Source organism: Echiichthys vipera, assembly GCF_963691815.1.
Source record: "Echiichthys vipera genome assembly, chromosome: 9".
NCBI classification, from domain to species: domain Eukaryota; kingdom Metazoa; phylum Chordata; class Actinopteri; order Perciformes; family Trachinidae; genus Echiichthys; species Echiichthys vipera.
Genome location: NC_139834.1, coordinates 10,990,536 through 11,112,431, shown reverse-complemented (window position 1 = coordinate 11,112,431; position 121,896 = coordinate 10,990,536). Strand labels below are relative to the sequence as shown.

Sequence of the window (121,896 nt, the reverse complement as noted above, 5' to 3'; positions counted from 1 at the left end):
AACAGTAATGTGAACTTTAGTTTTTACACGAAAGCTATTACCAGTTCTTCTGCCACTTTTTTTCAGTCAACTTTCATTGACACCATGGCATGTGCTGCTGGAGCCAGGGCTTGACCTGTGCTCTGCTGCCTGTTGCTCCCTTTCTAATGTGAAAGTGAAGGTGCATCTCTTGGCCGGGCCAGGCCAAGCAGGTCAAGAGAGGAAGGAGGGCTTGAGTTAAAAAAAAGAAAAAAGAAAACCCACCCTGGGAGAGTAGATGCTGCTGGATTGAGGGGAGGGAGATGAGGTTCAGGTTTCAGCTGACAGGGGGTCTGGGGGAAGGACTGGTATTTTGGAATATACGAAGATCCGTACAAGGCACAGTGGACATAAAACCACGGTACTTGCCCTGACGCATTGGGTGCAGAGTACCAGCTGGGGCCCCGCGTTGGATTCCACTTAGATCTTGGAGGGTTTGGCTGCATGGTGCTATAAGTCTTTGGGAACACAGGCTTAACACACTACTGACTGAAAGCTTGGTCTCATCCACCTCTTCACTTCTCACCCAAGCTACTGCATGTCTAATATTTAGACATGTTCAGCTTTGTGGACTCAAGGACTGTTCTGCTACTTGTAGCATCCCAGGTTGTTTTACTATCCGTGGTCAGATGTCAGGACGACCGTAAGTTGCAATGTTTTTTTCTTTTTACTTGCAAAAATGTGGATTGTCATTCTGTGTATATGACTTCTTGTTGCCTTCCTACTCTTCTCTACCTGATGTCTCAGAAGAAAGGTGGAAGGTAAATCAAATGCCAGTGGTGTCAAATCAAGAGCATGAAGAGCACAACTCTGTTAGGCTGGGATGTATCTTATTTTTGTGCTATGGCCAGTATCATTACATGCTTTTCACAGTTATGTAGTTAGCTGTTTCTGATGATGTGAGTGCATAATGTCAAGCAGGCCACCAATGGTCTTCCCAAATAAGCCAGTCCATTTCTCTCTGTAGGATAGGTGAGGCTGTCAAGGCACAACTGTGTGGGATGGAGGACCAGGTGAACAAGTGTCCGTTTGTCCTCACCTGGGTCCTGCTGCTCAGCCTTTCCTGCTGTGTTTGCTCTTACCCTAGTGCTAGTTTTCAGCAACAAATCTGCTTTTAATCAAGCTCATTGATGCCTTAAATGCCTTTTGGATTACCTTGTTTCTACCATTATGTAGCAGAAATACTTGTCTGTAGATTGTCAGACAAATCAGGATTTTTAGTCTTGATAAAATTGAATGTTAGATTAACTGTTTTAAGACGTAAAACAAATGTGTTCACCTCACCCACAGGATTTCTGCTGGAGCAGGTTCAGAAGTTTTCATGATGTGAAGTGACAGGGTCAGACAGTGCTTGACCCCAGGCTTGCAGGCTCAAAGGGTAGTGGGAAGGGAGCAGGACAGAGGACAAGGGTGCACAGCAGGGAGTCAACAGATGACAGACACATAGTTGTATTTATAGCAAGACAGAATTCACTTAATGCTCCCAAACTCCTCTCTTATAGTATTAATCAGCTTTTAGTTTTACATTAAACCCAAAATTGTAATAAAACAAGTTGATGTTAGTTAGTAGAAGTGAACCTCCTTGTCACATGTATGTGCTAAGTATCACTTTCACAAAGAAGCTTCAAAAACAAACACCAGCGGTTAAGAGACCCAGCCCTATGCTGTATACATTAAACAAATCACCCATTCTTAATTCCCCAAAGTGTTTGCACTGGCGCTTGACACAGCTATGGGATCCAGATGGAGACTTTTAGAAGGAGCCAGTGTTTACTTAAGGCAGCAGCTTGTCAATTGGGCACAGTATCCCTGTAAGAGAGGTTCATTCATACGAGCAGGAGAGCAGGCCTGCAGGTTAAATATACTCAGCCCACGACGTGAAATACCTCAACCGCAGCTTCTGACACAACTGGTAACTGAGGCTCTTGTTGACATTACATTTTACGCTGCTATAAAATTCTTCATACGATAACTTGGGGAGCAGTTTCTTGTCTGCTTGATGAGTTATTTTTAAAAGTTGTAAATTATGGTCCACAGCTACTGATTTGTACCAGAGTATTTATTTTTGGGTCAAACCACCACCTGTTCCAGAGCATCAGAGGAACAAGGCCACTTACTTCTATTATGCAGTCACACTCATGTGTTTTATCGTGTTGTGCTGTTTTTTTTCACTTTTTGTGTACTTTGCACTTCAGAGGTTTTATTTGATACAGGATAACTTTTATCTTTGTCCTTCCTCCTTAATTCACTAACCACTCCTCCTCCATCTTACCCCCATACTGCCATTACTCCTCCTACTTCCTTGCCGTGCCCCTTGACCCCCTTTCATCCTCATACTTCCACTTCCCTCTTTCTGCTTTACCAACCCTCAATACTGTATAAACCCCAAATACCCTTCCCTTTCTAATTCTCTCCTGAACATCCTCTCTGTCTTCCTCCTCTGTCCACCTGCCACGCGCCCCCTGCTGGCCCCTGCAGAGGAGGCAGGTGGCTGCATCCAGGATGGCCAGCAGTATAATGATAAGGATGTGTGGAAGCCCGAGCCGTGTCGTATCTGTGTGTGCGACAGCGGAGCGGTTCTGTGCGATGAGATAATCTGCGAGGAGATGAAAGAATGTGCCAACCCTCTCATCCCATCTGGAGAGTGCTGTCCCATCTGCCCTGCTGATGCCAGTGCCCCCATTGGTTGTAATTTATTTATTCACCTACCCATAAATAAATTACTCTTTTAGCTTGCATTTATCTCACCCTGGCCAACACTTTTGAATGGGGAGCTGCCTCAGGAGCCAGATATTCTGCCTAATCAGTGATGCAGCAGTCACTGATTGTAGACTCTTGATTTGATTTTAATAGCTTTGGCTGCTCTTAAAACATTTTAGTTTTATGATTTGCAATTAGGCGATAACATTAATGATGTTCCCCATTCGAAAGTGGCCCTCTACGTGTTTGGTTTTGATGGAGACCAGACAAGCAACATTATCAGGATCGTCTCATTCCCTCTGAGGGAATTGGATGGATCCTGAGATGTTGTTGTCTGGTTCTCACCTAAACCTGTAGAGACGCCTTCTGCTCTTTTTAACTCATGACTACGATAATGCCTATGTTCATACTGAGCCTCAACTCAATGATTACTTGACTACTTACACAAAATGAAGGTTTCTTCAGAGAGGGACCAAAGTTTTCTTAACATTTTTGGCCTCACATGAAGACTACACATGCACCTGTCAATGGTTTAAGGCCTTGTAAAAAAGTCTAAATATACCTCCTGTTATATGTGAATTACAATGATTTGACTGATTGATCTAATACTAAGCAGTTAAAGAGACAATACAGTTGTGTTTTAATATTTTAAAAAATATTTTTTTTTCAAATCACAACTTTTAATGACATCTGAGTGCCTGTTCAGTAATGCATCACCATGGCCATCAGAAATAGAGTCTAATACCACTTAAATAAAAGTTTATTACCTCAAATTTGGTATAAATACACATCTTATACACAAAATAAGCTTACTGGCATTGGCTGCCATGCTTTATTCAATAAGCTAAGCTTGGCTGTTACAGCTTGCTTACCTTTTACTAGCTTTCACATTTTGCTTTATTGATTGCATCTAAATACTTAATTCTCATCTTCTGATCCGTGCTTTCTTCTGCTTCATCCCTCTTGGAACTTTTCACCATTAATATAATCTAGATGGGTCCTTTGCCTTTGGGGTTTGGTGAATGGTGTTTGATCACTTTAGCATCATTAGATTTCCTTGCAGGTCTCCTTTTCTAAGAACCATAAAACTAGGATTCAATCAATCAAGTGTCTGAAATGTTTAAACTGTACTTGTGCACTTTTAATGTTTTGCTCTTCCTTCCCTCCCCCTTCACACATCCATCTGCAACATCAGAAACGATTGGTGCTAAGGTGAGGCAGTGGGTTGCGTGGGAACATACTGGTATCCATTCATTCCACAAGTTACAAAATAACCTCTCTTGTACAACCAGCAGTTTTAAGTAGTTTGTTTCTAAGTAAACTTTTTCAGGTCACTGATATCACTTCTCTCTGTTATCAATCAGGGCCAGAAAGGTGAACCAGGAGACATTGCAGATGTAAGTATGACTCCTTTGTACGAGTGATTTTGATCCAATAAACAAACAAACCTGTGGCTTTTATTTGGGGGGGGGGGGGGATTTGAAATGGCCAACACTGTCAATTCACACAAAACACATCTTTCTCGGGTTCTAACTTTGCTGATTTTCTCTCTCGACTTGGCGTTCTTCTTAAACTCTGAAAAAAATGTAGCATTTGTATTTATTCATTGATTATCCCACCTTTCCGCATTTTCCCGCTGATAAGAGGCTAACTACAATGTCCAACAATACCCTCATTGAACTTTCTATTACATTAGGAAAAACCCTGCATTCCTTGGACATAATGAACCCAATCAAATCCTCTTACATGCTCTCAGCAACTTTGCTGCAAGTGCACATGACAGGTGAATAAAGTCAGGCAAACCAGAGGTTAAGGAGAGGTGATGTTTTTAACAAAACTTCAAACTGTCAAATGAAATCCTCATCAGATTGTGTTTTTAGCGTGATGTCCACCTCCTACAAAGCTGGAATGTTCTTCTCTATTTTTAGCTGTTCAGAGACTGGTGCGACCGGACACAACATGAAAGATTGGTCTGGTAATGAAGCGTCATTGACAAAAGCTTTCTTTTCATCTTTGTACAGGTTGTAGGACCAAAAGGACCACCAGGCCCTATGGTAAATATTACACATTTGTACTGGATTTATTGAGATTTTTAAACATAAGGGGAACTTGTTTGTTTATTATATTCATTCTACGCTTATCCAGGCATTGTTGTTAATTGTTAGACAATAATTGCCCTGAGCTTTATCCATCCTGGGAATCTTACTGAGACAAATATCTTTGTTTTTCCAGGGCCCCTCAGGTGAGCAGGGAGCACGCGGAGAAGCTGGCGCTAAGGGCGATAAGGTAAAAAACAACACTCTGTAACGGAAAAACACCACTCCACCAATCTACTCAGTACATCATTCAGAAGAAATTGTCTCATTAATCTGTGATTTTAGCATCAGACTGCCAAATAAAAACCATTCTGATCATTATAATAACTGCAGCTAGTTTGAGATTGCTGTGTTATTAATGTTAAAGTGTAGGAACATGCAAATCTAAACATCATGCAACAGAAATGAGAGTAGACATCGATGAAACTCACCTGAAATATTCTTAAGTGATCCAAATGAACTTAGAAGAAATCACGCTCTCTCTTTTTCTCATAGGGAAATGTAGGGCCTCGTGGCAGAGATGGTGAGCCCGGCACCCCCGGAAACCCCGGACCCGCCGGCCCACCTGGACCACCAGGACTCGGAGGGGTAAGTCTCGGAGGAATTCTGTAACACATGACATGAACAACAGTTTAATACCAGATATAAGTCCCAAGATACTCCTGTATCATTAGGGGTGTCACGATTCGATTAAACGTTTGATTTCAAGGTCACAATTCGATTGAGTCTTCGATTCAAGAGGTCTGTTGGTGATGGCGTGATTAGACTATCACGTCTTGAGTTGTAAAGGTCAACAGAACGTCAGTTTTATGCCCTGAAAAAGGATCCTGCTTTAGTTGTTGATAAAATTGAGAGGTCATTTTCGCTAGAACCCTGCATATAACACATCGCACGGTGATAGGAATGTTTGGCTAAACATTTAAAACAGAGGTATAAATCTATAGCAATGAGTTAACGGTAAATCACAAGCTTCATCAGCCAACAGCTGAAAAAATGAGGCCAAAATGAGTCAATACATTTGTTTTTTAATTCAAAGAAGAAAGAGAAGAAGAATGTGGAGGCACATTACAGATCTAATGTCCAAAATCGACTGTTGAGTCCTTTATGCTTTCACAGAAACATTGAGGGTGAAAACGGTGCACTACTTTAGCAGGCAAATGCATTCTTTCTTATTTCTATCATGGTAACTGAACTATTTACATTTAAGTCATTCAGTTAATGCCGTTCACTTGCTGCTGCATGTTATTATGACCCACTTTGCTCCATCAGCTCAGGTAGGATAAACTACAGTCACTAACCCTCATTCTCTGTCTGTTTTGTGTTTTTACAGAACTTTGCTGCTCAGATGGCTGGAGGCTTTGATGAGAAGGCCGGAGGCGCTCAGATGGGTGTGATGCAGGGACCCATGGTAAATAATGCTGTGTACAGTCAATACATCTATTGAGTAGAGTGTCATCAGTTCATCTCTCACAATGACAGAACCTCTTTACATACATTCGTCTCAGAGTTACTGCTGAAGAGAAGTGACCAGTAGTGACTGCAATGCTGCCACCTTGTGGTCCAGTCGTTTCACTCCAACATGGAGATATCAAGCTATCTATTTAATTCATTTGTCACACTATGTGGTCTTGTGTTTTTCTTTCAGGGTCCTATGGGTCCTCGTGGTCCCCCCGGACCTAGTGGAGCTCCTGTAAGTACATTCATTAACAGCACTACAGCATTATGTGACTGGTCATTATAATCAAGCAGTTACTGCAGAGAAGGATTGATGGCATGAATGAATAAATACATTGCTTTGTCATTTGTACCTTTTAGGGCCCACAAGGTTTCCAAGGTGGGCCTGGAGAGGCTGGAGAGCCTGGACCAGCTGTAAGTATTAACATATGTCCCAGAATGCATCTGTCTGGCCAACGGACTGATTTCATATGGTTCTGCTCACATTTGCTGTAGTTTAAACAGTATCATCAGCATATTTAAGTTAATCGCTGTTTGTATATATCTTTATAGCTACACATTTAGTTCAACAGCTGGACAGTATAAAGGCAGTGTTTGTGTTTTGCAGCACAACAGTTTTTGGAGCAATTAGATAATTGTCACGATTATTCTTTTTTTAATAACAGGGATCAGTTGGACCTCGTGGGCCACCTGGACCTTCTGGAAAACCTGGAAGCGATGTAAGTGTCAGGGCATTTTTATTTCCAACATGTCTAATTTTTTTCATGTTATTGCTTTCTATTTTTCATATTATTTTTGGGCATTTAAGTTCCATTTTACTTTGGATTTTCTGATTGTGTTTTTGTCCCTTTTAAAGCATGTAAAGCACTTTGTGACTTTGTTTTGAAAAATGCTGTACAGTAAAAATAAAATGTATGATTATTATATTTGTACGAATCCCACAGTGCATTAAACACAAGTGCAAAACCTACACTAAGTCAAGGTCAAGGTTCAAAGAAAACCACAGTTTTCTATGAACAGAGTTTCAGAATATAAAGTTGTTCCTTATTTTCTTATGTCCCAAGTTACAATATTACTATTTGTTTTTATGACCTCACTATTATTTCACAATAATGTCAGTCCAACATGTAAACATTTATTTATAAGGTCCCCTACGCTCTTAACCAAATGTACCACCAGGGGGCACTCTCTATTTCCCCACAATACTGACTTTATAAAACACAGGCTGCATGAACATGTTTCCTCTACAGTAAAATACGGTGTTGCTTAACTTTATCAGACAGCTACTGTGCACTGCTTTAAAAAAAAAAATCCACTTCCTGTTTGTTTCCAGGGTGAGGCTGGCAAACCTGGAAAAGCTGGTGAGCGTGGACCTGCAGGGCCTCAGGTGACTAACTCCACAGTTACACCACAAAGTCAAGAGAAGAAAATAGAAATAAAGTTCCTTGTGTAAACAATTTGTGTTGCTGTATTTCAGGGAGCTCGTGGATTCCCTGGAACTCCTGGACTTCCTGGAATCAAAGGACACAGAGTGAGTGTTTCGTCCTTCACAAAGCAGAATAACTCAAGTTAATTGATTGCATCTGAGGACTGGATGATGTGTGAGGTCCTGATGGGTCCTGTTGTGTGTCTCTGTAGGGTCATCCTGGTCTGGATGGAGCTAAGGGAGAAACTGGTGCCGCAGGAGCCAAGGTAACACCAGCATGTGCATCTTTTTGTTATAAAAGAACCAGATTCTAACTGTTGAGCAATTGTTTCCATTGTTTTCCGTTTTCCCTTCTTCTAATCTTCCGGATTTCTGTTCCCATCAGGGTGAGTCTGGTACTTCCGGAGAGAACGGCGCCCCTGGACCCATGGTGAGTCTCCAGTGCTTTATCTGCTCTTTCATAATATTTCACACATGAAAATAGTAACAGAATCGGATTCTAGGAAGGATGAATAAAAGGTTCCACAATAATCGAGATAAACTGACCAATTGTATGTTCTGTCGTAGGGCCCACGTGGTCTGCCTGGTGAGAGGGGACGTTCTGGAGCTGCTGGATCTGCAGTGAGTAACAAACTCATGTCTGCTTCAATCCACAGAGCATTAACGTTTTTATAGTTTTCTGTACCATGTTCCAAACTTCACAAAACATCTCTTTATTGCACCACTGACAACCTTTCTTTTTACTCTTCAGGGTGCCCGTGGAAATGATGGCTTGCCCGGTCCCGCTGGTCCACCTGTGAGTATCATAGTTCCCACTATACGTCCGTTCATCCTATTGATTTTTCCTTTTGTAATGTTGTTTAGGATGCTTTATAATATTATGGCCTTTGATAACACAGCAACAAAGTGACGAGACATGAACCCTAACCTGCAAATTTGTGTTCTGTTTACAGGGACCTGTTGGTCCTGCTGGAGCGCCCGGTTTCCCAGGATCTCCAGGATCCAAGGTTTGTGCGGATTAAATGATCATGAATTAGTATTTTTCTGTGTCAGAAGTTTATGTGGTAATATAAAGCAATACAAGCCTGGTGAGTGTCACTTAGGTTCTACTTTATCACTCGGTAAAGTGAGTGAAAGTAAAGTAAAGTACTCTCAGACAGTTGATCTGTCTTTATTCAGTTTGGTAAACTGGATTAAAAACCCCTCCTATATGCCTGGTTCTTGTGGTTTCTGTGTTTCTCACATAAATGTTAGACTTCAGTAGTATATTCTACAAACTACTAAGAAAGAAAATGATGCATTAATAATCATAATCAGTTAACTTACTTAGAATAAAGGTAATTGTCCTTAAATACATTTGGGAATAGAGAACAGGTGCAAAACACTATGAAGGCACACAAGCTGGATTCACAGATAAATGATCTCTACCTGTTAACGGTGACTTACTTGTGTCCTTTCAGGGAGAAGCTGGTCCTACTGGAGCCCGTGGATCTGAAGGAGCGCAGGGACCCCGCGGAGAGGCCGGTACCCCAGGATCTCCCGGACCCTCTGGGGCATCGGTTCGTTTGTTATCCTGATCATCCAGATTCTGATTTACTCATACAACAGTACCATTCTGTTTGTTATTTGTTTATTTATTGTGGACAAAATGTGATGCACTGCCTCTTCTCTGTAGGGAAACCCCGGTACTGATGGTATTCCTGGAGCCAAAGGATCTGCTGTAAGTCCACTCTCTATTCATACTGTTAGAGACCTCCGTAATCTTGTGTTTCTTTATAATTCACAATATTAATGTTTTACTTTATTCTGATATTTTGTGTTTTCTTTTTTCCGTGTAGGGTGCTTCTGGTATTGCTGGTGCTCCTGGATTCCCTGGCCCTCGTGGCCCACCTGGACCACAGGGAGCTACAGGACCTCTGGGGCCAAAGGGACAGTCTGTAAGTCACTTTGGAATAATCTAAACCTCTATGAAACCTTCATACTTGTTCATGCTACGAATATTTACGGTTGTGGCTTCCTTCTTCCGTGCCATGTTTAGGGAGACCCTGGTCTTCCTGGATTCAAAGGCGAAACTGGACCCAAGGGAGAGCTTGTGAGTTGTTTTGTCTTTATTTCAGTCATTTTTAATTTTATTTCATGCCATAACCACTGAAATGCATCTTTTAGAATAAGACTACAGAGAAGATTTACTTACATATCTCGATTTTTTCCAGGGCGCTGTTGGTCCCCAAGGTGGTCCTGGCCCTGCTGGTGAAGAAGGAAAGAGAGGTGCAAGAGGAGAGCCTGGAACTGCTGGACCACTCGGACCTCCAGGAGAGAGAGTAAGTCATCAGGATGCACAATAACATCGGAAAAAAAGGAACTTCATGAATTAGTTGTTTGCTATTTTATGTACTTATCGAATTGTTCTCTGACTCTTTCCAGGGAGCTCCTGGTAACCGTGGTTTCCCAGGTCAGGATGGTCTTGCTGGTGCTAAGGTGGGTCACCATGAACATACTTGATCCGCGCACTGCAGCACCAGACAGATGCTGTTATGGTCATCAAAAGGGCTGCCATATGTCTACCAGATTGATATTGAACTGACTGATATCATATATTCCTCAGGGTGCTCCTGGTGAACGTGGTGTTCCTGGTGCTGCTGGGCCCAAAGGTGCTGGTGGAGACCCTGGACGCACAGGAGAGTCTGGCCTCCCCGGAGCCAGAGTGAGTCAGAAGAGACAGACTGTGTTTAACACGCGAAATCTCAGTCACTAACCACATGTTTGTGATGTTTAGTGCAGTGGCTTTGATCGGATTGATTTTATTAGGTTTGAGATTGGTCCCACCTCTTGAAGGATGCTGATGATATCTAAAATGTGTGTGCCTTCTATAGGGTCTTACCGGTCGTCCCGGAGATGCTGGTCCCCAAGGCAAAGTTGGACCCTCTGTGAGTATATATTTATATTAATATTAAGTGTCGCTTAATATCATACTTTTGTTTGCAGTGTGTGTTGCAATGTTTAAGTTCTGAAATTACACAAGGCATTTAAACTATCACAAGCAAAAAATCATCACATCATCACCAGTAGCAGTTTGAATTGTTATGATCCATATATAACAGCGAAATGCACAAAAAAGTGATAATGTGGTTTATATATCTACTGAAATGTATATACACTCAGTTACCTTTTTCCGATTTACCTTCCCTCACATATAAGACAAGGAAAAAGCATCATATAAAGGGTAAAAATGTAAACAAATGCACAAGCTTTAGTGTGATTTGCAGAGGTCCACAGATAACACTATGAAAATGTCTTTATCTTTGTCTGTTTTCAAAAAGAGCTTAAGGCAGCAGTCGCTACATTAAAGCTTAAATGCCCTAAATGGCTGGGGACTCTTTAGACTGATGGAATAAATGTCTTGGGACCATTTAGTAGTTAGGGTCTTTGATTAGTCCTGAGTGTTTTCTTGGCTGTAAATGTCACTGATAATAATACATGCAGTTTTCAAATGCAGACAACGTGATAGTAAACATATATTTTAAATACTATCTGTTGAGTGTCAGGGCTCCTCTTCTCAAGCTTCAAATAGCTTATCAGGGAAATCCATTCCACATATTTCCATTATGTTTTATGATTGTACTTGTATTTTAACTGTTTAGTGAATAAACTGAAACTGAACTGAAAAAACAAATAGAGCAGCTGATGCAAAGTGGCTTCCAAGCAGCATTTGAAACAAAACATCACTGACAAAAATACTGCATGTGTGCTTAAGAAGACACAGGAAATATCAAACACACTTTAAGAAAATTGTGCATCTTAGTATATAAACACATGTTTCAACTCCACAATATCAATATCTGTGTTCTGATTTCTTACCTTGCGCCTTTGACAGGGTGCTTCTGGTGAGGACGGTCGCCCCGGCCCACCCGGCCCTCAGGGAGCGCGTGGACAGCCAGGAGTGATGGGATTCCCTGGACCAAAGGGAGCAAATGTGAGTTTTTAAGAGTAGAGTAGGACCACTAGGGGTGTCTTTATGTGGCATAAAGAAAACTTGATCATAAACAGTCTAAATATCACAAGATCTACCACTGTTGGACTATGGATCATTTACTGTGACTTCTCTTCAACAGGGTGAATCTGGAAAGACAGGAGAGAAAGGTCTTGTGGGCCGCCCTGGTCTGAGAGTGAGTACATTTCCTCGATAAATACATAAATGTCATCATTTCCCTATGTAGAGATCAATTCGTAATTGAAATACTCCTCTCTGAACAGGGTCTGTCTGGAAAAGATGGTGAGACTGGTTCTTCTGGACCTCCTGGCCCTGCTGTGAGTATTTCAGTGCAATTACATCGTGTTTACACAGTTTTCACTTTGCTTTTCGGTTCCTTGACTGATCAACTGTGTTTGGGTCTATTACAGGGACCTGCAGGAGAGAGAGGAGAGCAAGGACAGCCTGGACCCTCTGGTTTCCAGGTGAGTTTATTTAATCATCAAACTCCAGTTCAAATGTTGGACATTCAATTGATCAGCAGACTTATGGATTATGACCTATTCTATATCTCCAGATATCATGTTATTAATCCCTTTAATGTGTACAGGGTCTGCCTGGACCATCTGGTTCCCCAGGAGAGGCTGGAAAACCTGGAGACCAGGTGAGTGAGACCTACTAACAAACCTGTTATTTGGGATTTGTTGAATCCTTAAGTCTGACTCCTCAAAGTAGCCAATTTCAGAGCTTGTTTACCACCTTCATATCAAACCACTCCTGAAAATAACTGCAAATGTAGAAATAAAGGGAGTGAAAGACTAAAACAGTCTCTGGCTGTAGTAACAAGAAGAAGCCACTTTAATATCCCAGTGCAACTGGCTGTTAAACACAGTCATTAATCCTGGGCATTGTTATTAACCCTCCTGTGCATCACTAAGGACTTTTTTGTTTTTTAATGTCTATTTAGTTTTTTCAGTCATTTTTGACTGTGTTATGAAAATGGCATACATTTTGGAAAGGGTGTGAGCTTTTTTCTCTTGGATTTTGGAAGTTTAATCTCTGTGCAGCCAAAATACAAACACTCAGCCCCTAAAAGTCAAAATAATGTCCCACTGAAACCCAATAAATCCACAATTTTAAACCCACAGCCATTACATATAGCATAAAAACATGCATGCTATTGTATTATAGCCCTGGATTCAAAATGTAAGTTTTTACTAGAATGAGCCATTCTCTTATGCAAATATATACTATTTTGCAGGCTTCCTCCATTAGGGAGTGCATCAAAATCTTTCATCAAAAAAAGTATACAGAAAATAATTACATTTTTGTAAGTTGATTTTTTCCTTCATAAACAACGGTGGCATTTTGTAAACAAACTGGTATTCAAAGGGTTAAAATTCTGAAGATTAATTAATGAATATTTGGTATTTATGATCACGACATAAGTTGTTTGAAAGATAAAAACCCAGCGAAAGTGGAAATCAAAATAACATATCATTTCATGGCAGTTTTTTTTGACAGTTCTCAAAAGACCTCAGGGCACAAGGGTTCAAATTTTACATTACATTTATAGTTAAATATCTATCAAGCCTGCAAACATAAACTGGGCATCAAATCTTCTGCCAGTTAGATGTTACAGCTTTATTATCATAGCAGGCTCTATTCTCAGTTCTCAGACAGGAAATCAAACAAAAACTCTATACGGTGAAGATCAGTAAAAGCCTCGTTGCTTACTCCTAAATGTTTTTTTTGCGCCCTGATAAACAATGAAAACTCATCATAAGTTTTACCATGCAGAACTCGATGTGTGTAACTGTGTCTTTTCTCTGTGCAGGGTGTTTCTGGAGAGGGTGGAGCTCCTGGTGCTGTTGGACCCAGAGTGAGTATTCATGTTAAAGCTTCCCCTCTTAATATCCAGTTCTTTCCAAACAAAGAGTACTACACACAGTCAATTATGACCTGTGCTGCTGTGTCACGGTTCATCCAGGAATATTACATCTAATAGACATTGTTGGTTTCACACATAAATACCTCAATTTGATCATTTTGGTACAGCAAAGGACCCAACAAGCACTCTTTACATCACACGTGTGAGTAAGTACTGCCATTTCTTGTCTCTCCTGTTGACTCAGTGTCTTTTTGTCTCCTGACAGGGTGAACGTGGTTTCCCTGGTGAGAGGGGTGGCGCTGGAGCTCAGGGTCTTCAGGGACCTCGTGGACTTCCTGGAACACCTGGAAGTGATGGACCAAAGGTCAGTAGATGACTTTGACACAGGCTTTTAGATTCAAATGGTTTCTTACAGGTACAGCTTAAAAGACTGCACATAAATCTGAGGCCACTAGATTCATGTTTGTGATTCCAGAAGAAAATATCAAAACATTTCCAAAAGCCTGTTTTTATGACGGTCGTTCCAGAATAATTCATTTGCTTCTTTAATGAGGAAATTAACACACAGTATTATTATTAATATTTCTGAATTCCTTGATTCTCTGCTGGTTGCCTGGCAACCAGACAACAAGACTCAAGGAAGTTGCACCCGGCCAAGAAACAGGGTAGATGCTAGATAGTACCCACCAAAGGAGTCACTTCTTACGACCCTAGCATCAACACATAAGTTAGCCGCTAGCTAACACAAGTTATGAAGGTTTAAGGTTAGGTTAAAAGACAGGGTTAAAGCTACATCGTGTCACTTACAAGGTTATGTAACTTATAGGCTTTATTTAGATCTATTTTAGGCTTTTTACAATATTTGTAGATATTTTTGGCCGTAAAAAGAGGGCCACTATGTCCACGCTCAGGGCCAGTTAATTCATAGGAAACTAGTAGACATGAAAGACATTATTAACTGACACGTTGTCTCCCCATTCTAATTTAGGGAGCCATTGGACCAGGTGGTTCTCCTGGATCCCAGGGACCCCCCGGCCTGCAGGGTATGCCTGGAGAGAGAGGAACTGGTGGCATCTCAGGACCCAAGGGAGACAGAGTGAGTACTGGATTCAAAATGGACTTTTATTTTAACATTATGGATTATTTCTAATGAATTAAATGATATATATATGGACCAAATGTAATGAACAGAGGCCTTGTGGTTTTTATGCATGATTAACTTTCTACTTTGTCCAACAGGGTGACGGCGGACAGAAGGGACCTGAGGGAGCTCCTGGAAAGGATGGTAGTAGAGTGAGTTCAAAATAAATTCTTTGGACTCAAGAGGTTTTGACAGTCATAAAACAAAAAAACATAACATTCAATCACACCCAAACTCTAGTCCCTATAACTTATAACTAACACAGACTTTTCCTTCCTCAGGGTTTGACTGGTCCCATTGGTCCTCCTGGCCCATCTGGACCCAACGGTGCCAAGGTAAGAATAACAGTGTTACCCTTTGAAATATTAAATTAAGTCAAAGGTTAGTTTGATGGACTTACTGGTTTTCTTCTACCCAGGGTGAGACTGGAACCTCTGGCCCTACTGGTGCTGCTGGTGCTCGTGGTGCTCCCGTAAGTACCTCTTTTGTGTCATGTGCACAGTAGGCAGTATATACCACAAGTAGATCAGCTGTTGTGGTGCGTGAAACAAGGAAGACTCTTCTCATTTAAAAAGGAAAGAAAATGTTCCCTGTAAACCGTGGTGTAAAGAGGTCTTTCTAATCTCAAACGCAATAGCATCATCTAACCAGGACAGATGATGCTGCTGCTCACAAATTAATAACATCACAATAACGAAGCAGAATCTGTACAGTGTAGAGACATTGCTAGTGACTGATAAAGTTGGACCTGACTGAGAATTTGCTTTCCTCTAAAAAACGCTTACATTCATAATTGGACGCTTCTGCTCAGTTCCAGAGGAGAAAAGAAAGGGTCAGCTGTGATATGGAAGAGGTCAAACATGAAACTCACCCCCCCCCCCCATTTTTTTAATTGAATTTTCAGATCAAAGAAAAGAAAGTGCAACAGTTGTACAGTGTGTCAGTACATCTGCCTTAAAGTAAAGAAACAGGAACCAAAACAAAAATAACCAAACATAAATCCTGCTATCCCTCCCAACAACCCAGAAACCAACTAAATAACTGAACAAAATATAACATAAGTAGATACATAAGGTACAATGAAACCGAATAGAGTAAGAGTAAGCTAGGTAAGGTAATTCAAGAAAAAGAGGAGGAAAAAAGAGAAATATATGAAACTTTTTATTTTGTTGTCCATTATAGCACAATCTCTAGAATATCCTGATTTGTTTTCTATGTCTGATGAATGAAGCCTTCAGTAAAGTTGCTTTAAAACCAGGTGTTTTATTTTGTGAATACTTCCGATTATGCCATATAACTGTGGTTATATGGAGTTGTTTCTTCTTTCCTGTCAAAAGATAGCTGGGCATACAAATGGAGTAGGATTGTGTTTATTACCTGCCACTTCAGCGACACTGGTATTTAGTTGAAATCAAAATGAAGGCCAGGTTCACAAATGGGTGTTGTCCGAGCAAGGGTGCCATAAACACAGTGTCAAAGAATCATTTTTAAAATAGCTGAGAATAAAAGCAGCATAAATATCGTACCTTAAGTGTCTTCTGTCCTCTTGCAGGGTGACCGAGGTGAGGGCGGTCCTCCTGGGCCTGCTGGCTTTGCTGGACCTCCTGTAAGTAACCTCACCACAATACCTTTTGTTCAAATTAAATGTTTTAACTATTATTATAATATGACTGTTCTGGTTAAAATATCCAGGGTGCAGATGGTCAGCCTGGTGCCAAGGGAGAGCTTGGTGAGTCTGGACAGAAGGGAGAGGGTGGTGCTCCTGGACCTCAGGGACCCTCTGGAGCTCCTGGACCTGTGGTGGGTACTTCTGTTCTTTATAAAATAAAGTCCTAGAACCAGATCTATATGTCTTAGGTCACATTTCTTGATCTTTACGGTCACTGTTGTTCGAAATCAACATGATTAATTGTTGTAACTCACTTTTTTAGGGACCAACTGGTGTATCTGGACTTAAAGGAGCACGTGGTGCTCAGGGAGCTCCTGTAAGTAACTTATCTCATAAATAATCCTTCGCACAACACTTTACGCATTACAATACATATCCTGTACACTGATTGGAAAACTAAATCATTGATTTATTCATTAATCAGCTGACTGATTTAAAGGTCTTTTTTCCATGTGTGTGTTTTTTTCATTATTATAAAGTCGATCAAGGCGCTATATAAATACTGTGACATCATCAGAAAAGCACACAGCCCGTATTCAGAAACTGAGCCTGAAATGAGCCGTCAGGACTTCTCTACAGTTATGTCACAAATATATTATGGTATTGGTAGAAAGTGCAGATACAGTCATTCCTCCAACTGCAATGACGTCGCAGAGATGCAGAGAGTGCAGATGCAGATGACTCAGAAACCCAGACCAATCAGAACAGGCTGAGCTTTTTCAGGAGGAGGGCTTAAAGAGACAGGCATTAACAGAGCGTTTCAGACAGACAGAGATATATATTCAGACAGACAGTTTGAGAGAATAATATATTTTTTTAGCATTAAAGCATGTTACCATGTTCATGTAGAAACCACAAACACAAGTATGAACCTCAAAATGAGCATGGTATGAGACCTTTAAGAGCTAAGAGAAGGAATGTAATGTAGTTTAGTTATAAGCCAATTGACAATTAATCCAATTGCCAATGCATTAGTCATTTAAATCAATTTTGAAGCAAAAATATCAAACATTCACAAATTCTCTGGTTCAGTCATTTTGAGCATTGGCCTTTTCACCGGTCAAATCAAGCCATTTGACTTTATAGGTAATTGAGAATAGATAAAATAATCAGCAGATTAACTGATGGTGGAAATAATCATCAGTTGAACCCTTAAGGGAACGTATAAACATAAACAGACAAACAAAACATTAGCACAAAATCTGAGGTAATACAGACAGTGAATAAAATTGTTGCCAGTCATGTCGACATAAGCTTATTTACAATAAAAAGTATTATATTTTGATCGACAAGCTAGTCTCTCTAACGAAGTGAGCTCAGACAATAAGAAGCAGAGAGGCCTGTGATTGAGGTCAGGTGACATTATTTTTATGATCTAATATCTCATACTGTACATTGTGTCATTGGGCTTCACAGCAGCAGACCCAAGCTAGATCAGCTCTAGCAACAGATCGTTTCACAGCAAATATTGACTTCTCATCGCAGGAAAAACCCAGATGTTATAAAAAAATAACATTTTATTCAGGTGTCTCATTGCGCCAGCATGCACAAAACCAAAACCAAAGCAGCTAAATGGAATTCAGCCATCACTCATTTTTATTTACACCTGTGCTTTTCCTACTGCGAGATGTCAAAACGCCTTTAAGATTCAGAGCTATTCTTTTAAATAGTAGCTTAATGCTGCACATTCACAAAATCATAAAAGTTATTTGTATTCATTTTGGGTTACTCATGAAGAGACAGTAGTTCTTAGGCCGTAGACGGGATCACTGTGAATTGAGGCAAAGGATTTATATTTGCTGAATCCTTCCTGATAATCTCATAATGAACCTTAGTTTTTGATGATGACAGTGATAGATATATTTCACAGGTCCAGAAGCTGGCTATGTTTATGTTTAATGAACTCTTTTCCTCTTTGACAGGGTGCTACTGGTTTCCCTGGTGCTGCCGGCAGAGTTGGATCTTCTGGCCCTAATGTGAGTGTTTCATCACTTTATCAGATTCCTAGAAGGGAAATGAATTTACTGAAATCAGTCTAAAATGATTTGTGTACTTCTTTATTGTATTTCTGCTCTAACCCAGTGAAATTCTCTCTCTTCCCATCAAAGGGTAACCCTGGCTCTTCTGGCCCTGCTGGTCCTGCTGGTAAAGATGGACCAAAGGGTGCTCGTGGTGATGCCGGCCTCCCAGGAAGACAGGGAGACGCTGGGCTTCGTGGACCTGCTGGCACACAAGGAGAGAAGGGAGAGTCTGGAGAGGATGGACCACCTGTGAGTTTGACTTTTCACCTCACAAGAACACAAAAGCACCTAAGCCAACGTCAAGCATCAATAATCTGCTATTTTAGCCTGATATTCACAAATAAACATAACGAAAGCTGCACCTGACTGACGTGAGAAAACGGTTGTCTTTCCTGACTCTGTAGGGTGTCGATGGGCCCTCAGGTCCTATGGGTCTGGCCGGATCTCGTGGTATTGTTGGTTTGCCTGGTCAGCGTGGAGAGAGAGGCTTCGCTGGTCTCCCTGGACCTTCTGTACGTTCTTTCCTCAATATATATATATATTTTTTTTAGCATTGTGTTAGCTTCCATGTAAGATGTGTGAAAATGTGATGAGGGCCATCTATATGATTTCCAAGATCTGACTTTTTACACTAATTGTCTCAATTATGTCTTTATATTGCTGTACTTTTGCCCTGAGTTAGAGGTTTATTATTGTTTGTTATATCTGAATTTCCACGTGAGTCTATTGCTTAGTGAATCCACACACAATATTGATCCTTCAATGTCAAATGAGCTACTGAACTCTAATAATATTTCCTCTATGTTTAGGGAGAGCCTGGTAAACAAGGAGCTTCTGGTTCTTCTGGCGACCGTGGACCACCTGGACCTGTAGGACCCCCTGGACTCACTGGACCTTCTGGAGAGACTGGAAGAGAGGTCAGGACAACAGAATAATAACAACAACGTGATGCATCCCTCTTATGCCTGCAGGAACAGGGATTGTATTTAAACCAGCTGAAATTGCCCACATTTACAATACACTAAGGAAATAGTACTCATCCTGAGCTGTCAAACCCAATTCCTGCCGAATCATTTAAAAACATGTTTCTGTATTTCAGGGTACCCCTGGATCAGATGGACCTCCTGGTAGAGACGGATCTACTGGAGTCAAGGTGAGTGACTCTGAAAAAGCAAATCACACATTTTGATGAAAGTCTGCTAGATCTGCTAATTTGCAGAAGGTGTTGTTCCCCTGAGTGCTTACCTTGTGACCTCCTGCAGGGAGAGCGAGGTAACACCGGTCCCGCTGGTGCCCCTGGAGCTCCTGGTGCCCCTGGAGGCCCCGGATCTGTCGGACCTCTCGGCAAGCAGGGAGACAGAGGAGAGGGTGTAAGTAACATGACATACTGTAGGGACCACATGCAAAGGCACAGTGTCAGGCACTGACCCATATTTTTGATGTTAACATGAGGAACACTGTTTCTTTCTTCAGGGCGCTCAAGGACCTGCAGGACCCCCTGGAGCTGCTGGTGCTAGAGGAATGGCTGTGAGTATCATCATCTCTAACGGCAACATATTCATCAAGTTTTTTTTAAGTTTTATTCAGGTAATTAAAAGTGTGTCATGTATGCATTTTATTTTAATACATGTTAAACCTTTACTCCAGGGACCCCAAGGACCACGTGGAGACAAGGGAGAGTCTGGTGAGACTGGAGAGAGGGGACAGAAGGGTCACCGTGGCTTCACTGGTCTGCAGGGTCTTCCTGGACCTCCTGTAAGTAATCCACATGGAATTGCTCATCCCTGCAGGAACACTTTAAATCGTACTTCCCTCCCTGCCCTTTGTCTGCTCCAACATCTAATCCGCCCTCATCCTAACAGGGTTCTTCTGGAGATTCTGGATCTGCCGGACCTGCCGGACCAAGCGGACCTAAGGTGAGAAAACTGAGCAAAAGAGAATAAAAACTCTTATTACTATTCCATCCTGCAGCCTTAACACCCAAGATATGTGATGGTAATGAAGGGCACAGGTTAGTCTTCTTGTAATTCTCAAATCACCTGACGAAGACGGGGACAAGAAAGGCCACGTGCTTTAATTACCCACGGCTGCGATAAGATGAGCAGCTGAGGCATTTTGTAATTACTCTCTGCAGAGAAAAGAGACAGGCGGACAGGAGGGACCGTGATTTGTGAAACCACTCCTGCTGAGATCAGAAATGGACTTCACTATCTATTCTAGATAAGCCAAGCACTGCCTGATAAGGAAAATTAAGAGAAATGACACTAGACAAATTTTCTTCAAGCATAATAAGGGACAGGGTCTTGAGGTGATTGGGGTAATAGAGGAACTGCTGGCACATTCGAATTGCTTAATCAGATTCTTTTTTCTAATTCAGACTGCGTGATGTATCTAAAACAAAAAAAAAAAGACAGCACTGCTCTACACTTTGAACAGAAAGCACAAGTTCTGTAAATGAAGTAGTGTTTCAGATTAACGGAAACATGTGAGCATCCACTGGCATTGACTTCAACACTCACCGTTTCTGTAGGGACCATCTGGATCAGCCGGACCTGCTGGCAAAGACGGATCAAATGGACAGCCTGGCCCCATTGGACCCCCTGGACCTCGTGGACGTTCTGGAGAAAGTGGTCCTTCTGTAAGACGTCCTTCAAATAAAATAAAATCCACAAGCCCACATACTGTTCTGTCCCGCTAAAGCTGATTGTGCCTTTTCTCTCCTTCAGGGTCCTCCTGGTAACGCTGGACCCCCTGGCCCTCCTGGTCCTCCTGGCCCCGGCATCGACATGTCTGCCTTCGCCGGTCTGGGTCAGACTGAGAAGTCTCCAGATCCTCTCAGATACATGAGAGCCGATGAGGCCTCCAGCTCCCTGAGGGCACACGATGTGGAGGTCGACTCCACACTCAAGTCCCTTAACAATCAGATTGAGAACCTGCGCAGCCCCGACGGCAGCCAGAAGAACCCTGGCCGCACCTGCAGAGACCTGAAACTGTGCCACCCTGAGTGGAAGAGCGGTAAGTAGGGCAAGGGAAGGTTGATTTTTGCCTTAGAAAATGGTTAATGCATTATAGCAAATTATTCATTATTATCTTGTAGGTAATTTTTTCTAAAATACCTCAAAATGCTTTTATTACAGCCTGGTTTGAAAACGTATTAACCTGGGAAAAAACTAGACTATTCTTTACCTACCATCGTAGCACTGAAGTCTTTAAAGTGTGACTGTGCTTGATTGACATTTTGTATTAATTACCTTAATATAAATAGGAGAAATAAAATCAAAGACTGGAAAAAATCATGCTGCTTTCAGTTTCAGATCACAGAGGTAGTTGCAGCTTCTCTAATAATGAGCTGAGAATTCAGATTGTTTTTGTTAAAAATAAGGATGGCTGCAGCGGTGAGGGAGAGTCAGACAGACAGCTCTTAAATGTAGCTACCATTATACCTTCTCCTCTCAATTTAATGATGATAATAATGATTCCTTGCACCTGAATAAGGTCAGGCCAAAAGTATTTTTTCTTGGTACGGGGGACCAAGACAGGGATGTTATTGCCACTGTGAACAAGATAAGCCTTTTCTTATATTTAACAAACATACAGCAAAATTCTGATACCTTGATGACCTTGTTTAAGGTCTGGTTTCCCCCCAAAAAGGGCAGGTACAATGCTGCTGTCAGATTTTTTGATATCCTGCTATATTCTATCTATTTTAAGTTGGCATTCCTTCCAAACACATATTTGATTTGGTCTGGTTTGGGGAATTTAGCAGGTTTACCATATATTTCTAGAATAAAAACAAGACTTCTTTCCATATTAACCCACGTTTCTAATCTATCCAGGTAACTACTGGGTCGATCCCAACATTGGCAGCATAGCCGATGCCATCAAGGTCTTCTGTAACATGGAGACTGGAGAGACCTGCGTCTCCCCGAGCATCGCCGAGGTACCAAAGAAGAACTGGTGGACCAGCAAGAGCAAGGACCGCAAACACGTCTGGTTTGGAGAGACCATGAATGGAGGATTCCACGTGAGTGCACTTTTACAGTACAACTCTTGAGGTCATTTCTTTGTCTTGAAGTAAAACCAAAGGATCCTAAACATGAGAGCTGCTAATGAATTCCCCGACACTGTCTTCTGGCCACACAGTTCAACTACGCTGAGGACGGCCCCGTTGCCAACTCTGCCAGTATCCAGCTGAACTTCTTGAGGCTTCTGTCCAGTGAAGCATCCCAGAATCTCACTTACCACTGCAAGAACAGTGTTGCCTACATGGACCAGGCCACAGGCAACCTGAAGAAGGCTTTGAAGCTGCAGGGCTCCAACGAAGTGGAGCTCCGTGCAGAGGGCACCAGTCGCTTCACATACAACGTATTGGAGGATGGCTGCAAGGTGAGGACAGACAGAAAAAAATAACCTCCCTTAAGTTGAATACATGTATGATTGGCATTCTTAACACGTTTCTCTACTCTCACCCAACAGAAACATACAGACCGGTGGGGCAAGACTGTCTTTGAGTACAAAACACAGAAAACCTCCCGTCTGCCAATCGTGGACATTGCTCCCATGGACATCGGAGGAGCGGATCAGGAGTTTGGAGTGGAAGTAGGCGCAGTCTGCTTCTTGTAAAGTGGAATATCACAATGGCCCCCCAAAAAACACAGGAAATACATAAACTCAACCATGAAACATTACACACAACACTTCCACAATAAAGAAGACTGGAAATTATAAAAGAAAATTGATACTTTTTCTCTCACAACGAAGTGCTCTCCAAGCTGTACTCCCTGGATGTTAGCACTGAAGGGCACCGGCAATATCCGTACACCACACCAGCATTCTCTGTCAACCCGCTTCCTTGAGATCCAGTCATGTTTCCCATGGCCCACTGTTGACGGGAATGAGTCAGAGCCAGGAGGAAGAGGGACCAAGCGAACAAGTTATGGAGAACAGAAACATGACTTGATGTCACTTATTTATTGTCTAACCTGAATGGGCAGAGTTGAGGTAGGACTGGACGGGTTTACTTTGTAAGTAAGACAAGCCCCCTTTCCACTACAGAACAGCCGCACAGCCTCTGTCCCAGTCCTACTCCACCTCCCTCCCTGTTTCCCTCCCGACACAAAAATACGGCATTTTGAATCAGTGTAGACCAAAATAAATCAGTAAAATCAAATCCAGGTGCTCCAGGCCTGTCCATCATGAGCGGGAGTAAAACCTTTACTGTGTATTATAAAACCTTGGTTCTATTGTTGTAAAAGTCTGTGTTTATAAACAACCAGATGGTTTTTATATATATTTCCACATTATGTGCGTACATGTGTCTTTATGCACACCAACACTTTTGGGAAAGTGAGGTTACATTTGGGATGTATGTTTCAATGTCCTGTACCCCTTGACTGCCCATCAGAGGAAGGCCCAGTTCTCATCAGGAAAAAAAAAAGAAAAGAATTTGAGGGAAATTTGTTTTGCCTTTTTTTATTGTAGTCATCCAGATTGTTTAAAGCTACCTCACGCTGAAAAACAAAGTGAAAATGTTGAGTTCAAAATCTGAGCTGACCAAAAATTAGCTTTCAGGTGGATTTGGGGCTGAATGGCCATCTTTGCTTTGGGTTGCTCTCTCTTCAGAAGGTGCTACGAGTTCTGTAATTCAGTCCCCCCCTCCCCGGCCCTAATTCCCACTAGCCTCACACCACACACTCACACTCCACCCTGGAGGAGGGGTGCAGTCGGGTTAAGACAGGGGACACAGGGGCTACTTGTAAAGCCTCCTCTGGCGCCCAAAAAAGCTTAACGCAGGGACTCAGAGGACGGTCGCTCAAAAACAACCAGGGTGGGTTGTCTCTGTGTGTGTGAGGGCGTGTACATTTTTTGAATTAATTTTATTATGATCATTTTTGTTTTTATTTTGTTACACTTCTAATTGATGTAAATTGGAAAATAAAAGGAAAACCGAATTAAGAATGAAGTGGATTTTTAATTGAGTTTTGAATAAAAACAGAAATGGCGTGGGGACGTTTTTTCTTCTTTCAACTGAACCATTCATGTGTTTGTTTTCTTTTTTTGTTTTATTTCATGAGGTCAGTTACTCTTGACTGTGATTGCATAATCCGTGTGTGTGTGAGAGTGTGTGAAAGTTTAAGACTGTGATGCAAGTGTGTATTTTCATATGAGAGAATCTCATAACAACAGGAACAAAAGTACTGTATTTGTTCTGCGGTGTCAGGGTGGGGCTGGGCGGAGATGGCTCCTGTTTGTCTGAACTAATAGGCATAAATAAAGAACATTTTGTTGACTGGAATCAAGTATTTTGTAGAGTAATGATGCGTCTTGTACTGTGGCCAGTTTCCTCTCCGGTCTGTCCTGAGTAATAAAAGCTTGACTTAAGCCTTCACAGTGACATATTCTTATTTAAAATATAATGTAACATTACGGATCCAAAAGAAACATTGAATCCATATGAAGATAAAACTGAGGCCTTGACAAAAAATATGAAAAAGAATCAAAAGCCATTATAGTAAGGATTGGGAAAAAACTAAATTAGCTGACATTTTAACAAAGTCAGAGTCTGTTTAGAGGTCTCAAAGAGTACCACTGCACATGTGAAAAACAGTTGTATAAATTCATGAAGCTCCAGAAGGAGCCGCCTAAAGTGATTGAGTCAATGTTAAAGGGGTTAAAGACCACAAGTTTGAAAATCTTGGGTTGTGAAGTTAGAAAGAACCAAGCTTAAACCAAACCTCTGCAGCAGCTCAACCCACAGGTTGGCGGTTCAGTTGCATTGTTTGTGGGTAATGTAGGTGCTAGGTTTTGACGTGGAAGGAAAATGCGTAAAATAAAGATTTAACAATTGATATTTCCCAAAAGTAGCTTTTATGTGCATTGCATTTTGAAAGAATTGGCCAGGTTTAGTATTCTGTCTGCTGTGAGTGTACTTTATTCTGACATTATAGACTAAAAACCTGCTCAAAATCAATACATAGTCTGGATTTGCACATAGTGGATATCTCTGCCTCCTTGAAAACTGTCCATTGAGAGTCAGACATTGTTACAGTGTAAAGTGTAATCATTAAAGTCCCACATAGAAGTTTTGAGGTACTTGTACTTTACTTGAATAATTCATTTTATACTTCTACCCCACTGCATTTAAGAGGAAATATTGTACTTTTTAATCCACTACATTTATTTGGTAACTTTATTAGCCCACAATCATTTTGCAGTTAGATAATGATTATTAATACAAAATATTATCAACAAAAAACAACAAAAGAAAAATTGAGACTCATAACATTTGTTATCATAATTGTGTCATTCTTATGACGTAAATTGAGGGAGCAAAAGTAGAATCGACTCCAAATATCGGCTCAAGAAAATCAACATATCGTATCGGTCATTGGCTAAAAACAGTATCGGCCCTAAAAAATCCATATCGCTCGATCCCTACTTAAAAGGGGAAATGTTTCAGTTTTGGAGCACATCTCACGATGGTGTCTATGTGGTTCAAATGTTTAAATGTTTATACATATATATATATATATAAAAAGAGAAAATAAGTTTTAGTTTTGCAAGAACTTTACAGTTTTATTGACAATCCATGATAACAAAAAGGACTTGTGAGTGAGGGTCGGTCAAGAGATGAGCTCTGTAAAGAGCGACTGATTGGCAAAGTCTGCAGGTCTTTCCTGGGGGCGTGGAAGTGACGGACTGCCACTGAGGCCAAAATGTGGGACGCCAGCACTCAGGAAGTAGAAAGGCATGTGGGTGATTTTTCCACTGGACCAACACTGAGAGCAGAAAGAAATGTTAGGAGGTGGTAGAGCACAGAGGGAGAAGTCAATAGGGTTGTTAAATTATCAGGGTTTCTGCAGGGTCCACAAAGTTAAATTAAGACTTTTTTAATACCACATAGAACAGAATTTTATAGCCGTTTTACAATCTACAGTATGACGGAAAACCAGGAGGGATGATTTGGCCTCAATTTGTTTTATTACTATATCGTAGTTTTTTCAGTACTTCGAAGCAGTTAATATATAACAATAATTCCTAATTATACAATTAATCAAATTAATAACAGCTGGACCTAGATAAGTGACATAGCAAATTATTTTAAATTTTTGCTAAAATTAACATTCACCCATTATGAGACAGTGAAATGCCTAGCAACTGTAGCTAGCAGCACAATCCCTCTTTTATTTAAAAAATATATAACATCTTCCAAAAACTCATGATTGAATACAAAAACATGATTTGTACAAGAAATGTAGGGCTATCTTAATACCTTTTAAGGTCTTGTATCGTGGAAACTGAACTTAAGACCTGCAAATACCATATTTATTGCTGAAACCACCATATTATTTTCTAAAACAATATATAGGTTAATGCTGACCACAGTGAGCAGAGCTCCGTGCTGGAAGTTTGGGTGGAACTGCATCAGTCTTGGCTCTGCATCGGTCTCCCCTTGAACAAAACCACTAAAACAGAAAAACGAAAAATTTAATGTGAACTCAGATGTGCTACAGTACAAGCACTAGTACTACACTCGGAAAAGCAATGCGTTATTTAGCTCTATTACAGCTACACAAAACGCAAACAAACATAAAAGTACAAACCAAGGCAAAAGCTCAAAAATGGGGCTGGTTCGTGTCTTGAACACTGCTATGATTGCAGGCCGGTCTGCTGCTTGTGGATCACCTGAGAGAACAGAGAAGACGGAGGCTGTGATGAGTTATTAAAACTAAAAATAACACCAATTCAATTCTTCAGGGATCATGGGGGTAAATGGAAGAAAAATGAGACAGACCTTTGAGAAGCACTGCGAGCCTCTCTCCTGTTGGGTCCCAGGCTAAAGACTGGATCTCTCCACCAACACTGGCAGACAAATTAGACAGAGATGAGCTACACTAGGCTTAACTTTTACCGAAAGTAATGTAACATGCCCACAGGAAGTGAAGCAGCACTTAATACTGCCTGCGGATCTGTGCTCATCAAATGCTTCAAAACGGTCTTGCTGTTTCTCACTGTTCGTCACTGTTTTTGATGTAGTTCAGTTAAATTACAGCTCATTAGTGATCTAGTTTTCAAGCTCTTACACGATGTCTCCATCTGGTGTGTTAAAGGTCGTCTCTGATAGGTCAGCCACCACTGCTGCTGCCTGTGGCCCTTTTGATGTGCATGTAGGTACGCCTGCTGAATAACAAATGACACCATACAGCTCATCTTTAGTCAAGTTATCAAAACTCTTTTAAGTGCTATAATCACTTTTACATCCAACTTTAGGAGACATTAATTCACATCAGTTATCAACAAGGCTGTATATTCTACATAAATCGGGTTATTCTTGTGTGTGGAGACAGATAAATGACCTGGTGTATCAGTGAAGGTCAGAGCGTAGATCACTGTCTCTCCCTGTACAGTGAAGAGAAGTCGACTCCCATCTGGACTCCAGCAGCCAGACTAACGAAAACAATCATATCCATAATTATTTAATAACTACACAATTAAGAGAATATTTTGTTACTTAATTGAACGATAAAATTTCACCTGGCAGCGCCCCTTCACACAAGGCCATCGCTCACAGGTCCACATCCTGGTCTCCCAAACCCTGAAGACAGAAACTTATTTATTTATGTCCACTTCTTATCTTATAACACCTGCTCAACTCTATAAAAATAAAGCAAAAATAATAATAATAATAACCATTGCAGGCAGACAAAAAAACAAATACATAAAAGATAGACACACATTCAATAATACATATATATATATATATATATTCACATTCAAAAAGGAGTGGGTATTTAATCCCACCCCTTCTCTATAATTAGAAGTAGTATATAATAAATAGAATTTACAATATATTCATCACCACTTGTCTTAACTTTATAAGATATGTATTTATTTCAGCAAATTTAGTTATAATTTATATAATTTATAATACATTCATCAAAACTTGACTTAGAAATATATACATTTATTTCAGCATTAGTTATAGTTTATTATTACACACCACTTATCTTTACTTTATATAAAGATATACATTCATTTCATCATATTTATCCTCCCTGTTTTTCTTTTCTCTACTATTTTATATTCAACTCTACTCTACAGCTATTAGAAAATATTATGAAACTTTCTATTGACTGACCTGAACAGGGCAGATGGTGTAGAGGCCAGGACATGGCTGCCATCAGGGGACCAGGACAGGAAGGTGACGCCGCCTCCTCCAACACGCTGAAGTGGCACACAGCTTTCTGAAGCTACATCCCAAACCTGAAAGATACATTGATGCCAAAGGTACAGCAGTCACGTTATGAATCACTCTCTTTGTGAAATGAATCGGGCTTAAAAGATAGAGCAGTTGCCTCGTACAATCATTGCGGTGTCCATAGGCGAGGCAGACGCGAGAAGAGATCCGCTTGGAGACCAGGCGATGGAAGTGACGGGAGAGTGACCGGGATGAGACAATACCTGAGCACAACCAGAAGAAGGCCTGGGTGGGTCGAGAGGAGAAAGAGCAGAGCACAAGAAAGAACAAAAGTGCAACGGTTAAATTTAAAGAAGGATGGAGCATTTAGTGTCATCTAGCTGTGAGGTTCCAGATTGCATGAAAGTCCCTCTCTGGAGCCAGTGTTTGGTTTGTCTCTTCTGGGCTACTGTAGCACCCTCTGCCTATGTAGATAAGAAGGGCTCATTCTAAGCTAACCAAAACACACAGATTCTTAGTTTCTAGGGGATTATACATGAAAACATAATCATGACTATTATATTCAATTTATGCCAATAGATTCAGCAGAAGTACCCCATAGAATACAATAACTTTTTGCACAGTAAACAGGAGGTGAAGTATATTGAATTTATTGACATTATCACATTTTTTGTCAGCACCTACCAGGGCTATGTATAACAATCATTCCTAATAACATAATGATTCAATTAACATTACCTGGACCCAGATAAGTAGCAGGAAATTGAGGACTAACCCAAAATAATACATATATTTAAGCTAGTAGTAAAGTGACACTGAGACGATGAGCTTTAGAAGAGCAGCTCACAACTTTCAGCAACCACGTGCAAAAACAAACTTTTAAAATATCGTCTGAAATGTAATACCTTCCTATTTTTAGGGAAGTGAATCCAATGGTTTTAAGACTTTTTAAAAAATGCAGATAAACTGGATTTACGTACCTGGTTGACAGTGAGCAGGGATCCACGTGCCAGACCAGTAAACAGTTTTGACAAGCGACAGCGAGTGCAGACGCACACAGCGGCTTCCATTGCACTGCTGCAACACTCCTCTGTAGACGGTGCTTCAGTGTGGGGGTGGTGGCACTGAGAGACAAGAGTAAAAGAAAATACTGTCACCGAATGACGGGAGAGATATAAAAAATAAAAAAAACAACAACACTGCTCTACGAGGCTGACATGCACTCAGATTTTGTGTTTGTAGCCTGTTCTAGAGTCACAGAGCTTTATTATTATGGAGATCAGAGTCTCACTGTTGCATCAAAGTACATCTACACAGACTTTCTGTTATCATTAGAAGTGAATGACACTCACGCAGTATAATAACTCAGTGTTTTGAATTCTTCATTTTGATAAGAGATATGCGGCGTAGACTTAATTCCACAAGCTTTCCTATTGGCCCTCTTCAGAACTCTGTTACGATACCTTTTGGGGTTGTAGATCTTAATGGAGTCATCGAGTAGGGCCACAGCAAATTTATCGGTGTGAGGATGCCAGGCAAAGGCTCGCACCACACAGTCAGACCTGGTAAAGCAAGGAGGGCCAAATGAATTTAATTTCTGTCAAATACATCCGTCATTTCTCATCATCAATCATTTATTGGTCTAACGGTCATTTTTATGATCTAGTAATCTGATGATTATTTTTCAGATTCATGGATTCATCGTTTCATCTATAAAACATCAGAAAAGAGTAAAAAAAGATTCATTGATTATCAAAATGGTTGCGGATACATTTTCTGTTGATCCACAAAAAGATTTAGCGACTACACAGCCTGATAAGAAAAAAAAAACTGTATTGATAAAGCTTTTTAAGAGCAAAATTCAAGCACTTTCAAGGTAACTTAACCAAAAATGTCCAGACTCTTTAAGCATCATCACATCTAAATAATACTATAAATGCAATAATATATATTATTTTACCAGCTGTTCATTTAAACTTTGTATGTTTTCATCATGATCATCTAATGTTTGAGTAAGAGATCACCAGATGACTTATCCAGCTTTAAATGAAGAGTGAGCACAAAAAAAGTTTATTCATAATAAATAATACCCACACCATAATACCCACTTACCAGTTCAGCACCTGTGAAAACTCAGCTAGCATGTCCTCACTGCTCATCTATGGAGCAAATGACAAAAAGGTGAAACACATTTAAATGCATCACAATAAACATCTGATAATTAAGTGTATTGCTGTCAAAAACATATTTAACTAGAAAACTCAACTTACTGTAAGATGAGGAAACAGGGAGCCATGAAAGGAGGAGAACCATCGAAGCAACGCAAGGGTGCAAGCAGAACTCACTGCCATCCATTTAGGCACTACAAGAGCACGGGATACAGGAGAGTTCATGTAGGAACACACCGATGTGACGCAATATACAGGATCATGTCATTATGTGTTAGAGCAAAACCAACAAACAAACAAAATAACCCAGAAGATTTTGTTGTACCTTCTGTATTTGAGTTGGTAATTTCATCAAGTAGCCCTGTGAAACCACCATCCCGCCTGAAATGGACAAAGATAAGAAAGCATAAATTATAATTGTCTGTGAAAGACGTGTGACAGATTATAGATATAAGATAATACTGTGACATACCCCTATGTGATATACTATTGGAAATCTTATACAGATAGTGGCGTATGTATGTTTGTTTTTGCAAACACATACTTTGGGAACAATTTGGGACTCAGTGTCTTGCTAAACAACACATCAACATGTACCCAGGGGGAAGGGATCAAACCACCAACTCTTGCAGTTGAAAGCCACGTTTTATAAAATACCTTGTGAACAATTATTGTCTCACAGTATGTTTTGTATTGTAGAAAAACCTGTAATGAGATAATATCTAGACCTCAAACTTGATGTATAGGTATCACATAAATGTTGAATGATAAATTACAAGTAAATAAAACAACAGAAATGCCAAAGAGTGGCTTAGAGTGGAAAGAGTGAATATATAAAAAAAACATAAATCCAAATCCATGCATAGATATCCAACCCAATTATATCAATGCGGGTAGTGCAATCAACACCTCTTTGTATCAGTTTTTAAAACGTGAACACTAGAATTGCCAGACTGCTGTTCTGCTGTAGCATTAGTTTTAGCTAGCTGAACCAAATAAAATGACAATTGAGCGTCACGCCTGATCTGTGATTGTCACCTACCAGGCTGCTGCACTCCTCATCCACAGTGTTTCAGAGTGGTCCAGGAAAGCCGCCTTGCTGCTGCTTTCTGTGCGACTGTGGAGCTTCAGAGACTCTCGGGGGAAATACAGACTCAGAGGACTAGACTCCTGCAGAAAACACACTTACATCAATCTTTTACAATGCAAATGACAGACACACGAGCAGACACATCTATCTACATTAGTTTAAAGTGTTGAGATTTTCGACCCCTGCCCCTATTTAAACCAAGTGAAAGAGGATTATTCTTTTCAAACATTTCATGGTGCATTTTCATGTTTTTCCAGCACCTTACAGCTGTGGTAAACTACATATTTGTATACAGTACAATAACCAGTATTCAGTATATACATATTATTGCATTTGTTCATAATAAAACAATAAACAACCAACCAATGATCTTTTGAGACCTCTTTTTACAGAAGCACGGCCATATGTATTATACATATTTTGAGTTTATGTTGACTGTTGAGTAATGTATTTTGATTTTGTCCAATAGTATGAATGTTTTGAGGTATGTGGTACTTTCGTTGTAACTTGTACAAATGTCAGGTATGTTTGTAAACCAGCTAATGTAAGTTATGTGATTGTAGAGACCCCAGGACGAGTAGCAACTGTCTAAGACAAGCGAATGGAGAGCTTAATAAATAAACATAAACAAATGAGAGGAAAACTAAATTGACATAAATATAATCATCAACTATTGACTGATAATTGATAGTCTGTTAATCAAGTCATGCAAAAATGCCAGAAAATGCTGTTTTCGGTCTCTCAAATAGAGATCTTCTTTTCCCTGTTATGTTACACATGCCATCCCATACAACATACATTTCAAGTAGTTTATTGAAAACCCAGGCACTTCTCAAACCTTGAAATCAACGTGATCAAAAATATGTACAGGGACAGTATTTTAGCAGGTTTTGAATCAGACCTGTCCTGGTCGGTCATCAGCGCAGGTCCCGGACAGCAGCTCGTTGTTGGACTCGCACAGAGTGGTCTGTCCGCAGGGCAGCGGAGGGGGGAACAACGCCAGAGAGCACATCCTTCAACCCGGAGAAACCACTGGGCCTTGTGGAAACACACCATGGGGTCAGTCAGGCACACATACAGAGGAGTGGGGGTCATGTTTACACCTCAACAGCTGAAGGCTAAGGGGGTTAGCTAACGTTAGCCGGTTCAAGCTAACTACTTTGATATCGGCGTCGCTTTGGCAAAATAAACCGTTGCTCCTCGCTTTATAAGTTACCTCGTTTTGTATCCCGTATAGTGTGGTCAATTAACGTGCCCTGTGTTTTCCAAACATCAACATAATAGTACACGCTACGTTGGCGTGACACTTGTTTCAAGCAGACTTTAAGTTAATCGCGCCGTCTGAACTACAGCAAGCCGCAGAGGGACAAACAGTGCGGGGTTCGGCTCCAGAGCGCTGCTGAAGTGCTGCCACCCTCCGGACACACAGCGGCATTACACCAGCATCACACCCACACTGAGCCCCAGCGGGGACCCACTGCTTTTTCTCAGAGTGGAGATCTTCACCAGGGGGCCCGGGACCCCCAGGTGGGACCTCAGAGTTACTGCAGGGGGTCCGCCAAATTGTTTGATAAGTTTTTTTCCCTTCAATATGTCTGAAATTATAAGTCAACGTGAATGGAAAGTATTATTAGTAAATTTACATTTGTGGAAAAAATAGATAGGCCTAAATACATTTACGCACCCTTGATGTGGGCTTATAGGCACTTATGAATCCACTAAGGTAGCCATGCTCAGATACAATTGAGCTGAAGGATTCAATGCGCCCTTTAAATGTATGTTTAACATTAACATATAAACATATGATTATGTTAACGATCATCGTAATGTCTTAGTATTGTATGCACCATACAAAGCTGTGTGGATAGGCTTTGGGCCACCCTAGCTGTTAGGCCCAATTTAATATGCAACTCAATTTAATGCAATATTTGTAGTAGGGGTCCCTGCTTCATGTCTTTTTCAGCTAACGGGTCCTTGGCCTAAAGAAAACGTTGAAGACTCCTGTGTTCGAGAGTTGAGGTGAGTAATTTTACAATAATCAAATTGATTCCACATTTATTTTTGTCCCCTGTAATGTGTTTCCTCCATTTAAAATGTTTGTTATTGACCACATTATAATAGCAGCATCTAATTCGTGATTATGATAACACTTAACAATGCTGCCTTTCCCTCTTCACCAGGGAAGGGCACACCGCATGGTCAGCTGCACACCAGGGATTCAGTGTGTTTTGCTCAAGGACACATCAGCAGCAGTAGCAGTGGCAGAAGCAGCAGCAGCAGCAGCAGGGTGGATGCTGGATGGTTGGGGTGATTTTGGTCGAAACTCAAACATCGAAATAAGAGAATAAAATGCGGCCAAAAAGACACATTTTTGATAATGGTAATAATGGATTTGATGTTGGAAAACTGATTTTGTGTGTGTGTGTTTGCAGAGGGGGGTGGTAGCGCCCCCTCGCGGCGCAACTCGCATTTCCGTGACGTCAATTCAGCACTGGGAAGGAGACAGCTCCCTCCCCCCAAAAACCCAGCGCGCCTCACGTTGCATGGGTCCCCGGTTATTGATAACACAATTTGCCCGATGGGATCCATCCCAGTAACGTGGAACTCGTGGATTTAGGGACTGGAGATACAACAGACAGCCCGGACCGAAGAAAAACAACGATTTGCTCATCATCACGGACAAATAGAAAGCCAAGCCCTCCCCTTTACTTGATAACGCGACATCAACCAGGCAGAAAGGTATGGGAATGTCATGCTATCCGGTTTAAATGCTGATTGAATAAGAAATCAGGTATCTCAGGACGTTAAGGTATGATGCCGTTGCTTGGTGCGGTAGCGTTCACGCTGCTCACACTGCACCAATGAACTGATGCTGCCAAGAAGCGAATCATCGTCGATGAACGCTAGAAAAATCATATTTGTGCAGAGAGAAAACCCACATTACGAAATATATGTGTTGATGCCAACGTTGGGTACATGTTGAGACGCTGCGGCAGTTTCGCTTGGCATGGACCATAGTAGGCTTGCAATTCATGCACGTCGGTTATGATGCTGCTGAGTGTCATCATCACATCCTCGGTTATTTAAAGATTGATCTGTGTGTGTGTGTGTGTGTGTGTGTGTGTGTGTGTGTGTGTGTGTGTGTGTGTGTGTGTGTGTGTGTGTGTGTGTGTGTGTGTGTGTGTCAGTGTGTGTTTGTGTGTGTGCGTGTTTGTGCGTGAGCGTGTCCACTGCTCCTTTGCACAGGCCCCCGGTGGTTGTTGATCGTCCGTTTTTTCACGCTTTCATTCCGTTCAGTCGTGGCTCCTTCATGCAGTGGTGCAGTACAAGAAATGGAGCTGGTGTAAGATATGAGAATTGGGTACATGTGCGCGCTCTCTCTCTCTCTCTGTCCTCTCACACTCTCACACACACAGAAGCACGCACGCACGCACGGACGGACGGATGTACACATTCGTCATATTCTTCAAATGCACACACTTCATTTGATGCACAACATATGGGGACTGCTGAGTAGCTTTTGCGCTGATGTTGTCAGACGACCCGCTCAGAGGGACAGATAAAGAGCAGGTGACAGACTGGATTTGTGGACTGCACAACCTCCTCTGGTGGATTCATTCATAAAGCCCATATCCACTGGGTGATGGCTCCACTGGGCAGGCTGGTTTTCCCATTCATAGGCACAAAGAAGACGTTTTACTGCATGATTCAGACAGCATCTGGTTGTGGAAATGGAGCAGTTAAATTGGGAGACTGGCTGGATGCCCAACTCACAGCAGGACTCCACTGTTGTGCTTGAATAAAAGAAAAGTTAATACAAACTTCTTCAAAGATCAAAAGCGACAGTAGAAGTAAAGGGAGTAGTCGTTTCAGCACCGGAGAGCTCCACCCAGCTACATACTGCACATACAGTACTTCAGTGCTAAAAAGAACCTAACCTTGTTTTTTATCTTGAAAAGCAGTAGCACAAATATGAATTATGGCTATACTAATGGTTATAGATCATACTAATGCATCTTATCATAATTCCCCTCCTTCAGGCTTACGTCTCATCCTTCCATCCTCCATCCACCCTGACCTGCTGTGTTGGGGAAACCCCTAATGAGTGGGACCTGTATCCATGAGCCCCGTGCCCCTTCCCCCTCCCTGTCAGGCTTCAGCACCCCCATCTCAGAACCTTCCTATCGAAGACTCGATGGAGACACCCCTGCCTGCACCCCCGAAACGGACCTGACCCCCACACAGTGTGTCCTCCGTAACGTGCTGTCCATCGACACCGGTGGACCGGGGGCGCCAGGAGGCAGCAGCCCCACTCCCAGTGATGGACCCTCAGCCCACTTTGACAACAGCGTGCTAAAACTACATGAACATGAGGCCTGCCAGTGCGGTGGCGGGGCCGAGGCAGGGCACAGTCCAGAGGCTGGTGCTGTCAGGAGCCAGTCGGAGAACATTCGGCTACAATCAGGAAGTGGAGGTTTTTTGGAGGGACTGTTTGGCTGCCTAAAACCAGTCTGGACCATGATTGGAAAGGCCTACTCCACTGAACACAAACATAGCCATGAAGGTATGTGACAGTAAATGTTCCACTTTCGTGCTATCTGACCTTCTACTGTGTGTTTAAATACCACAGAACAAAGAAAAGTCAGAATTTTGTGACTTAAACATCTCATTCAGTCACTATTTGAAACTATTGTGTTGCCTTTGTGACATAAAAAGTAAATATCTGAGAAAAAAATACTTCATTACATGTAAAAATCCTGCATTTAAAATTGTGTAAAAGCACAGATGTATTGTTGTGAAAATGCACTAAAAGCATCAAAGCTATAAGTACTCATTCTACAGGAAAACATGCACCTGTGACAGACATATTATTATATGTATATATAGTACATCATTAGATAGTTAGATTTGCATCAGTGCACAAGTAGCTGGTAAAGGTGGAGAGATTATCGACTTTATTTACTGGAGATCAAAATTAAAAGATTTATTCTGAAATATTGTTATTTAGTACTGTTCAGAATTTGATAGGATATCGGCTGTGGCTATACCACTGATGTACTAGCGTGTTTTTAAATAACCAAGGCACTTCAACAATAACCTTTATTTTGTGAAAACAAAAGACAACAGTAACCATTGTATCAGAAGAGAAGATTTCAACAATGTTTTCTTCGGGCTATAGGATTCAGAAAGGAACAGGAAGTGTAGAGGCCCTTTGCTTTGAATGACTTCAGCTCATCTGCTCCCACAGGACATCACTAGTTTCTCTCACTGCTCTGGTTTGAGCTTGGTCTGTTCTTCTTCAGTCTCTTCCACAGTTCAGTAACTGTAGTGGGTTTCTTAGACATTACTTTGTTGCCAAGGATTTTCCAGAGATTCTCTATGGGATTTAGATCTGGACTCTGACACTTCCTCCTCCAAATTTAACTGACTTCTTTACACACTTTGGGTTCAGTCTTTCCCAGTCCAATGCCAAACATAATGTTTCCCATCAGACCCAAATAAAATAAACTTTTTTAATGTCATGTCATGGTTTGGGGATGTTTTCTGCAGCAGCAGTTGGGCCCTTGTACAGCTACAAGACAGGGTAACTGCAAATGTTTATGTGAAAACAGGTTACACAGTTCCTTGAAGGTAAGACTATTGAAACAATGAAATGTTCAGCCCAGAGTTTACTTTTTCCTTATACGTGTTGTTTTGTTAAATAGCAGATCATCTGACATAGTTGGGCCTCAAATAATGCTTTAAATGAACCATTTGAAAAGTTTAGAGGGCATTTTTCCAAGCCTTTATGATATAGGACAGACAGGAAATGGGGTGAGAGAGAGAGAGCGGAAGACATGCAGCAAAGGGCCGCAAGTCGAAGTCGAACCCGCGGCCGCTGCCCTGAGGACCCTCAGCCTCCTCACATTGGGCGACTGCTCCAACCACTGTGCCACCGGTCTCCCCTACTAGACACTGCTTTTTAAAAAAAAGAAAATGTCACTGGTTTAATCCTTAACAATACATTGTATTTTATAAGCTCATCATATGTATTTTAAATGAAAAATCTTAATCTGAAAAGTAACTACGCCTGTCAGAAAAATGTAATGGAATAAAAACTACAATATTTACCTCTAAAATGTAGTAGTAGAAATGTTAAGCAGGTAAAAGTAAATACACAAGTACCTCAAGCTGAATTGAAGTACAGAGTACATGTACTTTATTTTCCAACACTAGCACACATTATTTTCATAGCCACTGTTTCCTGCTGGTGGCATCAGTGTGATTACCGGTCCATCAGCCCGTTCCATTCACAGTCATCAGCCACACTGAGTTTTCACAGCTGGCCAGAGGGAAGCATCATGTGCATCTGCCTCCGCTGCAACAGCTCTCCAGAGATCTCGACACTTCAGTGGACCTCATGAAGAATTGATCTGCCTGTCTCTTTTCTTCTGCCCAGCTCCTCTCTCTTTAGTGACTGTGCTCTCACAGTCGTTTAAGTAGTGTCAGTATGACAGATGACAGACAGATTAGCCTATGACTGGATTGTTCTTTTTCCCTCTCTTATCTCTGGATAGAAATGTAATGCTCTACTGGATAAGTTATCAATATGCCATTTGTTTGGACATGGCAGGCACTTTGTATGATGTAATTGTGCCCTGCCAGCCCATTCTAATGTGTAGCATGGACCTAGCATTTGCTCAGCAAACCCCCTGACTCCTCCCTGTCCAAACTGGCAAGACTGCATATTGACATTTGGATGCTTTGCAATGTGTGATGGATATAAATTAAGTAATCATTCAAAGGGTGCTACAGGAAAAAAATCAGAGCCTTCCAAACCTGTGTTAATTCTGTGTCACACTTCATGCATTCATGTTTATTTATTGCGTTTCTGTTTGTGGACTTGTTGGTCTGAGTATAGAGTCCTGGGAGGTTCCTTTTGAGGAAATCTCCGACCTGCAGTGGGTGGGCAGCGGGGCACAGGGGGCCGTCTTCCTCGGCAAGTTCCACGGAGAAGACGTGGCTGTAAAGAAAGTGCGGGACATCAAAGAGACTGAGATCAAACACCTCCGCAAACTCAAGCACCCCAACATCATCACTTTCAAGTGAGGAAACTTGTGGTATCCTGCAGGGGCACGTATCATTTAACTGCATAAATATCTAGTGCTGTTCTGAATACTGTGCTTCCCTTCTAGGGGCGTGTGCACCCAGGCGCCTTGTTACTGCATCTTGATGGAATACTGTGCCCAAGGTCAACTATATGAGGTGCTGAGGGCAGGTCGTAAAATCACCCCCTCCCTCATGATTGACTGGTCCATGGGCATTGCGGGTGGCATGAACTACCTGCACCTCCACAAAATCATCCATCGAGACCTCAAGTCCCCCAAGTAAGTCGACGGACTCAACGTGAGAAATTTAAGACCTGGTATTTCATGAATGTGCCTTATCATTTCCATGTAAAACTACATGTAATCTCCCCTTTGCAGCATGCTGATTACACATGATGACCTGGTAAAGATCTCTGACTTTGGCACCTCAAAGGAGCTCAGTGACAAGAGCACCAAGATGTCATTCGCCGGCACGGTAGCTTGGATGGCTCCTGAAGTCATTCGGAATGAGCCAGTGTCGGAAAAGGTGGACATCTGGTAATCATCTTTTCTAGCTTACAAATACATCAGCTGGTTTTGTCTTGACTCAGTGCAGCAATTTAGCAGTTATCTTTAATGTGCTGCATTATAGTAAGAGAGCAGATGCTGTATCAATACCGTGAGTTTATTCATGCATTCCTCTGAAGGATTTAAAGTTCTACTTATTGATATTTTGTGTGAGCTTGACCTCGATGAGACAAAGCTTTACTTAAACTTTCAGGTCCTTTGGAGTGGTGCTGTGGGAGATGCTAACTGGAGAGGTCCCTTACAAAGATGTGGACTCTTCTGCCATCATCTGGGGTGTGGGAAACAACAGCCTTCAGCTGCCCGTACCTGAGAGCTGCCCTGACGGCTTCAAGATCCTCCTCAGGCAGTGCTGGTGAGTATGGCCTGGAAATGGAGAACGAGGAAAAGAAAAATAATGAGTACAGCAGGGAAGAGAGGAAGAAAAGGCGCAGATTCGAGTAGTAAAAGCAATGAGTTGCCAGTAGATGCACTGGGAGGTGTTTGTCTGTGGTTAAAGGACTTTATTGATTTTGTAGTGCATTGCAAATGTACACAACTGTCTTTCCCGCCTTGGATTTGCAGGAACTGTAAGCCCAGGAATAGGCCCTCTTTCCGTCAGATCCTTCTTCATCTGGATATAGCGTCAGCTGATGTGCTATCCACTCCCCAAGAGACGTACTTCAAGTCTCAGGTATGGTTGCCTCTTCTGAGTCCCTGTCTGAATATGGAAGATCTGTAGCTGCAACATAAGGCACACAAATCATACATTGAGATATACTACATACATGGTGTACACAAAGTAATCAGACTTTAACTGCAGTGCAAAAGAGAAGTGTTTTTCAAAGCTCTGGTGAGATGTAGCTAGTTAAACAGAAATGTGCTATCACCAGGCTGAATGGCGAGAAGAGGTGAAACAGCACTTTGAGAAGATTAAATCTGAGGGTACTTGTATTCACCGCCTCGATGAGGAACTGATCAACCGACGCAGAGAGGAGCTCAGGTCTGTTTTTTTACTTTGAGACCTCTTTAAGATTTGTTGATTTACTATGTTGGCTTACTATACATGTATCAGGCCACTTTTCACTCTGTCCTATTTCCCAGTGTCATTCCTTTGTCCGTCCATGTGGATTAAATAAGTGCTTTGAGCGCACGTCTATTGTGGAGGTTTTGGAGTCTCTCATGCGGATGCCCGATGACATCAGCAGCCTCTTTTCTTCTCAGGCATGCTTTGGACATTCGCGAGCACTATGAGAGGAAACTGGAGAGGGCTAACAACCTTTACATGGAGCTCAGCGCTGTCATGCTGCAGCTGGAGCTCAAAGAGAAAGAGTTACAGAGGTAAAGATAGATCCATAAACACAGGGTATACATTCTTCACAAATTAAAAAGCCACAAGGCATTTACACTTTGGTGACTGTTTCCAGGAGAGAGCAGTCTTTGGATAAAAAGTATCCAGGTTTGTTTAAGCATCACAGCTCCAGGCAGAGCAGCTCCTCTAACTCCATGGACAAGCTGATCAAGAAGAGAAATGTCCCACAGAAACTGCCCTCTGGAAAGAGGTGTGATTTCTCATTTGAGTCGTTATTTGATAAAAGATTAATACTGTAATGAATATTCATTAGGCTTGTGGATTGCAGTTGTTGACTAATCCCTCCTACTCTTTCAGGCCAGACATCCTCAAGTCTGAGGTAATCATTCCCAAAATGGATTCCTCTGTGATGCAAGTCACTATCCCAGCCTGCCCCAACAGAAGCTCTACTTCTCCCAGCCGGTCTCGGAGGGTAAAGACCCGACATCGCAAGTCCGGGAAGGGCAGCAGTGGGGACCTGGCTGGACTTAAGGCAAATCAGTCCTCCCCGAATAAGGACTCAACTGCCCAGGCTAACAGTTCAACCACTAACACCTCTAAGCAGCTCCTGGAGCCCTCTGCAGCTCTGCGGGGCCTCAGCCACGAGCAGCAGCAGAGGCAGCTATCCTCCTCCAGCCCTGACCTCATCTGCACCACGCTAGAGGCAGAAGGTCAGAAAGGGGAGCCCTCAGTGGGCGGGCTGGAGAGAGGGGGGAGCCTCAGTGCCTCTGCAGGGTTAGGGGGATCTGAGGCTGGGGCAGCAGGTCTAGATGATCTCACAGAAACCCCTCCACGCAGCGACACGCCGAGTGAGGATGCTGCGTCGTTCCCGTTCTCCAGCAGCCCAGACTCACCATGCGGGAGGGGGGCGGCAGCAGGGCGGGGGTCCCTGGGATCTCCACGTCTGCCTCATGACGGGGAGGATAAAGAGGAGGGAGCCAGTGCTGTGAGGTTGCCCCGTGGTGCTTCAGGGGGAATTGGGAGTCAGCACCTAACTCCTTCAGCCATTCTGTACAGGGCAGCTATCACACGCAAACAGGTACAGAGACGGATATCTGTTCATGCTCCTCGGTATTCCTCTGGTAACACTTTGATCATTTTCACTTGTGCATCTTTCCTGTCTCTGCCTACAGAGGCGTGGAGTGTCATCAGAAGAGGAGGAGGGTGAAGTTGACAGTGAGGTTGAGTTACCAAGGAGACGGTGAGTAACTTGCTGTCCTTCGTCACTGGAAAATTCTCTCTAACCATCTTTCTGCTCGCTGACAGAGTTGCGGATTTATTCAGAGAACAAAGAATTATTTCTAATTGCATGTCTTTTTTAAAAAAAAAATCATTAATTCTGTTGTATTGTTGCTGTTTTCTTTTTCATTTCTCCAGACGTCCGACCAGCATTACCAAGTGCCAGTCGGTGTCCACCTTCAGCTCAGAGAACCTGTCGGTCTCAGACGGCGAGGAGGGCCACACTACTGACCACTCGCACAGCGGCACACCCGACGTGGTCAGCACCAACACAGACGACAGGTTGGACGACCGCAGCGACGACCTCCTCTCTCAGGGGTCGGAGATCCCGGCGGACAACACTGATCCTGCGCAGGCTTCCGATGGTCTGTCGGAGAGAGACGGAGCGCTGGGACAGGCCAAAGCTCAGCTGGACGTCGGGCAGAATCCTAATGAGGTAAATCAGCTCCACCATAGAGGATCGCAGAAGTCAGTTTGTGTCACTTTGTGTCAGGTGGTAGATTAACTGTGGTCAAAAGTAACAAGTACTTATATTGAATATTTAAGGTACTTGCACTTGACTATGTCAATTTTATGTCATCGTCCACTTCAGAGAAAAACATTTGACTTTTAACTCTAAATACAAAGCATTGTTAAAGATTAAATGTAAATTGTAATATATGAATGAATCAATACATCAATAAATAGGTTTTTATTTAAAAAATACTCTGCTTTATAAAAACCTAAAAGACTAAAAAGACTCTCAAAGGACCACTTTTATTTATTTCAGGGGACTTATTATATAGTGTCACACTTATTACTTTTTATTTCCATTGCTTACATTCAAATAAATGGGGCATGTACATTTTGCTGACAATACTTAAGAACAGGGTTCCTACACTTTTTCCAAAGTCAAATTTAAGCACTTTTCAAGCATTTCAAGGTGAATTTTCAAGCTTTTTCAGGGCATTACAGCTTTGGTAAATTACACCTTTGTATACAGTACATACAGTACATACAGTATACTGATTTTTGCACTTCTTTGTCACATCTAACTAGCTCTTATTGTGCTATAAACAACCAAACATACGTTTTATGACAGCTTTCTACAGAACGGTGAAGAAGTAAAGTAAGTAGACTTGGCATTAAAATTCAAGTTTTTTCAAGGTTTTCCAGCAACTGTGTAATTAGGATATTAAATTCATGACCTCTACTGTTTTTACATTGTTGTCGAGGTACTACAGTAATACTAAAGTAAAGGATCTAATGTCTGCTGTAGGTCATGCATGACATTGTTGTCCTGCTCCCTCTGTCTTTAGAGTCGGGCCCTGTGCGATGACTCTGACTGCGACAGTGCTGAGCTGGATCAGTCAGGCAGCGGAGAGCCTAGCCGTCCCCCCAGTGCTGGAGCATGGGTGTCCCCATCACAGCCCTATCAGGGGTCTCCACAGGCGCCCCATACAGGACCTCCATAGATCACTGGATGCTAGCAGAGACCTCCAGCTACCATCACAGGCGTACACCAATCTGTCAGTGCAGTACATTACTGTTGTCATGAGGGATCACACCTACTACACCACTCAGACTATGACAAGTTGACTTATGGTGTCTCATAAGTTTGTTGGCTGGCAAACCTACATCAGATGACATAGGACATTTGTCATAACCTGACATCAAATATTTTGGCAGCTTGTGACATCAGATAAATGTCATTTAAGTTCAGTAGGGTTTTTGTTTTAGGAAAAATAGTTACCAAGGTAACCTTAGCCACTGCTCCAGTTCAGCAAAAACCCTTCCACAGACGCACACGCACGCACAAGATCCCACACTCGTTGTCCTTTAAACACTCTAATCCTCACTGGGAGAATCCTCTAGGGTACTCCACACACTAATGCATCAGATACTAATGAATAATAATGTAAATATCCATTACATACCACATGAGAAATATCTAACTTTATTTTATTTGTAAGATAAAAATGTAAGACTAAACGGTATGCAGCCCCGTGAACAAATGCATGACTACATGTTTATAATTTATGGTTCGAATGTGTCAGTTTTATATTTTGTGAAAGTTTACACTTTTTTATTCCTGAAAGTATTACTTAAGTTATTTTGTTTTGTTTTAATAAATGTCAGCACTCGAGAAAAAAAAAATGGAATGAAAACCTCACCAAGATGTCGATCATGATGCATAATTAGGATTCTCAGTAGGTAATTCTTTTTTTTTAACCCTTCTACTACTGAGTTTCAAAGACATGTAAGACATGATTGAGGTTTTTTATTAAGCTTATCAAATTTGTGATAGGATGGGAGACCTTTGGGTTCACTCAAAATGCACTTTGTTGTCGTATGTATACCGGTGTTGCTCCACCAGTTTCTGAAATTGTTGGCTTTTTGATTGTTTTATTAGTGGTATGTGTTCATCGAAATTACATACACTAGCATTATTAACCAAGGTACTATGTAAGCACCAAACACTGGTGCTGGTGCTTAAGTAAAGGAGTACTCCTCCGATTTAGCACAGCACTCCTATAACATTATCACACTCACGATGAACAGTTTAAGAAAACAAGGTAAAATTCAATGCAGCATAACTTGTCTTTACTCCGCAGACGCAAGGTTGTCAAGATACAATGCAAGTATTAAAAAACAAAACTGGTACAGAAAAGGTCACTTTTTAGATGGCATGGGTACCTTACAACAACAGTTTGAGTATCTCAGAGTTTACAAGGTGCACCTGAATGCACCATGTGCTTTTCGACTCCTTGTAATAACTTCTGGGGAAGGCTAAGTGTTGGTCACTTCAGGGAAGCAGGAGGATTTTCCAGTTCTGTTGTTTCTCCGTACATCTCCAACTCCAGCAGTGGCTATGGTGTCTCGAAAAGTGCAGGTCACGGTCCATGCTACATGTGTATGTGTGGTGTTGTTTTTTAATAGATGTTGAATGTATAATTGATTGTATCGTTTTAAACACGTGGTATCGAAAAAACATATTGATACGTTTGACAACCTTAGCACCTGCGTTACCCACAATGAAACTTAACTGACAACAATCGTGCCGAAGATTTGGTTTGTGCTATGCTAGCAGCAGCTACTGTAGCCTCAAGTAGAGATGAGGAGCAGTCTACTGGAGATCTGGTGAACTGGCTTCTTTTTAAACTCCTCCAGTTTTTCATTTTCAAAATTATAGCCTTCAGACCCGACTGGTGCTGACTCACATGACATCACAAGAGGCAGTTTCCTACAGCTTTTTAAGGGCAAAATTCAAGCATGTTTTAAGCACTTTCAAGGTACCTAAACCAAACATTTCCACTAGAAGCATTTATCCTCACATCTAAATGGTTACTATAAATGTAATTGTGAAAGGTCCAAGGACGGAAATGGCCGCCCTCATGACGCCATGGAAGGGACAAACGCCCCCTCTTCATCTCGGCGCCAATGTCAATTTAGCTCCACAAGCGACAGCAAACGAGATGACAGGATGATTTTATTTGAAATATTAAATATTGATTTACATAATTCATTGTGTAGATTCAACTTAAATGAAGCATTTTTCAAGCATATTCCTCACCTTCAAAAAACAACGGTTCAAATCAAGCATTTTCCAAACTTTCCAGACTTTATATGGAGCCTGAACTTTTTAAATGCTGATGTGTAAAATCGGTGGAGTTCTCCTTTCAGTAAAGAACCAAAAGGACTCCTGTAGTTCATGATGTTCATAAGCTTCTTAAGAACCTCAACTGTCCGTTTTACCCTTTAAGATAACTGCGAGAGTAGCCAGATAAGGAATCGAGCACTTCTCTGTGGTGGTTACTAGTAGAACAGTAAGTATCCTTTGGGTTTAAATAGAAATGTTTTGTTTTTATACAGCATTGCACATTGTACCTGTAACATAGGAATTATATCGAAAGCAAAATATTATGAGCAACAATAAATAATGTATTGGTTAAAAAACAAAAGTGTGATGTTTGTTTAAAAAGATGTCGTCCCTACAGTTGTGCTGCTGCCTCACATAAGACAGCTGAATTATTCTTTTTATTTATTATTTTCAGTGACTTTAAACATGACCAAACTGTTCCAGTTTCATTTCTTAACTTTCTTAACAAATTTCACACCTGTGTGCTCTTTCAGACTAGCTGAATGAAAACTAAAATACACATTCAGGTGTTTATTCTACTACTTAGTCACTTAAATTCACCAAAAGTTAACATTAGATAATGCTTCGTTTGCATATTTAAACAAAATTTCCGAAAAACATGTAAATCAAAAAAATCAATGTTTTAATGTAAGTAATCAACTGGGTATTTTACCCCATCCTGCTGTAGTGTATTCTAATGTATGGAATTTCACAATACTTATCTTTAAAGGCTGTTTTCAAAAACAGATTTTTTTATGCCCTGCCATTGGTGACAGCCGTGGATGGAGGCAAAATGTTTCAGGTTGTTCGTCCGTCTGTCCCATTCTTCTGAATGCGATATCTTGGGAACACCTGAATGTACTTGTACTCAAGGATGAGCTAATTTAATTTTAGGGGTCAAGGTCTCTGTGACCTCACAAAACACATTTGGCCATAACTCAAGAATTCCTGCGTTAATTACACACAAATGTTTCTGTCTATTATTCAACGCCATAACAGAGACATTTGGTCGGATACTGAACTGGTGAAGCCGATCTTGAAACTGTGGAGATCTTCTGTGCTGCTGGGTTGAGGATGTATGAGATATCCATGGTTTGCCACAAAATATACTTGATACTATTTATTAAATTCCTTTAAAGTCTTCACTACATATATGATGTATATCTGGACAGTTTGGATGTAGACTACAACTTTACTGGTTGTCGCAAGGCGGAAACTAGTTCTCATACTCTGATAGAGACCTCTACTTCAGTACTTATGGACCAAAACAAGTGCTTTTTATGGCTATTGAAAGTATTTTCTGATTTACAGAATGGCAAGAGATATCAAAAATCCCCTATAAAAACATGTGACTCCAATACATATATAAGGAAATTTAATTACAGCTAGGGCTTACGAGCCCTTAGCTATGTTGTTATTTTTAAAGATGATTTTGTTCTGCTTAATGATGCTGCTATAGGCTTAGTCTGCCGGGGGATAATACTTTTCCTGATACCCTGAGCTTCTCTCCTCCCGGTCTGCACATTCTTGTCTCATGAATGCATGTTACTAATTCAACTTCTCCCCCGGAGTTGTTTGTGCTTTGTCGTCTCGCAGGTCTCGGCTGATCGTGGTCCTGCATGACGCTTCCTGCTACTTTTATCACTATTATTCATATATACTATCATTAGTCTTATAAACTATAAAATTTAGCTAATGTTGAAATTTGTGCTTTGCAAATTAACACATCATAATTGATCTTATGCATACATGACATTTCAGAAAACTTACAAAAAGAATACTCCTTAATATTTCCGTAAAACATTTTCCCCTATTCACCTGTGATGAACTGTAATTGTAATTGGGTAACTCAGTTTAAGAACGAGTAAACATTACAACAAACAAAGGATTGATTAAGCATTTCACATCTTTTTTATTTCTGCATTTCATTTCTTCAACAATTTAATTGCACCCAGATCTACAATAATTTGAAAACGTGCACAAAAACGTGTTTCTTCATCCTGCAAAGAATAATAAAAAATAAAATCTGACCCAGGCAAAAAGGATAGCAGGAAACTAGTGTTAATTCTATAATTCTCCTTCTAGTTAATCATAATTTAATACCTCAGCATAATATACTTATAAAGACCAATATGTCTTGTAGTTTTGCCCCTTGCAGCATTCCCCAGCCCTGCAGTTAAAAAAAATATTTTCTCTATTTAAAACAAACATTTCAATGTTATTATCATCATCATCATTACTATGGTCTTAGTAATTTCAGAGAACAGAAAATATTTTCCTCTCATTCAGGCCCACACCTGGTGACCAAGGCCCACCCACCCTTATCAGAATCCGATACACAACAATGCTCAAAAGACCTGATCGAGAAATAAAACGGATGGAAACAGGAATGACACAAAACAATTACTCAGCAAATTAGAGGTGAGACAAAACGTAGCTTAAAATTCTCCTTTGAACTCGCACTCACCAAGGGAGAAATGACCTTCTGACTAAAAAGGGTTTTCCTGCATACATCTTCACCTGGAGATCATTTACACCCACTGAAACCCGTTAAACCCACAATGCCTCATTCAGGAAGTACAGCTTCAAATAGATGGCAAATATCAATGAATTCTACTCTTACACGGAGCTGTGTATTAAATAAAAATAAATAGATATTTAAAAAGGGAAAGAACAGTCCATCTATAATGTTATTGTGTGTCTTTTTTTCTTCATTTTTTACATTTTCTAAGAAAAATCTGACATAAGAAAAACATTTATGCCTTTTTCAGATTTTTCTAAAACTTTTTACCCATATCAAGAAGATCATACAGATATACAGTAAAATAAGAGGAAAAAATACAACAGAAGGAAGTCTTCAAAAACTATATGCAAAGGGAATTTAAAAACTTAATAAATAAATAAAATACCAATATCATGATGATGGTGTAATTACAACCGAGTAGGTGTCTAACCAAAGCAGAGGAGAAAACAGTGAGTTTATAGTACTTGGTTTTTGCATTAAGTTCAATAAGGGACCTCTTGGTAAAAAGTAGGGGGAGGGGTTACGTGAGGTGCTGATGAAGATGCTCCATGTCAGTTGGCTGCAAGTCCAGTCGCTTCAGAAGAGAGCCTGAGAAATATGACAAAAATCAACTTTAATATCTTAATAGTAGAATAGTACTTCACTTCATACAGCATGGATTATCTTCATTAAATCACCTAAATGCAAAACCAAGCTGCTACTGGATAACCACAGACTGCTTGGTTCTAGCGCAACGCAGCCAGACATTTATCCGTTCTCGGATGAGAGGGACGGCACGGTGCGTCACTGTTTCAGTGGAATAAGCTCAATCAACTTTTAATACGTTAAGACCCTGCAGAAACCCTGCCTGCCCCAGCGTGAGAAGAGAGAAAGGTGGAGAGAAACACAATAGACTCACTGAGCTGAAATGGAAACACTGCGCCGCAACAAGTTTATTTCAGTTTCATTAAAGGCATTTTTTAGGATTATGTTATTCTACAGTTTTGAAAATAAAAACAAATATCCGAATCCCAAAATTGACAACTGGAAACCCACCCGACTAATACATATGCCTATAAAATACATTCTGAAATAAATAAATGAAAATATCACAAATAAAATCTGTGCGAGAAAACCACACCCCATTCATTTGAACCTAAGAAATTTGTGAAATAAATGTGCCATTAGTAGGGCTGCAGCAACGTATTCTACAGATCGGTTTATCGAGTAATCGGATAAGAAAAAATATTATTTTATTTTAATATATTATGTCTGGGGTAGGCCTATTTGGGGTGGGTGTGTGTGCGGGGGAGAGAGAGAGAGACACGAGGAGTGTGTTGAAGGCCATACACCCGAAATTTACCATGAATGAATTTACCATTTAAACAATTCCAAGTGGCGCATAAAAGTCTACCTGACGCGTGTGTTTACTCAAACAGGTTTCAAAGATAAATAGATTAATTTAGAAAATTAATTAGAGATAGATATTATTATTACGGTAACAACAAGCAACGTACAAAACGCCACTGACATTTCCTCAAACAGAACTATGAAGACTGATCAGGTAGGTAACGTTATGTTTAATATTGTCATGAAAAACTAAACAGAGGCACCAGGACAGCTAACGTTACGCATTCTCTTGCCGTTTCTCCGGAACTACGACAACCGCCCTCCTTAAACCGGAACAGCGGCGCTCAGTGAAGTGGTGTTAACAATGGGCTGCTTTGGGCTGTTTGCACCGTTGCACTTCTTTTTTAAGTGTGAAATTACCATCTGCTTTTTCCGGAGGTAGTGGCGTGCTTCCGCAAAAACGATCCGCGTGAGATAAGAATCAAACGAATCACCGAGGCAGAGATTGAGCCTCAATGCATTTTTGTAATAGAGTAACTTGATTCATTGTTTCAGCCGTAGCCATTAGGAAATAAAAGCCTTAAAATGAATAAAAGTAGTTTGCAAACCTCATTTTTAACATGAACCATGCTGCCCCATTTATTTGTTTCAGAATTCATTTAACAGCCATAGTTGTTTATTTCATAGGCAAATGCCTAAAATGATGAACTCCGATAAATCAGGAGCGTGACAAATACTCACTTCCTCCTGACACTTATCTTGTTAGAAGGAGACTTCCCGTCCGTAAAAACTGACCTGACCAATGCTCTGGTAATAATAAATACATTACCCCTCTCCCCACTCTCATCCCTATATAAAATCAGTCACACTTTATTTTACCTTTATACAGGTAAGTGGCATTCAGAGTGCTTTACAAACCAATAGGACACTCCCTACTTATCCAAATAGCACTTAATATTATATTCAGATACATTTCATAGTTTAAAGTGGGGTGATTAATACTTAAGTATTGAAAAAGGTCACTTTTTACAAAAGAAGTCCAGCATCAGTCAAGTATTATAGTAACTCAATATAGGAAAAATATTAACATACACATTATGCACATCTTCGAATTGCTCCCCAGGAACAAATACAATGTTTTTCATTTAACTGAGTTGAGTAAGTGAAGAGTAACAACTGCCTGTATTACATAAAATAGGAGTCTGATGTGAATAAAGCTTTGATTAATTAAAAAAACAATTTCATTTCCTAGTCTTTCGTCTCATATTTTAATTAGCATGTAAATGTCTTTGCTTCTGAAGTCTTTGACAATGACTACTGACTGGCCGAATAAACACAAGATAAGAGACTAAATCCAGTAAATGATGCACATTTAAATTTTATTGTCCTGTGAATGGAGGGTGTGACAAGACCCTCAGCTCATGAGACGATATTGAGGTTTTACCAATATTTTTAAATTTCAGCATTTTCTTTACAGGCGCAGTTGATTTTAGCAGAGAGCTGTGGTGCTGCTGCAGGTGTCTTTGAATAGTGCTTGTGTAAAAGACAGTATGGAATATACTAGGCTTACATTTAACATTTGACCCAGAAGCTTTTCATTTTAGGTCTACACCCTGGTAAACATAGAACACCTGAAAAAGATTGTTGCCTTAAATCTGTTGTTTACTTCTGGCAAAAAGAGTAATCTGGCTCTCTTGGCAGAACACTGGTAAACCAAAGTTCATTAACTGGATTAAAGAACTGTCTATAACTCTACCTACATTATCAAAACTAGGAAAACGATCACTCTTTTGATCTTAGTAATGTGATGAATGTGGCAGTCTGCAGTTGTCTATTTGAACTCATTTTAAAACATATGCTGTTCCATGTAAACTATGTCTGAATGAATATAACAATTGTTTGGGGTTGTTTGCATTGTGCTCTGTCTTTGTTGTGTAGTAATGTAGTTTGAGAATGATGAATACAAATATTTAACAGTCAGACCTAACGCGCTGCTCTGTGATGGATGTGTTTAAGAAGCAAAAAGCCTCTTACCTGGCATTGATCAGGTACTCAGCCAGGCTGATACTGGCATGGGAGCCAGTGATGGTGACCTGTCTGTCAGTGGAGCCCTCCACAGGATTGGCAATCTTGATCTGAGCCCCTGACATCTGGCGGATCTCATTGATCTTTGCGCCCTGACGGCCAATGATGCAGCCAATGAGCTGAGGAGGAAGAAGAAAAAACGTGAGGACACCTTCACATGTGGAAACGGCAAAAAAAATTATGCTGCTTAAAAATGGCAGTTGTTTCTCTGCGGAGAACGGTAAGTTAAAAAAGGAGCTGAATATGACTTACATCGTTTGGAATGGTCAGCTCATGAGAGCCAGTTTGTGCGGAGGCGTCCATCCCAGCTGAAGAAATGCAAAGAAAGCCCATGTGAGTGTTGAATGGGAGGATTATTACAAATCTACAGTAATCACATTCTCTCTTTCAATCTGCCCACCTACCCTGGAAGCCCTGGTTGCTATGTGCAATGGGGAAGGGGCTCTGCTGCATGGCCAGCTGGTGAAGTTTGGTGAGCTGTTGAAACAATGGAGGAAAGGACGCAGACAGCAAACAGACAGAAAGCATGGGTGAGGAAGATCTAGAAGATGCTCCACAGCGGAAATTTTGACATTATTTCCCATTTTAGAGTGAGTGCAGTGACGATGGGAGGAAAATATGAAATGGAATTTGTGATTAAACCTGAAGGAGTAAAAATAAATTGTTAAAATGTTTAATAATGTTTGGAATTGTTAAATGGATATCAGGCAGTGGGAGTAGGAAAAAGAAGAGTCAGTGGGATGAAGTAAGAAGGTGGCATGGCTTCCAAGGACCGAAGTTGCAAATATATTAGATCACTTACAGAGGGCCCTTCACTTACATCAGGCTGTGGAATGGCGTGCTGCCCTTGGACAGCGTATGCCTGCAAGGAGAGAACAGCACTTAGGAGGGTGTGGCAGTGTCACAAACAGTGTACTCCAATATCCATCAGTCCTCCGTCCTTGCTGTGCTATAAGAACAAAGCCTGGCACGCTACGGACAACACCCCCCCAACTAGAATGACTGAGTATAATTAAATCCCTTTGACCAGAAGTGCTTTTGGTAAAAAATGGGACTACCAACAAATACAAATACTGCAAGAATAAACAAGCGTTTACCTGACCACCTGCAAAGATGACAGGAGAGCCTGAGGGTTTGGGTCTGTAAGGGATGGTCACTCCCTTTGGTGGAGACTAAGAACACAGAAATATGCATTTACTATACAAGTAACATCAACAGTAGCAATGATGATAATTCAAACAAAAAAATCAGGAGTATCAACAACAACCATGACAAATGCGCCTGTACCTCAAGCATGACGACGCAGATCTGCTTGACACACTCGATAATGGACTGTGGGGTCCCTGCAACAGTGATGGCACGCTCTGTTGAGTTGGGCAACATGTCCCCTGCTACTTGTACCTGAGCTCCTGCTGACTGCAAAGACACAAACGAACAACCGTTAGGATAAATCAGCAAGAAGACACTTAACTTTACAAAAAGAAAAGAAAGCAGATGACAAACCTCTCTGATTTCCTTAATCTTGCAGCCACCTTTGCCAATGAGTGAGCCACACTGGCTGGCAGGCACAACGAGGCGCATCGTGACCGGTGGTTTGCTGGTGGCTGTACTGTTAGTCATCGAGGTGCTAATGTCCTGGAGAAGGGGGGGCACCACAAGAAGAGTTAGGAAACGTGTCAATTCTGTGACTATAAATGTCTGATTTAGGATGCAGTGAGCAAAACTGACCTCCTCCAGTTTCTCAATGATCATAGAGAAGGCTTTAAAAATGGAGGTGGTCGGTCCCGCGAGAGTTATGATCCTCTCCGGACAGTTCCCCTCTGAGATGTTGATGCGAGCACCGCTCTGCACAGACAAAAAGGAAATATCTCAAGTGTTATCATATGATGCATGAGTCAATGTCACTAAATTTATGCATGTTTCTTCTTCTTCTTCTTTTCCCACATGCTATATCTTACCTCCTCTCTCATCTTCTTAACAGACTCTCCTTTCTGTAAAGGAAAGCGCATATACACAAATATTTACAAAACACACAGAGGGGTCAGGATGTAGATAGCAATCATTCTGCCAGTAAAAACAACTCACCTTGCCAATAATGCTTCCAACCTCCTACAGAATAACAAAAAAAAAATGCATATTAAAGCATCACATTAAGTATTAATGGTCACTGTTGGTTTTAATTGATTGCCATATTTAGACAGAGGTCTCAGAAATTCAGTCGCCCTCACCTTCCCATGCATGAGTAGCCTGATGGTTAAGGTGACATTAAGTCCTCCTTCAACCAGACTTGAGTCCATTGCTGCAGCTGAATCCAGGGTTAAACTGGTCAACAAAGTGGGTCTTTGGTCACTGGTTGAATGTCTGCAATGGAGTGGGTCAAATGAAAGATAAGATATTAATGTATTATCCCCACGGCGGGGACATTTACAGTGTTACAGCAGCAAAAGAGGATAATGCAAATAACAAAAAACATCAGTAACAGATGCAAAATACAAAAACAGACTATGTACACAGTAGAACTAAAATTAACATGGAAAAACAGCTAAAAAATGTTTCCGTGACAGCTAAACAGGCAACCGTGTGTGTTTTTGCGTATGCAGCCACACACACTTGTAGTTAATGGAAACTATGAGGACATTTCAGCAGAAAGCCTTGTTTACTAAAAAAAAAATAGCTGCTGCAGATCAATGAAGCGATGGCCACAAACAACTGTAAGTTCTATGTAATGAAATTTGTCTTTTAACCCAGCCTAAGGAAGAATTAGGGGTTCAGTGTCTTGCTCAAGGACACTTCAACATGTGGACAGGAGGAGCCGGCGATCGAACCTCCAACCTTGTGGTTAAAAGCTCCTCCTCCTGCGCCACACCGTTGCCCCTTGAGCTTGTTCTGTACTTTAATAACGTCAGCCAGTCACTATAAAAGAATGAGGCTTTTCAGTCAGTAATTCACGTTCAACTGGCCCGGGTCCACTCATTCACGTTATAGCACAATGACCCACTGTCCCCGAGGTGACGTCTATTTCCCGGCATTAAAAAGCAGCTGTGGCGACACAAGCTTGTCGATGTATATTGAAAGCCCTTAAATGCAAAGCAACCAAAAAGGTTATATTTGATGTTGTAGTAACTTCCCGTCTATTGTGCATTGACACCAACAAGAAGGCTCGTGGGATAACGTTAAAGAGCATCACAGCGAAGTCACGCGAGCCACATTTGTAGGCTAAAGTTAGCATCGTTAGCACCTCACAAATTTCTAACCTAAATGAATGACTTAAACTGCGGGGATATTAAGCCACCGCACATTTAAATAACAAGTTAAAGACAGCGGGTAGCAACTTACTCCCGATCGGCCATAAATACAATTTTTTAACCGGGTCGCGTCGTAGCGATCCAGGAAATAGTCTGATCCCGCGGCCTACGGAGCGCACGCCGAGCTATATCCGCGTCCTTCACTCTGCAAAACAGAAACAAAGCCCGTTTTCTCTCTGGAGGTCTTACCCGAGCCGTCCCTTGAAGAGTGTTCAGGGGGTTCAGGGTAAGGGTGGCAAGGGTAGAAGGGGAGAGGTTCGGGAGGGAGTTTTAAAAGGATCCGGGGGAAAGAGGGAAGAGACGCCGCTGTTCGATGGGACTCCACTCTTCTTCTGCTTGGCACAAAAGACAAAAATGTATTCAACTTTGACCCCTCAACTGCCCCGCCCCCTCCGCCCGGGTCAGCCCCGCCCACCCGGCGCGCTGCCCCCTGCACCTCCACCTCCACCTAATGGCAGCTGTTTAAGCTAATTAAGTATAATAATTATTATTTCTTATTATTTACTTTAATTTTATTTATTTATCTTTTATTTTATTTATTTATGGAGACGCATAATCTTATTAAAGTAGGCTACAATTAATGTCAGATGTTTATCTGATGTGATGTTGTATCCGGGGCCTATCTTAATGGGTAGGAAGTGAAAATGTTGCTTATGTAATTCAGTTGCTGATCATTCTTTATTAATTTCAACAGATGTGAGTAATCTATGTAGGACTGTTGTTGTGTTGTACAATAATATAGCATCTATATAATGACAGCTCTCTGTAAGGGGCATCATGACTTGAGTAGACGACTTTTACTTTTACATTTTTTATGCAAAATAAAACAAAGCAGCAGAAACACAGCAACAGAAGTACAAAAAAAAATTTGCAGGTGACCTTTTTAAAAGCAAAATCCTAGAGGCTTATATAAGAAATCTCTACACACATAGTATATATATATATATATATATATATATATATATATATATATAGACTTAGACTTAGACTTCTCTTCATTAATCCTTTTGGGATGACTCCCTCAAGGAAAATGAATTCCCAGCAGCTTACAAAAACACAAGGGAGGTATAAAAAAAAAATTACAGTATAGGATAAACATATATATCAAATACAAAAGTCATCCAAGTAAACAAACCAGCAAACATAGACAATTAAAAGACACAAAGGGAGCTGGCGGAAGTCTGAAAAAAATCTGTGTCCCCATTTACCTTTGCTAGGAAAGAAGAGACTCCATATTTACTAAAGTTACTAGTTCTGACTAAAATATGTGCATCATTAATCACTTGATGGTAGGACATCACCTGTGTGTTTTAGAGAGGGGACACGTTTTGTTGCAGACTGAAAATGTCAGAAAATACAGCCTAAAACAATATGTCTCCTCCTATAACTAACTTTGAATATTTTTTCCATTTCTATAATTCAGTTGCCTGTAAATTACAAGGATTATTTATCCAAAAAATGTTGTTGTTATATAAATATGAAAAGTATTTAAATATAACATTCTTATACTCCGCAGCATGGTTCAGTGATTGGATGAACTGAGACAAAAAAAAACATATATATAACTATATAGAATCTCAGAAAGCCATAGTTTAATTCAATAATTTCAATAAAATACAGCAGTAGTATCATCATCTGAAACAATGCATTAAATAATAGACCAGTGGGAAAACACATTTTGAGTATTTCGTAATGTATTGATCATGATACTGATATTAACTTGCTCACTGATGGCAGTTTCTTTTATTAACATGTGCCTAATGCAAATCATTCTCACTTTTTATAATGTTTTTGAATGAGGGTAGATAAATGACTGTTATGTTAAATATCTCCACCAACAACACGTCATGCGGTTCTCTGTAAATCCAACAGATGGCACAATAATTCTGAATCTGAATTGGTTGCAGACCTATTTTAAATCCTACATCCTTTCTGGGGTTTAGTGAACAAGTGGCACTAACCATAGCCTTGTTTTTCATTTATTTATTTACAGCATTTAACTCTCTTAAATATATAAAAGTAGTAGTGCTGGTGAACAGTCCTCACTCCCAGACAGTAATATTATGTAGAATAAATCAGCACTTGAAATACACCTTTCTGCAGAACAGGACAGCCTTAATGATTCTGTTACTGATCTTGCTGTAGTTAATCTCTCAGTGTAGACTCGGTGCACAGAGGCTCCCGGAGGCTTCAGTGTTTCTGTATCATTTACAGAAGAGCAGACAGTTGGTCAGTAATTGAATCATATGGTCAAGCACGAGCAGAGCTGCTCAGCATGGCTATAAAACTGGCCTTTGCTGTGAATGTTAAGTTGATTTTACTAAAATCCTTGGACATATCCTCTTAAATATTTTACATATAAACAAAATACGGGACTGCTGTTTGTACCTCAAGGCTTTTACCCCTGTTCATATTTGAAATCTGCTGATACTGTATCAGCGTGGGCAAAAGGAAGAGTTCAGGAATTCACCTCTTGACCTGAAAATAATGAGCTTTAGCTTTTATTTTGAGGGTTTATTATTGTGTATTTTTTTTAACAAAGAGTATGATTGATGACTTTCCGCTTCATGATGGATTACCTTGTTTTCTGCGTGGGGTTGTTGTTTTGTTGTTTTGTCCAATGATTGATGGGATAAATGAGGATCTTAATTGGCGGATAGTGTTTGTTTTGAATGAGAAGAGTACAGTATAGTTAAAGTGGTTATATTAGAGTACTATATAAGCCAGGACAGCAGAAAAGAGCGATAAAAGGGAAACAGTATAGCCCTATAACCATGTCTTCATGGTCTGGTTGACAGTGTATTCTGCCTGAACTCACTCAGCACATGTTCATTAATCTGGTGCACATCAGAGCACCCACAATGCAATTAGTCAATGGTCAGAAAAGCTCGCTATTGTCTGTAACTAATCTTCTATCCCCTGAGTTGTTAATCTTCTATACATCCAATTCCCTATCAGAGTTGTTGTCCTACACAGCATGGTTTACACACTGTTGTGTACCTGTGTGACTCATGAATCATGTCTGGCTCTGTTTCGCTGGTTCAAAATCACTCGATAGATTGCCTCCACACTAGAAGAAATTGAGCTCAGCTATTCTGAAAGCAGTTAGTCTCAGCACTTCCTGTTTGTTTGTTTTTTTTATATCTCAAACATGAATCCAGGCAGTAGATGTTGGAGCTTGTTTTACTAAGCCATCTGCAGTGCTGCCTGAATGGTGCCAGACTTACAAGGCTGGCGGTGTTTTTTTGTGTTTTAAAAAAAAATAGAAGCATAACTGACTAGATTTGCCCCAATAAGAGGCCGTCACACTCTGGAAACAGGTAATACATTTACTGTAACTTCATTAAAATTGGGGCTGGGCTTAAATCTTCAGAGATATCATATCTCCATATCGATATAGCACGTTTTATGGTATTTCAGTTATTCAATAAATAGTCTATATGAAATAACCACATTGTAAAGCCTATTTTTATATACTCCTGTGTGAATTTAATACTATTTGTTATTATAATAATATTTTCTCATTTTATTAAGAATTTAAGTGCAAAAGGAACACTATGCAAGGATCAGAACGCAAAACATCCTCCAAATATTAGTAAATATCGCCATCATGCGTTTGGCTGCTGGTTTTTCAACGCCACAATAGAAACTACAGTTTATGCAATTTTCAAAAGATATCCCGTCGGGTATTTTATAACCTTTTTTATGAGAAGTTTGAGTTAATGTGCTTGTAATGCGACGTAATTGTGTATCATAAGATAAGATAATCCTTTATAAGTCCCACAGCAGGGGACATTTTCAGTGTTACAGCAGCAAAGAGAATAGTGCAAATAACAAAACCTTGAATAAAAATGCAACATACTGTATAATTAATATGTAAACAGTTAAAAGCTAAATATGATAATAAGCAAACAAACTGGAAGGATGAATACACAGTATTGACAATATTGCATTGAGGAAATTTTGGTATTGCAGAGTTAGGTGTACATTAATTACATTAATTACTCCACAGGGAGTTGTTGGGTCAATGTAAATCATAAATAAGTCATAGACTGTGGTCTATACCTAGTCTGTAAAGTGACCTGAGATAACTTTTGTTAGGATTTGGCACTATAAATAAAATTTAATTGAATTGAATTAATATTGCACGAGTGAATTGTCAGTTTTGGTATTAAGTTCTACTTGGAACAGTGTTATATTATATTATAAAGTCTGAATGCAGCCGGAAGGAGGGACCTGTGGTAGCTCTCCTTGACACACAGCCCGTGTGAAGTCACTGAAGTAGCTGCCCAGTGCTGTCACAGTGTCCTCCATGAGTGGGACTAGTGGTTGACCGTTGTTTTTTTTGTTTTTTGCGTCAGACAGACAATTTAATAATAATAACAAATGAGACATAAAATTGCTGAGCTTGAACACTATTATTGTCTGCATCGTCTCTGTTCAGATAGGCTATTATCTTATGGCATAGTTTTGAAAATGCAAAGGAACAATGTCTTCACAGTTACTCCACATCCATCCCAAACGACAAATCTGATAATTTTTTAACTCGTTGAGAGCATACTTATGGGGCTGCCTGCAGATGTGTCTGCAGAAATTTTTGTTTATCAGTCTTGTGAGTGCAGGCATCAAACAATGCCATCTTAAAATGGCTTAGATTAATCAGTGTATCACTACGTGGGACATGTTGTCCATTAGGAATGATAGCATGGCCATCATTTTCTATTCACCCACCACCTCGCCCGGATCAAGGGGGCATCCCAGGACAGAGCTGGTCTTCTTAACCAGTCTGTTGAGTCTCTTCTTGTCAGTTGACGAGATGCTGCTGCCCCAACAGATCACACCATAAAAGATGACTGAAGCCACAACAGCGTCAGAGAAGGTCCTCAGGAGTGCTCCCTGCACTCCAAATGACCCGAGTCTCCTCAGCAGACACTGTAGATACAGCTCTGTCCTTTTTTGTAAAGTGCATTCGTGTTATCTGTCTGGTTCAGTTTATTGTTCAGGGGCCGTATTCTCAAAGCATTTTATATGAGAGGGAATAAGTCCCTAAAAGTGAATTCACTCTCTTTCACTATGTTAAGTCTGGATACATTTATCATCTGGTGCAAAAATCCTCCTGACCGACAGCTGAGGAGAGATGCCAAGATCGTCTGCCTTGCACCGCTGCATTTTTCCCGTGGCCAAATAGTGGAGAATTGTACCTAACTTATGTAAAAGCTCACAATCATTTAGTCTCTCCAAAATGTTGACTGCAGCATCCATGTTAGGTCGTTCCTGGTTTACTCTTAGTGACTTAGGAGCTACTTTAAGCACTAAAATGCTTTGTGAATTACACTTATCTTGAAAAGTCAGGAGTCCTAAAATTTGGAGTGAAATGTCCATTATTTTTAAGAGTTACTCCTAAATCAGCAAATTAACACCTCCTCTTAGCCATAAGCTGTTTTGTGAATACAGCCCCTGGTGAACACCCAGGTAGCATCTCAATGGGAGTCAGAGCTGCTCCCTGCCCGGTCCAGTGTCTCGCTTATCGTGGTCGGTTGGGGAGGTAGTCCAGGATCCATGCTGTGAGGTGGTGGTCCCCCCCCCCATGCTCTCCTGCTTTTCCCTCAGAAGTGTGGGCTACACTATATGGTATTGAAAGCAGTGGAGAAATCAAAAAGACGATCCTCACAGTGCTCCCAGCCATCTTTAATCTCAACATGATTTTTCATGATCTTAATTAAGATGATAATTAATCATGTTGAATTATCATCCAGCCCCAATGAACAGTGTTGGTTTGAGTTCTTTTAAAAAAAATACTGATGCTTAAAAAAATAAATGAAAAACACATGATATGAAAGACAAAGAACAAATGTTTTTTTTTTTAGTCATAACAAAAGCGGTTAAATTAGGGTAAAAAAAAATGGCGGTTTCTTTGATCTGAAGAGCTATCACTGTGGATGGATTATTCAGAAGAGAGGAGGTGCAGGCTCTTGAGTTTTTTCCATCAGCACAGTCTCCTGGCCTTTTATGTCTCCCCCTGTCAAGTAATTGCTTACATAATCATCTGCTTACTTAAGTCTCCAAATCTTTCCCACAGTTTGTGCTCTTTTACACTTCCTGACTTTTCTCCGCCGTACCCCCTACCAAATTCAGTGCACCCTCCTCCTGTTCTCTGTTTTTCTCCTTCAGCGCTTTTATCTGACATGCCCACTGGCACTCTTGCTCACTCTCTGGTCTCTCTTCCCTCCACCGGTGAGTGGTCATTGATTACTGTACATGAATTGTATGATGAAATGCCACTCGCCCACCTAACATCCTCTTGTAAGCTGCCCCTGACATCCCACAGCCTCTGTGCATTGCATACTGTCTTTGTCAGCCTGTTTAATGCTCATAATATTACACTTGGGGATTCACATCTGGATTCACTTTTCTGTTTTGGGAATGTTGCGACATTGGACCTTTAACTAGCACATTTACTGAGCATGTGCAATTTTATATGGTGGAAAACACTATGGTGGATAAAAAGTGATAAAAAAGGAGGCTTAATCCTGTTTATTAGCTTCAGCTGTAAATATGTCTGCACATATTAAAGTAATGACCTGATGATTACAGTGTATGCCAGTGATCCTACCCTAGAGTAACCTAGTCACCTAATAAGCTACTGAATGTTGTAAAGGTCCTGTAAACAAAATCACAGAGGATGTACCAATATAGAAGGTCCCATATTGTGCTAATTGTCAGGTTCATACCTGTATTTTGTGTTTCTACTAAAACATGTTTATATGCTTAAATGTTCAAAAAATAATTATTCATATTGTCTAAATACCTGCATTCACCCTCTGTCTGAAATGCTCCGTTGTAGCACCTGTTTCTTTGAGCCCCCCTCCTGAAAAAGCCCAGTCTGCTCTGATCAGTGTTTCAGGGTCTATTACATCTGCACTCTTGGCATCTCTGTGCAGTCATTGCAGCCGGGGAATGACTGTAACGGCCCTTTCTACCTATATACACCTATTTATCTGTGGATTAAACATTTTGATACTTTCACATTATTTATATAGCACCTCAGCCTGCTCTATGATCAAAAAGAGATCCCACCGTTTTTTATTTTATTTTTACTTTTATTGTGATACATCACTGTATATATTCAGTGACACATTATGTACACAAAAAGATGAGAAAGAGAAAGGAATACATTGTTAATAAAAAAAATACAATAAAAGAATAAAAAGACAGGATAAAAAGGAGAAAGTAGTAAGCTAGCAGATATTTATTTGTGGAAGTTAAAGAAAGAAAAGACCTGCAGAGCAGAGACGGCTGTTTTGAATGAGCCTGGCTAACTCTGACATGTCTTCTTCTTACAGAACAGGAAACAACTTATCTCACTTTTTACAATATGGGACCTTTTAAATCTGGTGTCATGATACAACAAGAATAGTTATCTTCCTATTTGTGATTTGTGGCATCCAAAACAGAAACACTGAGTGTGTGTGTTCGTGACAGAAGAAAGGTTGGGATTCATGTTCGACAGAGCCGTGGGCAAGTTGTACAGATCTGTTATCTCACTAAAATGAAGATGCAGAGCTGCACAGTGGGACTGAATTCTCTCTGCAGGGGTGTGAACACAACCAAGAGCCTGGGCTGCAACGTCACTACCTTTCCACAGCACACAGCAGTTAGATGGGCCTGTGGGGTCACTGCGAGAGGTGACACGTGCCCGTGTGAACTGTCCAGTCAGGAACCAGAAAGGACGTAGAGCGGCTGTGACTCCCCCACTCTTATTTTAAGAAGATCTTCCGCAAATAGGTTGCTCCCACAGAGACAAATAATTGGCGTGATATCTTGGGGGCACGAGTATGATTAGCAGTCTGCATTTCAATGCCAATCCTCCACAGGAAGAACCCAGTTATGCATGCCAGTGGGCACGCTCTCTGGACTCTGTGTTTGGGGAAACACATGCTATTGTAACAGAGCTTAAGACAGGGTATGGAGTTTAAAAATATATCACCTATATGGGGATAATTGCTAAATGTAACAGTCATCTTTGTGGAGTGAAAGGATTGTTGTACTGCTTTAAAAGTGGGGGCATACCAAGTGTCGGCTGCATGAGTTTTACATAAAATGGAAAATGAAAAAAATAGAATATATGCTGTTCACTCAGATAAATAGGTTGTATATAATTGTATTCTGCTATGATCTACTCAGTTCTTCGTTATTTCTTTTTGATTATCTTTAACAGGCAATGTTAGTCTGTTGGTAGTTGGTTCACAACTTTGGTCCAGACTGAAATATCTCATCAACTATTGTAAAACAGCAGTATACATGTATAATTAATCTAAAAATAATTACAGATCCAAAATGTCTATCTTAAGCAGCTGTATGCATCAGAAATATGGAGAATGAAAGCAACACACGTATAAACACCTGGCAGTAATGCTTTCTGAGTAATGTGTGAAACAGTTTGTCAGTCCTGGAACAAGCAGTGAATATGCGAATTGTTACATGAAACAGATTGTCAATGACGGAACTGACCAGTCTGATGAAGCTCACAACAGAGCTTGGCAGTTGATGGTGGAACAGCTTTCTCCCTCCTCCTCCAAAACACTCACACTATACTCGCAGAGAGGCCAGAGACAAAGCAAGAAACTATCCCACTATTTTCTCTCTCTCTCTGCCAACAATGTGTCACGATTTTGTACTGGTTACAACGCAGATTAGAACCAGTTACAAACCTCATTTTGGTACATATTTCATTTCAAAGGAGAATAAAACTGCACACTCTGCTTTCATTAGAAATTCCTGCATGTGGGCTAAATGATCCATACAAAGTATTCTGATGCAGAATAGTAAACATACATGCAATGGCAGTAGTATGCCAGACAGCTAACATTTCAACAAAACGTTGTAATGAAACTGTAAACTATGATTTGTTTTCATCTACCTGACTAGATCCATCCTGACTTTTACAGGCTGTTGGTGCTAAGCTGATTAGACATGGTCTGCTTATCTCAAGAATATCACTGAAAGCTTGAAGAAGAAAATCATGTACCACATTAAAGCCGTTAAATAGTATTTAACTCTTTGCTCTTTTAGTATTTGAGTCATTTTTTGCACATATGGAAGGGAAATAAATAAAAGTCCACATCATTCAAAGTTCCTATGGCAGCATTTTGTTTAAACTTTTGTCCATGCCTTTATTTCTTTTCCCTTTGGGTCATTTTGGTGTCAATGAAGAAAAAAACACATTTGAGCTTCTCCTAATATACAACACATGACTCAGTTAATCACTCTTAAGCTAAGCTAAGCTAAGACAAGACAAGACAAGAAAACATAGGACTTTATTGATCCCAGATGAGAAATTCACGTAACATATACCTGTTATACAGACGCTATACAGTAAACAGGGTCCTGGGGGAGCAGGAGCGGTCTTGAATTACCCTGAAGGGGTTTAATTCGCAATAATGACCATCTCACTCTACATTATCCCTCTTATTACACGGTTACTTACCAAATAAATCCATACTCTGACACATAGTATTGATTTAGAAATGATTTTATTGATTTAAAAATGGTCCTTCAGAGTCTATGACCAGAACTGTGTCCAGCTACAGTCTGTTATTCAGAAAAATGTGTGTCATAAGAGGCTGAAAATAACTGATAACATTTGAAACAGGTGTCATAATAGAATAACGTGAATTACGTATAGAACAGTCAAAGAAAATTACATATTGCATATACAATGATAGAACTTGTGTTATAGTGTTATTATAAGCAATATAATGCATTAACTGTTAGATATGTTACTACTTATTATGCTGCTACTCCGTCAAACATAGGCATGTCTCTATCTATCCATCTCTCTATTCATTTTCACATCTCGATGTCCGTGAAATGTCCTTTTCTTTTTCTCTGATCCTCCACAATCGCTTTGCCTTAATTGATAAATGTCCTGGGGAAATTGTTAACAATGTATCACCATAGTCGCGTGGGCATTAAACATGCATGCACATCACTAGATGGAGCGTAGTTAAATCTTGGCTTAAGTTTGGTTGGTGCAACCGACGTAAAGTCTATTCTAAAGACTGGTCTTAAGAAACAACTTAGCACTTAGGACCATGTTGAGTAAAGACCAGTTGGTGCAACAGGCTCCAGATGTCCTCTGACAGTCACCTGACTCTTTCATTCATCTGCTCACCTCTTTTCACTTTCCCTCACCAGCTCTGCAGTATATAGCATCCATTTCCTCTCATTATATGCCAAATTACACCTGCAACCTGTACCCAACCTGAACCCTGTACCTAGTACCTTTGCCGAGGTCTCTCCCTGCACCTACCTGCCCTATTCCCCTGCCGCACTATGAATTCAGTACTTCTTCTAAATCCCTTAGCTGTTGCTGCCTGGGTTGTCTGCATTTGGGTCCACTCTCTGTTGCCTCACACTCGACTGCGCGTAAACACTAGAGTCCAGAGCTGAGTGGTGATCAGTGTGACACTCCTGGGTGAACGAGACTGGATGTGTTTATGTATGTGTTTGTGTGTGATTTTGAGGATGGTGGAGAGCAGAGGCTCATGTCTCATCACATACATCCTTGACATCTTCATACAGTCAGTGCTGGTTTGTAATACAGTTGCAGACGTGCAGCCAACTGATCCACTGGCCGTTTGAATGGGCTTAGGCCTAAAGCCTGGCAGTGCACACGATAACCCACATCCAGTCAGGCTTTGCAGGGTTATTAAAGGCAAAATGGGTGTCTTTTAATAACAAATCAGTCATCTGGACCAAAAGCCTGATAATGTAACAGCAAGCCAAATAAAGGAAAGTGGAATCTCGCCATGCAGGTAGAGTTACCGTTCACCTTAGCTGAACTGGGAAACTGAAGTAATTATCTGTCTTGTTGGGGAGACAATGTGTGAGGCGATTACTGTCAAAGGACAAGCTAAACAAAAAAAGTATTAAGCTTATAACATGGCTGCCTCAATGCCCCTTTGGATATCCACCCTTGGATCAGATGCAGAGTTATTAGTCATGGTCTTATCCAATCAGCCATCCTTAATGCTTGTGCTACTGGGCATTGCTCTGGAGAGGACAGATTGTCTTTTATTGTCAGTTTGATTTAAAACTGGAGATTAGTCATACTCATGCAATAGCTGGTGGCACAGACCTCTGTCTGTCTGTGTGTGTGTGTGTGTGTGTGTGTGTGTGTGTGTGTGTGTGTGTGTGTGTGTGTGTACGTGTGTGTGTATCTGTGTGTGTGTGTGAGCATGTGTGGCTTTAATGTTTGCATCTGTGCCTCCAAACATCTGTGTGGCCACTTTTCACTTTGACAAATGTTCACAAGTAGCAATAGATTAAAGGGGAAATCCGCCTTCAAGTGGCCTTTCACAAAATGTCATTAAGACAGTAGCCATGATGTCATCCATGAACAAAAAAAAATAAAAAACAAATAAGGGAGCAACTGCGAGCATCATATCTGTCCTCATATCATGTCCTCTGTATTTAAAAAAAATAAACGGACACATTTTCAGTTTTAATATATTTGAATTTGACCACTTTTAAGCCAGCAAAATGGATAAAGGAGTATTCTGCAATTACTGAACAGAATACATAAAGAGACAACTTAGAAACAGGCTTTGAGAAATAAAAATGGAATTGAACAGTTGCCAGAATGAATGCATTTGTCATGAACAGTACTGGGAGTAACACAGAGAAACGGGACCCAAATGCAGACACGGGAACAGAATACGATTTAAACAAGTGTTTAATGAACAAAAGATAAACAAGAGTGACCAGTGAACACGGGGAAACGGTGCAGAGTCCAGGGAAAGGGTTTGCTCTCCGGAACGAGTCCAGGGAGGGGTACAAAACCGAAGACGACGAGATGATCATAGGTAAGACACGAACGGGTAGCAGATGAACAGTCGGGATGTAGGCGAGGGAAGGGGATCTTGGGAAACTAAAACGAAAAGGAACAAAGAAACAATTAGCAACAAACAAACACGGAGCGAATAAGCAATCAGAAGTAACGGGAGCCAACCAACGAGACACGGTACCACATAAATAAGGAAACGTCAGAAAAGCAGAAATAATCAAAACAAAGAATCCAAAAACACAGTTCCAACAGCTCATTTAGCATTACATGACAATTACAATAAGTGTATATATATATACGTATCCAGTAGGATATAACCTTTTGTACTTTTACATGTGCGGCTGCTTCCACCTGTGAGGCTGCACTGCTATTCAATCACTGCCACGTCCCCTTGGAAGAGGAGGGTGACAGGATGGATGGGTTTAGCCCAGATTTTAGAGAGGGAAAGTCTGGGTGTGGAGGGTTAGGGGTCGGGGGGATGTTTGTAGGGGTGAAGTGTGGATTGGTGAGAAGGAGAGAAAAGACATTAATCCTCTCTCATCTTCATCCGCTTCTTCTTCTTCTTGGTCCTCTCCCTCTCCTGCTTTCTTTCTTTTTTCTTTTCAATTCCTTCTTCTCTCTCTTCTTAGTTTCCTCTCTCTATTTCTTCTCTCTCTCCTCCTCCTCTCTCTGCTCCTTCTTCAGCCTCTTTTCTGCCTCCTTCTTTGCCTCTTTTCTCATCCTCTCTTTGTTGCACCACTCCTCCATCCTTCTGCTCTCTCTTTGCAACTCCTGTTCTCTGCCGAAGCTGTCCTCCTTTGCAGCCAGCTTGCACCTCATCTGATCTTCCAGACTTGCAAGTTTTATTTTCCACTCTGCCTCGCTCCAGATGATCTCACTTTCTCTCAGCTTGGCCTCGCTCTCCAAATCCTCCGTTTCAAGAGCCTTCTTTTCGGCCGTTATTTTGCCATCCATCAAATTGTCCGAGGCAATTTTGATACCATTAACCTCCCAGTTATTTGTGATCCTCTTGTTCTCTTGAGCTCCAGTGGTGTTTAACTGACAGGATGACATTCTTCTCTTTCTTCACACTTCCCCTAAGAAAGTGGATCTCTTCATCTTTCTCCTTCTCTTTGATTTTCCTGTCCTTGTGTCATTTTTTCCTCATAGTTTTCTTCGAGTGTAGAGCTGTTAAGACTTTCCTATTCTCCTGCTTTAGGCCAGCAATTTCCGAGGCCATCTCTTTGTTTTCTTGTTGAGAGTCCAGTAGGGCTTTTCTCACGTCCTCAAGTTCTGTGCTGGGACTTTGGGAAACCATTGTTGCGATGATGGCCAAACACAGATATTTGTTGCGCCAGAGGTGGATTAATGCATAGGCTGGCCTAGGCTGCAGCCTTAGAAACATTTAAAAAAAATAAGTTGCTGATTGGATAGATATGGGAAACATTTACCCAGTCAGCTGCCTTCATGTGGCCGGGTTCATAAGGTCAGTTTTGTAGTCAAATGATACCTCACTTACTGTTACTAGACTGTATAGCAGCAAAATGTCAGAAAGGAAATGTGATAGCAGAGCATGAAAAAGAAAAGCGCAAGGACTCAAAGAACAGTGAAAATTTCTAAATTGACAGGATTTTTCAAGGTTGCAGACTCTTCTTCTGTTCTTGTGGGTTTTTCTGATAAAGCATGATTAATAATGTGGGGGGCCAAAACAAACAGTATCCTATAGGGGCCCATAATCCGCCACTGGTTGCGGTACTAGAGTATAAAGCTATCCGGCTGTTAAGTAACACCCTTTCAAAATAGTATTTCCGGGTCCAAGCCAGTCCGAGCCTCGTATTTCTACGACGCCGCAGTGCCGTGTTGCCCGTTGTTTAAACCTAAGGTTGGAACAGATCTGAGTTTTTAAAAAACGATGTAATCATCATTTTACCTCTTTCTTATGGATGAAAAAGATGTCGAGCTGATGAAAGAGGTGATCGTAATTGTTCACATGTTCGGCCGTTGTTGCCTGTTTTTTTTTAACAGAGCGTTTGGACCCGGAAATCGTATTTTGTAACGGTGTTGCATCAGACTTAACAGCTGGATATGGTAGTATAACTGTATTGTCGTTGTTGTATGTAAGTTTTTGAGTTTTGAGCTCTGTTCCCAAAAATAGATGTTTCTTTAATGGAGGTCTGATGTAACTAATACAGCTGCTTCTGTGTTCTGGTACCTGGTTGATGTTATTTTAACCACAGAGTGATGTCACATGGTGTGACGTCAGACTGAAAGCTGCCAATAGAAGAAGTGTGTATAAAGCCCCACACAGTCCATGATATGAAGTTCACATATGGTCTTCTTCACAAGTTGTACTTTTTTCTATTCAAATCCAAACATTTTTAATTAAACACAACAATGCTTTTAAAAGCTTTGTCCTATTGTGTGTTTTCCATGTTACTCCCATCAGATAATCATCCATGAGGCTTTTCTTGTTGGTGCTATACATTATGCAAATACACTTTTCACCCCAGTGATTATTACTACTATGGATCGATGGATTGAGAAACCTTTACTTTGAGGTAACCTATTTCATTTGTATGTTTCTATTTAACATATACGTGTTGTACATTTTTGTCCAATTTCCACCCCCAGCCTCTAAACCTTTAATGCAAAAAACTTATCTGGACACTTATCGGCTTAATTGATAAATTGATTTAGATAATCAACAAATAATTTGAGTCAAGCAAAAATGCTGATGCTTTGCTGATTCTTTTTCCTGATATAAACGGAGTATCTTTTGATATTTATTTTACGTTTGTTTGGACTAAATAAGCGATTTGAATGTGATACTTTGGTCTCTCTCTATATATATTTTTAAATGTAGATTATAAGATGAATCGAGACAATAATCAGCAGATTTATCAATGACGGTCCAGATGTGACTTTACTGTTTAAAATGCCAGAATGTATTTTTGAATGAATCTTCCCTTTAAACTCTCTCTCTCTCTCTCTCTCTCTCTCTCTCTCTCTCTCTCTCTCTCTCTCTCTCTCTCTCTGTCTCTGTCTCTCTCTCTCTCTCTCTCTCTCTCTCTCTCTCTCTCTCTCTCTCTCTCTCTCTCTCTCTCTCTCTCTCTCTCTCCCTGAATCATCAAAGAGCATCACTCCTCAGACACACGCGACAGAATAGAAAAAAAAAACACGCGCAAGTTGCCTCTCTGTGCGCAGAATGATTCATCAACCACCGTTTGCTCAGGAGACAGTGCTTTCGGGGTCCGACTAGTTCATTTTTTTTGGAGCTGACTGTTTTGTCGTGGGCCGTCAGATGCCCCCACCCCCCACCTCTCTCATCATCCCGCGTCTCGACGGACCAAACGCTGCAGCAGCAGCAGCAGCAGCATCACCGGCAGCCTCCAAACTGCGTTTCCCCTGCTGTGATGGATCCCTCTGTAAAGCTGAGCTGCTATCACAAGACCGGCTCAATTGTGTCGACATGCGATGAACGCGGCGAAAATGTGCGATACGTCTAAGGGATAAATAATATCTATATTTCTAGCAATGTTAGTATAGGACCGTCTTGTTTACCTTCCCGACAGATAAACAGCTGGGTGACAGTGATATCACGGCATGTAAGAGCTGGATAACTATTCCTGTGTGACCGACACCCCTCTGCAGCTGATCACAATAAAATGAAAAAGGTAAGCTTGTTGACATGTTCAGGATTTACACCGGGCGTTGCGGGGTTTTAGTAAAAAACAAATAAAGCCTGACGGCGATCGGAGCTCTTCAGGCTGCATTGTCACACCGTCTACCCCCCTTCTCTCTCTCTCTTGAGTTGAAATTGACGATTTGCCTGTTTTTTGAAATAGGTCGCTCCTCACCTGTCGACTCATCCCGGTTTTTGTAAGCTGCAAGATGCCGATATGTGACTTGTGAATGTCACGTCAACAGCCGGGTTTTATATGAGGAATTTGACTCTGGACTTGAGCTGGCTCTAGACTGCCAAAGTCAGTTTAACCAAGGCATTGGCAAGTGGAAAAAACCTTAATCTGAAACATTAAAGGGTTAATAATATGTGCGTGTATAAGCTGGTGTTTGACAAAGTTGCTTTCATGATTTCAGCAAGTGGATTTTAGAGTTTTGAAAAGGGGGAAAACATTTGGGCACATCTTGGCTTTTAACTCGGAGCAGATTTTGAATTAATCAGCACTAAATTTCCATTAAATCATTCGGTTGCATGGGGTTTTTTTTTTTCTGGCTTTTGATGAGTATAAAATCAAAAAACACGGCATATCTCTCCTTTGAAGTTCCATCACTTTCACTGCTGGACTAATTAGAAAATATAACTGTTTTCTGGTTCCTAAAATCTTATGTGAGAAACTGCAGGATCCCTGTTTGGACATAAACCAGCACACTTTTCTTCTCTTTGTGAGGACGAGGCTGCATCCATGGTGGGGTTAATCGATAGCTGGTTTGTATCAAGGCCTGTCTTTCCGTTGTTGTTGTCGAACAGGAGTCCCTACAATTAAAAGCCCATTTTGTTAGTGAGGGAGTGAAGGCTGATTAATAATTCATCCGCAGCTCAATGGGACCACAAATCTGTGGATGGCACGCTGAAGGATCTCAGTATAGCAGTGCTCAAGCCGCTGCTGCCGGCAGAAGAGTGCTTGGACAGCCTGATGGATTTACACATTATAATAGGCTGAACAGCAAATACTCCTTTTTCTGTTTTCTGAACCTGTTCACACTTTTAAATGTGTTCTGGATTGTTTGCTCTTATGATAAACAGCAGGAGAAAACAAGCATAAATACAAACGCAGTAGTGAGTAGTTCAAACAGAGCACTGGAAAAAGCTCTGTCGTTGGTGGACTGCAGCCTCTCACTAAGGTGGCAATGTCATATCTGCTGCCAAGGAGCGAACAACCATGATAATGCTGTACCAGAGAGTTTTAAGAAAACCCAGCTGGCTCTGGTCCAGGAGGGTTGGTGTAAAAAGAAAAACTGGCTTAGTCAGGGTTGATGCAGGGAGTGATTAAACAAGATGCTATACAGTATCACTCATCAGTATGACGTCAAAGGCCACTAGCTTTAAAAGTCTTTTCACATCAAGACCCTGTGGAGTCCTGCGATAACTGAAGCAGTGCTGTGCAAACAGTGTTACTGAATATATTAATATTTAGATTACTGTCATGCAAATTGTCCGCATGACTGCTCCAGAAAGGTCTGAAAAAGGTTGCAGTTGGTGGATTTTGTCCTCTGAAAGCTCTTGACAGTTTCAGTCATAGCCAGTGGAGGAAGTCCAATAGCTTCAGCACAATTGGGAGGTAATTATACTTTACTTGAGTGCTTTAATTTAATGTTAGTATTGTACTTGTTACTGCAACCCAGTGATTCAGTGGCAGAATAAGTACTTGTTTCATTTACTTAAGTAAAAGTAGCAGTATCACAGGGTATTAACACTCTATAGTAGAAGTAAAAATCACACATTTCTCCAGTAAAAGAACATAAGTATTAGCATCACATTATACCTAAAGTTACAAAAAAGAAAGTGCTCATTATGTAGATTGGCCCATTTCAGAATACTATATTATTAGATTATATTTATTAATGCATATGATGTTGCAACTGGTAAACGTGGGGCTTATTCTAACTACTTTGTATACTCCTGGGTGGCTCAACCTCTCAAAAATAAATAATAATTTATTTGGTGGTTTATATTTTGTATTGATAATCTGAAGTAACCTTTAACTAAAGTTTTCAAATAAATGTAATGGAATACAAGGATGAAGAAGCATTACATGGAAATACTCAAGTAAAGTCCCTTAAAATTTTACTTAAGTATATTATGAGTAAATGTACTTACAGTAGTTACTTTCCACTTCCCAACAATAAAATGCAATTCCACATTAATTCATCAGTGACAATTACCCATTTAATCCATTCTAATTAATCTAGTGGTGTGAAAAAGCAGTTGTTCCATCACAGATTTCTTCTGTTCTAGCTTTTTTGTCACACTTACGTGCATCAGATCATCAAACACATTTTAATATCAGACAAAGATAACCTGAATAAATACTAAATGCATATTTTAAATTATGATTTAATTTATTATGGGAAAAAAAACTATCCAAACCAACCTGGCCCTATGTGAAAAAGTTATTGCCCTACTAATTGGTTGTGCCACCGTTGACGGCAACATCTGCATTCAAGCGTTTGCAATGACTGGCAATGAGTCTTTCACATCTCTGTGGAGGAATGTTTGCCCATACTTGTGCCAGAATTGTTTTAATTCAGCCACATTGGAGGGTTTTTTAAGCATGAATGGCCTGTTTAAGGTCATGTCACAGCATCTCAATCAGATTTAAGTCTGGACTTAGACTAAACCACTCCAAAAACCTCATTTTGGTTTTTTGAGCCATTTAGGGGTTGACTCGATGGTGTGCTTCGGATCATTGTCCTGCTGCACAACACAAGTGTGCTTGAGCTGAAGGTCACAAACTGATGGCCGGACATTTTCCTACAGGATTTTCTGGTAGAGAGAAGAATTCATGGTTTGGCAAGTCGTCCAGGCCTGATGCAGCAAAGCAACACCAGGTTGGTTTGGATAGCTTTTTCCCCTTCAAGCATTTCTTACCTTTTTTGCATGCCTCACAGCGATTCCCTCCAAAGTCCCACCCTCTTCTCCCTGCCTGACCTCTGACGCTCCCCTGACAAGTGCGCTGAGAGAAATGCTGCTTTCCAGTGCAATGGGTAGTCTAAAGTGTGCTAGTGGGAGGTTCCACTTTGACAGGCATTCCAGTGCACTTTGCCTAGTTGGAGGTTCGAAACTTTAGACATCCCATGGCATTCGAACGCAGCATAAGCAGTGCAAATGAAACGGATGAGAGGCAGGAAGCTCGGCATATCATTTCATTCAAACCGAATAAAATGATTGGTTTTTTATTAGAAATATATGAAAATTGAATGTTTTTGAGTTCAAACACCTGGTGGATTTCTTTTACATTTCAGTGTGCCATACGCTTATTAGGAGCATTTGAAGATTACAAAATAAAAGTGTAAAAATGCCAGAAAGGTAAGAATTGCTTTAATAAAAAGTGTGACAAAAAAGCAAAAGAAATCTGTAAGGGGGCAATTTTTTCTCTGCACTGTACATGTCCCAGGGAGTAAACATCATTGATAAACTAGAAAGGAAAAAAGGGATTTGAGATTCTTTATTGTTACTTTCATCACAGCCCACACACCAGGCATACATGGGACGAAATATCGATCTCTACCTCACCACAACAGACAAGACACACAATATTCAAAAAAAACAAAGAAACAAAAAACTAAAACAGTAATCACAGATAATAAAAACTATTTATGATGTGTTTTAGTATAATTTATCTGTATAATATAACCATCTTGAGATATAGGATTACACCAGCCGCAACGACAAATGCAATAACTACAATTACACAAAACACATAAACAAAAAACAACCACAATAATAAAAAAATAAAAAATCTATATAATAAATAAAAAGCACCAATAAAACCACCACTACAACTACTAAATAAATAAATGTAAATTCATATGCAGTCCAAAATCAGCAAATCCAGCAGCAGAGCATGAGAGTAGATCATTATATTGTATTAAACTATATTAGATGTTTATAAAAATAGTCCAAAGAACGTGTGCAGGGAGGAAGCTGTTACATAGTCTGGCAGACTTGGTGCAGGCGCTCTGGAGCCTCTGTCCACATACAAAAAGATGGTGGGAGGCGTTTGAGGGGTCAGCTACTATGCTGCAAGTCTCTCGGACAGACCTTAAATGTCAGCGATGGCAGGGAGAGATATCAAGAGTGATCTTTTACTAGTGCCTCTGTAGGATGTTGTCATGATGGGTGGGGGTTGTTTGATGCGCTTTGGATACTTTAAATATATTTTACTGAAAGTACTTGTAAGATTTTAGATGCAGGACTCTTTTAATGTCATGGAGTTTTTTTTTTTTTTTTTACATGGCTATATTGCTACTTTCAGTGAAGTAAAAGATCTCATACTCTCTCTCTCTCTGAATACTGGCAGCAGAGAGAGCACAAGTGTTAAAATCTTGTGTGTCTGACTTATTGTGTTAGAGCTTCTTCTTTATGAGGCTCCATGAAGTATGACTGCCCATGCTGGGGCGCATTAGCTGTATCATGAGAAGAGAAAGAGCAGAAATGTCACAAGGTATTGGCCTAATTGGCATTTCAATGAACATGGACTCTAAAGCCCAGTCCCCTCTCCTTTCTTCTTCTCTTTCTGTTTTATTAATTTGCTGGCTTTCCTCTGCCAGTGTCTATACTACCTCAGCCATACAGTATGTGGTGGGTGTAAGGTCAGTTGACAAACATAACAAGGTAATTACAATATAGCAGATTCACCAGCCTTTCACGTCACTCGTCACACTGTGTGATATTGATTGATGTACACCCGAGTCACTGTGGATTACTTTGGATTCCTGTGTTATTATGTCTGCTGCTGTATAAAACTCACATCATCACCGGATGATTGGATTTGTGTGTTTACTGCCTGTGCGACTTAGGTAAAACAGTCTATATACAGTAGATATATAATTTCAAGCTGTTGTTTCTCTATATTTACGATAGCAACAAGCTGTCAATGTAACTTCAGTTCAGGCAGAAGAATGGCGCTCTGAGCTCAGCCATGTGTACACTTCCTCCTTCCCCTATCTGAAGTGTCTTAGTGCTCCATCTGATCAGCTATTGTCTCATCATCGCCTTCTCAAATTTGTGGATACTCAAATGGAGAGCAAAATGGTGTGATTTTGTCCCTAAGGAGAGCGGCGCATCTTGCTCTATGTTCCTCCTACAGAGAGAGATATTTTATGACCTTGGTAATGCAGCTCTCGGTCCATCTCATGCAGGAGCTGATGAAGTGTTTGGTGGTGATTAAAGTCTGTCCCCTCTGATGCTGCTCTGTGCTGCTGAGTCAATGACCTTTCCTGCCTTGAGGTCACTCTCCTCTCCTCTCCTTCCCTCCCCTCTCCTCTCCTCTCCTCTCCTCTACTCTCCTCTCCTCTCCTCTCCTCTCTCCTCGTATTGCAATTCCTCTCCTCTCTCCTTTCCTTTTCTCATCTCCTCTCCTTTCACCACCTCTACTTTTTCTCCTTCTATGCTCATTTCACCCTTTCATCTCCTCTTCTCTCCCCTCCTTTCATCCTCTCCGCTCCTCTCTCCTCTCCTGTTAAGCAGTTCATTTAATGCAAAAACGAGGACGAAGCAAATCAAAAGATAAACAGTTTAATACGTCACGCCAAACAACTGTCTTTCCTCTTTGCATCTCAGTATTCGTTGAGTCCAAGTTGTATTTTCCACTTCTTGTATAAGAGCTCAAAATAGAAACAACTGCTTTACAGTAGGCCCCTGACAAGTGTCTTGTTATCTCCCTGCATGTGTCATTTTACAATAAGTCCCTGCCTGGGCTGCGTTTGCTGAATAGATCCTCTGACACAAATTTGCATGTTAAGCTGAACGTTCCTCACCAGGGACGATTAATCAGCACACAGCGATTAATGAGTCTATGTCCCCTGGTGATTTATTATGTCTCATGTGTCCAATGTCGGAGAGATCCCAGCAACAGCTGTTTCTACATGTCACTGTTTTTTTATGGCAGTCCATATCTCTCATTCAACGTCCGAAGAATGATAGTTTACTCGGAATATTAAACGAAATTTTTTTTGATGAAGATTTAGTTGATTTGTTCTGCTTGCAGTTTGCAATCAATTGCAACTAAAAACGAATAAATACGGACAAGAAATAAAACTACCTTAATGAAAGAAGAAGCGGCACAGAACAGCAGCAAGGGTGCTGCAGATATGATGCAAGGTGGTTTTCAAAGCTAAGGGATATTTTGTTTCTCCACTACAAACAGAATTTCTATAACCTTCGCTTAAAATCCTGTGGCAGTTCTTGATGATTGTGTCTGTGGGTGGTTTGTGTGTGTTTTTATTTATAAAAATATATTTTTTGAACATGGACAGAGCTCACAGGGTTTTTATTGTAACATTTCACTGCCCTTGAATCACAAGTTGGCTTTAATTACTTCTGTGTAAATATAACAAAACGGGTGTTCAACAGGTTGTTTTTTTTTCTTTTGTAAACTTGTTTCCCTCTGGCAGGTCCAAAACAAATGCATACATTCACATATATATCCCAGAGGACTGCATGTTGATGGCCAAGCATGTGGGAACATTGGTAAACAAACACAAGCGTGCAGTAAAAAATTTACCATATTGGGAATTATAATCAAGTTCTTGCTGTATTGTTCAGGGAAAAATATCAATTCCTGCCTCAAACTGCCTGCAGCAAGATTCCCTCTAATTAACGGCAAGTTAAATGGATTGTGTCATCAATAATTTCATATATATTACTCGCTGACTACTGATTGGTTGTCTTAGCTGAAATGTTCACATGTCGCTTTACTGTGAAGGCGCAAGTGCACCAGTGGTGATTGCTCTAAGACTGCAAGGGAAGCTCAGCTTCCCCTAAAATGTCACAAAAAAAGAAAAAAAGTGGTGAAATATGTACTGCTGTGTGTACATTTCATTGACTAAATACACGCTAGAAAGCCTTCATCTTTTGTTCAGAATCAGCTACTTATCACAGGTAACTGCCGCAACTTCCTTCTCATTCATCCCCACAGCGAGTTTTACACAGTTTGACGCTCAGCTTCTACGGACTTCAATGAGAAGTGTAGAGCGGGTTGTTCCACTGCAGCCAAACTAGACGCTCATTGGATAAATGCTGGGCTTTGTCCCGCCCCCTTTGTCGGCTTCTGCATGATGATTGGATGAGCTGTCTGAGGCGGAATCCTTTTTTTGATTGACAGCTAAATGAGCGAATCAGCGATCTTGAAGAAGAACTCTTTGTCTTTGTTAAAAACGAATAGTGTTGGGTTTGGCGATTCTGTTCTGTCACTCTGCGGTTTCTTTCCCCAACGAGCAGCGGCAGCTGCGGAGCTTCTCCCCCCGTCACGATCACTCACACTCACAGGTGGTCACACTTCACAGTAGCCTGGCGCAGCAGCTCCAGCTGGGCCATGGCCGTTTAAGCAGCCTAGCACTGCTGGCCATTGAGACGACACCGGTCAAGTCCCTGGAAAAGATGCCTACTTGGTACAACAAGGTCACAGATCATTTTCTTAAATAGGAACAAAGGGTAAAATTTACATATAAATAAACAAACACATTTATGATGTAGGCCGGAAAAATGAGCTTCCCCTTCTTGAAAGACCAGCAGCCGCCACTGAAGTGTACACAGACAGTGCGCTTGATGGAAGTGAGGGAGCTGATCTGAGCCTTCTGAAGATTAACACCATGGTCGCCTTCTGGCTTCTGCCTCCGATTACATCCTCTCAAACCGAGACCTGACCCCGGGTGTGCCTGTGTCACAGCCCTGGCCCTGAGCACCATATGGACACAAAATCTTGTGTTATCACGCCTGTTGCCATCGCTGCTTCTCAGTCGCCACACCAGAAGATTGTTTTCATCTTTTGACTTGGATGGCTCCTCATTATTTCATGCACAGATACCAGATCAGGGTCCCACGTGTCATTAACACATCTAGCCAAGACTGATGTAGATTTGTAAATGTGTCTGTTGTATCATTTTTCACACAACGATTAGGCCTGTTTGCTAAATAGATACTTCTTATTCACTCCATGCGATACTTGAAATAAATAAATCACCAAAGCCAAACTGCGTTAACTCTTTTGTTTGGCATGTTTAGTTTTGATATCAATTTCCAATGCTTACATCTTTAAAGTTGTAATCCTGAAATGCAAGTCCTGGCTGGTATATGGCAACACCTGTGGTTATTGTGGTAAAGATGGTTATGGTTAGGCACCATCTGAGAGGGTTATGATGGATGAGTGGGTTAAACAACGGACTCACCCTGGAGACCTGGGTTCAAACCTTGTGAGAAGCTGATGTCTGCACCACGGAAATTCAGCTGACTATTTTCACAGCTTGGTTAGATTTAGGGAACAAAACTGGGTGCAGATGGCATTGTTTGCTACGGACACATGGGAGCAAAAAGCATCTGCCAAAAGTTAATTTTGAACCCTTACTGCATGTAAGCCAAGCCCCCACCACAGTGACTTCCTGGTTGATCCAATACAGAAGTGCCAAAAACTGCAGTTCTCTGAGTGTCCACTAGGAGTAATTTGCACAACAGAGCAGTTTCTCAATGACCCCCATGTTAAATAGGCCAATTTCACAGCATAATTAAACTTTCTTAAGGCCTGGTACAAAAATACATTTTAGTCTGTATGTTTTTAGGTCATATCTCCATGACAACACTAAGGGGGGATGAGGTTTTTTGTACAAGGTTTTGTTAGGTGTTTTTATTTTATTGGAGGTTAAAGTTTATGAATAATTAGGGGCGCTGCCTCTTAAATGGCAGCTAGCTGCTGGCCCTCACTTCTCCCTGGAGGCTAGTTGTCAGGATTAGCACGCTAACTCTGTTATCTCGACCTGGACTGCTGTCATTCGTGTGGTGGTGTTACTATAAGATACAAGATTGGTTTGCTCTTCGACTGTACCAACAGATGGTTTTAGGAACACAACAGGTCCCAGACAAAAATTTTAACACTGACTCTATTAACATGTTCTGTTACCCTAGCGCTCAAGCGATGGTGCTAATGTTGGTTTATCAGTATACGTCAGCCAGATGGACGTATCTCCCTCCCTCCAACGTCACATCAATGCCTTCTTTTAGTAAGAGGTAATGAGGCGAAATCAAAATCTGAAAAGATGGCGGCTCTCAGAGGCGAGTATCATTGGATCAAGTTGAGAAAACGGGCCTCGACGGAAAGGCTACAATCATTTTTATACAGTCTATGAGGTTAACACATTGAATGTAGTCTAGAAAAAAAGTTGACCATGAACAGTATCAAATTGACAAAATTCTCACAATATATGTTCACTGCCATTACAATTTAGGTCTGTGAAGGATTGGTTATAGCAAATGCTATACATATGGTAAGGGATTGAAAACCACGCTACGGTCAGTGAAAGGTCATATACATTATGTCACACAAATGTTAGTTGCAGTTGAACTTTGGTCCCCTGCATGACAGTCAAAAATGAACACTCCAACCTCGACACATTTAAATTCTGTATGTCTTCCTAAAAAGAGACACAAGTACTTCCTGCATTAGAAAAAAATATGATATGATAGTGAATGAGAAACTTGAACAGTTTTTCTGGACATATGGCATCCAAAACATAACATCTGGACAGTGAGAGTTCCTCACGCCTTTGTGATTTAGCTCTTTCAACCCACATTAAACAGGATAGATGGCAGTGTTTAAAAAAATAATCTGGGTCTTCATGTGCTAACAAATGTTCTCCTCTCATTATTAATGTTAAAGAATCTCCTTTTTCTCAAGGAGGACACCGACCTTTAATATGTTAATGTGTTTCTACTACAACACAGTACCTCGGCAGTCAGTATCCTATTAAATTATTTACAAAAAACACACTGGCAAAAGCAGGGAGGGTACACTGTACACTGTACAAGGAGGGTACACACAACATGCAGCTGAGAGACTGACAGAAAATCTTACGTCACTTCAACTGGCATTTACTGTCTACGTTAACGGTTAATGTAATGATTCAGGGTTGACGTGCACTTTCACTGACATGCACACACACACACACACACACACACACACACACACACACACACACACACACACACACACACACACACACACACATACACACACATACTGATTTGAGTGGAGGATTTCAGGAAGGAATACTGTAGCCCTTTGTGAACTGCAGATTAAACATAAGCTTGAGTTGGAGACAGGGAAATCACACCACCGCTTCGCTTTGACTTAATCCTGCCTATGCACAGTGTCAAGATCTTGCATAATAATGTAAAGTCGCTGCTTGAGATAACAGAAAAGTTTGAAAACTGCAGTGATATCATAACTTTCTGTTGAAGTGTGCAATAAGTGCCCAACCATCAACAATGCATGCAACTTGTGACGACCTCTTCTCTGAGAAGTAACATCAGAGCCTACTGCTAATTTGTTTTGCCAAAAACATTTTAAGTCTAATGTTGTTCTTAATTAAGAAAGATTCTATGTTGCACCACACGCAGGTCATAGTTGGAGGGTTGGAGTACAATGTGCAGGACTTTGACAACAGGGAATGTTGTTTTCATCCTAAGTCCCTTGTGCGGTTCGGTTAAGGCATCAAATGCACTTTTTTTTAGGTTTAGGTAAGCATGTGATTTCAGTTAAACATTAATTAAGATCTCCTAATTTTTTTGTTAAGAGCACCATTCAATTCTTCTCTTACCCAGGTGTTCTGAATAATGAATCCAACTTAATCATCATTTTTCATTAGCATATGGCAACGCTCCCCAAACACTATTTAAGGTGTTGTGCCGTGCACTTGGCCAAGAACATGAGAGATACAAGAAAACCTTCCGCAGCAGTGAAATTGACGTGTAAGATAAACTTAAACAAAGTAAACAGGGAACTGCACAGTCAGGTGATGATTCACTATGGGTTTGTCACTATAAAACATACACTGTTTAGACTTAGCTTCCAGGTCTGAAAAGTGAAACCAATGCAGAAGTGCAATAAAAACCTGCATTTTTATCATTTACGGCAGGGGGTGACTCGGGCGATTGTATAAAAGTATTTGGGTGTTGTCAGTGTCAAATTCTGAAGACTTTGACCCTCTCATAGTGTGTTTTCACGTATCATTGTGGTCACTGGAAAATGTAGCAGCCTGTTCTTGGTCATGTCGGGTTTCAAAAAACCAAGATGGCGACGGCCAAAATGCTGTACAGTCTATGCTGAGCGTGCCCTTTCACAGTCACTCAGTCATGTGATCCATTGTAAATCTTGATTATAGACACTTTAAAAACCATCAAGTTAATGACTGATTTTTTGTTTGCACATTATGTAAATTGCGTAACTCCAATGGCTTTTCGCTTTTCACATATTCTATTTTGCAAATTAGTACAATGGGAATCTATAAATCTCAGAGACGATTGTTATGAACATCGACTCAAACTTTCACTGTGTATGAGCTTTGTAGGAATGTTGCTCCATGTTTTAGGTTTGATGATCTGATGCTATTTGTTTGCGTAGCTGGTTTCTACATGTTTTGTTATATGCCTTGTTTACTAATTTAGTAACTTGCAACCATGTTTGTTCAGGAGAGACTCTCACCCACACAACCCCATCACTGTCACGGCCGCATAGAGTCAAGAACAACATTTCAACCTTGTGACATCCCACGCCACCTTCCCCTCATCCCATACACACGCAACGTTCAACTGTACCTGAGAGGAGTGGTAGTGCTGTGTCATCCTCAAGGGTGAGACGATTTGAAGCCTGTCTCTCTTTTCACAGATAGATGCAACACGTCCCTGAGGACTGCTAAACACAAACACTCTCATGATCACTCACCCTCACTCTAACCTTGAAGCTAAAAGATCAGTTTGCCACATGACACAAGGTGTGCCACTATATATTTTTTCTACCTCTATATCCAGACAACTGTATTTTCTGAGTACATTCTGTCGGACTCAGAGTGGTTCAGTTGCTGATGTTTCCATCTATGCTAATCCCTGAGGTATAAATCCACCCAAACTAAGTTGATACACTATCTTTTGCTCTCTGTTTAATCTTAGCAATTAGCATGGAAAGAGATTTGCATGACAATGTGGTCACATCTTCACACTCTTAAATTCAAGAATTACATTAGCATTTATGACATCTGCCTTTGTTTGTGTGCTTCAGTATGCTATCAATATACGGTATATTATTCACGGTGCATTCATTCATTGCACAAAGTGGAGCTTGTTGTGTTTAAGTAGCACTCAAAGTCACATGAATATTTGTGAATAGGCAGTTGCATGAGATCTTGTCATATTAAGCACCATACATTCATTATGTCATGGCCGTCTCCTCACATACATTTACACACATCAAAAATATTTAACATTCAACATAGTGTCTAGTAATCCCCCATAGTACTTAACAGATTGATTTGTTCCCTTTTCGTTAACGTGGGCTAATGGACATCATCGCTGTGTGTTTTCATTGGGTTTAGAGAGAAAAAGTGTGATGTAATACAGAAACTTGTGTTGCTCTGCCACTGCGGCAGGATGAGCAACACAGGCAAAAAACTGCAATTCCTCTGTTGTCTTGTGTTTGTGTGCGTACCTTAACCACTCGGTCGCCACAGCAGGCTGTCTGAGTTGCTTAGATTTCTTCAACATGACTTGACCCCCGGGCTCACTGTCATCCTTCTGCGTGGAGCGTCAGTCGACGAGCAGGTCACCCCGAGCTGTAAACTCCTATCGTGCGAACTGTAAGACAGCAGGAACAGCCTTCATCCTCATCCTTCTGAGGGTATACGTCCTTGTTTGTGTTTCTACAGGCAGTGTGCCTTCATTGTAAACACCATTGTTGCATAATTCACAGCAGGAGGGGGGCAGCTGTTCCTAAAGACTAGCAGGTAATGGGGCAGCAATGCTCCTGAGCCTTACAGGAGGCTGGAGGGCAAAGCCAGGATGACTCGGAGATGTAATGCAGTTCAAGCTTTTCCCAAAGGAATCCTGTCTAGAAACATGCCTGGAGGTCCTTAGACTTCCTCCTGTATGCTATATATTTCAACAGATATACACACAGCTGAGCATTAGGAGCTGACTAATGACAGAACTGTTCAGATTCACCAACAGCATGGAGATCGTCTGTCCATCATCACAAGGCAATCTCTCTCTTTATTAATCTGTTGGTGAGGAATTTCATCTGAAATGCAAGGGCTCCCAAAGGTCACTGTTTGCACTCGAGCTTCCTTTATCTTGTCATCGCTTCGTCTAATCCCCCTCTCTTTTAGTTTAATTTGTATATCACACAGAAGCACATATGTACAGTAAATACCATCATGCTCCGTTGTTACATTCATTTTTGTCGTGCATACTTGAAGACAAATCCCGTTTTGACTGATTGTTTATTCATTATTTGAGAGACAAGTTCTAGAGACAAAAACACATAATACATTACCAAAATAGCGTATTTCTAGAGATAGGTACAACCAATGAATGCCCCTAAAAAGATTTATTTAGCACAGCTTCAATGATTCGACATCACAGGTAAACAAAGACAAAGAAGATCCATATATAGACTTTGCTGATTTGCCTTACAATCAATCAGAGACTGTCCTCCCAAGAAGAACGACGGGCGTTCAAAGGAGGACAAACAACATATAATGTTGTTTCATTTGGAGGACTGATTCATCCAAATTTTCAATACTTACAATTAAAACATCAATTAACATAAATAAATGAATTGTATGATTACAAATCCATCTAGCTCAGAAAAATCACTCCAAAAATGGATAGTTCAGTAGTATATTAGTATGGTTAGGAATTTAGATGGGATCAAACGTTATAGCTGCACTAACTGATGTTGGAGCATCGCTTCAGAGTGCAGGTGCATTTCTCTTAAACTGTTTGCCTTCTTGCCAACACACTAGATAAAATATTGTAATGTGCATGCACTGTAGCTTTGACAAACTATTGTATTTGACTTGTAGCTCCTTTCAAATTGATAACGCTAAAGGAAAGGTGATGTTTATTGATTCTCTAGTGTACAGGCAGGCTCTGTAAACAATATAAAATAAAGATGTATTTCTTTGTCTCTAGCGAAGTTGGCTTGTTGGCCCTCAAGGAGAGAAAAAAACGTAGTCGTTTATTAATTTCATTTCAATAATTTGTAATTGAATACGGTATGGTCTGTTCAACCTGCAGCAAAATCTTGAACTAACTGACCAACCGTGCTTGTTGTTCCTGCGGTAACAAGATCGATGTGTGGTCGTTGTCGGACTCGGGGCTGTGTTGTTGTGAATGCTTAGTGTGCAATAGATCTGTCAAAATGTTTCAACGGTTGAGAGGATTGAGCTGGAAAGAGAAAAGCAAATAACTTTTTTCTGAATGGTGGAGAGAGGAGAGTTTCTGAGGCAATATGCTCTCTGGTAGCTGTGTGATTGTTTCTGTCTGATCCTCCTGCATACGCTTGGTCACTGCGCTGCGTAGAGTCTCATTAGTATGGGTGTCGGTGCCTCTCCTTCAGCTGAACCTGCCATGCCACTACTGTAGTAGAGCTGCTCGCCTGCCTGCCGCATTGTCCCTGGATGGCCGATGTGAGGCTGCCAGCTCTGTCTCTAACCAAGGATGACTGAAATGTGGGTGAGCGTCAGAAGCTGAATGTCATGATTTAAGCAAAGAAGATGTGAAAGAAGCATATTTTATATGGATGTACTGTATAAGGTTACATGAAAGAGGCCTTTATCATTATCACCACTAACAAATGCAAACATAAAGTCTGCATTAGAATGAATGGTGACGACTGAGGGGCTGTAAAAACAATTTAAATGCATGTGAAGGGGAGAAGACTTAGTCAAGCATACTCACTGTATAAAGCTTCTGTATATTATAAATCTAGTGTATAAAGTTATTGGAGGTTGAAGTAATAAATACATACTGTATAATGAACCTGCTAATCTCAATGTCCACAGTTGATTCCAGGACGAGGGACCTTTTGAGACTTCCAGATAAAGGCAAAATGCCCAAAAAATAATCTTTTAAAAAAAACTTAACAGCTGCTTTTAAAGTGAATACTGTATATGCAACGTCAGTGTGCATTTTCCTATTTTTGTAGCAATTTCTGATATAATCTTAGTTGGAAAAGGTTCAACAACTCTCAGATGTATTGAACTGACAGTCTAATGTACTTGTTTGTTTACCCTGACGGTTTTGGCTAAAGCTCCACAGCCTTTCTTAGAAGCATCACAGGTGGGGAGGCAAAGTGACATCATTTATTAAATTAAAATTGGGAAAGTCAACATTAAGAGAGTATGAAAAGGAGACATACCAGCTTGTTCTCATTCCTAGGGCGTCAAATACCGCCGTTTTGTCAAGGATTTAAACTATAATCCTGTCCACGATGATGTTTGATGATCAGAGCGAGTGCTCCAGGATGAAGACAGCCAAACTCATGTACATGAATCCCATGCGTCACTATAGTTACATAACAAACGCACCTATGTTAACCCCAACCACAATCTTTTAGTGGAGTGCCATGCGCTTGATGTGCAGGGCTACCCCGGGTATAACAAGTAATGCAAAAGTGTCCTGGAAACGGTAGTATGTGATGAGATGGGATAAGGATGGGTAAGTATACACAGAGAAGAACAAAAAAGTCATCATATAGCTGGAGGGGACCAGAAATGACTCGTCATAAACTACCACTGATGGATTATGGAAGAAATCTTGAAGCAGGCTCAGAGGACATTAAAGCATGTGATGCTTCCGACAAAAGTAGTCTGATTTGGACTTGATTTAACTCAGACTTACAGGAATTGACATAACATTTTTGGCTGAGAGTTAGGCGAGAAGATCGATACCACTCTCAAATGTGAAGCTACAATCAGCAGCCGGTTATCTTAGCTTAGCATAAAGACTGGAAACAGGAGGAAACAGCTGGCTCTCATGAAAGGTCACAACATCTGCCTACTAACACCTCGAAAGTTAACTTTTTAATGCATCATGGGTTTAATCTTTATAAAAGCTGTGGTCCACAAAGGTCACTGCGCAAAAACACTTTATGTTTTTGTACAGATTAGATAAAAAAGATATAAAATGTTTACGGTGGTAATGGTAATGCTGGTAGGAGGCTTTATTTTGAATGAGCTATTTCCATTGTTTATGCTAAGCTAAGTTAACTGGCTGCTAACTTTGGCTACATATTTACCGTACAGCCATATTAAGCCTGTCAACAAAATTCAGTCTCAAGTTTTGACCAAATGAAATCCAAGAACAATAAAAAGTAAAGAAGACGGTGTCTGAAAGGCCTTGAGTATTGAAGTATAATGCCTATGAATTCAATGAAATTGGAAAAATACTATTTACACAACTTTAATGGTCATTTAATGGTCAGCAATCAGAGACCTGGAAGATCTAGAGTGACTTGAGAACTTGAGACAAGACTTGGGCTTGCAAAAAATAGCTCAAAACCACATGATCTATATCTCATTCCACTAAACTATTTACTGAGCCGCTCTGTTGTGATTTACTGTCCAACAGATGGACAAACAGGCTGCCGGGCTTTCATCAAGAACCTCATTGGGACCTGAAACTCAGCCCGATGGGCTTTCAAGCTCCTTATCCCAGTGTTCGTTAAAGCATTAAAGTAAAGAGAGGTTTATACTGCCAATGAATGGAAGGAAGAGATAATTGTATGAGCATGGAAAAGAGCTGAGCGGAGAAATGTTTATATATTCTTTCTCTGTGCACTCAGAGCCATTATTCTTTGTCCCTCCTAGAGGCCAGAGGATAAACTCTCCTCTCGCTTCCTGCTGCTATGTCATCACTCCTGGCCTTCATTCAATCAGTGTGACAATAAGATGAAACCCCAGTGCCTTTACAAAGTCACCTGATTATGCAATATTTCCTTTTTTAAGCCTTTCGCAGCTCACTTATTTATATATGTATCGCCAGGCTTCAAAAACGCCATGCAAGACAAGAAATCACAGTTAATACTTGATATTATTAGAGCTCTTACTTTGAAGTTAATGGATGTAATATTGCATTAGTTGGTAGGCAATGCATGGCTTTGTTTTTCTGTGATTACACAGAGGCCCTGCTGCGTGGTTTGCCATTTTGCACTAAATCTAACTTTTTACACACATACATTTCAGTCGTCATGGTTTCTTAGACCCTCCCTCCCACCTGCTCCACAGGGGTGAGAGTTTTTCCAGGCATGACTCTGAGACACTGACACCGGCCAGTTTTGTTCCTCATGTGCTCACAGATTGTCACATATTGACATGTTGTCTCAGTGTTTTTGATAATGCATTTGGTCCTGGTTGATAAGAGGCCCATACATCAAGCTCGACAGATCTGTCGTGTAGCAGTCTCACCTCATCACTTATAGTCTCTCATTCACCCTGTACAATCGTTCTTGTCTATGGTACTCCCACACATTCCTGTTTACCTACTTTTATTTTTCACTCGCTGCTGGCAGTTTTCTATCCTAAATGTTCCCTCTTCATTTATTTTTTCTCTCAAGTGTTTTTCCTTGTCTCTGCCCTTGTTACTGTCTGGTACTTCTTTTAAATGTTCTTGCCTTCCTGGCATGGAGTCTGTTGCATTGAGACTCGTCTCAAATTTCAGTTTGACTCAGACTCTGTTCTCCCCTCCTTTCTAATTTCGGTAAAGACTTTGATTAATGTAGTTCTTGAATAACAATAACGTGCAATGCTCTCCTGTTTCTCTGGACAAAATGGAAAAAGTAAACACCTGACAGAAAGTGTATTTAAAAATTAGGGAGGCATGGGTTTGAAATTAACAGTGTTGGCGGCTCCTGAGAGTAAACAGGGCGGGGTAGGCTCATTTGTCACAATCTGAAGCCTTAAAGGCAGAGTGGACTCAGACCACGTGCATAACACAGAGGAAATGTCCTCTGAAGTAATGGTAGTTGTAGTATGGTAAACAGGTTGTGATTCATTTCAGTTGATATGTTTACCATATGTTGCTTTGAAATGATTCTGCACTTCCTGGTGCTGATGAAGAGGAACATGGTGGTGAAAAATCGCCAATCAATCCCTTTCTTGAGTGTTAGCTAAACCTAGCCTAGCCTCATGTTTCATTTTGTTCTGGCAGATTGGTCTGGCCACTCTCCCATACAGACAGATTTCTAGCTGCGTGGCCCTGTGTGGACCAATCACAACTGTGGGGCGGGTTTGAGACAATGACTGACAGCGTCCAGTAGGCAGGTCCATTCAGTGCAGTATTTTAGGCGAAACCTGAGAGCACTGAACAAATATGACTAAATATTTTACCACTGAATTGCCTATTACTCACAAAAAATGTGTTCAGAAACACTGAATGGTCGCTGCAATTTGAGAAATTGTGAGACCCGGCTGCCATTGTTTTTCATGGACCAAGCATTACCATTTTGTTGCTGTAAATTGGTTGTTGTTCCAGAAGCATTTTGCTCTGCACCTCTAATAACTTTGGAAATCAGAAATGAGCTGACAGGTGTGAGGCCAGGTTAAGCTAAACCCATATAGCATAGCAACCTGTCAGGTTGAAGAGGTTTATATGGGGCATAACCGAACATCAGCCCGAGCCGAGAGTAGAAAAAACTGTTAGAAAGTTTTCAGGAGGGTCTGAAACCTGAGGTTTTTGCTCACAGAGATTACTTTTACATAACCTTTACCTCTTTAATTAAAGATTTGGCCACATTAAATATGAACTGAACATCTGACCTTGTAACATGATATGTATAACAGAAAATAACGATATGTATAATAGGTCACCTTTATTAAACTTAATTGTGTAGAGGCCGCAAAGAAATCGATTGTAAAAAAAACTCATCACTGTCGGTTCCGGCCCGGGTTTGATTCATGGGACACCTCTGCTATTGATTGAGCCCGTTTTGTTCTGAGCTCAAGCTCAAAATGTGGTCCGGATTGCATTCAGCATTTCATTATCAAAGACTATTCAGCACGCTGGCACCTAAAATGCTGATCCCTGCTTTTGAGTGATGTATCCTTGAACAGAGAAACTGTAACTTTTGCATTATTTATTTGCTTGGTGTTTGGTATGCTAATAGTGAACATTATTATTTTTTCCCCCATGACATATGGTTGCTCTCACCACACCAGCTGACGGAGACCATCAGTGGCACAACTTTTTGTTTCCAATTCATTTTTACTTTTAAAATAAAGTATGTAGAAGTCACCTTGTACAAAGTCTGTTTCAAAACCATAGTTCTGTTCTATTCAGTTTGTAGTGAAACATGTTGTTGTTTCCCACTTCATTATTTTCCTGTCTAAACAGCTTAATCAAGTAACCCCTTTATCTTATCGCCACCCACTAACAGATTACAGATAAAACACAAATCCCTCTTATTTTCCAACCAACAGCTTATCCCTCCATGTATCATCCTCTAGTTCCAGCGAATCTACTCATCAGCAGAAACCACTGCAGGATATACATGAATTTTAAGTTTGCCTCAGAAGTAAATCTGAATCATTACCCTCTAACTAACTAGCCAGCCAGCGAGCTGACTCACTGCGTGTTATTTGATGTGATCAACCGGTAGTGCTGATGTCAGGAATTATTCCTTGCAGCCAGACTCTGCAGTCACTGAATCACAAAGCATTTTTTTTCTCACTGTCTAAAGCATGCTACATGTTTATTTGTTTCAAACAGATAAAGAAAGAGGGTGTTCAGTAAATTAAACACACACAACTTAAACCCATGATAAGCACTGTATAGATTTGATCAGTAATGTAAGCACAATGAACAAAAATCTGACGCTTCATAACAAAATGAAGATTAGAAACATCCGTATATCAGATACTGTGCTGCTATTCATACAGCCTCATTTATATTTTCTTTTCCTTCAGTGTTTGTTTCCAGACGAAAAAATGCAATAAAAGGCATTAATTAATAATCAAACAGAAGTACATTCAGCCACTGGAGGCAAAAAAAATGGCCCTATATTCTGAACAACGGGGCTGTGAGCGTGGCTGCAGTCCAAATTTGGAATAACTGCAGTAACAATAGCTGACAGATTATCAGTTTAAGCCAATACCACTTTGAGATTTTGGCACACAGCTATCTCTTATTCTTTGGTTATTGGCATTAGAGCAATAAAAATGGTTTCTCATTATTCTTTGGTTTGTAATCCCCCTCAATATCAAATCTCACTTGAAGCTCATGAAAGGCCAAGGGTGGCTCAGTGTGGTCTTAATGTCAGACAACAATGCCAAATCCTACGAAACAGGATCAACTAATTTAATTCCTCTGTTCTATCGCTGTTCTTTAGGCCTGTCCTTAAAAGGAAGGGACCTTAGGTATCCGTCACCTAATCAAATCACTTTTCAGTCGATCAAAACATTTGTTCAGCAAAATCACATGAAATCTCTTTGACGCATACATTTTGCAAAGCAGCTAATTCCTCCTGTTATGTACACCATGTACAGTCTATCAGAATGAAAATGTCACTCAATACTACTGCTGTGGTCATGTTACGTCAAAAGTGGGTTAATGTAACTGCTTTGGGGTTAATTTGCAATGTAAAAATTAATATTTTTGATAATGCACCAGGTAAGAGGGCTATTTATAGTCCAAATGTGGTCGTTTGTGGATGTCTTTTCAACATCAAGTTAAGATTCATTTCAGACTACTATTATTATAATAATAACATGGCACTTTTTTAAAAAGTTTTTTAAATTAAAAACAGGAAAAAAAACATTATATACATTTCCTGCACCTGTCAAAAATGTACCAAGTTCCAAGGTCAAATGATGAATGTCAATATGACGTCCATGTTGGGTCATGGATGGACGTCCAAATACTGAACCTAGTTTGTATGACAAATAGATGTCCAGAATTGGTCATGGACCGACGGACCCAATATAGACATGATCTGCATCTATTGGACGTCCAATGTTTAGTGGAAAAAGTTATTTTGCAACTGAAATATCCCAAATCAGATCGACATTGAATCAAATCAATTTGGGAAATCAGCTGCCATACCCAGCCCTAGGATATGGTAGTTATTCAGAATCGACATGTATCAGCCCCAGCTAACAAGAACGTTCAGTCAAATATTTGAGTGAGAGTTCCACTTTACTCAAATGCAGTTTGACTTCATGTAATGACTTCATCAAAGTCAAATCTTGAAACAAATGAATCTGCTTTGAAAACCAGTGGCATGATTTTACAATAGGTCATTTTCTTTTCTTTTTTTTAACTTTTAATTCATGAATTAGTTCATGAATCCTTAGATTACAGTCAATTGATCACTGGATGAGGGCATACCAATTACAAAGCCTGTGATGAATACTTCCCTGCAATGTTTGTAATGTACAGATGATTTGTATTGATTACGACATTGGTCATTGTCCAGTCAGTGTTTATTATTCCCTCATAAAGCTATAACTCCGCACTGCAGACAGCAATCCGGTGAGGGCAGCGACTATGCATCAGTTTAGTGATTAAGATTTCTCTCATGACGTATGTGAGCGCCACTGATGCAGCTGAGCGTAGTTTTTGACAGTAGCTCTCGGCGTGAAAGGCTCGGTGATAAGTTGTGTTACCCAAAGCTCCTCCTGTGTGTGTGTGTGTGTGTTTGTGTGTGTGTGTGTGTGTCTGTGTGTGTGTGTGTGTGTGTGTGTGTGTGTGTGTGTGTGTGGGTGTGTGTGTGTGTGTTTCGGTGCAGCTGGCCTGACAGCAGCATGATGGCTGTGTGTGATGGAGTGCTCACAGCAGGCTGACCAGAGTAATGAGAAGTGCATGGCTGCAGCTTATACTCCGGGCCTGGCTCACCTGAAATGGATACCCACTCACGCACCCACACATCCCAACCTCGCCCTCAGACAATATACTTAAAGTGTTTTAGAGGACGCTCATATCACTTCATTTATCAAGCTTTTTTTTGACCACCTTGCCATTGTGAGGAAGATTTATGTGTGATGCTATCCAGGCTTAATGGCATAAGCCCTTCTTCACTTTGTCAGTGATATTGACCGATGTTTCATAAATGTTGCTCTGGAAAATTGACCAGTTTAAGAGGATTGCACCCCAAGGAGATGAATTCTCCTCTATTTATCATGTCTGTTGCTGTGTTGAAGCATGCATGTAGTTCCTGTGGTCACGGTCACCATGGTTCAGACTTCAGGCTGGTCACTCGGGCTTGATCTCGCTGTCAGATCAATAAGATGTTCGGAGCTGTCTCCTGGGTGTTGTCCTTCCAGAAGCCCCTTGGCAGATACTTGATCAGAAGGGTGGTTTGTGTTTAGTACAAGGGCAGATAGTGAGAGGTGGAAGTGGGGCCTTAAAGTAGCTTCATGGAGCCAGTATGTGGCCACATCAACTGTTTTCTGTCCTGCTGAAATAGACCGAAAATTGTATGAGCGATAGATGAAATAGGATCCAGGATCTCTTGCTGGACAAACAGATTAATGTGTCTAAAGTTTTAACAGACACTAAAACACTGCACAAGGTTTTACAAGTTACCCTTTTTTTTTAAAATCTCAACACAACTATCACAAGGTTAACAGTGGAAATACAGCGTTCAAGTCATAGGGCTGTCACTTCTGGTCGGTCGGTCAATATGCTATTGTCTGACCAAATTCTCATTGGTCGGACACTCTCTGGTGTTATTTCATAAAGCCGTGTGTCCAGTAAAGGATTTTATCCCAGGTGAAAATGCCAGGCAGCAGGCGCTCTTCGGAAAAACGCCCAGCCAGAGTGATTAGATTCTCACGCGAGGAACTGTTGTGAACATCAAAAGATAAAATAATGCCAGATGTTTCCTTTAAACGCAACAACAGAATGGTGACCTTGCTGATAAACAGTTTAAAGAATTGCTGGATGATATGGAGAAATTACATGGATTTATGATTTGATCTCACTGGGTACCTCTGCCAAATGGACATTTTTGCAAGATGGTCTTGTTCCTCTAATAGGCTGTAGACTACACGTGGCAGCACAGTGGACATTACAAACACAAAGCCATTTTCAGGCACAAAAACAAGACTTAGAGACAGCTTGATTAATGGGGAAGTGACTTGGCAGAGTAGTAAGGCCTGTCCATATCATTCCCTCATCCAAATGAATGAGATGCAGCTTAAAGACAGATGACAGGTGCTTTGTAGCACATTTGGTCTGCCTCTTACTACAGGGTTTAATCATCTGGGCTGTACAGATTTTATCTCACCTGCAGACAACAACAGCCTTCTTTCTGTGTCCCTGTACTCATGTGTGACACAATGTGACACACTCAACCAATGATGTTATCCAACTTTATTGTGCGAAGTGGATGGCTTTCATATTAGGTGCAGATCCAAGGGGCTCAACTTGGAGTTGGCTTGAAGCGAATGCAAGTCCTTTTTCCTCAACCACACGTGGATGGGACAACATATTTCACAATTCAACAAACCGACTGAACTCTTGGGCCAGAAAAAAAACGTTCTGATCGGCACGAGAATGAAAACACCCACACACAAAAATTAAACCTAAACAAGGACCTGGAAGAATTTTTGCAGCTTAATTGGAGTCAAAGTTGATCCCAGTTATAGATTTTATACCAATCCCTTAATATGATTAATTTCTGTTGGCAGTTTTGGAGATTCTGATGCATTGCTACCCAGTCAAGTCAACTTTATAAATATAGCCCAGTATCCCAAATCACACATTTGCCTCAAGGGGCTTTATGATCTGGATTGCATATGACACCCTCTATTTTTAGATCCTTGATGGCATCATTGGTTTGTGCCCTCCAAAATCGCTACAAATCACTGTAGGAATAGTATGTTTGTGACAACGCTGCGGATAAGGTTTGGTTGGGTTTAGGCTTAAACACAACCTGGTTAGTTTCAGGGAAACATCATAGTTTGCGTTAAACCATAGACTACATAAATTAGGGTTGTTGTCCCTGTGTCGTCACCCACAAAAACACACACACAACCAAAATGACAAATATATACACTATGTCAGAGCACCTTCAGAGAGCCGCTGCTGGTTTCCCTGACAACACTAGAGGCAAATCGATTGTGCTCAGCTCCTCCGAGTGTGAGGATCATACACGGTTCAATCACCACTGCACCTGCTGTACAGTATTTATTAGTGATTTCACTACATGTGGAAGTTCCTCCCAGCCAAGCAAACAGCACGCCTGCGGGAAATCATTAGGCTTGTTTTGCAGGCCGTAAATGTGTACAAGCATCAAACACTGTAGGAGAAACAGGCAAACATGATCTAGTAGTGGTTCATGCTGAGAGCTTTCTGTTGTATTCCTTTTGTTTTCACAAACAGAAAATATGCTTAAACTTGTTTTGTTAAAAAAATGCTCTTCCATTTCTGCTCATAACCGCCCGCAGTGCCTGGCTCATTGGTTTGTGGCACTGCTTCCTGCTCCTTGTGCACCACAGAAGTTGGTGCCATATTTGTGTTCATGATGTAACTGAGCAGCATGATGCCTGTGCAGCGCCTTGATGTTGCTAAGCTGTTTGCAGTCTGCTGTCATGTCCTCCAGTGTCATGTGCCTTGTCATCGCAGTCTTTCTTTCTCTCTCTCTCTCTCTCTCTCTCTCTCTCTCAGATTCTGGCTCATCGAGTCTGCTGTCACTGACATCATCCAGCCCTGCACATAGATGGCTGAGATAATGTAAGACACACGGACCAGATGGTTAAGTAATTGTATCATCTCTGTTTGGTTTTATAGTTTCTTTGTTTGTGATGTGCGGGATTTACTGGTAGCAATAAAGGAAATGTGGACCCTTACAGTAACACACATCATACTGCAGGACTGCCAACTTTTTTAATTTTCTTGATGTAAGATGCAGCATTGGTGAAGCAGTGCATTTTATGAGAAACCCTCTGTGACATTATTCACTGCAGGGGTTGGAGTAATCACTCCTCAGCCCCCAGGAATTAAGTTAAAATTTTCAATGGCTTAATTCACAATTAAAAGCATGTATAGTCATGGTCAGAGATGAATAATTATGGCTGATCAGCACCATGGCCTAAATGAGCAGATTAATCGTAATTAACGTAATTAATCAATTTAAAAAGTTACAACGTACTAACTCTCTGAATTGTGTTTTGTCGTTTATGATGCTATTCCATCGCTCATGTTATTTAGTTAATTGTTGTGACAGCCAATAGAGGCAGGTATCTGCAGTCTCTAACTGAAGTCATGATGTCACTGTCAAGCCACGGTTATGTGCTGCAAATCAGGTGGTTACATTTTGTGCAACCACCATCAGCCTGTTGTAAAATAACCACAGAACCCACCGGGCTTATGTGCACATCAATTGTGCCGTTTTGATGAATTCTTCCACACAATTTCTTTTGCACATCCTCAGATGTGTTGGAGACGGACACGTTGAAAACAGTTCACAGAGCTCCATGAAAAATCACTTAAAACTCCCTCAGACCACCAAAGGAATCTAAATGTTTAAGATTTTTTTTTGCCTTTTAGTTTTGCAGTTCTGCCCGAGTCAGCAGCAGCTGAGCTTGTTGCAGGTTTAAATATCCTCACTCATATGACTTACACTGTTTATCCTGCTGTCATATTAATCCCACATGTTTCTGATTTGTCAGCTGTTTAGTCTAAACATTAATATGCACATGCACGTAAGGTATCCCCAAGCCCAAGTTATTACTTGGTGTTTCTCTGCGTGAGAGGTGTGGCATGAGAGCGTGGAACAAGTCTCACGGTCAGTGTGTGAGAGTTTGTAGCCCTGCACTGATGATGATCAGTAGAACCTAGAAGTCATTTTTTTGGTGTGAAATGTATTTCACTTTTTTTTGGTCCATCCTTTTCCCTCAATCTTATCCGAGAGTGCTTATTGGCAGTCAATGGGAATGAACACATTTCATTATGATCAAAGTTAAACGTTTAATGGGACAGAGAAATGTCAAAGAGGTTTGTATTGCAGTACATTGTTTGAGTTTACTTAGACTTCCATCAGTGGAGAAAACCAAAACAAAGTCAAAGTCAGCTGTATTGTCAATTTCTGCAATATGTGCCCTACATATAGAGGAATCAAAAATACATTTTTCTCCGACCCACGGTGCAATTGTACAAATACAGAAAATAAATAATTTCTAAGTTCTAAATAGTGCAAGAGAAATAGAAAACACAAAACAGAAAAACAGCGGATGAAAATGTGCAATGTAATGGACATACTGTAAAATATACAAACTATACATATATATATATATTACACTGTATGATTGCGAGCATCTATGCAGATAGTTTTTGTTTTTTATTTTTTTATTATTATGCATAATTATCTAGCATTTTCCACGGGTAAATGTATTAGTGCTAATGTTTGTCCAGCAGAAGCAATAATCAACACAATTGATTATTGATTATTGCTGTAATTGACTACATAATAATAAACGTCCATCTTTAATGTTGTTGAAGTTCAAATTCACTTTTCAAAAAATTAGTATCACTATATCTACTTGGTGTTTGTATTGATTTATGTATTTATTTGGTCAAGAGCCCCTACTGTAGTGATGTCTAGGGGGAGTATAGAGAAAATCAGTGCTAACATTAGCAAGATAAGCTAACTAGCCTCAACGTTCAGAGTGGAATACAAACCTAGCACCCCAATATGTCCTCCTAAATCTTGAAAGGGGTAGACATCTTAAATCACAAACAGATAACTAACACACCGTGGAAAAAAGTCAAGTATCAACAGTCATAAACGGTACGGGGCCAAGATGTGCTTCAGTCATTGAGCACCACATGCTAACCCCCAACTCTCAGTCAACACCTGCACAATAGTTGAAGTAGCATTATAATTTATATTGTCTAACACAAAACGTGAGTAGAATTTAAATCCCAGTTAGACTTTTAATTAAAAATTAACAATCTTGAAAATCTTGTGCTTTTCACTCCAGGCTTACCAAGAAGTGTTATCAGGTGCATGTAGCCAACAGTAAAAAGGCTGCCAGAGAACTGGAAGGGGCTCTGCTGGGATTATTAAAGTATTTCTGATTCTGATTCTGATTTGGTACATTGTAATTGATAGATTTTCACCATTTAATTTATTTTTCTATTTTCTCATGTTGATCTCACCTGTCTCAGTGGCTGTTTTTCATTATCATTAGTTTTTATCTGTTATCCCTGAAGCAACTCTGCACTATGGCTCTATTTTCTCTCTTTAACCCTTGACAAACAACATCAGAGAGGTGGTTGAATTAAATCCAGGTGCTTATTTTGAAACATCAGACTTTAGCTGAAAGTCTGTTCAAAGAATGTGTCGCGCACAGACAAGATAATAATAGAATAGTCTTTATTATGCTGACAGGGTTAACATATCTAAATGATAATGAAGAGACTCTAAATGGAAAGGCACACACATTCATCCTCGCATCTGCCAAACAAATTCTGCTTTACCTATTTTGCTATGGAGGGAAAAGTCTCTGGAGGACAGTGCCTATTAGTGCATGATTGACATCGGTGGAATATCTTATGTAATCCGTGGAGGGACAAGGACATTGTTATTGCTCGCTTTCCCTGTCATCTGAGTTTAGCAGCGGCTGTGAGTTTTTTGGTTCAGCTCCCAGGGCCAAATGATTCAGAGATGCTGTCACATGACACAAGATAATGAGTAGACCGCACTACTGCAGCATGACAGCAAGGAGGTCTGCTCAAATACATTGCGGCAAAGTGCGCCTGAGCAAACAAGGACAATGCTTCGTCACTTAACATGGCTGTATGCATTGTGTGTTATTGTGTGTTATTGTGTGTCATGGGGGATTGGTTGGTGCTTGTGTATGTTCTGACTAATGTATACAGTCTGCATGTGTGAAATATGGGCACCTGTATGTACATGTATTTGTGTTCTAAGAAAGTATATCCTGGCCTTCATAAAAAATGCACTTTAATGTACTGCCAAGGAGACCTGTCAGTGCAGCTTCAACTTGAACGTCCTACATCCATATGAAATGCAAGTTGGATGCAAGTTATGTTTTTTTGATCCACACACCCTAGACATTGTCAGAATTGGAAGAGAATGCATTTGCATGCTTGGATAATTATCTTCCTGAGCTGAATCCAAAATAAGGACCACGAGTTGCCAGATGTACACCATGTGCTCTTTAAAACGTCTCATTTGGTCCTAGCGAGTTTTTATCTGACAGCCACGAGGGAGATGACTGCGACATCAAAGTTCATCTCCAGTGGATTATCATCTTGCTTTAACTGACTGTTTCATCTGAGATTGCAGTAGTTTAACCTTTCTCTGAAGTACAAAATTGAGGTTTCCATTCAAGAATGTGCATTGTATGAGTCCTTTCTCAGGGAGGCACGACACATTTGATCCTTGCCCTTTATTAACACTTCCTAGGCTTTAAAAAAATGGCCTGGCTTTACTTGCATTCACAAAGAAATTGATTGTTAAAGCAGACAACAGCAGGCAGCGGATTCTTAAAGGAGTAATCCAGTGATTTAGCACTCCTGGAAAATAAGGGTCAAAATAGATGCCGCAGACCTCAAGACATCCTCTATATATAAAGTCTATACTTTCTGGACTGTTCATGTTCATGTTTGAAGTGACCTACATCTGACATCAGTGTGTCTATGATGGGAATGGATCTCTGCCCTGAGACCGCTTACATGCAGCCAATAACATTCATACACATATGCATTACAACAACAACAAAAAACGTCATACAGGCGTTTTGCAGTTGTACCAACAGCCGTTAACTGATGGTCCGCTCTCCCCAACAAGGAGGAGTGAGATGGAAGGACTGGTGCCAAACAAAGATGTTCTATATCATATCTGCATAGTGTCTGATCACAAGGACGCGTTGAAGCAACGGATATTAGCACAGCACAGGAGGACGGGACACGTCTGCACAGTGAAGCATGCTGTAGAAAAACACACATGAAGTCTGATCTGACTGTTCCTACAGCGGTCGCATGGCCAGCGATCAGATGTATCTGATTTAGAATGACATATGAAAGTGGCCAAAATTGGGGGGAAAAAAAATCTAAATTTGTGTCCACACTACTCTGACAAACACAGATCTATGTCGCATTTTGATAACATTTATCGTCAAAAAAGGCATAAAAACAGAAAAATTCATTTTAAGATTTTGCCCTATCCTATTGTAATAAGGCAATTTTAAGATTTTGTGTAAATTCTAATCACATTATGTATGTATTTTATGATTGATAGTTGTCAATGCACTGGGTAGCCCTGTGCATAAAACACTCTTCTGCCATCGCTGTTTGGTGGTTAGGTTTAGGCAGCAAAACCACTTCGTTTGGGTTAGGAAAAGATTGTGGGGGCGGGTTAAAATAATTACAGTGACACATGGGTTAGGATTAGGGTTAGGGTCACATGAACCCATCCACGACTTCAACCTCCTCCCTCACAGACTTTATTGCGCTTAATTCTGGAGCACTTGCTCTGAGGGTCTAATATTGCTGCAGATGGGTTTACAATTGAAAGCCGGGTTTGTTTGTTTGATAATAGGTGCATTTCCATTGGAGTAAAATGTGGCCACTTGTAAAGTTGAAGGGCACTCCCTCCCAAATGGTCATTAATTCGCCGTGTTTTCATTACAAAAAAAGGCCCCAGACAGATTTTCGAGACTCCTCCGTATCACTCTGAATTGGTTTCGATCGGCGTGATCCGCTGATTAGTGTTACAGTGGTGCAACGTTCTTCCTTAAGGTGAGAAATACAGAATAGTTGCAGTTTGATTTAAGGTGGTCCGTATGATTTACAATGTCAACTTATGTACAAGTAACATGAAAGAAAACAATCCACCTTAAAAATTTTGAGCGCTGTAAAAGGGTTCGTTGATAGACAGGCTGTGATCCTGCTGCAGTACAGTTTGTGTGTGTGTGTGTGTTTGTGTGTGTGTGTGTGTGTGTGTGTGTGTGTGTGTGTGTATGTGAGAGAGAGAGAGAGAGAGAGAGAGAGAGAGAGAGAGAGAGAGAGAGAGAGAGAGAGAGAGAGAGAGAGAGAGAGAGAGAGGGAATTGCAGCAAAGGGATGCAGGTCAGAAGCCAACTCGGCTGCTACAGCTCTCATTTTAACGAGCCTGTGCAAAGATGCGCGTGCACAGATCATTTTCTGTGCTGCGTTCTTCTACACCACTTGATAAAAGTGTCAACTCTACTTCGCCGTGTTGTTGTGGCGTCTGTACTACCACACGTCACATCCCGCTGAGAGTTGCATACAATTAGCAACTGGGGACAAAAACGACCCTGCTATCTCACAGGCCCAACAAACGGCTGCTCGAGAGGCCACATGCAAATTAGTTTCAGCGAGATAGACCCGGCTCATTCTGGGTATTGGAGTCTACTTAAACTTGAACTTAAACATAGATTCCTAAAGACTAACCACAAACAAAAGAAGAGTGTGTACATAACCGTGCGATACAGAGTTATTTTCCATTATCTTATGTTTATTTGATCAGTACTTTTAGTATTACAGTTAAATATTAGTTTACATTTATTTTAGAAAAACATCGGTGGTGTCCCTTTAATTGTTTTCTTTGTCACATTGGGTGTATTTTTCTAGTCTATTTACAAGTACTTTAAAGATACCTGACATTGTTGCCATCTGATTTCATGCAGCTCAAGTTATATAGTATTATGCAACCCCCTTCTAATCTTTAAAATTCTAGCCTACTTTCAGGCGATCACTTTGGCAAAATAATGGCCTAAATATAGCAACACAAATGATTATAATAGGAACATTTTTATGAATAGAGAATAATATCTACAGAGGAGTAAAGTACGGTCTCAGCAGCAGAAGACGGCTGTGTTTTCTTTCTATATTTGCTAATGCTCCACTGAACCTTCAGACAGATTTTTGGCCCATGTTCTCATAAATGTTCTATACATGTCTGTGTTCAGCATCTTAGTCTTTTTCGGCACAGAAAGAGCAGGCGAAAGATCAGTCTGGCCACTCATGTGTATTCAGGCAGAAGGAACAACAGCCGGGTGCATTCTGTAGAGACGATAGTCGCTTCTATCTTCCTCTTCCCATTTAGAAAGACCATGCAGAATTAAACTGCCTGCTCCTGAGTCGAGCAAATCTTCTGTTTTCACATTCCTGTGCAAGCACCGACACTCACATATGCAAACAGTATATACACACAGGTTTACGGCACAGCATGTGAGTGCAACACATACAGTACACACGCACTCTGCTTAAGTCCTCATCATGAATATAGATAGTAATGAGCTTTTCCTCTGTATCTGGGTTCATGCTGCTGAGAGGGGATTGTCCCTTATGGTGGCTGTGGCACTGTCACCAAATGAAGATATGCAGTTCATCTAAAATTGAATATCACCCTGACTGGGATCCATAATTCATTATCTAAGTGAAGACGTGACTCTCATGAAGTGGATGAGATTTAAAGGCTCAGTGGGAGGGGTTGATAGAACAACGGCCCACACCAGGTGCCCTCATTCAGACGACAGCTGAGATCACTCCCTCTGTCTCTCCCATATCCCTTTGAGAGGTGAAGTTCAAGGCTTGTCATTCCAGGAGGTTATCTCTGTCTTCTAAAGAGCTGCCAAAGTCCCCATTCAGTACTTATGCTAATGATCACGAGGAAACACTTAAAAGCTTTTAACTTGCGCTGTTTGACACCGTGCCATAGGTGATATGTCTAATATATAAGCAGAGCAGGACCGTCATAGTTTGCTTTAATTTGCATTAAGTAAGCCAGTGGGGCTAATGTGGCTTTTATGAAGTGTTTTTTGTAGTACTTGTTATGCTAGCATGTATACAAGCTAATGTATTCTTTCACATTATGTAAGAAGAGTCTTCAGCCATGCTTGTGGCTCTGTGAGGCTGTACTTTGGCACAGCAGTGTTAATGTTAGCATGTATAATGTTTCACCATCTTAGTTTAGTGTGCTACTATGCTACCATCAGCACTAAACACTGTGGCTGATGGTAATGCCATTAGTTTTTTCAGGTATTTGGTCATAAACTAAAGTGATGGACAAATTGGAACTGTGACCTGATGTTGGCGCTAGAGGAAAGGTATGGGAGGGGTCGTCAAATGTATTACTATTTATTCCGAGGTAGACGTGAACGTCAGAACCACATTTAAAGACAATCCATTCAATGAGCGCCAAGACATTTCACTGAAAACATGAATGTTTACCTCCTGGTGGTGCTGGGACACGTCATCTGTGAATGAAAGTAGAACATGTTGTGACACAGTAGATGTTTCACTGGATAAGTGAAAAAGTTGACTTGTTGCTGCTACTGGATGAAACATCAGGAGATCATCAAAGTCAGATTAGTGTATCTACAAAAGATCATAGAAATCCATCTACTATAGTAGTTGTTGAGATATTTCACTCTGGACCAACAGACCCACTAATAAAAAGTATTTCAGTTAAAAATATACAAATATTTGAAAAATTTGCGGATTGGCATTAACGTTACAAGATTGATGATCTCTGCTTTCCAATGGTCAAGAACAAATAAATGATGTGTTGAAAAGTCCCAAAAACACCACAACAAATACAAATAAAAACAGCTTGGCATAAATTTCTATTTAATCAGGCTACAGGATGCTGATGCACTCTACTGCCCAACATCCAGCATATCACCGTATCTATGATTATTGACACATCAATGCTTTGATTTTCAATTAGCAAATGAGCCTGCATTATGTTTTTAATTAAAATATTGATTGAACAAGTAATTGTCATATACATTCACATTCCTGTTTGTGTATTCATGAGTGGATGCTGCATGGACTGTAATATATATGCGTGCATTGCAGTATCCGACTTATCATGTTTTTTTTCTTTTTAAATTAAAAAGTGCACATTTGCATACGTGGTTAACGATCATTGAGTCTGCTATAATCTGTTAAATGTACTGTGGTAGGTTACAGTTTGTTTGCACATTTACTCCTATTGAAGTATCTCATTCATTTTGGAGTGGTGTTGAAAGCTCAATACTAAAACTGATTTAATCCGTGTATCTGAATACTTTTATAGGACTATAGTTCATTAACTATAATTTAACACTTTAGCAAGTTAAATGGAGTAATCTACCCGACTGTAACTGTAACTCAGTGGCTTTCTCTCGCCCTGTAGTAGCAGCTGCATCCAGTTTACCATTATGAATAATTCAAACGATACACAAGGCCACTTTTAATTTAGATATTCAGAGCAGCTCTGTTTACTGCGTCATCCCTTTCACAGTCAGCACTTTTTTTCATTTTGTGTTATGCTCTCAGTGAGGGGAGGGATGAGAGGAAGACAATGTGATGAAAGAGGAGGAGAACATGAGGAAGCATTTATGCAGCAGCAAAGATAAGTACGTGTGTGCGGGTGAATGTGCGCGCTTGCAGCTCTCAGGTAGATTGTTGTTGAGATGTGTTGCCTGAACATCTGCTCTCTGATGTCACTGTGACCTAATGAAACAAGCAGGAAAACAGAGTGTGCAGCATTCACACAGCTCATGCAGCTTCCCTTTATATCATCAGGCTTTCAGTGTTGGACCCAGTAACTGATAGTCCTGCCCCCAATTAGAATAGTAATTATACCTGCTGTTTTGTTGAAGCCATCTAACTACAGGGGGTTAAAGGCACTGTTTTGTTGGTACAACTCCCCCTACAAATTACTATAATGATGGCATTTACTACACTGTACAATTAAATAAATACAAATTATTGTCAGCCTACAACATTAAATATTGACATAGGTTTTAGGGCCACGTTTTAGTGAATGACGGCTACTGTAAGGGATTGCAGCAGGCAAAGTTGAATACAGAAGGACTTCTGCTTCTGTGAGCATTCACCTCTCACTGCAGGACACATCAATCTGCACTCACAGCTTTAATTATCCAGAAAGATGGCTCTACTGCCCATCAGGCTCGAGCAGGAGACAGGTGACAGACGTACAGGGTACACGCAGACGATCCAGAAAACACACAATGGCATCCCACCACCAACCTATCAACATGGATCCTGTGTCAAAAATGATGGGACAAGGAAACGCTGCGGCTCTTTTTGTTTTCCCTCATATTCTCTGTAAACTCTGTACATTCACATGTAAAACTGTCCAGTTTCAGCAGGCCTAAAGAAAGCCGAGATGACGCAAGTGGAGACTCTGTGCACTTAGAGTTAAACCGTAATGGTCTGAGGTTGCGAGCTGTGGTGTCCCTATTCTGAATCATCCCTTTTATCAGGGAATATTTTGGACTATCATTATTTTGGGTAACATAAAGAAAAAGCCTGTCCTGTGAATAATTGATAACTAACCGGAGATGGCTCCCAGTCTATAGTTTGTTTGAAAAAGTAAACTTGCTGAATGTCTAAACAGCCCAGTGTTGTGCACATACTGTATGTCATCTTTTGTAAGAGAGTGTTCAGAAGAGTTGATGCAGTGGAATATACTGAGGCCTCACTTATACTTGTCTTTTCAATGCAACTTTTGTGATCGGATGCGCCACATCAGAACTTGGCTGTGTCCACGTCAACACTTTACAATCCAATGCAAGCTACCTGATCGGATATATCCCCATGCAATAGGTGCATCCAACGTGGCACTTGGTGCAAGACAGAACCTTTCCTCTATTTTAATTATATTCCATTTATTGTATAATGGTGCAGGACACGGACGAGACGCTCCCTCTTGAGGAGAGTGCAGCAGAGACGAGTCATTAATACAGCTATCACAGTGACCACAGTGCTCTATAACAGCCACCGGTTTCCTTCTCTTCCCTAAAAACTCACCACACAGGAGAAAAATAACTCCTGTGTGGTGGGACGATAATCCGAGAACTACGTTTGATAAACTGTCTGGATTGTGCTTACTTGCTGTCCATACCTCATTATGATCCCAACACAATGGGAGTCAGGCCACCTCAGCATGTGGTCTGGCTGATCGGATCCTAATGCAAGCCAGATCCGATCTCGGAGCATACAGACTTGACAGTTAATGCATCCTAGCATGATCGGATGACAAATCCCATCATCTTGTATGGGAGAGGGCTTGAACCTTTCTTCTCTCTTTGTGGGGGATCATAAATTTCCACCAAAACAAAAAAAAACAAAAAAAAACGTGTGCTCTGTCTGCCAGAGCTCTCATCATGACAGATAGTCTTATCATGACAAATAGTCTTGGCAAAGGCTTTGGCCCCATAATTAACACCAGTCCAGTGAGAAGCCATCTCTGCCAACGACCTGACAATCCTGTGCCCACACAGGCCTCACACATCAGGACCGCTGTGTCAGAGCAGATCTCCATTCACACCCGTTTCTGCCCTTACAACTCGCCTGCTTGCGTAAGCTCGCCCCGGATGTATATGGACGTACACTTTTCACCATGGTTCATAAATGTTAGATCAGTATTTTAAGGCTGGGTGATAATTCAATATTATAACTGATCGTTTTCCAGTGGAATCGTATCGTGATGAAATCAGATATCAAAATATCTTGATATACAATTATTTACAATGATAGCACATACACAATCTGTTGTGAAATATTTTAATAGAATATCCTTTGAAGACTGCAGGTGGTCAAAGTGCTATTTTTTTGGCTGTTGAGTAAAGCAAATACTACAAGCCCCTTGCATATTTTACCAGCATTTGGCCAATTGTGTGCTCTGAATTACAGCATTTTTTTTGCATTCATGTAAATAGTCAGTGGATAGCTGGATAATTTCACTTAAAACTGTTCATTTTGCACTGAAATTCTTAATAAAAGAAGAAAATACTCAGTACTTCACACAAAAACATGCTTTATTATGACATATATAAATCATTGTTGAAATATGAAATGAACTACAGTATATCTGGATAGAAGATTTTGGCCATATCGCCCAGCCCTACAGTACGGTAACCATCATTAACCAGCACTAACATGTTGACATTACAACATGTATTTCTAGGCAGTATATTTATTTTAACAACCAAGAAAACATAAGGTAAATTTGAGCTGGCATGTTGTAGTTATTCCAGGCAGAAAACCACCACGTTATTGTTAAATCAGCCATATCCTCAACCAATGCACTGCTTCTTGTGACAGAGTGCCTCTTTAGTGTAGAGGTGGGAATGGACAAAGGGGACTTGGGAACTGAGGGCTCAGCAAGATTTGTCACATTTTGACACTCGCTTTGCTCCAGTAACCCGTGTCACACTAGGTCAACGTAATCCACCCTATTTCTGCAGAGAGATATTTTCCATGAGCTGATAGGATGATAGAGGTTGATGTGCAGCTGCTGTCTGAACCAAAGCTTTACAGGTAGCAAGATCTGGCATTCGCGTGAAGTCACACCTTTTGGACGAGGCGCTTACATGTTAGGAAAAGTCAGAATAGGTGGGTTTGATTCATGCATCAGACCGTATTCAGCGTTTTTTTACTCTCCCAACAAAACATCTCTCTCATCAGCATCCATGTTTGACTCTACCCTTCACCAGCTGACATGTCCCTGGTCACACACACAGTGAGCTGCAAAGCTGAAAAGGTAACTTTGAGCTGCATACGCCGTGGCATTATCACCTCCCCCTGGTATTCTCTGATTAACTATTCCTAACCACAGAGATTTATGTGCTGCTTCTTTTACATAATTCCTTATCTCTGCTGCTATGAATAATTCATGTCAAACTGGAGAAGTGAGAAGACATTGAGCCAAAGAAGGCTGGGAGACGAGCGAGGACATCTTGCCTTGTCTTTGTTGTAAGTTTGTGACCTGAAGTAAATACTGGGAGTATAATTAGACCACTATTCAACTGGAAAAAAAACAAGTCTGGTTCAGCCCTGAAATTAAATGATGGCAATGTGTGTTACATAATGTATACCATTGATTAGTAGCAACTTGTACCTGATATCGTATACAGATTACTTTGACTAATTAATTTGTGTAATCATGCTCACGTTCAAAATAAAGGGTAATCTTGGCAGCCAATGGGCACCATTTACAGCATGTTTTTGTCAGGCTCCTTTTCTCAGTGACTCAGGTCACAGTCACATGTCCTCGTTCACTTCCCTTTCCCATTATGCATGGCTATCTTTCATTAAACTGCATCAGCATTTTGTGCTTAGCAGCACTTACTACCTATTGTTCCCCTGAGCAAGGCACTGAACTCTTACTGCTAAAAAACACTTTAGAACAAACATTTAAACTTCTTTAATGTGTTTCAACTTTCAATTTTCTTATGAAATATAGATTATGTGATAACAAGTGGTGGTATATGAGGAGGGGATCATATCTCCTCTCTGTGATTAATAGTCTTGCATTGCTAGACCTCCACAGCGTTGTGTCAGTGCTGGAGAACAGTCTGGCTGCACCGCTAATCATTCTGGTGTAGAGGGGAAAAGTAATCTGCCTTGTTTGTATTTCTTTAAACCAATCACAATCGTCTTGGGCGGCACTAAGCGCCCGATGCAGCAACGGTGGCCTTGCAAAATAGATGCCGCGGAAAGGGGAAGATGAGGAGAGTCCTGTCTGATTCCAACAGTCTACATATAAGGATGGAAACCAAATGCGCCTGCAGGCTACTTTTTGTTAATCACTACCTTGTTGTACTGTAAGACAGTTAGCAAAGATTCACCTAACATAACCATCTTTGAATACTTTATTTCAAAATGTATTTTTTGGTTAAAAACGTGGGATAAAGTGAAAAACTTGGGACAGCTTGTTGATCAAGCAGCTGTATTCTTTACATTTTCAGGAGTGTTTTAGTTTGGACAAAGCATTATCTTATTACTGTGTTTCTGTGCAAAAATTGAAAGTAACTATTATGAAGTTACTTTCCAATTTTTATGTTACAGTTCTCTTATCACAGAACGTTTACATCAAATTTCTCAATGTGTGGGTCCATCCACCAGCAAAAGACTTCCAGCTGCTCTGTTTAGATGTCTGACTGCAGAAACATCAGATAATGAAAATGATCAGCAGTGCTACTTTGACCCTCTGTGACCCGGCCCGTTGAGAGTTTTTCTTCTTGCAAATTGTCTCCTGGATCTTTCTCTGGTCGTCCTCTGCCTCCTGGTTGATGACCTTTGACCTCTTCCCAGTTGATGCTGCTCTTGGTCGGATGTTCACATTGTTTCACCAGTGCAGCATTACCTACAGCTGTTGCACGCAATGTCGCTCACTTCCTCTCTGGCTGCGCCCTGACTTTAAGGTGAAGTCGAAGATATCTTAGATGAAGTTGAAAGCACAAGATAAACCTAGTAAAATTAGTCAGTGGACCCTAAGATAAGAATGTTTTGGTCAAGAATGAAGTTTCTGTACATTAAGAATGTGACTGAGTTTAAAGTCCAGTGAGTTCCCTTTGTCTGCAGGGTAAACTGGTGAAACAACACATCAACTCGCTTCATGTTACAGACACAAGAGATGGTCTTGAGCCCTTCAAACGTGCTTACTCAATTTGTGTAATGTATTAAAATAAAGTTTTGGCAAAGGCTTTCTCTTCCATTTGAATTCAATTCAAAATCCTGGCTGTCAAAAAAATTGCCAAATGATTTGGGGTTGGAGTTAAGCCTTCTCTTGCTTTTATGTATTTTCAATCTCAACCTCTAAATCTTTCCCAAAAACTCCGTCTGTCGGCCTGCCTCTCTCTTCTCTGCCTGCTTTATTGTCCTTTTCCCATTCCTCTCCTGCCTTGAAAGTCATTGATTCAGCCATCTACCAGAGAAAATGCCACTGCAAAAAGAAGACATGAAGGGTTGGTAGAGACCTTGAGGGCCTATTCAGACATACATATACAATGACAGAAGGTCCGTTAAGGTATCCTGGTTTTAATGTGTTTGTTTTTAATCCCCTCAATTTATTCCGACTTTGAATAGCTTTGAAAGTAAATAGTTTATTGTGCCTGTAGTTTGATTTTTGGTTTTCTGCTATTAAAGATGTAAAGTGCTTTCCTTCTGCATCCAGTTCAGCTCTTTTCACATCAGGAAAATGTTCAAAGAGACAGGTTTCTTCAAATTGTTCAGTAATTTGTAATGGGACCACCTTGAGGGTGTTTTTACTACAGTTGACATTTTTACATCTGTTCGTCATAGCTAAACATAAACCAGGTTTAAAGCTTCATCATTTATTCAAATTCATCGTTTTATTCCCATGATGAAGATGCACTGGATTCATTCTTAATTTGCTCAGATGAAACTGGAAGTCATAAAAGACAGAGTCTCAAACGGCAGAGAGCACAGTATACAATGTATAACATTTATAAAATAAGGCAGCGGTTCTGTATCCTGTACGATGTCTGAAATATTTCTTTAATGTTGAGCTTTAACTCAAGCCATAAACCTTAATTATTTAAATTCCATGTTTCTTTTTAGCAACAGTAATTCAGTAGTCCGTTAAAAGAGCCTCTGCTTCATGTTTAAACCTTCAAATAAGAATCGAATAAGCTTCGTTAAATTGGTTTGAGTTGATCTATGACGGATTTACTTTAGGAGTGAAAAATGTGTCCTGTTTGAGTCTTGCTTATCTGTCTGGCTTTTTCTTTTTGCTTGGATGCATAAGACATTTTAATATTTCTGATGAAACTTTGATGGCATCTGATCAGAGTCGCACATCCTGTACTGAATTCCAATTATTTTGCAAGTCATTTAAATTCAAACAGATCAGAAGTGAGGCTGGTTTCTGTTGCATTAATAATCAACCCAGTCGCCAGAAAAAAAAAGTTGGCATTGTTCAGCTCTGCAAACCACAGATATGTTGAATCTCAGTGTGTATGAACAGCTGCAGCCCGTTCTCATTCCCTGCTCGTCACAGTGGTTAGCGTTGTGAATTCAAACAAAGGTTTAACGTTACTCCGGTTTAGGTAACAGAACTACATGGTTAGGTTAAGGAAAACAGTGTGGTTTGTTTTAAAATATGTCTGTTATGTAATCAAGTTTCACTTTCACACGGGACACAAACGTTGTGGGTGTTAGAGCTAGACCGATATATCAGTCAGCTGATATTATCGGCAGATATCGGCCTATGACAGACATATCGATATCTATCGTATAGATGTATATGTTTTGCGATTATGAAAAACGCTTGGGGCATTTTAAAAAATGGTTTCATGCAGCTATTTATTTTGTTTTTCAAATTTATTGAAATGGTCAGTGACTGATACAGAACAACCCGTACTATTTACAGTACTACTTTATCCTTTATCTATTTTTTTTCTCACTGTTCATTTCTAAAACTGGTTGACAACGTAATACACTGTATGTATGATAATGTTAAATGTTCTTGCAGAGTCATATCAGTGCACAATCCAGTACCAGTCTCTAAAATCACACATACAGTAGGTCGGGCCCCAGTGTGTGTTTGACCCAACCATCCAGCCCGACCTCCTCCCTAAGTAAAGTTTGAGGTGTGTTAAACTCACCTGACTTCTGGAGAACTTGCTCTCACTAGTCAGGGTGCCAAAAACCTTTCATATCGACATTTCTGGGGTTTGCAGAAACTTACAAAACCACCACTTTTATCTGGTGACCAGGTGTTATAATAGAACAATTATTTTCTACTTGAATAGAGTGAATATTCTTTGTTTTTGAATGCACCCAAATGACCACAACACAATCTCTAAAACAAAAGCCAGCCTCTGTGTAGATGTGATGTTTATATTCATATCCATGTGACAACCGCTCCAAGAGGACGTTAAACAATTCAGTAAATATGCTTATTTGCTTTCTTGCTGAGAGCCAGCTGTGTTCCCTTGTTTCCAGTCTTTATGCTAAGCTAAGTTAAACAGCTGCTGGCGGTTATTACATATTTAGACATCACTGTTATATTACCTCATCTGACTTCTCATCAGTCCAATAATGTGTGTCTGTGACTGTTTTCTTGACCAAATGGGACACAAGTATGTTGTTGTTATGTTTGACCACTGCATAAATTGAATTTATAATTCATCAAGTGGAAGCTTTCCACATTTCTGAGTAGAGTATTCATACTTTTGAGAGTAAAATGAGAGACATGGATTTGTTGATTGATGAATAAGGGTCTATAATGGATAATGGATACCACAAACTCATGAGCTCTCCGCATGAGTCTGGAGGACGTGTCTCTGCTGTAGGAGGATTCATTATTTGATTAAGCAAAATCGATAAACACATGATTATTTATGAGTGAATCTAGATAATGGACTGTTAAGTGGACTTAATGTATTTCCTGTAGTCACATCATGAACAAATCTGCTGACTGTGTTCATTCTAGTTTTTTTTTGGCGCTTTGGTTGAGAGTTAACTGACCTCAGTTGAAAAAAGTAATAAAAAAGATAAAAGATAAAAAGTAATGATGTAAGTGCATGCAAGTGCATTCATCCCTGGGAGACTAAAGTGAAGGCCTCTATCTCTGGATCTCAGTGTCATCCTAAGTTTGATAAAGAGACAAAACAGCGTGACCTTTGACCTGTCAACCCAAAGGCACAAATGAGATACAGCTGAAAAGGATGTGACATGTGGCTGCATATAAGCTGAGGTTTATGCTCCACAGAGAATCCGTAGTTGTTTAATGCTAAACTCCAAAGTTGACATATGGTTTTTCTTTGAGCTGATTGGCAGAGAGGCCGGGGTTAATGGAGCTGTCCAGGGTCCTGACCTTTGGTGCTGGTGAGGAGTTGAGCTTCTCCTCAAAGTCTTTATAATCTGAGTGGCACAAAGCACACAGCTATTTGAGTGATTTAATATGAGTGTAGTTGGATTTAGGTCAAATGCTTTATTGCACATACATGCTTTTATCCTAAATATTCATGCAATTTAAAACAAGTTGCACAACTCTTCCCTAACGCCATGTTGTGTTGTTGTCAACTATCTTTCATTCATCAGGGGGATGCCTGAGGATATTTACTGCCTCCTTATCTACAGCTCATATATTAGTCATGTGACTGATGGATCACCATAAATGGCAAGTATACAAAACAACTTTATTATCATACTTTTCTTAAAGGGAAAGCCCACTGATTTTGGAGAACTACTCTCCAAATAGGAGATCAGAGCAATCTTAAACATACCAAATGATTAAAGAAATTGGAAACAACCTCACACATCACTCCAATAAGGCAACATATTGTCAATAAAGCTTGGTATTTTATTGAAAAGTTGTGCGACGTGTTTTAAATTGAATTTGCATTTAAGCTCACAGTGGCCGGAGCCTCGCTGTGTGTGCATTCTCTAAGTCAGGAATTGTTATCCCAAACATGTCCTCTTCCTCTGGTGTTCTGTTCAGTGACGTAAGTCTGAATTTGCATCCCTGCTTTGGGCCACAACGCTTTTGTGCTTCACACCAGCTGTATATTTGAATTCGTAGACAGACAACAAAGAGGGGTATTCCTGGCAGAGCAGCAGCGCCACAGATCTTGTAAGAATGGCCTCTGTGTTGCTGCCTCCTTGGAGCATTGTTCCTATTAATCAGAAAGCCATTTGTGATGCCGCATTAAACCCTCGGATGTCTAAAATGTGACAAATGATGATTACCTGGGGGAAATCGATGATGATCACCACACTATTAATGGTCCCTCTGCAGGAACAGCATCCATCGACGTACAATTCTAGCAAGATTCACCAGCAGAGAAGGAGCTCTAATTTAGAACTAGCTTTGTGTCAGGTGATTCACTTAATCACTGCAGTTTGAGAAAGGGTAAAAAAATAAAAAAATCTGCTACCTCATGCCTCTTTTGACATCAAACAGACTAAAAAAAAAGAAAAACAAAACCTGCATTGTCTTATCCAGCCAGTGCGTATCGCTCTGTTCTGTGAGAGCAGCCTGTGAGTCAGACTGTACGAATTGCGGATGCAAAGAGAGAGAAAAAGGGGGAGGGTAGTAAAATACCTGGTTGCCGTATTACAGTTTCTTCAGGGTCAAAAACATACTCACTCAACACTTATTGCCCTTGGTCTCTCTCAGGTCAACGAGGGGCAATGAGCTCAGATGCATTGACTGCAACGTCTGTGCAGCCGTGTGTCACTTATCTCCTGGGGATAAAATCCATATGTCACCTGCAATTTATGGTCTGCTTCTTGCATGTTCCCACACATGAATAACTTATCATATGAGTGTGACTAGAGCTTTGAGTTGGTTAGATAACAGCTTTAATGTTTCTGTGCGTGTATGTGGGTCTGCGTAAGATCAGGTGTGTACGATGCACGAGGGCCAGGGGGTGGCCTTTATTTATGCATGAGGCAGCGGTTTTCCAGCTGATCACTGATGTGATTTGCCATGTGAGATCACTCCCGATATCTGTTTGACAGCCAAAGTTGTGCTGGATTTTTTTTTTTAAAGGCCCTTACAGTGAAAACATCTGTGTTTTGTTTGTCAGAATACATTCGCATCTTTTTCTAAACATTTTTTTTTGCTCAAGATTATTTTTTTCTTTCCGTTTTGTTTCATTTGACTCAGCTGTCGTCACTGATATCTGTGGACATTAACCTTCCTGACCTGCAAGATCCCTGCTTTCTTTCTAAATATATTTGTAAATATCATTCTTGTTTTAATGACTAATAATTAGCCAGTGATGGATTGGTAAAAACCTTTTACCATCAACCTTTTTAAATATTGGTACATTCATTTAATTTAATTCTTAGTACATACTTTTCTTACTTCTTTTTCTATGTATAGAGTTGCTATGTATTGTAGTAGAGGTCTTGCAGGACTCTGATGTCCAGTGTTTTCTCACATAGCCATTGTCAGTCGAAGTCGATTTGCCACATCTTTTAACTCTAGCAGTAGCATGTGACAGTGACATTGACTTTACCCTTTACTGAGCTGGGTTTAATACATACAATATCTGCTAGCAAAACATATGAATTTTAAAAAGTCCATTGAGCACCTCTAAGGCTGTAGTCAGGCTTCACCGCTCAATCAAATATATCATATAATCAATGTATATTGATATTTTGTGTCTTTTGCCGCAAATTTGCTATTTTAATGCCTATGCTCGCCTCCCTCCCACCTAAACAAGTTCCCTCTTGATACTTTGTTGTAGAGTCACTGTATTTAGGAGCCAGACCATACTCCAGCGCTGGAGCAGTGTGTGGTAAAGCAAGACCAGCATAAATGTAAACCGTTCTCTTTCTCAAATATGGATTTTCACTGCAAATTGAACATCTTTTGGTTTTTGAGTAAAGGTGCCCTGTGCTGCGTTTCAAGTAAACAACAATTTACATGAATTTCTCTTTTTTCATTTACATTTTGCATTGTTTACATCAATGTTGTTACGTGCTAGCAGTTTTCTTCGAGTTTGCTGGTGCTTTGTTGCATTTCTTGGTGCATTACCGCGACCTGTAGTTCACTGGAGTAATATGAAACCATTGGCAGGAATATGTATAGCATCACCCATGTACATGTGACAAACAAAATATAGCACTACTAGTGGTCAAAAATATCACAAATGAAAGACATTTTTATTTGCGGCTCTAATTAAAAACATGAATGTGATGATCAAATTGCATTTTAAATACCTTATAGCATCCGTGTGTGTTCTTTCCTGCTTGTTGTTTTGTCACTGAAAAAAGTGGCTGAACACCAATGAGGTGGTGGTGGAGGTGTTAAAGAGGTTAGGAGAGAGTCCTTCCGCAAAGCAATCACAGGGCCAGAAGAATATAGTGTGTGTGTGTGTGTGTGTGTGTGTGTGTGTGTGTGTGTGTGTGTGTGTGTGTGTGTGTGTGTGTGTGTGTGTGTGTGTGTGTGTGTATGTGTGTGTGTGTGTGTGTGTGTGTGTGTGTGTGGAGGAGAGAGGTCAGTGCGTGTGAATTTACAGTATGTGTTTGTGTCTGTGTGACAAAGGGAAAGAGCTGAGGAGGGGAGGAAATAAAGAGAAATAGGTACAAGAGAGAAGGAGGAGATGAGGGGATGGTGAGAAAGAAGGAAGAGAGGTGGCAGGCAATAAAGCGCCCCATCAATCTGGTAAATGAGTGTCCTTACAGCAGAGGGTACTCTGAGAAATGCAGCCTGCTTTGTGTTCATCAGTCACAGGTTTAGCGCTCATCCACACTATCTCACCCTCCGCTGCAACACTTCCTTATTGAAAGAAAGTAGCAAGTAAACAAATGCTTTGTGCACTGGTCACTCTGACAATTAGACCCCATTTACTTCCAATGGACTTGTCCATGTCCTACCTTGAAGGATTGTAGTTGGTGGAGATCACTATGAGTGAGGTGTTTTCTTCAATAACCCCCCCACACACACAGACACACACACACACAGACACACACACACACATTTTAATGACACTTTTAGTCCAATTGCATGGCTTTGTTTTGATACTTAGGTGTCCATACGTTATGGGAGTAAAACTAATTCCTCGGTAGGTCATATTTGTATCAAACAGCTGATAATAAAGCTGCACCAATGAATATTTCAATACAAAAATGGGATTAAATAACTACGTATAATGTAAAATGCAGGTCACTCTGAACCCACAGAGAATTATCTGTTGACTCTGCACTTGTTTTAAAGCCTTTCAGCTCATCGTTTGGTTTTAAGGTCCGAGACTTGCTGTTTTGTTCACATACATGTAGGGATGTGATCCATCGTTAATATAAGCATATTGATTATAGCTGATTTAAGGAAAGTAATGGTGATGGCAGGAGAAACAGTGACCATTTGCCCCCATGGTTTTAGTGGACATCAACATGTAAGCCAGAGATCGTAACCATCCAGCACTCAGACCATGAACCTATCCAGGAAGAGTTTTTTCATGGTTCTGTGTGTCAACATAAATCAAGGCGACAGAAGGCACACAAACATGGCCACAGATGAGACAGCTTAATGAAAACTGAGATCTCTGAGGAGCCTCAGATACACATTTGGAGAATTTTTAGTGGCGTCCTCTGCTAAATAAAATGTTCTGCATATTTCAAAGCTTTTGTAATTTATTTTTGTTCAGAGCGAAGTAGAAGGCTGTTTTCAAGGCCGAGCTTTGTTGGTGGAATTGCTTTGTGGTAATATGATGCTCAGAACGTAAAGCGAGCCAAGCGTTTGTCATTGTTGTCACGAGTATTGTGACTCGACCGCAGAATCCCATGGCTGTTAGCGGTGGTGACAATGTGAGAATCAGTAATAGACTTCTGAGATGAATGTTAAGACTCTATTCTGCACTCACACAATGATGTGAATGTTTGTTATCGGTGTCAGTCAGAGAGAAATACATCATACGCAGATTAGTTGATGAATAGAGGATGATGCTGCTCATGTCTGGTTGTTTTTTTATTAGCTTTCTTCAAATAAACAATATGTACTGGAGGTTACTGATGTGTGGTATTTTTATTGTACTCAAAAAATCAGCTGTGTTTTCTTTTACCACTGATCAAAAAATGAATCAGTGTACTGTACATGTCTGTGCACAAAACCTGAATAAGTGTTTTAAAAAAATCTAATTCTCTGTATTCTTGTGGAAATATTACTTGGAAAATGTCCCTCAGGGAAGTCCAGTGAATAAGATATTTGTTAACTGAGTTCTTTTTCACAAACAGAATATGGTGTTTTTACTTTTCAAAAATAAGATGCACTGACAGCTTTGAATAATACAACAAATGGCTCTTAGAGTGAAAATTAACTTAGTGGTAGCTGTAACAGTAAATAAAAAATGAATATAAAATCAAACCACCAACAAGAGCTCACTGCTTTGATTTAACACTTTATACATATATACAGTCATTAAGGCCTCCTTTATCTCATGTTAGACAATATTTTTGTTATTATTCAGATATCCAACAAAATGCAAAACCATATACAGACACTCTAATCATCAGGATATATCTTCTGTGTGGTAGTCAACCAGAAGTGTAACCACACATGCAACCGCTTTCGGCTCGCCATTGCCCTAACTCATTGTGACTTTAACAAGCTGCAGGGGCGACAGTCTCTGCTGCCTGATCTGCATGTGTGTGTTGGAGCTGAATCCCATTATGTGTCAAAAAAGCAGAGGAGAAGCTCTCAGATTCCGAATTTTGGCACAGATTGATTTAACGTGAATCAGTGCTCAGTACTACCCACGTAATTCGGTATCGAGTTGGGTACCCAACCCTAACCACCAGCAGCTTTAACTGTAGAGAAATGCAGCAGCAGCAGCAACTTAGCGACCTCACACTGACCTATAAAGGTTACGCTGACGGGCTTTCAGTGAGGATCAAACAAGTGTGACGTAAGCAGATGCAGATGTCTGGGCTTGCTCAAAATGTTTCACTGATAACAGTAATTTATTGGATGCTGTGATTGCTTTTAACAATTGCTGTGATCCTGTGGCCCACACACACATCCACAGCCCACAGTGTCTGTGTCTGTGCCCAGCAGCAGGCTCAGGGAGACAAGAGTACCCAGGAGATGGGCCCAGCTCAACGCTCTGTCCTACAGAGTTAAACAGTCCCACAGGGATATACTCTCACTTCCTCTCTACTTTTCTTTTTAAAGCTGCCGTACTGAACCATCTGGCTGCAGATGAAGCAAGATAAATCTGCCCTCTGCTTTGGTCCCTTCAGCTTCTGTTATATCTTTAAGCATTTTTTGTCTGCTATAGAATATACGTCTGTCAACACATAAATCATCTTTCTTGTGTTCTCCATGGAGAGAAAAAAAACAGAAACCAAAAAGGGAGATGTTTATATTTCATATTTTTGGTTTTCTTGATAGTACCCCCTATTTTCACATTAATTTGTCAGAATACCACCTGTTTACTACAGCCAATCAAATCTCCACCTAAAGCAGTAACGTCAGTGTTCGATCATTGGAAGACAGCCAGACTGACTAACAGCCAGACAGCAGCTACACAAGAGCCTTTGAACAACTTATATTAGCTTTCCTACTAAAGTCTCCTTCTTATCTAAAACACAAACTTGAAAACTTGTCCTGCACCTTAGTTTATTTAACGAGCGACCAAACAACCATTCAACCAACATGTGCCGCTAATGTCAATTTGCAGGCTACATAGATAATTAGCTGCTCAATTGCAGCACATTAGTAGCATGTAGACTCACCTGCAAATGTCCCTTTGGTCCATTTAGATGCTGGTGTGGTCTTTACTCTTCAATCACACTGCTAACACGCTGTCTGCCCATGGCTTCTAACTACAGCAAAAGTGTTTTTACTTTTTCTGTTGTTCTACTGCCAGTGCTCAGCCTGCCAGCAGCTGCTGTCAATCAGAAATGAGCATTTATATTTCTCCAAAGACCTTTTTTTTCTTCTTTTTACTTACTTACTATAGTAGCCTACATGAAAATACATGTTGTCATGCCATGACATTTTTGACTGCAAACAATGATGACAAAATGGGATTATGGTTGAACTTTAACGTGTTGTTAATGAACAAATGTATGAAGTTATAGTTAAAAATGAAGCCACTGATTTAATTCAAACTAAACTCTGTGCTGATTTTTATAACCCTGTAACTCTTGTCCTTAATGTTTGCCCTGTCAGCTAACTCTCAGTTTAACTGCACTGCTCCACATGCACAGATCTCGGGTGGTTCTCTCCCTTTGAAACACTCTTTCTTCATCTTTAATAATATTCGCTCTTTGATTGCCTAAGGTGGCAGAATTACGAAGATGATTATCTGACTAGAGAATGTTTGCGTCTTTGGCCAGTGCCATTGCCATAGTAATAGCCCATAGGCTTACGGGTAATGTAGTAATGCAATTTCACAGAAACAGAGGTGGGATATTAGCATTTACAGTATACAGTATATATGTCTAGCAGGTGGGCATAATATAACCTTCTAATGTGGTTTGGATGTAAAAATAAATATCAACAAATTATGTTTAGTACATTGATCCATTATCTTTAAAAGTATACTTCCTACACCATCCTTACAATGGGTATTGCCTGTGGTACTCATATTGCTGACTATGGATTATTATTCTATGCTTTTATTTTATTCTATTCTATTATTAAAGCTTTGATAAAAGGCATTCTCCATTCATAATGAAACAGCCATATGTAGATGTGCTACTGTACTGTAATCCCAGTGTGTTGGCAAGCACGCCATGAGCTGAATATATATGCTACAGGAAAAACAGGAAAAGCTATATGTAGGATCATATACCTGCCTGCTTCTTCCAAGTAGGAGGAAAGAAGAAAAAGAGTGTGCCATAGATTTAACCTCCGGCTGCTTGAAGCTTAAAATACAGCACCTAAACCCACAGAAAGATGTTCTATTTTCACTTTGCCTGCTCCATAGACTTAGCCAACCATCTCAGTTGCAAGCTGACAGCATAGTCAAGGATACATTAGTTTGACACTGCACTGGCTAAACACTGCCCATCATGCCCTGTCTTGATTTTCTGCCGTTGATCCACGTTTATTCTTCTTCATGTCCCTTGGTGTCAAGCGCACATGGTACCACAGGCCAGCTGGTGAGCACTGACTGATGAGCTTCGTCAGCAGAGAGATGGCAGCAGCAATGGAAGTACTCCCAGCACTCTCCCAAGATGATGCTACAATGAATCATTTGTGAGACATGCACTGGCGAGGCAGAGTATTCAGTGTTTACTGTACCTCTAGTGCATCATCACTGCACATGCAGTGAACGCATGCATGCTAACGCATGTTCACAGGGCGCATTTGATATAATAGAAGAATTTATGAAAGATGGTGGCTGAAGCTTCTGCTTCCATTGTCACATTTTATCAGGCAAATTCCAAAATTCCACTTTTTGCTTGGGCATCCCCCATTAGATGATGTGTTAGATAAAGACTTTGCGCCAAGTTGAGTGAGATGTTGGATGGTGGATGTTAAACAGGTGTTTATTACGACACAAGTATGTGGTTGATATCATAGGCTGCATTATAGCCTTCAGCACAAAGGAAGAAAGATGAACATCCCTCCTTACCATTCCATCATCTCAAAGGAGAGAGGTGAAATATCATGTTGCTTTGACAGCAAGCATCGTCTTTCTGGTACAGAAGACAAGACATGTTTTTGCCTAAAGGGAGCGATACATGCAGAACCTAGGCTTGCTCATTGTGTCTGTCTCTAGCCCCGAAACTGTCCCAGCCCCAGCTCAGCTGGCAGAGTCAGCTTGCCCTGTGACCAATACTTGCACTGCTGAATCTCCAGGGTCCTACAATATCACCAGCATGCTCTCACAGCTGGTGAAAAAGTCCATCCAGTGGCAGTGATTCTGTTCAAAAAGTATCCTATTGCTCATTGAATGCATCCAAGTCAGATAATTTTGTCACAAAGCATATGAAGGAGAGATATCCACAGAGTTAAACCTCCTGATTATGCACCACTTTTATTTACCCAACACTAAATAACCTCAGGAGGTGGAAGTCACTCAGTCCGTGGAGATTTATCTTGGGAACCAAAGAGGTGCCAGTTTACCTCCTGGGCACTGTCAAGATGCCCTTGAGCAAGGGACCAAATCCCCAATCAGCTCCAGGGGTGCTTTCCACAGTTGACCCTGCTCTACTCCCTGAATGCATGTGTGCTGTGTGTATAAAGAGGGTATCTGTGAAAGATACATTTCAACTGCCAATTACCTTGTGTGCATAGTGTGTATTGACACCATAGACTGTATAAAAAATGGACGTAGGCTCCCCGTCGGGACCGTTCTCTCAACTTGATCCAATTGTACTCGGTTCTGGGAGCCGCCAGCTTGTCAGACTTTGACTCCGCCTTATTTCCTCTTAGAAAAAAGGGCATTGATGTGATGTTGGGGGGAGGGAGATATTTGCTGTCTGGCTGACGTATACAGAATTAGCCACATTAGCTCACATTAGCTAATAAATAAACAGGTGTGGGAATCAGTGTTGGAATTTTTTCTGGGACCGGGAGGGAATGCAAGTCTTTTTTTTAAATTTTGTAACGGGAAGAGACTGTCCATGGTAGAGGCTGACACGGCACTCCTGTGTCTCTAGCAGAGATTACACCGGCTCTGGGAGTAAAGTGCAGGCAGCGTTTATGATCTATGATTTAAACTGATATTCACACAGTAACATGCCCATAGACTGTAAAACACCAACCCTCGCGGCCCGAATCCTCCCGGTGCTCCAGATTAACATCTAGTGTATGCGCCATGGATAGTAGGCTGTATTGCACGTCATGGTGCAGGTGTGGCTATTTAATTAATATAACAGAGCTAACGTTAACACGGTGTGTTCCTCAACCATCTGTTGATTCAGTCGATCGAACAGTAAACCATCTTGTCACTTATGGAAACACCACCACACGAATAACCGCAGACCAGGTAGAGATGACGGAGTTAGCATGCTAATCCTGACAACTAGCCTCCAGGGAGCAGTGACGGCCAGCGGCTAAGTGTCACTCAAGAGGCCGCGCCTAAAAAAAAATGCACCCTTCTAAGTGTTGTCATGGAGATATGACCTAAACATAAAGGCGAGAATGTTTTGTTTGCACCAGGCCTTAAATAGGTTTAATTATGCTGTGAAAACGGCCTGTTTAACATGGGGGTCAATGAGAAACTGATCTACTGTGTAAACTACTCCTAGTGGACACTCGAAGAACTGCAGTTTTGGGCACTTCCGTATTGGATCAACCAGGAAGTCGCTGTGGTGGGGACTCAAATTTTAAAATTTTTGAATACAGAAGAAAAAGACATTCAAGCTTCAGGAATCTGATGATAAACTCTCACTCTATAGTCCAGAAGGGTTTAC

The 121,896-nt window shown here is 40.6% G+C and overlaps 4 protein-coding genes across 8 annotated transcripts; 2 read left to right on the top strand and 2 right to left on the bottom strand.

Moving 5' to 3' along the window:
- The first annotated feature begins 389 nt into the window (after positions 1-389).
- On the top strand, positions 390-24,345 carry col2a1a (collagen, type II, alpha 1a). Of its 2 annotated transcripts, XM_083920268.1 has the most exons (54): positions 390-661; positions 2,497-2,703; positions 3,914-3,930; positions 4,083-4,115; positions 4,740-4,772; positions 4,951-5,004; positions 5,310-5,402; positions 6,145-6,222; positions 6,460-6,504; positions 6,630-6,683; positions 6,935-6,988; positions 7,603-7,656; positions 7,747-7,800; positions 7,908-7,961; positions 8,081-8,125; positions 8,263-8,316; positions 8,447-8,491; positions 8,649-8,702; positions 9,156-9,254; positions 9,371-9,415; positions 9,534-9,632; positions 9,734-9,787; positions 9,909-10,016; positions 10,120-10,173; positions 10,301-10,399; positions 10,569-10,622; positions 11,570-11,668; positions 11,808-11,861; positions 11,950-12,003; positions 12,097-12,150; positions 12,276-12,329; positions 13,503-13,547; positions 13,822-13,920; positions 14,545-14,652; positions 14,796-14,849; positions 14,979-15,032; positions 15,116-15,169; positions 16,250-16,303; positions 16,390-16,497; positions 16,629-16,682; positions 18,289-18,342; positions 18,475-18,636; positions 18,792-18,899; positions 19,197-19,304; positions 19,487-19,540; positions 19,650-19,757; positions 19,861-19,914; positions 20,035-20,142; positions 20,250-20,303; positions 20,918-21,025; positions 21,114-21,402; positions 22,224-22,411; positions 22,531-22,773; positions 22,864-24,345. In XM_083920268.1, exons 1-54 carry the CDS (start codon positions 574-576, stop codon positions 23,008-23,010), a joined length of 4,458 nt encoding a protein of 1,485 aa, XP_083776394.1. In that variant the 5' UTR covers positions 390-573; the 3' UTR covers positions 23,011-24,345. The 2 variants fall into 2 exon arrangements, with proteins under 2 accessions (XP_083776394.1, XP_083776395.1); XM_083920269.1 differs by lacking the exon at positions 2,497-2,703.
- Positions 24,346-25,968: 1,623 nt separating this feature from the next.
- On the bottom strand, positions 25,969-33,200 carry aaas (achalasia, adrenocortical insufficiency, alacrimia). 3 transcript variants are annotated; one of them, XM_083919507.1, is made up of 17 exons: positions 33,060-33,200; positions 32,745-32,881; positions 31,796-31,923; positions 31,079-31,134; positions 30,856-30,947; positions 30,698-30,744; positions 30,049-30,147; positions 29,566-29,709; positions 28,750-28,870; positions 28,526-28,650; positions 27,922-27,982; positions 27,744-27,834; positions 27,471-27,567; positions 27,182-27,249; positions 26,991-27,072; positions 26,768-26,852; positions 25,969-26,165 (listed from the first exon to the last, which is right to left on the bottom strand). In XM_083919507.1, exons 2-17 carry the CDS (start codon positions 32,853-32,855, stop codon positions 26,010-26,012), a joined length of 1,563 nt encoding a protein of 520 aa, XP_083775633.1. In that variant the 5' UTR covers positions 32,856-32,881; positions 33,060-33,200; the 3' UTR covers positions 25,969-26,009. The 3 variants fall into 3 exon arrangements, with proteins under 3 accessions (XP_083775633.1, XP_083775635.1, XP_083775634.1); XM_083919509.1 differs by having other exon boundaries at positions 27,471-27,564; XM_083919508.1 differs by having other exon boundaries at positions 32,745-32,875; positions 33,060-33,148.
- A 2,744-nt stretch (positions 33,201-35,944) lies between these two features.
- Positions 35,945-43,518, top strand: map3k12 (mitogen-activated protein kinase kinase kinase 12; the record flags this gene model as incomplete). The annotated part of the gene is made up of 13 exons (XM_083919259.1): positions 35,945-36,407; positions 38,745-38,928; positions 39,019-39,210; positions 39,310-39,468; positions 39,692-39,850; positions 40,060-40,168; positions 40,368-40,477; positions 40,699-40,815; positions 40,902-41,036; positions 41,144-41,864; positions 41,959-42,026; positions 42,203-42,500; positions 43,363-43,518. The coding sequence occupies 13 exons, from the start codon at positions 35,945-35,947 to the stop codon at positions 43,516-43,518; spliced, it is 2,871 nt and encodes a 956-aa protein (XP_083775385.1).
- A 4,063-nt stretch (positions 43,519-47,581) lies between these two features.
- Positions 47,582-55,257, bottom strand: pcbp2 (poly(rC) binding protein 2). 2 transcript variants are annotated; one of them, XM_083919367.1, is made up of 13 exons: positions 55,116-55,257; positions 53,850-53,982; positions 53,707-53,730; positions 53,580-53,612; positions 53,350-53,466; positions 53,125-53,256; positions 52,909-53,037; positions 52,719-52,793; positions 52,424-52,483; positions 52,026-52,098; positions 51,874-51,929; positions 51,571-51,740; positions 47,582-48,795 (listed from the first exon to the last, which is right to left on the bottom strand). In XM_083919367.1, exons 2-13 carry the CDS (start codon positions 53,916-53,918, stop codon positions 48,759-48,761), a joined length of 975 nt encoding a protein of 324 aa, XP_083775493.1. In that variant the 5' UTR covers positions 53,919-53,982; positions 55,116-55,257; the 3' UTR covers positions 47,582-48,758. The 2 variants fall into 2 exon arrangements, with proteins under 2 accessions (XP_083775493.1, XP_083775494.1); XM_083919368.1 differs by having other exon boundaries at positions 52,442-52,483.
- Between the last annotated feature and the right edge of the window lie 66,639 nt (positions 55,258-121,896).

What these genes read in the sequence shown, in the direction of transcription:
- col2a1a (XM_083920268.1), top strand. Translation starts at nt 574, where the DNA reads ATGTTCAGCTTTGTGGACTCAAGGACTGTTCTGCTACTTGTAGCATCC. An exon ending in CTGGACCCTCTGGTTTCCAG is followed by an intron (nt 12,151 to 12,275) that starts GTGAGTTTATTT and finishes TAATGTGTACAG; the next exon opens with GGTCTGCCTGGACCATCTGG. An exon ending in GTGGTGCTCAGGGAGCTCCT is followed by an intron (nt 16,683 to 18,288) that starts GTAAGTAACTTA and finishes CCTCTTTGACAG; the next exon opens with GGTGCTACTGGTTTCCCTGG.
- aaas (XM_083919507.1), bottom strand. Translation starts at nt 32,855, where the DNA reads ATGTGCTCTCTGGCGTTGTTCCCCCCTCCGCTGCCCTGCGGACAGACC. An exon ending in CTATGGACACCGCAATGATT is followed by an intron (nt 28,651 to 28,749) that starts GTACGAGGCAAC and finishes TGTATCTTTCAG; the next exon opens with GTTTGGGATGTAGCTTCAGA. An exon ending in GCTCGCAGTGCTTCTCAAAG is followed by an intron (nt 27,073 to 27,181) that starts GTCTGTCTCATT and finishes CTGTTCTCTCAG; the next exon opens with GTGATCCACAAGCAGCAGAC.
- pcbp2 (XM_083919367.1), bottom strand. Translation starts at nt 53,918, where the DNA reads ATGGACTCAAGTCTGGTTGAAGGAGGACTTAATGTCACCTTAACCATC. An exon ending in TCATCTTTGCAGGTGGTCAG is followed by an intron (nt 52,484 to 52,718) that starts GTAAACGCTTGT and finishes CTCTCCTTGCAG; the next exon opens with GCATACGCTGTCCAAGGGCA. An exon ending in TAGCAACCAGGGCTTCCAGG is followed by an intron (nt 51,930 to 52,025) that starts GTAGGTGGGCAG and finishes GCATTTCTTCAG; the next exon opens with CTGGGATGGACGCCTCCGCA.